The 125,581-nt window shown below is 42.1% G+C and overlaps 3 protein-coding genes across 7 annotated transcripts in view; 2 read left to right on the forward strand and 1 right to left on the reverse strand.

Moving 5' to 3' along the window:
- The window catches only part of pde6a (phosphodiesterase 6A, cGMP-specific, rod, alpha), a 12,053-nt gene extending 8,943 nt beyond the window's left edge, over positions 1-3,110 (reverse strand). Inside the window, exons 1-6 of the mRNA XM_028959438.1 lie at positions 2,516-3,110; positions 846-998; positions 638-727; positions 316-456; positions 141-215; positions 1-43 (exon numbers count right to left, since the gene is read on the reverse strand). The exon at positions 1-43 is cut by the window's left edge and continues 22 nt beyond it. Of these exons, the coding sequence (XP_028815271.1) occupies positions 1-43; positions 141-215; positions 316-456; positions 638-727; positions 846-998; positions 2,516-2,989 (976 nt within the window). The 5' untranslated portion in view covers positions 2,990-3,110. The remainder of the gene's footprint in view (positions 44-140; positions 216-315; positions 457-637; positions 728-845; positions 999-2,515) is intronic.
- A 792-nt stretch (positions 3,111-3,902) lies between these two features.
- On the forward strand, positions 3,903-11,866 carry slc26a2 (solute carrier family 26 member 2). 3 transcript variants are annotated; one of them, XM_028959443.1, is made up of 5 exons: positions 3,903-4,210; positions 5,089-5,200; positions 7,195-7,797; positions 8,509-9,248; positions 9,529-11,866. In XM_028959443.1, the coding sequence occupies exons 3-5, from the start codon at positions 7,219-7,221 to the stop codon at positions 10,316-10,318; spliced, it is 2,109 nt and encodes a 702-aa protein (XP_028815276.1). In that variant the 5' UTR covers positions 3,903-4,210; positions 5,089-5,200; positions 7,195-7,218; the 3' UTR covers positions 10,319-11,866. The 3 variants fall into 3 exon arrangements, with proteins under 3 accessions (XP_028815276.1, XP_028815275.1, XP_028815274.1); XM_028959442.1 differs by having other exon boundaries at positions 5,089-5,196; XM_028959441.1 differs by lacking the exon at positions 5,089-5,200.
- A 32,170-nt stretch (positions 11,867-44,036) lies between these two features.
- htr4 (5-hydroxytryptamine receptor 4) lies at positions 44,037-115,287 on the forward strand. 3 transcript variants are annotated; one of them, XM_028960850.1, is made up of 8 exons: positions 44,037-44,324; positions 57,434-57,515; positions 64,696-64,757; positions 70,329-70,451; positions 72,501-72,701; positions 81,351-81,504; positions 85,460-86,028; positions 111,519-115,287. In XM_028960850.1, the coding sequence occupies exons 4-8, from the start codon at positions 70,336-70,338 to the stop codon at positions 111,604-111,606; spliced, it is 1,128 nt and encodes a 375-aa protein (XP_028816683.1). In that variant the 5' UTR covers positions 44,037-44,324; positions 57,434-57,515; positions 64,696-64,757; positions 70,329-70,335; the 3' UTR covers positions 111,607-115,287. The 3 variants fall into 3 exon arrangements, with proteins under 3 accessions (XP_028816683.1, XP_028816682.1, XP_028816681.1); XM_028960849.1 differs by lacking the exon at positions 64,696-64,757 and adding an exon at positions 97,920-97,992; XM_028960848.1 differs by lacking the exon at positions 64,696-64,757.
- Positions 115,288-125,581: the final 10,294 nt, after the last annotated feature.

Here is a 125,581-nt window from a genome sequence, read left to right on the forward strand (position 1 = left end):
TGCCGTGCAAAATGTAATCAATCACTTTGTAGAAGATCACTTCCTGAAAGCAGAGCAATGGAAATATTGATTTAGATTTACAGAACAGGCCTCCTCAAATCTGCAGGCTTCTGGAGTACAACAGATCAGGTGTCACTCACCCTGCCATCAGGGGTCTTTGGTCCATCATAAGGAGGGACCTCTCCCATCAGCACCGGCCAGAGGTCAAAGAACTCCTGTAGGCGAGCGGCATTAAATTACCCATACTTTTATTTCATTCCATACACATTACGTTTTTCTCATCTGCATATGTGTATTCTGCTGTTCAACTTTCACCTTGGTCTTGGTCATGTCCAGGAGGCCGACCGAATAGCGGTCGCAGTTGAGGAACGCTCGCACTGTGTAAAGGGCCTTGTGGAACTGCCTCTCAATGTCGGTCAGTTCCTCAAACACTTTGCTGGCCGACCACAGAAGCACCTACATGAACAAAAGAAAGTGACAAAATTCGCTTGAAGATTGAATTATTTCGCTTTTTTATATTCTGATAGCTTCTGTGTTACAGTCGTGGCATCATTAAATTGCGATGTTTGTGCTTTACCCCTTGTTTACAAGGATATGGTAACATTTTGTTCTGAGATGTTCTGCAAGATGAACCCACCTGACCTCTTCTCGTCTCACAGTTATGCAGATAGCTCAGGTGAAAGACGCGCAGGATCAGATTGGCGAAGTTGAGGTACTTTTGCAGGCTCTGGTAAAGACAGCAGCATTTTATAACCTCAAGCCTCTCGAGACTAGAACTAAATGAGTTTCCATCCTGCCACTGATGTTTCCTTTAGTGGAATATTTCTGGCTAAGAAGAGCAGTACCTCTTCATCTTCTTTGGTGAAGTGCGGCCCATCGATCTTGTTCACTGCCATAACGACGGCCACCATGTCTTTGCCGTTCATGATGGGGGTGGCCAGGACATTCTTGGTCGTGTATTCCGTCAAGGTGTCCACAAAGTCACTGAAGTGGCTGTCCTATTGGAGGCAAACAAACCAAATATACCCAATGAGGAGGCATATGAAAAAAGGCCATGCTGTTGCTAAGCATGTTCACTAATTTCACATTTACTTGGACAGCCAATATGCATGATACTATGCAAATATGGTACCAAGAAAAGCACATACAATGACTTTTACAAATAATTATTTAATATGAATATTGTCATAAGTGTCTGTACATCATGCACTGAATTGACCAAGTAATACATCCAGTACTCAGGGATCCTGTGTGATACACAAGAACCCAAAGTGCTCTTTAGACATATTTGAACATGCCGAATGGAGATCCCTGATTGTTTCAAATCAGATAACCCAAAAAATTCTCCACAAACATTGTTTTTTTCCCCCCAATATATCAGATTCACAATGGTCCAATCTGGCAACACAGAATAGTGAAACCCATGCTACCTGAAATTTTATATCCAGATATTATATTATAATATTAGAGATGCAAAAAAACATGTATGGGTTGTGATGGTTGAATCATGGTAATGTATTGGAAATGAGAAGAACAGAAAGAAAATGGAGGAGAAGAAAGCCATGTAATAAGTAATGATGGAAGAAACACATTATTAAAGTATGCTGTTTGTGTGTAACAAAGGCCTAGTTAGGATAGTCACTTGTCTCCAATAGATACCTGCTAGTAAACCAGTCCTGTCTTGTTTTGTCTTATTTGTCCCATAATGGTTTAGAAGAGTAAACAGCGTGAACAGGTCATCACTTTGGATTGTAGTTGCCTACTGGAAAAGTTCCCAACATTTAGTGCAAACGCAAAAAAAAAAAAAAGTAAATCCTACTATTCCGCTGACTGGGAGAACACGTCTTTACGGCTCTGACCTTTCAAACTAATCCAGGATCGCTCTAATTCAGGCGAGATTAGAAGCCTTTATCCCCCCCACCGGCCCCATAGGCCCCTCTGCCACCAGCCAGGAGGAGACAGCCGACAGGATGAATCTCTCTCTGTTCGGCCGCAGTACACTAATGGAGCTCCAAGTGTACGTTACACTGCAGCGAAATTAGAGCCCAAGTGAAGGTGACTTTCACCTCCAGTCTGCAAACGGGTGGATCCAGTCGGTCAGTTCAAGTGGAATTGTTGCACATTGATTGTCTCTGTGTTTACTCTGGGGGGGGATTCTGGGTTTATGTAGACTGAAAACCATTTCAGGGCTGCTGACTGTAAAGACCAAGCGTAATATCCTTTTACCGTCTGCTCCAAAGGTTTTATGAACGTTACAATAATTACAACCAGCTAAGCAATGCAGTCGGTTCAAACCATCTAATCTTACACGGCCACAGTACATGCAAAAACATGCAGATTAAATTCTATTTGGGTGGTTTCTTAGCAAAGCATTAAATCAAGAGCTATGATAAATAGAACAATTAATAATGATGATTTAAAAACGAAAGCCTGCCACCTAGAGGGGAAATATCTCATTTTATCCACAGACCACATAGATAGAGTGACCCCCGCAGGGAGAGGCCTAAGATGATACCTTGGTAACATCAGGCACATTGACCATCTTCTTGGTGGTGGCCACATGCCCGACGATGCCCATGTCCAGAGGGTAAACAATCTCGCTGTCTGGAGCCACCAGGCAGTCTTCCAGCGTGGCGTCCTTGTTGACGTTGAAGAGCCGCGTGGCCAGCTCGGCCGTGCCGTTACGCTGCCGGTACATGAAGAGGCTCATGGCGTCGGCGCGGAGCATGAAGCTCAGGTGGCGCATCAGGTTGAACATGGCCCTCTCCATCTGCAGGTTGTCCTGCATCTCCCGGATCAGGTCGAACACGATCTCGCTCTCCTCCACCGAGCTGAGGGCATGGAAAGCGCTGGTGTTCACGGCCGTGGTCTTGCTGCTCAGCAGGTCGGAGATGATCTTTGGACGAAACTTGGCGTCGTAGTACTCCTTGGCGAAGGCCGGGTTGCTGTCCAGAAACTGTTCAGCCACGTTTTTGTCCACTTGCGTCATTCTTGTGACGGGTAAGATTTCACCTTCCCCAGAACTTGTCCAGAGAGCCGAGGCTGCTCCCCTGCTTCTGCTTTATCCCTCTGTCTCCTGCACGTCCAAAGGGGGCAACTGAGAAAGAATGAGGATTACCTGGATTGTTTTAATCAGACATGCATGCTCATAATCCTGCATCCAATTATAACCTGGGATTATGACATCTAGGTAGATCGTCACACTTGATTATTACTGAAAGAAATTAACTACACTTGGATGTGACCTAATGATAAAAATATAATTTTTTATCATATTTTAAGTGTGTGTGTGTGTGTGTCTCATTCTTTGTTTTATGGTATCACTCCAGCAACTAGTAAATCTCTTAGTACGCCAATAATACTTTGTAATCACATAGCAATAAACCAGGGATATGTTCATTTGTTAATTAACAACCATCCTGCTGGTCCTCCATGTGTGTTAAGAGTTACATTTCTGCTGATTTCATGTGCATGTCATCTTCCTTCCTTCTTCCTTCCATCAGTGCAGTTTTTGACCACAGTGTGGCTGCTGACTGGACATTCTTGGGTGGTGGACCAGCACCACACCAACTGCCCACTATGACGTCAGCACCACTTCAGCCGAGCTGGGGCCCTTTGGTCATACCAATAAATGACAACCTGATTGATCAGGTTCAGACATAATATCGAGCGGATCTGAGAGTGGCAAAGGGGTGTCTCTAATAAAGTGGCCGGCGAGTGTTCCATACATGTAAAATTGACGCAACATGACAATATTCCTTTAATGCAACGTATAAAATCAACAAGTTTTTTTGCCATCGGGTTAGAAGAGTTTCTGTTCTCCACTGGTTACGTGTCATGTGGTATTGCTGGTAAAACGCGACACGCGACGCGCGCAACTACGTTCGTGGACCCGAATAAAGTGAACTCAACCCGGGCAAAGGCGGACGTCGCGACCCCCCGGAGCCGCCACGCTCCCACCGGCCGCGGTAAAGGAGTGGAGTCGGGGGCGGGCGAGCAACGCGGAAGTCGGGCAGCGGGGGCCGGGCGGCTTGTCGCGGACAGGTAGCTTCCCGTCGGCCCCATGTGACAGAGAGGCGGTCCGCGCCCGCCTCGCAGCGCCACAAGCGGATCCGGCTCGGTTCAACGCCGCAGGCTGCCGCCGGGGAGGGGAGGGGAGGCTCCAGCGATGGTCGCCTGGCCGGTGGCGGGAGTCTGAGCGCGGCTGACGGTGAGTGAAGTCGCCGGGGTGCAGCGGCGGGGATCGAAACGAGACGAGAGACATTTTTCTTTTTTTTTTTTTTTTAGGGAGGGAGGGGGGTTGGCGAACGCAGAAAACTGTACACGTTGCACGGTTCAGAGAGAGGGGTTCCCTCCTGCGAGTTTCATTTATTTGTTTTTTTTTTAAACTTGGGCTAAAATATCATAGCCTTTAACCTTTGCCAAGGAGATGTGATCTAGTTTCCATTCAGAATCTGACCCCATGTGGGATAAAACGCACGCAATCCGTCTCCTACTTTCAGATTAGGAAACACTATGGCAAGCCAATTGGTTATTTAATGTCAAGAATAAAAAAAAAAATAGCGCTAAGATTGGGCTGGTCAAAAACAGCCAGGGATCAGAATTCTGCCTACTCAATGCTAATTTATGACTAGTAAAAATTATAGTTATCCTTAACATGACCAGTTTATACTATTGGCAATGTAGCTATTAGTATTAATCTAATACTGTTTTTCTGTAATAAAACCAAACCAATTTTACTCAATAACAAAGAGCTGTTCAATAATTCCTTTTGTTGGTTTGCTTATTTAAAAAAAGAAAAAATGGTAGTAAAAGATTTTGTTTGTACTATTAAAAGATGTACTGGCTTGCCATAGATTCACATGGCTACTGCTTGCAGGAAATAAAATAGTAAAGCATGACTTATGAGCAAGGCATATATATTAGTTCTTCTTATTCCAGTAGTAATCAGTTTGGGGCATTTTTTTTACCGTTACCAGAAGTAGAATAGTTATAATGTTAGTCTTTGTCAAGGTTTTCTTGATTTTCTTGTCCCAAATCGCTAATCCTAAAATTGTGAGTTAATCCTTTCGACCCTTTCCTTTTCAGCGAGAGGTCGGTGAGCAGGGTGGCTCTGGGTGGGTGCTCTGCGTCACTGTGTAGAGCACATGGAAGAACAATGAACAGTTATTACTGAAGGACAAACTGTTATCCCCAGTAGGTAATCTAATATTCATACTCGAACGTAATTATACCCACTGGTTTGAATGAGGTCCTCTTTTTGCTGCGCGACCCACGTAGCCTGGGTTATGCCACGCCGCCACACTGGCCTCATTGTTGTTGAAGTGGGTTGGGGCGGAAGGGGGTAATTTCAGCAGCAGTTTTAGGTTGGTTTTTTTTTTTGCTTAGCATGGAAAGCATTTGGCTTAAGCTTGTATGGACGGCCTACGAATAGTGTGACTTTGTCCAGCCGGATCTTACAATGGGCCTAATTCAAAAACACTGTCATTAAGCTGGTTCGTGTTTCATTGCACGGCTCGAAATCTAGTCATATTTCAACATATAGAAATGTATACATTTCACTCAGGGGGCTTTTTGTAATATAGTAGGTTGCGAAATCAGACATTTGAGATTTATGTTTAAACTGGTTCACTTTTAATAAGAACACTTTTCATGGCCGTAGGTCATGGCTCTTTTGCAAGACTTCAATGCATTTTATAATCAGCTAATTGATCAGAGACCTGAACATGTTTATCAAACCAATAGCAGTGACCAGGGGTCAAATTTCATCATTTTTCCCTGTGGGTTAATGATTTGCCTGGTTCAATATTTTGTAGAAGTGTAGAGCGTTTTAAGTCAATCGTGATGATCTTGTTAGCAATCATTAAAAAAAAAAAAAAGCTTTCTCCATGAAGGGCCTCAAGAAATCTAATTAGTTGTACAATTGCTTTAATTATCGCCAGTAAATGAATAAGTAAGTTAATAAATAAATAAAAGTATTTAGAATTTGGAATTTTAAACCGAATTGATTTTCCCTGCAGCTCTAAAATGAATGAATGAATGAATGAATGAATGACTGTTAGTTTCAGAATTATGAAACACATTGGGGGGCGGGTTTGGGGGATCTGCTGATGCCAGTGCTGCGTCCTACGTTCTTGCAAGAGGACAGCCTGAGGTCAGCAAGAATACAGTATCTCGTACAGGATGTTCATGCCGATAATGATCTTTCCCAAACACGGCATCTGGTAAAATATTGTCAACCCTTAATCGTTTTATTAAACCGGGCCTGCTATTTATGACCACGTTGCTTTCGAGCTCTGCTACCTGCCTGTGATTTCCCAATTTGCACCACGACCTCCTGGGACGTCTTGGTTGTGATGATCCTATTTGCTTTTAACTCGGTGCAAATTTGTCTTTTCATCTTCTGAACAGCCGATGCATATGCCGCTCTCGCTTAATGAGCGACTGCGCACGCCATCTGTTGCTTTTACACCATTCACACTTTTGCTGGCTGCGCAACTCGCTGGATCTGCAACGCATTTATCAATTTAATTCAGTGCATTATCCGGTGAGGATGCTTTCGTTTCATTCTTTTCTTTCATAGAATAACATGCAGCTGGGCTAATTGTGCCATAGGGGATTTAGCCAAAAAATGTCAGGAACGATCTGTACTTGGTGTGTGTGTGTATATATATACATATATTCATAATCCACAATATATGATTGATATTCCATTCATTACCGCGCTCTTGCCAATCCTGACGTCTTCATCCAGACCAAAGAAGCATCTTCATCTGGTCACGGCTGGTTGGGTGCCATATGAATCTAATGAATAACGTTCCTGTATAGGTTTCCCACGCAGACTGCGGCTTCACAGGACCTTTAGTCCTCTGCATGATGTTTAACTTGATATTAATCTGACTCAGCACACCATATATTACACTGTGTAGGTTTTCTCCCGAGGACCAGAAGTCCCGCCGCTGTCTTGAGATCTGATTGCAGTTGAAGGCGCTGGGATTTGTTTTACTTGGTGTACGATTGCTATTGGTAGTGGAAGAGTATCACAAGCCATAAAGATAACCCTTAAGTCAATGTTTATTCTGAAGTGCCTGCTTATGTTACTCATTGTAGCTTTTTAACTGTACGCTCAGCAGAACACCATCACCTGCATAATCCTCCGTCATTATATTGTGTATATAAATTTATATCTTCCAGAACGGCAAGGTTGGTGTCTCCAACATGTCCAGAAATGACCTCAGTCCAGCAGTGGAAGACAGCGCGGAGGGTTGTCCCTACGTGCCGTTTGCGCTGGAGGAATGGGAGCGGGAGGAGGAGACCTGGAAGAATCAGGCGAAGAGGCGAGTGAAGAAGCAGTTCGCCTGCAGCGCGGCCCGAGCCAAGTCTCTCTTCCTGGACTCTGTGCCCATCCTGAAATGGCTTCCGCAGTACCAGCTGAGAGACTGGATTCTGGGAGACATGATGTCGGGCCTGATTGTTGGCGTGCTGCTGGTACCCCAGTCCATCGCCTACTCCCTGCTGGCCGGCCAAGACCCCATATACGGCCTGTATACCTCCTTCTTCGCCGGCATTATCTATGCCTTCCTGGGCACCTCTAGGCACATATCGGTCGGCCTTTTTGGCGTTCTGTGCCTACTGGTTGGGCAAGTGGTGGACAGGGAATTGGCGGTGGCCGGCTACCCTTCGGAGACCAGCCTGAACGATACCAATGTGAACTCGACGGTGGGTTTCGATTGTGACCGCAGCTGCTACTCCATCATTGTTGCGGCCACAGTCACCTTCACTGCAGGCGTCTTCCAGGTAAGAACTAACATGATTATGTCATGTCTTACGCAGAATTTCTTTCTTCAGTTTGCATTGCCATTGCATTTTAGTGCATCTCAATTTTTTTTTTCCACATTTTTAATTATATTAAATTGAATGTTTTAATATAAAAGGTATACCTTCATGTATGCACAATTAAAATTATTTTTTGTTTTATGTTGATGCTTATGGATGATAGATCATGAAAAGTATCTGGACATAGTATCAGTATTATTAGGATATTCCTTGGAATCACAATACTGAAATATCTATTTATACTGTCAGTACTACGGGGTGGGCCATTTATATGGACACACCTGAATAAAATGGGAATGGTTGGTGGCATTGAACACATTTTATAAGTGGTCAGAAACTTGTAAATAACTCATGAAAGAATAAAGTTACGTTAAAACCAAGCACACCATTGTTTTTCTTAAGAATTTACCAATAAATTTGATGTCACATGACCCTCTTCCTATTGAAAAAAACAAAACTTGGATCCAATGGCTGACTTCAAAATGACCACTATGGTCACCACACATATTGAAAAGTTCCCTCACATATACTAATGTGCCACAAACAGGACGTTAATATCACCAACCATTCCCTTTATATTAGGGCGTATCCATATAAATGGCCCACCCTCTAGTTGCAATCGACATGATAAATTAATTAATTTTTACATTTCTCTTCAACCTGTGCTTTTAGGTATTGATGGGTCTTTTGCAGGTCGGCTTCATCTCAGTCTTCTTGTCCGACTCGTTGCTCAGCGGCTTTGCCACAGGAGCCTCCCTCACCATCCTCACCTCCCAGCTGAAGTACTTCCTGGGTCTCAAACTGCCACGTGCCCAAGGCTGGGGCTCACTCATTAAGACCTGGATCAGCTTACTGCAGAACCTGGGCCAGACCAATTACTGTGACCTCATCACTAGCGTCTTCTGCCTACTGGTTCTGGTACCTAGCAAAGAGTTCAACGATCGCTTTAAGAGCAAACTCAAGGCTCCAATTCCATTTGAGCTCTTTGTGGTTATTATCGCCACTTTGGCTTCTCACTTTGGACATTTCCACGAACGCTTTGGCTCTGACATTGCTGGTGAGATTCCCACTGGCTTCATGCCACCTCAGCTTCCTGCCTGGACCCTCATCCCTAACATTGCCATGGATGCCTTCTCCATAGCCATTGTGGGATTTGCAATCACTGTATCCCTATCAGAGATGTTTGCGAAGAAGCACGGCTACACGGTCGATGCTAATCAGGAGATGTACGCCATTGGCTTTTGCAACATCTTGCCAGCGTTCTTCAGGAGCTTCACTACCAGCGCCGCCTTGACCAAGACTTTGGTGAAAGAGTCCACGGGCTGCCATACCCAGTTGTCCGGGCTGGTGACCGCTCTGGTCCTGCTTCTTGTGCTGCTGCTGATTGCACCCGTCTTCTACTCGTTGCAGAAGTAAGTGCGCGGATTCCTACATTATCCTGTGTCCATAGACTTCTGTTTGGTCAACACCATTTTTCCCACAATGTGTCTCTTTCAGCTGTTCCAGAACTAAAATGGTTAATAATTCCCCAGGACCAGTTTCAAGACCACTTCTTAGAAACACCTTTAATGATTTTCCACGTAGACTTTTTTTAATTCAGTTTTGAAGGCTTATTATAATAAAATGTTCATGCATGATGTCTGTGTGGTTTTATGTGTTCTCATTGGTCTCTCAATCTGCTGTTTTTTCCAGGTGTGTGTTAGCAGTCATCATAGTTGTGAACCTACGTGGGGCCTTAAAAAAATTCGGTGACATTCCTTCCATGTGGCGTGCAAATCGTGTTGACACCATGATCTGGCTGGTGACCATGGCCACCTCGGCCCTAATAAACACTGAACTGGGCCTACTGATTGGGGTGCTGGTGTCTGCGTTCTGCGTTCTGGACCGTACTCAGAGAGCCTCCGCCTACCAGCTGGCTAGAGCCGAGCATAAGGATCTTTACAGCAACCCCAAGCATTACAAAGGCCTGCAGACACACCCAGGGGTTGCCATCTTTCGTTACGAAGCACCGATCTACTACGCCAACCAGGCTCTGTTTAAAAAGGCGCTGTACTCCGCCGTGGGCCTGGACCCCCTAAAAGAGAAGGCCAGACTCAAGAAGCAGAGAAAGCTATCAAAGAAACAGCAGCCAGCGAAGGGGTCTGGAGACCCAGAGGCTCATGTCACCGACGCGGAGTCCTCCAGAGTCTTCCTGCCGCGCTCCATCAGCTTCCACAGCCTGGTGATCGACTGCAGCCCTGTGTTGTTTCTGGACACCGCGGGCGTCGGTGCCCTGAAGGAGGTCCGAGCTGATTATAAGGAGGTGGGGGTGCGCGTGTTGTTGGCACAGTGCAGCCCTTCTGTGATCAGCTCCCTGGAGAGGTGTGGCTTTTATGACGAGAAGAGCGAGAACAAAAAAATACTGTTTTTCACCATATGTGACGCCGTGCAGTACGCACAAAGCTTGCCCGCTCAGAACGGCAACTGTGAAAGCGTTTGTTAAATTATATTTTTCATACAGTTGTGGGTTCTCAGTATTAACATCAGTGCCTGTAACATGCAGTGCGGTCGTTGTGCCTTTTAAAAATGCTTTGGATTTATAAAATGTATTATTATTTTTTTTTTGTCTGGGAAAGAAAGTTACCTCTCTGTTACGTTTTAACAGAATATTAGATCTCAAGTCCAAATGAATTTGTGTCTAACGCAATACTTAAAGCAGGAAATATATCTAAAACTATTGACGTATATATATGTAATTTATATATAATTTTTTTTTTTTGTATTTTATGAAATGTTGTATAAGCGTTGCCAGATTCGTTTTTAGCGATAGGCCAACCAAAATGTTTTTAGCTTGACATTATCTTGTGATTTCTTAGCAAACTATGCACATATGCAACTATGCACAAATACTTTATGCATCTCCCAAATACCTCTGATTTTAAACTAGTTTTTTAAGTTTATAAGTTTGACACTTTAACAATATTTTTTAGGTCACAGTTCCAGAGTTATCCTTTATCCGCATTGATTCCTGTGGGCAGATTTCTGACCAAAAGGAGATGTTTGAGTCTGCCCTGCTCTTCTGCTGGTGTACAGTAGTTCACGGTGGGTGGGTGGAGCTGAGATTAGGGGAATTGGTTCAGGTTGTTTGACCAGTGGGGCAGGTTTGGACTGTGAATGTTGTGAGATGGTAAACACGCATGCAGTAACTCACTGAAGCGCTCTGTAGCTGTCACGGTAACTAATCTGGGATGGGTGTAGGTTATGAACTGCACCTTGGAAATTATACTTAAGCTACTGGAGACAATCGCAGCATTCTATCACTTTTCTTATTTTTTTCTTCATTTTATTATTCCAACAAAGACTACTCACGACCAAATGCCGTTGTCAGTGTTCATGATAGGTAGCTTTTGTCGCTGAATAAGATTCTATACAGTTGCCATGTAGGTTGTACTGCCAAACTCGTGTGTTCTGCTTTCTAGAACAGTAGGTGTGGTTAGTGTGGTCAGTTGCAGTGTGGAAAAACCTGCTCAGAGGCCGCCTGCCAGTGTTGCTTTTAAAGGATGTGTCTGGGCAGGAAACAGACCATACCCTGGCTCTACAGGTACAGAATACATGGTTTTTAATTCATTCACCCAAAGGGACTTGGTTCCAGCTCAGCTCATTAATGAATGTTTCAGCCTCTTTACGTGCATCCAATACTGTTTGTGTTCGTCACACTGTTTCGGACCCACTGCTGTATTCTGCATTGTGTTTTTCTTATTTATTAACATTCCAAAATGGTTTAAAAGGTCCAACGCTCCATTATTGTAACTAACTGTATCAGTTTTAATCTAGTCAGATGGGTATATGGACAATTTGTTCTCTGTTTGATGACTTCAAGACAAATCTGCCACAAATACATATATTTTACTATCAGGCTATAGAAATGTTTAATTTTATGACTTCAATTTTAATGGACAATAAAGAATGTCATTTAAAATGTTTTTGTTGTGCCAGCTGTGACAATCAAATTATACTTAAATGCAATAAATTATATATTAACATCAAATAATGTTCTGTTTCTTTATAAAGTAGTAATTATATCAGTCATATACACACCTTCCACTACCTGTTGTGCACATGAGAACACCTGGCCAACAGTCCCACAATCCTTCATCATGCCTGAAATTAGTGGTCCAGCCATACGGATGCACTTTTACGTCAGCGCGTGAACTGAGGTTGGTGTTTGGGAACCACTGGCCTGCTTATCTGCACTTTCAAAAGGATTCATTCTTCCCAATCCAGTTCTTTTTTCAGGCTTCTGCAGATTGAATGGAAAACCTTGCTGCACACGGAGGCTAAACCTGGCAACAGTCAACAATACAATAAGAAATCACTCACTCACTATTCATAACTGCTTAGTCCTGCTCAGGGCCGTGGCTGCCAGAGCCCACCCTGGGACTCACCCAGGGTGGATGAGGGCAAAACACACACCTAAAGACAAGTCCACAATGCACCTAGTGTCTGTGCTTTTGGACGACGGGAAACCAGAAACACATACAAACACCACACAGTTCCGTTCTGCTTTTAAACTCTTAGACTCTGCACAACTCATTGGCTCCCTCAAGGTGACCTGGTACCCAGGACCACAGTATTGGCAAGGCCTGTCCTAAACAACATAATAATTCTATGCACTTATGCAGTTCTGTTACATTAGACATATGTAACATAAGTAAATAACATAATTGAGGACATAAGTATATAACATAATTGAAAACGCACCAGAACATGTTATTTATCTATAATAGACTAATACACAAGTAATAGCATTAAATCTCCCATTAGGGGTCGCCACAGATCAACCAGTTATCCGCATATGTAATTTGGCAAAGGTTTTAGCCCTTCCTGGTGCAACCCTCCACATTTACCTGGGTTTTGGAGTGGCACCAAGAAGCACACTGTCACGTGTTTCCCCGGTGGGTTAATAGCATTAAATCATTAAAAGATTGCTTCTGGTGCCTTCTAGGTTTCACAGACAAATGAAACAGAAGCCTAACGCTTTTTCTGCACTGCCGTGTCATGACTAAGAATTGCTTTCTTACATTTTTTTTATTGTGACTTGGCAAGGCACAGAAATAAAGATGTTTTACTTAAAGTTACTCACCAAGACTACAATGAATCAGCCTCAACAAGAACAATTCAGCAACGGTGCTCAAAATCATTATCCTTTTACTGTTTAATAAAGGTGGAAGGTGACCGTAGTGGTTACAGGGCATGAGAGAAGGAGGACAGGTCATGCTGATGTATGCTTATGATGCCATTGATATATTCTTACATGTTTTTAAATCATTGTTTTTGAACAAATACTGCAGCACACTGTCTCACAATGCAAAAGAACAAAGAGGACGTGACATGCATGTGCATTGTTAGTCACTGTGTGAACAAAAGACTGAATTTTGTCTGAACGTGCATGATATTATGTGAAACTGAGTAAGTCTCTGAAGTAGCTGTTATCTTTGCAACTAGTGTCTCAACGAATGCAGCTGCTGTTCCAGCTGGTAACTCACACGTTATGTTCTTTATCAATTTATCCTTCAATAAACTGATGATCAAAAAATTCAATGTGCAAAAATGTATTTGCCAGTTCTCAAAAATGTATTTTTACAATATTGCTAAACAACTAACAAGTTCATTCTCATTATTTGAATATATTTATATATAAGGGTTCATAAATCAAAGTGTTGGTTAAAAGTTATAGGTGAAAAAGAGTTAAAGATGAAAAGAGTTGAAATAATTTATTGTGGCATGGTTTTTATATACATCTAAAAATATACATCATTTGAGTGTTAAACTGTGATAAACATGTATGACCATCAGATGGCACCATTGTTTTCTTGGGCACAGGAAGGTGACCCGTTACATTTTTTTTTGTCAGTTTCATTACGCCACAACAAGACCAGAGTCAAATAATATCTGTGCTGTCCCTATTAAAATATCTTGTAGACTGCAAGTGTAGAATTTCATGCTGACTGGGCACAGCGAATGGAAACACACGTGGTCACCCTTCTGGATGATGCGTGAGGTCAAAAGAAGTCAAAAGAAAAGTTTGCCTTCCCCTCAAAAGGCATTTTATGGTCTCCTCATCTCTGGAACATTGTTGTGAATGTGACAGTCTCTGAGGCATTTAAACAGATCAATGACATTAGCAGGTGTGCTGGCACGGCCCGCCACGCTGGCCGCCATATCCTTACGGTGTCTGGAAATCCACTTCATCTGCATTCTGACGATGACACTATCAGCAGCACAAGCGCACCGTTGGGACCTTTGGTCCTAAATCTGAAACAAACCACGATAGCCAACAAATGAAGGAAGGAATAAATGGAAAGTGTCCATCATCCATATGGCTCGAGGCAGGTCTATTCATTGTGTTTACTCAGGATAAAGGAATTGCTTTTCTCAGGCTTGGAATGTAAAGTCTCTCTTCCAAAAAGCAAAATAACAGGTTGCAGAGTGGCGTGCAAAAGTTTTGGCGTCCTTTAAGGCATAAAGTTATACCCTGGTCTGTACATGTCTTTAAGGTAACGTAATGCATTGATTCACTGGCCATAATAATTTAAATCAGAGTATATGCATGTGCAGAATGCACTATTATAAGCCGCTAACTCTCATCTAGCTACTTTCTTCTTGGAACCCTGGCTTATCACTAAATGGCAGGAGATACATGGCCGTGATGGCTGTCATACTGTAAGTCTTGAAGCTCTTCCCATTGACACGGTTCGGTCCCATTGTTCTCAGATCAGTGACTATCCCAACTCAGACCACCCCCACTGACCAGAAGTGTCATTTCAGTTCAAAGCGATTTGCTGAACAACCGGCTGACCATTTTGTTCACTAGCTGTTCATTAACCTTTGGTTCAGCGGGTCAGTTCAGCATGTCTTTCGTTCACCTTGTCTTTTGTTCACTGGTTCTTTCATCCGTACCGTTCACTGACTATGTAGTGCAATGAGCAACTTACAATCAGTAGTTACAGGGACAGTAATGGTAGTAAGTGAACCCGGGTCTTCTGGTTCACAGGCGAGTGTGTTACCCACTAGGCCACTACCACCCCAATGACACCTTCAGCATGCCTGGTTGCACCCGGGTCCTCAAATGTAGTGCAGTTCAGATCCCCACTTCCTGTGTGTTTGACTGCTCTACTGACCGCAGGAATAAAGCTGGCTGCTGTGTAAATGGGTTAAACAGGCCTACATTACAGCCTACATTTTTAATGCTGGTATTTGGTACACGGAGCACAATTTAGGGCAAGAGTTCCTTCTCTTTCTGTTTGGAGGGCAGAGGGCAGACTTTACACTACAGTAACTCACTGTTGCCTCTTCAGGTTCACATTGGTATTGCAAGACTTGCTGCTAACTACTGTAAAAAAATTAACGATCATTCTATTAAATCAAAACTCACTTTTCTTCACTTTACCTTGAGAATTTGAGTTGTTATTGAGTCTTTTTAATTCAAAATCATACACAATGCACCCTCAACCACTACATGCACTCTCAATGCTTTGGGAGTGATATTTGCTGACCTTATGGTAACTGCAGAGACTGCTAGCGTCAACCTTTTTTCCATTTAATTCATATTAGCTACAGTGCAGTGTATTTTGCTTATTATGGGAGATCATTGCATCGCTTTTGCTTTATGTCATGGTAATGAAAAAGTGCTTTGGTAATGTTTTTTTTTTTTTTTAATGAAATGATGTTTTTCTGATTCAGCTTAAATCACCAGTGAAAGACCAGTCAGTAAAGGGAGATGCAGAAGTTTTCATGACACTGAGGGTTTCTTCAGAACCACCACACACAGATTCAGCCAAAGGACTCACTCGGTCAGCTTTTCTCTTGTTGCACCAGTGCTCTCTATTTAATCTAAACTGGTCCCGGCAGAGCATTTTAAACTGGTGCCATTCTCTTGTTGATCACCTTTTTCCTTCTCAAATTGAGTTTCTACTGCTTGATTTTATGACGTTTTGCTTGATGCTATGTACTGCAGAGCTTGTGTCATCAAAATAGATAATATTGTTCAGCCTCTTGTCTCACTCCTGCGAGGGAGGACTCTTATTCCACATATTCCTGAATAGACTGACATGAGGGGATTTGTGCCAAGTCAACACCTTGACATTTTTGTCATGTTTCCCAACCAATTGCTGTTTTTTTCAGAGAATATTGACTCGTTTTACATCTGCAACCTTTAGATAGGTTGTCTCCGATTTTGGCTTGCCTTACAATAGTGCATGCTGCTGCCATCCCTTCCCCAGGTAAATAACTAGAAGAAAACGTCAGTCAGCAGATCAGCCATGTCCACTTGTGACACTCACATGTCTCTTGTAGGCACATTTACAGCTGAACATAGGTCAGCATGGGCACACTGACCAGTGTGGAGCTACACAGCCTCACTCAAACTGTGTGTTCTAAAACCTTTCTATCATGGCCAGAATGTTGGTCCTCATAGCCACGAGATGGCAGCGAGATGACTCACAACAGACGCTTCCTTGAAAGTCTTTTAGCTCTGTAGTGGCCACAAGATCTGCCACTTTGGTGACAATCCTCATGCCCATTTTTGACAGGTGCTGTTGGAATGAGAGCAATTTGGTGTACAACCTTATTGGTGTACTGTGTTTTGGATGCTTGGCTGTTCTGGTTTTCTTATTTCTGCCGACATTGTTAAAATACAACCCTGTAATACACATTTGCAGGTAGTGCGTATGTGTATGTGTGTGTGTTATGAAACAAAGAGCAAAAGATTATGTGCCCCAATTCCCCTGGACAGGTTTCTGTCTAGGAATGAAGTCACAGTCAGGAACAGGGAAACTGAGCTCCCAGGGTCTCCACCGGCCAGCTGACCCCCATCCGAAAGGTTTTTTCCAACATACTACAGCCCATAGGTCATAGAATAGTCATAGCATTACACCATGTGTGTCGGAGTGATGTGGTTACACTAGATTTATAAGTGTATTTCTCTAAATGTGTGCTTTGTGTCTTTTATTTTCTTTTTTTCTAAAGACTTTTATTTTTGTTACCTGTATTCTGGTGTGGGTAAGGTAATTATAGTGACAACCTGGGTGTTTCATTAATTGTGGAATATCTAAGTGTGTTAGAGTTTCTGGTTATATCAAATATGTTTCTGTATTTTCTCTTTGTTCAATTTATGGTTATTGTGAAAAGCACAGCCGTGCACTTGGCGTGGGCTGTAAGAGGTATGTGATACACAGAATGTTATTTTTTATTATAAATGATGCACGTTTTAGGAATATTTTGTGTGTGCATGTTCTTATAATACTGCATATTGTAGAGAGAGGCGCAGGAAGGAGGGAGACACGATGTTCTGCCTGCAGAAAAAATACACATGGTTAAACAATCTCTTGGTGTCATATCGTCACTTGCTGTTCGAGGAGCAAAATAAAAATACACAAACGCAGAAGAAGAACCGCTACACATGCATGTTGGATAGTAGAATATATAAATTATATTTTTGCTTAAACAAAACAATACAAAGGGTACACAGTTAGTCTCCCACCATGTTCACTGTCATCAGCACAAAATATGTCTGATAAACAACTCAACTGATGTTTTTTGTGATGTTCCATTCGCCCCAACAGATTTTTCCCATCCCGTCTTTTTCTTTTTCTTCTTTCTTTAATCAGTTTTGAAGAATTCGACTCATCCCAAAACTACTTTTATTAGCACAATGGATCTCCAACTCTCTGGGAAAGTCATCTGTGCGTACAGAGAATGGGCGGCTTCATTGGCCTGTTCAGAGAATAATGTCTTTATCACCAACACACATTTCTCTTTCATGAGACATTATTATTATGAGACATCACATATTGCTTTGCCATAAAACATTCCAGTATGTCCAAGAAACATCTGAAGACTCTTGAGTGTGTGGTTTGTGTAAATTTGAGAAACACTTTCAGGCGATTTCTCACCTTTACAAAATCTATTTTGAATGTAGTAAAGAAATGTTCCTGATGGTTTTAGGTCGAGTCTTGGCCACCATCCATTTCAGCCACTTCAGAGGTCATGATGAAGTTAAGTGTGCTGGTTGAGCACATTACCGCTGTTTAACACATAAATGGGCACATTTAAAACTATTCTGGCACACTGAACTTTAAACACTTTTTAAAGTTTAAGACTTTCTTTCTTTTCTTTCGCCATCATGCCACGCTTGTGCGGAAAGCCCTTTGAGAATCATCTGCCTTTGGCTGCATGTCTTAAAATCGGTATGAATTGGGATTTGGCTCAGATCTGTTGATGAGCAAATCAGTTCAGTGTGTCGTTTGTGTAAATTTGAAACACTTTCAGGTGATTTCTCACCTTTACAAAATCTATTTTGAAAGTAGTAAAGAAATGTGTCCAAATTCGTGTCCTGAATTTCTGCGTTTTGATCAAAGGCCATTTGTAGCGATTAACTTTGACATTATAATGAGGATCATAAACTATTTTTCCTTTACAAGTAATTGTTATTGCTACATGCCATTTTAAAGCACTTTGGGGGACCCAGGCATCCAGTTAGGTGGCTATTAATTTCTGTATATTAATACTTGACAACTGATCACGTTTGAAGAGAATAACTGATTACATACACAAAATAGAAAACATTTCTCAATGGGTAAGTAAGGGATAGTGGTTTGACTTAGTTTGGAACCACTATGTGTCACAAAGAAGATTTTTGCAGAAAATAAGCAAAATCAATTTTTCAGCATATAAGTATGTAATTCTGACTTTCTGCTATGTTAATTTATACAATGAACTGCGCTAAAAGAATAATTCAATGAGTTTCCTTCTCTTTAAAAATTTTGCACTACAGTTTTAAGTACTTTGTAGACGTTCCCCTGTCTTGGGAATTGCAATTGCCTGATTTGCCTACCTGATTCTGATGACCCTAGGATTTTATACAAAAATCATATTTTATTCAACTGTTGACAAGTATTACTGTACAAAACCATAATTTAATACAAGACAAAAACAAGAAATATTAGCCCAGAATTTTGAACTTCCCCTTTGCTCTAGAATTGCAACTATTGAAATTCAATGGATTTTTAACATAATTATTCTGACTAGCACTGTAATTTTATATTATAAAAAGCCAAGTGAAAGCAGGTCAAAGACTGAAGCCTGCCAGCCTTTTGAATTTCACTTGACAATGACCCGATGTGGGACTTCATTAAAACGTCCACTCCAGCTACGCACCTCTTTTCCTGTGCGGCAGCGTGTGCTCGGCAGGTGGTCCCAGTGGCCAGGCGGTGGTCGCATGACTAAGATCTATATAAAGACATACCCGGCTTTCACCCAGCATTTCCCTTTCAGATGCAGCATGGAGCGAAAGTAACTAAAATGTTCATATTGTAGCTCATGTGGCGCGTTACAGGGATGTGTGGTGTGGACATGGACGCTGTTCACAGGGATGCATGGCCTCAGAAGCATTTCCCTTCCCTCTGTTGAATTTCAAATACAAATTTGTCTTCCCTGATGCTGTTTGATGATAAGTCTATTCAGGAAGGCCGTGACTCAGGGATTTCTTCATTCCACTCTATTCTTATTGCTTCTTCTTCTTCTTCTACTTCTTCTTCTTCTTCTTCAGGACTGTTATTGCTCACTTTTTAGCACATGCAGTAACCTTCTGTTCCTGATGGTTTTAGGTCGAGTCTTGGCCACCATCCATTTCAGCCATTTCAGAGGTCATGATGAAGTTAAGTGTGCTGGTTGAGCACATTACCGCTGTTTAACACATAAATGGGCACATTTAAAACTATTCTGGCAGACTGAACTTTTTAAAGTTTTAGACTTTCTTTCTTTTCTTTCGCCATCATGCCACGCTTGTGCGGAAAGCCCTTTGAGAATCATCTGCCTTTGGCTGCATGTCTTAAAATTGGTATGAATTGGAATTTGGCTCAGATCTGTTGATGTGCAAATCATTTCTGGTAAAAAGATATTATCAGAAAAATGCTTTACAGAGAAACATTCTTTGATGATGGTCAGAATAAACCTCAATATTACAGTTCAGCATTTATTTAATTTTAAAATATACTCAATACAGACAGCTATAATATACTTTATAATAGAAGTATATCTTAGTTTTATAATTGAATTCAATAAAACTAATTGATCATTTTGACATTGTACAAATGTTATGACCTAATCAACTTTTAAGGCTCCATTTGGATAAAAGCATTGGCATTTTCTTGGACAAATCATCCCTGATCTGACACCTGTTGTACCTCCCTCTACCTCCTTACCAAGGTTTTCAACAGTTTTTTATTGGGGGTTTTCCTTGTACGTGGAGAGTGCCAAACTGTGGAAGGTGTGTCAGCAGTCTTAGATCCCGCAAAGACTAACTGCGCTTTTGTAGATCTGGACAGGTCCCCGAAGTTCTTGTTACGGTCCTTTTTAACAGTGATATCTTCACAAAAGTCCAAGCACTTGGCCAAAATAAGTCTTGCAGAGGTTCAAATGAAATGATATCCATTCTAATTGGCTCCAAGCAGCTCTGAAGCACCTAATTGGCTGCTCAGCGGAGTGGAGATCCAGTGCCTCACTCTCCATTCTGTCTCAGATGTGGCACTGAGCTCTCTGTGAAGCACTAGGTGAGGAGATTCCATAAAGACAGTCATGCTGTATATAAAAAAAAAAACCCTTTTGATAGCACTAACCGTTATTGGATGGGCGAAATGTATTTTTTATTATGTAATGGATACGAATGCATCTCATCGTTCTGTTCGTGAAGCCAATAACCCTTGAGAAACTTTGCCTTCAGGGAATATATCATAGTTAAGGGTCATTGTTAGGCATGACACAGTAATGCACGGTGTCTCGAGTGGCTTATTGCTGTAGTCTTTTCTGCCTTATGTCAGCTTTGACCTTTGTACTGAAAAAAACATTCTGACTTGTGGGTGGAATTAAATTGTCTCGCTGATGGAAAGAAACCAACGCTGTGCTCTATAAAACACAGCAGCTTCGGTCGTGATGTAGTTCATTGTATTTGTGAAATGAAAAATGTCATAATAAAAATGTTGTCCCGAAAGAGGACTGTGACCTTGGCATGAAACATTTTAGTCTACATTTTATTAAGGTAGTTTTATTTGTGCTGAAACATAAATTTGCCTGCATTTCGTTGATTTTGTTCATCATGCATCCTTGTCAGGAGCTGTCCTTTCTCAAGATCACCAACCCAACTCCCGCTGGTCCCAGGAAAGAGTGACGACATGTGGATCCGCGGCGATACAAGCCCAAGCAAATGCTTCACTTTGTTCTCTGGATGCATAAATCTTGCAGACAACCACGTCCACCGTCTTCTGCTTTAAACACCCCGTCTCCTCCAGGGATCCGTGGTGCGACATACAAAATTCATCTCAAACAAACTAAGAGGCTTGGATGGCGACAACCCAGTAGCTCCTTGTCGCTGGGAAATTTGTATAAACCTAAAGAATGAAATGAGAGAGTGAGAGAATCACAGAAGTCAATTTTTTTTCTTTGTCCTGCCTTTTCTTTGCCAGCATGACACACTCTCTTTGGGACAGCACCCACTGAATCGGCTTTCTCTCATACCATTTGCATTGTGGCTGTTTGGCTGGTTTCCATGGCAACAAGGGGGTTCAATTCAAAGAATAAGAAGAAAGGGAAAAAGAAAAGTCCCCATTCATATGTCATGAAATCAGCTCAGGTATTTCAGTCATAGCGAGCAATTTCTCTTGATGAGGGCCCTGTAATAGAAATGTCAAAGTCACAGACCCCCAACTTACACACACACACACACACACACACACACACACACACTGAGCTACCACCGTAAAACCCAACCCCTCTACCCTCCATAATCTACTTCTCGAAAACGTCTGCTGCTGGGCATCCAGGGCTTTACCTGGAAATTACCAGGCATTGACTATCCTTGCCCGTGGCAATTTGCAACCAGCATTTTGGACCGGACCTGAGCCACTTAGGAATAATTTATGGCCTGGCACTTCACCCACTGCTATCGGGTGTCCGCAGTGGTGTCTGCCTGTCACGACATCAGGATACCCATGATGGTGCTGGCATGGAGGCCGTGAAGGTGGGTACCAGCCAGGGTAACCCACACTGGCCCTGCCATTTTCCTCAAACCAAAGGAGAGGAGGGAGCGGATCAACTGTGTCTGCATTTCCACGGCTGTCAGTTTCTGCCCTGGGGCTTCACATCGGAACACATTCAAGAAGCTTTACTATTTACTGCAACTATGCTTCAGTTGTTTATTAAAATTCCAAGTAACACTCGGTGCTCTTATTCCAGAAGGGATTTATTTAGCAAGGCTTGTTATGTAAAATAATGCATGGAACAGCAAAAATGTTGTATTAAGACCACATGATAATCATTAAAAGATTAAATATGGTTTGCATGCTCAAATCTAAACAGTTGATGAAAAATAAAATTGCAGTTGGCATGTCCCATCTTCTGGGCCAAATTATTATTATCTACCATAAATTTTGAGTATGCATAAAGCCCACGTGTGTGAATATGATGCTTATAAGAGTCCATTCCTTTGCAAATAATAATACATGATATTCATGTTGACATTTTGTTCGTGATTGTGCTGATATCCAAAAAGCCACTGAACAAATTCACCATCCTGAAATAAACCACACAAATAATGAAACAATCCAGCTGTTTTATGTCTGTTCAGCCATTAACAGCTGTGAATGTGTTGCAAACCATATGGGAGAGTCAAACTGCATTAACTGTAAAACTACAAAAAGAAAAAGTCATCATATACATGTTAGTCATTTTAACATTAACAGAATTAGGGTCTGTTAATTAATTTAATAATAGCACATTTTGCTATTTTGAGCCCAACATCTGGTTCAAGTCCTATAATATTATGCCGTATCTTGTTATTTTTGCATTTCACACATTTCACACATCAAAGTGTTTTGCTTGTGAGGAGCTGACCCTTCTAGGGACCGAATCATGATTAATACTAATATTGTAATCAGTCAAACAGTCGATCAGTTCTGGTGCTGCAGGTGCCACACGTTGACATTCATGAGCGTAAAAATTTGAATTTGATGCCTCCAACACAGAATAAATTTCTGTCTGCTAATCATGTTGTCCACACCACTCATCCCAATTCCGAGTGGGTGGGTGGTCGTCCAGTGCGTGGCGCTGGATGCAAATGTGTTTCACATCAGCTCTCTGAGTCATTCTGACAGAGAGCATATTGAGGAAGGCACCTTCAGCAGCTGCCCACCCCATGTGGTATTCTGGGGACCCACGGGCATTTGGCGATTGCTGAGAGTCTGACAGCTCTGATCTTCAAAGCCCAGTCTCGCTATACTCTCAATGTAAGAGCTGCATGAGTCTGAGCTGTCTTCATTAGAGCTGATACAATTTACATCATAAACACAAGAAATTATAAATTGGAATTCAGATAGACATTATTATCTGGAATCCTCACTGTTAATAGAGGGGTGACTATAGCAACAGCCAAATCTCCCACCCAGAGCTCTCAATCAGAGTGAATGCTGCGGTGCCTGGTGTGGGCATTTTGCAAGTATTATTATGGGAATTATGGGGAGTTTAGATGCCCAAAAGAGAAGTGATTGTCATTGTGAAACACTGTAGCACAGCATGCAGTGACAGTGAAATGTGTCCTCTGCCTTTAACCATCACCCTTAGTGAGCAGTGGGCAGCCATGACAGGCGCCCGGGGAGCAGTGTGGCTTGCTCGGTGGCAAGTGGGCCAATGCAGGGAGAGCATTGCAAACTGCACACGCTCAAAGTCCGAGCTGGGATTCGAACCCACAGCCCTGGAGGTGTGAGGCCACATCACTAATCAGCATGTCACAGGCGAAAAAATGCACTGTGATTTGAAAGAGCAATATTATTGGGATTATTATGCTGTTACACAACTGTCATGACTTCAGAGGAAATGACATGTGTAGGTCGCCTTCCTCTCTCCTCCCAAGATCTTGAAACAGCCGGGGACATGATTCTTTAATGAACCCCACCTGCGCTCAGTGTGGAATGTTCAGGTGGTAAAAGACTGACAAGCTCCGCTAATTGGTTTGATGTCCGTGACAAATGAGTCTTCATCCCTGCAGATAAACGCTGCCTGACACGCTTTAGGCTTGCATCAGAAGTCACGATTTGAACATTAATTCTTGAGTGACAATCCTACAACACAATGAAAAGATTCTGGTTCTGAACGTCATTAAGAAACGCTTGTCGTAGCAGGAGAAAGATTGATGAGTCGCTTCTTTTTACCTTCATGATGCTTTATTCACTATTGTCATCATGGGATGCTCATTAACATGAGTGAATGATAAGAGAGTGTTCAGCATAAACCTTCAGGACTGCTGGAAACTGTCCCAGTTGTCCAAATTAAGGTGGTGGAGAGAAGCCATAGAGAGTGCACAACTTACAGTGTTGCATTTGCGGAATCCCCAGCTAACGTTAAATTAAGAATAGTACAACGCTTGTCTCCATTACAGTCAGTGCGCTGCCTCACCTAGAGACATTTAACAAACATATGACAAACATACGTCGGTGTTCAAATCTAGTGAGAAAATGATTGAACATCATTAATGGACTGAATGACATGGAGACAGCACAGTGTGAAATGCAGCCATCACAGCAAAAGCTACCTGCTTTGGAGAGACTCAAATTTTTGCCTTGTTTGATACTCGTTTATTACATAACCCCACGCACGTCTTCAGTTTTGTTCTACACTGTATTATATAAAAGACCCATAAATGAATAGGTGTGTCCAAACATTTGACTGGTAGTGCATTTTTGGCCCTGGGACCACAAGAGTCGCAAACAGAAATAATGCACTCATCCTAATCAATGGTGGACAGTGGTCACATTCAGTGGTTAAAGAGATATCAACACAAGATAAGATGTTCACCTATAATACGTATTGTTTCTGGTGATTGTGAAGTGGGATCTGACAGCACACAGAGGAAAACTCAGCCAAGTGAGGTGAGGCTAAATTATGTCCTGAAAATCTGCTCTGTTAAACATTGTCCTGTGAACTTTGATTCATGACTCTCTACTTGTTGCACATTCATCCATGTTAAAAGTCAAAGTCAACTTTATTGTCATCTCACCATATACACAGAGAGACAACCAAGTACACAGAGAGTACACAAAGAGACAAGATTGACTTTGACTATGTTCCTCTGGAGATGACAGTGAATTGCGGTGTGGGCCTTCCACGGGTGGATGGTAATGATCCACACTTCCACGGCAGGTGGATCTGAATTGGAATTATGTCACTTCAGCTTTGACCAGTTTAGCACTATTAAATGCCAACATTCCGTTATACACCTTATTGAAAGCACTGGCAGATAAGAGCACTAGGACATCTTAAATGTGTACTCAATTTAGACTGGGGTCAGATGTCTTCTTTCCAGAAATGAAAACTGTGGGTCAGCAGCTGCACTACTCTGAAACCAGGATGAGAAGTCTACGTGCAACAGTGCCCAGACTTTCTTATGGAATCATCCCAGTTGACAAAACCCAGACTAAGGTCTTATCCAGGTTTTTACAATTGTATATCTGCAAAGACAAAAAATGACATACTTTGAAATCCCAATCATAACACCTTCTCTCTTTTAAAAGAAAAAACTCCAAATAGGTCTCAACCAGTGAAGATTGCTGTATTTCTTACACATTTCATCATCATATACATTATGTCATAAATATTTTTTTTTCGGACAGTACCCAGCTCACTCGGCATTGGTATTGTGCTCCTTCGGGGCATGGTCAGATCTCCAGTAATAATTTCCAGTAAAATTTATGTGGTCCATGGCCAAGCGTGGCGTAATCTTTCACACCGTGCCAGAGGAAGATTACAAGTTCACGCAGCATTGCGCTTCCGCAAAGGAATATGATTGTGTTTCTGGGAATCAAGGCCGGAAAAATATTACAAAAGTGGTGCAACGTTACGTTCGGGTAGCTCATGTGTAGCGAGCGCTGCTATATTGTTCTCGGGTGACATATGAAAATGCCATGTAGGATGGGAAACCTTTCTTCGGGTTCAAGGTCGCAGGGAGGAAAGACCGATATTGCAACGCTCTGACATGAATGATAATTGGCCGCAAGCAAAGGGGGCAAATAAATGAAATCCAGTCTGACTTTGCAAGGGCACAAAAACAGCAGCCATGTACTTTGTGCAAAAACAGAAAAGCTTTGCATTATGAATGCAATAATTGGATTATAAGCGTTGAGAATTCAATTTTGAGGTGATTGGCTGTTTTTGTCCTTATTACATGTAGGATATTGGCTACATTTTTGGCATTATTTATTTGCATTATTGCACAGATATTAATACATTTTTTTGAGAAAATATGTGACGGTGACAGTGTAAAGCCTCTGGTTCGGGTGATTAACCAGATCTCGTAAATTTGTGCCAAAGGGTCCCTGGAGGGAACTGCAGCCCCTGCAGAGCGGTCCAGTACCCTCCTGAGCTCTGATCAAGTGTCCTATTGGGGGATGTAGTATACGGAGCGAAGCAGCAGACGGAAGGCGCAGGATGACCTCTCTACTCACCCTGGGGTGCTTTAGCAGTTAGCGGCTGTGGAGTAGAGCCATCAGGGTCAGTGGTGACCTAGCGGGTAAATAAACCGAACCCATAATTAGAAGGCTGTCGGTTTGAATCCCCACACAGTGGTCCACAGGCCCCTTTCATGGCTGCCCACTGCTCACCAAGATAATGGGTTAAATGCAGAGGACACATTTCATAGTGTGCACCAAGTGCTCTGCTGTGTTTCAGAATGACAATCACTTCTCTTTCAACGTCCTTGTAGAAATAGCTCGCAGGAATGTATACCTTTTTTCTGCTCCTTTTCTTTTAATTTTTTCTATGGATTTACAAGGCCATGTTAAAGATAATAATGGCCACACGCATATATATTCTATGATGGCCGCATTCCAAGGCATTACACTCAACATTTTTTCTCCACATACATGGAAATACAACCTTTTCTGAGCCTCTTTCTGAAGTAGTTCCGTAAATAAGAGTTCCTGGAAGTATGTCATCAGTTACGGAAGCCATTTGGAGAGGCATCTGAAGTGCATGTCTCATGAAGGAAAGACTTTGTTCAGTTGCCTTCAGTTATCAGACATAGTAAAAGACCGTGCTGACATCTTATCTCACAGGAAGTACAGTGTTGGGCATCTTCGGTGAAAGGTACAGGCAAAAGATTTACAACTGTATTTATTGAGCTGCTGTAAGTGACTTGATTGCAAACAATAAAAGGAAAGAGACTGTGATCTCTTGGAAAAACCAAGACGCTTTGTGATTAAGAGGGTGTGCAATTTCACACTCTTCTTTTTTTTTTACACTTGAAAGAGAGATTCAAGTATTTAATTTGAGGAATTGAAAGTAAAAGCAGACATCAAGCTCAAGCTCACTCTTTTGCGTTCTCTGATAATTATAGAGAAAAACTAAATAGTTTTTCTTGGACTTCTGTACCTCTGTGTGTCATTTTGTCTCTCTAAAGATATGTGTAGATTTTTTTTCTGTTCTTGCATCACAAAATGCTCGGATCAGCCACTAACAGGTGATTGTCCCATTACATTCCCACCTCTAAGAGGCTGTACCCATAATGCAATGCTTAGAATCTATGAAAATCTTTATTCCTTACTGGTTTTAACTGTTGGAGAGGTGATGACACCGAATTATTTATATGGACCTACAGAACCCGTAATTAGAACCCTAGCCACTTTGGCAGCAGCGGAACAACACACCCCTCAATACTCCGTAGCTGCTCGGGAATGCTATGAGGAACATGACATGGCTGTTGACTGCGCCTGCAAATTCCCCGGACATCAATGAGCTCAAGCGTCTGCGGGATGTAATGGAAGAGAAAGCCTCACCAAACAAGTAACAGAACACAATGGACCTACAGCGCAGATCTTGGACATTTTGTTCAGTTGTCCATCATTTTGTCTCAATGTGTAAAGAAATGATAGTAGAATACACACACACACACTGTGGAGCAACAGGACACATTTTATTTTTGTAGTCACATGATTAACGCCGCCGATTAGGGAGTCAGGTGCAAGAAACAGTTCCAGGGAATGGAATAACAAAGCGGCAGAAGTACATCTGGCCTGGACTTTGTCTTCATGTTTGTATAAATGTTCATCTCATCGGTTTACAATGGAGACACTGTACAACCCAGCTACGTCACGCTGCAGCCACACAAGAGGCTGCATGCAAGGTGCCCCTCCACTGCATGCAGGGTTTTTGGGCCATTCCTCTGTGCCAGCACCAAAGATCAGGTTCATGTTAGTACAACTCTGGAAATAATTAAGACACAACCTTTATTTCCTGCTTTTTTCTTGATAATGTTCTTCACGTTATGCTATACTACTGAATACTATCGTTAAAATTTGGATCCACATTCCAATTGTCATTAAGCTATAAAAAATGCGATAAAAACGTGAACTAAAAAAAGTGTTGACCAATGTATTCAACATAATAACAGGTTTATTTCAGTTAATCAGTAAAATGGTCAAAAGAGGAGGTTTTGTACACAGCAGCAGTTTCCTCGTCACGTTGAAGAAGGTGTGTTGCTGTTCAAATTTAAATATCGAACATGGAACTGCTGCTACAGGAGAAGAGGACATTAATTTCAGACTAGTGCTAAGTACAGCACTATAACACTACACACTGGGAGGGCATGGGGCTTGTCTGTTAGTTTCAGGTCAAATGCATTCTCAGGGATCACATAAAGAAAGAAATAAACCCCAAAACTCCAATTTTGACAGTTTTTATGCATGCTTGTTCGTTCAGGCTAATTTAAACCTGCACCCAAACATCATAAAAGATTCATTCTTGCGTTATCTGTTTATTTTTGCAATTTCTGGGCCTTATGGTATTGACCTTACACACTTTCAACGCTGCACCAGCATGAAAACACACACAAAAAAAAAACGGTTCTGTTTTCCCACAGCAGCATCTGTTCAGCTTTGGAACCACAAATGCTCATTTTGACTAATCATTGCATGTAAAGTCACAGATCAGCATTGGATTAGACAGTGGACAGTGTTTGGGTTCATATGAGGAAATACAGAGGCTGATGAGGACTCCCCTCCTCCTTCAAGGACGTGGGCGTCAGCCCCTGACTGAGACGGGCCCCGGCGAAGGCGTTGATTGAAGAGGACGTCGCCGGGGCCAGAGTGAGTCGCGGGCCGTGGGCTGATGCTAATCAGCCGTGACGGAGCTGATGGAGGAGAGGCCAGTCCTGTCATTGATGGAGAGAGGGAAGGCAGGTCTCCCCAAGACCGCGATTCAGATGACATTTAAGTTCCCCTTGATATAGTGCCTGCAGTAATTAAAACCGGGGTTGGGTCAATAATGGGCTTTTCCATGAAAGTCCTTGGTTATTGATAATACTACTATTTGCAAGTGTGACAATTATCATATCACCAGGATTATTACAATTGCTGACATGCAGCCTTGCAATTCAGTCTCATGAGCACAGATTGGAAGAAGACTATGAAGGTGTTCCCGCAAAACTCCACAGATCCCAGCATGTTTGGAATGGGCCAAATACAAATTGTATATAAGCTATGTAAGCTATATATTAGACAATTGTATATAGGGTAAGATAATCCTTTATTAGTCCCTCAAGTGGAAAATTTGCATTGTCACAGCAGAAAGTGGACAGTAGAAGAGCAGCAGAAATAAATACAAAAAAAGGCTATACCAACAGTACAGGTGAATGGTCATAACACTGCATTAGACCATATGGTTTTTTATTCATCACTATTTATGCATTTAATAAATGACGGTAAAAAGTACACTATACAAACAAACTAAAACAGTATATAACTGTAAATGAATACTGAATAATGCTGAAAACAGAAATTACATTCTATATTCAGCCCATGTTACAGTTTAGAAGGCAGTATTTCAGATATATCTGCTGCTGTATGTAACGTATTAGCCAGGACGTCCTGCATGTTGAGCTAAATCGCTGAGTCCCACACGGGACGTCCGTTGTCCCTTGTCGTCTGTGTTCACTGTGACTCTGTCACCTGTAATTAGTCATAAATCCGGCATGAGTGAAGGTGACGTGGCTGCTTACAAGAACTTGAATCTGCTTCAAATGCGATGACAGTCCACAAAAATATATTTATATTTGCAAAGCAAAATAGTCAACAGCAAAAAAACATGCAATAGGGAGGTTTTACACAGGCTTTTCACATATATATTTTATGTGTATTCTGAAAGTTTTCTGAATGAAGCACTCTTTATGCACTGTAATAGAAAACTTTACTGCATGAATTCACAGTCACCACTCTGAGCCGTGTTTATTGTGTTGGGACTCTTTAGAGACTCCTGGAGGACGAGGAAAGTACTAGATGGTATTTATAGAAAATGCTCCGTGGGACATTATATTCTAAATATCTGGAGAGGGACCCCTGCACTGAGGCATCATAGGACTAGGGTGGGAAAGCAGCGTTCACAAAGAACGCTCACAAAGAACATTGTGGTGGTCGGGAATTTTCCGGTAGTTGCAAGAAGTGTCCATTGTTTACTGAAGAAAATAATATCCTGTGTTGTGTTGGTGCTGGGTAATAAATTCTGGAGTCTTGAGTGAAACAATGGCTGTTGCACTTCTTTTCATTTACAGCCTTGTTTTTTTTTTTTAAACTTTCCTTCTTTGCATTCCAACATAAAGCGAACCGAAAAGCACATGATTCGAAACTTGGTGAACTGGAGCTGCAGAATGAAGATGTTTTTTCGCATCGTACTTTAGTGTGCATGGCTAAGACGCCAGGCTGACCTATTTTCACATGCAACAAAAGACGTGTCCTGTTAAAGACTCGGCCAGGCTTTGACCAGATGACACCAGACAAAGCAGAAATGCTGTTAGTGGAGAAACCCTTTGATTAGTCTTTCTCTGCTTTTTCAGGGTGATTTATGAATCCACAAGTATATCTCTGGAAATGAAAATGACAAAAATCGTATTTCAATTCCTGCTCGCATTACTTGGATGTTGTCATTTTTGCAGTCTGCTGCATTTTAGCCTGGTTACATTGACACCAGTTATTCACGGGGGGGAAGAAGGGTGATTTAAATCAGCATCACTGCCAGAAAAGATGGGGAAAGCGTTCCGAGTTAATCATCCGCAAAAGCAAGACCACAACGTGTTCCTTTCCTCTTCCCCACCCGGCTCACCGCCGTCCCTCACAGGCCGCATCAATCCTCCAGTGATGTCTCTGCGCTCGGCCGGCACTGCCCTTCCCGCTCCTCAGCCGCAGGAAGATCTTACGCACCTCGTGCACCGCTGGCGAGGGTCGGCGTGAAACGCTTCTGCAAAAAAAATAAATAAATAAAAAAGAATGGCCCCTGCTGCACTGCAAGGTTCAGCGAGAAGCACCGGCACCTGCAACAAACAAATAAAAAGGCCATTTTCTGGTGGGGGGGCTTCCGACAGCCGGGCCCGGTTTTACTGGAAGGGGGATGATGTGATGCGTGCACTTGTTTGCTTCACCCCTTCCCCCCGGATTTGAGTCATTTACTCCCAAACACGCAAAGGACCGTCACCGTTCCCTGGTTTATGTGCCGTACGAGGTTTATCAGCATTTCCGAATGCAAAGAAGGCGGAGGGGTGGGGTCACACTGCACTCAAATGAACACTCAAAACTCCACATGTGTTCATTCATAGTTTTGATGCCTTCAGTGGGAATCTACCAACGTAAATGGTCATGAAAATAAAGAAAACACATGAATGAAACACATGAATTTTTGGCCTGTACTGTAGGTGCCATGACCGGCGAAGAGCTTGTGAAGGAGGGGAACCGACCGTGGACATATTGCCGAAAGGGTTGTGTGTTTTCTTTGGTGATTTATGTAACCAGAAGGGGTTGGGGTTCCGCATGGGAAATGCTTGCTTAATCGGGTGAACATATTCAATTCTAAGAAGAAAAGAGAGCCGCCATTGTCTGGCGGGCATATTTGTCCGGTTTCTTTGGACATTAATTAGAAACAGTCGTACAAAGAGAATTGTGTGATATCGACTTATAGGAAATAATTGCGACTGCTCGGACATAAATGTTATTATGAACAAAGCACTGGATTTAAATGAAACGATTGTACCTTTTTCTGCCAAAAATGAAAATGATTCTACAGCGGTTAGTTTCATCCAGAACGTTCTCTGCATGCATCTTTCTGTTAGGAAGCAGCGCTTAAACAAGCACAGCAGAGCACATGGCAATGTCATCACTAAAATGTTTTACTGCAAACAGTTCCCGTTGGTGGCATTTTTCCGGATTCGTAAAGTGCCCCCTCTGCAGCGCACACAAAGATTGTGAACGTCCAGGCTGTTGCACCTTCTGTTGCATGGGAGGAATAATTAAACTTCCACTCTAATTGCCCTCGCCACATTGCTGACATGTCAGATAGCTGCTTGCACTTGTGCCAGCCGAGTGATTAATGTGGAACTGTCCCTGACGCTCAGCAGGCCACGCTTTTAAACACGGAGCACGGCACCGTCACTTTCCAGCAACGCACCAGCAGATGCTCCCGGGCATCAGAGAGGGAGTCATGTTGCGACAGTGGATCGTAATGACTGCGCCCTTGTATTTCCAACAAAATTCCAAACTTCGGAGTCTACCAAGTCAGTGGTGGGAGATCAAAAAGTATTTTGTACAAAACAAGGACCATTGATGGGAAGATTCACTACATTATTTCTACACTACAAACACAAATTGTATTTTCAATCTCGTTATTGAACTATTTACATGTTAAGCAAAAAAAGTATGAACCTTCCAAGACAAAATGCAAATATTTCCACCAGTGCTCTTGAAGACACCTTGGAGCTTTTAGACAATAAGTGAATGTTTCTAAATGACCAGGTCCCATTAACACGGTCGGACACTATTTATGGCTGTGCAAAAGGCTGAGACATGAACTGCTACCTCCTGCCAAGCCCCTTAACCAACCACCATATTGTTTTCCCGGCAATCAAATTATGCCTCCTTTCTGAGTGCACCACGGGGTCCCATGTACATGCATGACGGGTTCCATTCAAAATGAGCATGGCTCACATGCTGCATTGTGCTTTTCCTCTTTTAGCCCAGAATAACAGATTAATATTTTAGATACAGTCTGGGTGGGTGGGAGTAGCTGATGACCCACTGAACCCACTGTGTTAAAAAGCCCTGGCTGGTTCCCACATGATGAGCTGTGCTTTTAAAAATACAATTTAATTGTGGCAAATACATCCAGAATGATAAAATCTGTGTGTGTGTGTCTGAATCTGAAGTGCATCTGCTAAAATTATATCTGCGATCTGGCCTAATGAAAGAAATAATGCAAATAAATTGATTACTCTCTTTAAGTTACAAGTGGCCAAATTGCAAACGGAGAGCAATAGGAGGTTTAATGGAAGAGCCCTGACATTTCAGCGTCTCCTCTCACTGTGTGGTTTTGTCTGGCCCGGCGTGCAGAGAGGACTGCCTTGCCTTTCCTGAATGTCAGCGGCACCGTGACACTTCTGCCTGCGTCTGACACGTCCCTCTCTAGAGGTTGAGGAAAGTGGGCGGCTTTAAACTTAACAAGCGCCAGGAATGCCGAACAGGGTGAAGAACAGATCTAACCCCTCTGGCAACCATTAAATCATTTATTAAATGCATAAATAGTGATGAATAAAAAAATCACATGGTCTAATGCAGTGTTATGACCATTCACCTACATTTTTTTTACCACTACACTCATCTCCATTATGCTTTTTTCACAAAAATGTGGCTCGGCATTGTGTAGTTGTCTGCTGCGTATTCCGTCCATCTCGCCTGAATATGAGTTGGAAATGTCTGGCAGATCAGTGAAAGCTGACCTTCACCTGGGAGAAACACGTTCAACCTCTCACATGTGCTGTAAGTTGAAGGGAAAGTTCATTTAACATTGGTTTTAATTACACAATATCACCGTTTGAATGGTGGTGGTGAATGTTGTTTGTAATGCTAAACTTGTTTCTATTCTACGCAGATGCTCGAAAAAATTGAGCTTTGATGGCATGACTTGAAGTGCATAATAAAATGACAATAAAATAAATCTTCAACTTACTCTTTTTCCATCATTTTCCTGCAAAATGAAATATTCAGTGATGCTCATGCCCTCTGGGCATCATTGTCCAGGAATACTGCACAGTCATTAGAATTAAATTTTTTTTAATGTGAAATAAAAAAGGTTATCCTTCACCACCGCTTCCTATTGATCTGCATTGACCCTTCACTCTAAAGGAACAAACAACCCAAACCAAGGAGCAGGAATCCATTCTGGTGCAAAAATGGATTATCCAAAAAGCTTCAGCATGATGCATTTATACCTATCTTTTTTTACATCAGATGAGCACTCTGCAAAGCTGTGATAAATGTTAAATTACCAGGTAAGTGGTGGACAGCTTGTCGTGTCAGTGTGCATCTGCATCCCTCTTCAGATCGCTCCAGCCCCCACAGCAACTTAATAGGGCCACAAATTAAGTCGCTGCATAAACAAAAAATTCAAGACTCTGCGTTTCCTGTTACCTGCACCTCACAGATGGTGACTAATGAGTTTTCAGTAAAAGGAGAAATAAAAGAGAGAATCAGAGACACAGCCATGCTGGTGCGAGAGGACCACTAACCATCTGAAAAAAAAAAAAAAAAAATCACCGGCATTTTCTATCACAATTATGCGCGATGCAGCTCCTGGTTCCTTGTAAAAAATGTTTTCCTGCAATTCTTTAAAAATGATTGCCCCTAGGTTTGAAAAAATATTTATAGGGCTGAGGGTCTGTGAAACCTTAGTCACTCCAAATGGCAGAGAAAGTGGTCAAATTTTGGAGGGGGGGGCGGGGGTATTTTTGTAAAGAAAAAAGAAGCCAGTGGCCAGTAGAAAGGGGGCTTTGTATGCTGGAGCTGATGGAAAGCTTGCTTCACCGGTTGGTGTGTGCAGTTCACATTCCTCCCAGGGTTAAGTGTGGACTGTTTCCTACATTATTGTGGGACATACTGGTATGAGCATGTGGGTTAGTGGGTGGGCGGGTGTTATGGGGATGATTGACGGTGCACCTGCCAACGAGGATATACATTCATGTCCTTCACCAGTTGTAGCCATTATCAAAGATGACAAACTGCTCAAGTATGAACTGAAAATCAATCGCCGGGGGCAGTCTGCATGCTCCTTGGTGCTTTGTCACTAAATAATAAAAAATAATAAATAAAATAAAAAAAGAGGTGTTAAATCCACCCACAGAATTCAGTGTAACTTCGGTGTACATGCATGTGTTGTTTTTGATCGTTCCAAAGCAAGCTCAGGTTCCATTTGTTAATGTTAAGGGAATAAGGGAGGGAATTCAACTTGACCAACCTCATAAAAAAATCAAGCATTGCATGTAAGTGTGTTTTTATTTATACACTGCAAAAAAAAAGGAGGAAAAACTTTATAGCAACCGGCTGCAAAGCATTTTTAAGTTCCCTCAAATTCACACTCATGTAGTTGCATGGGCTTCTCAGACTGTTGTTTTCCCAACTTTTTTTACAGCGCATAAATATCTCTACATTTCTAGTTAGGCTTAAATGTTCAAAAGATGACATCTCATCTCCAAAACCTTGGTTGTCAACCTATAATAGACATTCCATTACTTCTATCAGTATGCAGATAGTCTTTGAGAATATGATTAATAATCACAGCTGCTGTGTGTGTAAATGCATCCTCAAAGTTTGACTGCAGTATTGAAAGTAGATTACATTCAACAAAACAATATTAGGAATAAAATTTGGAATAAATTTACCTGTATTAAGAAGATGGATATAGCCCACTGTATATGTCAAAGGCAGGCAATGCAGATCATCAGGCATTGTGGCAAATCCAAATCTTTGTACTGCCCAGATACATGTGACAAATTTAATACAAATTTTTGTACTGCCCAGATACATGTGACAAATCTAATACTTATGAAATAAGTATTATCTACAGTTAGAACGATGTATAGCTAAATATAATGCAATATAATACTGTTTGGAGTAAATGTAACGTGTTACTACCCATGTCTGTTGAAATGACATTTCACAAAACCTTTTCTATTAATAAACTAAATCATGAATGCCACAAATACAATTTAAGCAATCAGACTACCAGTGGGCCTACAGGAACTCAGTGTTCTGAAATTTCTACAAACCTTGTAAAACCCGAAACTATGTGATCCAGACACGAACCACCTTCCACATGTATGTTCTTCCTTTAGCCTTCTCCATTATCAGTGCCTGAAAAATCTTTACAGCATCAAATATTTAGCTTGATCCCATGATTAGGAAATGGGCAGTCCTGGAGTAGCAGGAACAGACAGCAGCTCTTGTTCTTTTAAATGCCTGGCTGTTGCTGGTCCGCTCGGAGGCAGCGCAGGGTTTTCATCAGGCACCCCACCATCCGTCACCGTCGGAATGATCAGTTGTGTCAGTCTGTTTACTCTAAGAGCAGAGGCCTCCACTGACGCCCTCAGATGAACACAGTGGGCCTTTTATTCAAAAAAGCACTTTACACAGATTTTGAAAAAAAAAAAAAAAAGATTTCACTACAGATACAAACAGCTCTCAAGTGTTGTTTACACTCAGATACATTTTTTATTTTTTGAAGTATTTATGAGTGCGGTCATTCTCGTTCAAGGAAATGTTAAAAAAGAAAATGCATCAAGGATGACAGGTTGTAGGAGACTCCTTCGCAGATTTCTGCAGACTTCCTTCCCATTTATGAGCAATATCATGTCACTGTGCACAGTAAATCTATTTACCTGCTATCTTAGTTATTTTCAGATTTGCATCCATATAAAGTTTTGCACATTTACGCAGTTTCCATGCAAAGACTAAATGGTCTGCCAAACGTAGATCTGTGCCGATGTATCCTCCATTTCTCCATGTGGATGGTTTATTTGACAATCACCCGGTGCAATTTGCATTACCTTAATTCTGTTTTTATTCATATTTTCACATTTTTTTCAGACTTGTTTTTGAGTATTTGCCAGGCTTATTACATATTCCGCTGAGTATTAGCATTGAATGGGTCAGGTGTCTGTTGCTGTTTTAATGATTCCAAGTGGGGCCTGTTTTATGGGCACTTTTACGGGTCATATTGTGTCATTGGACAAGCCATCCTCCAAACAGTTAATTCATCTGTACTTTTTTTCAGAAATACAGACATGTTTTAGCTATATTTTTGATTAGTTTTGTTTTATATTATTTCAGATTAAATTTCCAAAAAGACACAGGCATTCGAAGCCACTGGATTTCTGCTCTGCTATACTGATTGTGTAGCAGGAGCTCAACTAGGCTGCAAAATGTGTTTCCCATGCCACTGAACAAGATGTAGCATTTAATAGCCTTAATAGGCCAAATAGACCATGTTCAAATATAAAATGCCTTGGAAAAGTTCATGTGTATTAGACATGCTGAAAATTCTATGTATTCTACCACATGTTAGTCGTATGTTCCAATATCAAAGGCGGCAATATAAGACCAATATGAGAAATTATAGACTATGAGAGTGGTTCCTGGACCCCTTCCCCTTTTTTTTGTATATAATTCTGACATAAGAACACATATTTTGCTTCCATACTGCATTGAAATTTGAAACAAAGCCCTTGTACATTGGTCTTGCCGTAGTCATGTTAATTTTTGAGCACAGTTAAAAAACATGTGAAGTGAATTGGTCCTAACAGCAGTCATCACATCTACCATTGAATATGCACTGGCTATTTCATGCCTTTCTGTATTTAATGCTGCAGAACCTTATATGGCCATATTTTATTGAATATGACCATTTCTATTTCTAACTAAATATCTGTCCATTAAGACCAAGCCAGGAAGTCAGCAAATGATCTTATCATTCAGCACTGAGAAACATAGTCGTTCTGGGAAGCTTTTCCCCATTAGTATTCTTGATCTGACCTTCAGATAAGCCGCCAAAAATCTTCTTTAAAATGACCAGTGGTGATATTTCTGAAGATGAGCCTCCACCGTCCTGAGGGAATGGAGCATCCTATGCTGTGGAGTGACGCAGTGGACATCGTAAGACTCACCTGCCTCCCACACAAAACCCCACTGAAGGGTTTAAAATGCATCAACCAAAAATAGCGAGGCCTTTTCCCCCCGCCAGATCTTAGTCATGTCTCCAACGAGCATCAGATTAAGCACCTAATTATCCTCATGAATCAGGGTCCACAGAGTTGCTCTCTGCCAGAGTAATTATGCCAGCACGTCTCCGTGCTAGTGCTGAAGGAGCCGACGATTGTGCACGAATACCAGCACGACAGACAAAGCAATCATGGAGTGTTAGAATCCCATCCAGCACTTTAGGGAGCCAGAGAGAGAAAAGGATCTTTACCGAGTTACTCTCCCATTCATCACAGCGTCAGGTTATTGCATGGCACCTTCTAATTCTCTAATATACTGTCCAAATCATTTGATCTGCAGGTGTGTTAAGTGTGTAAATGTAAAATTAAGGTAGTTTGATGTTTTACATGCCGAATATAACGTAGTATATACATAACAACACATAGAAGTATTTGGTTCAATGTATTGTCGTATTTGCTAGCTTAGCATCAGTGCTAATTATGCCGTAGGCTACGCTGCTGAACGCGGTTCAGCGGCAGGATCAGTGAGCTCAATGGCGCAGCTCCAGCTAAAACTGAACTCATAATGGTGCTCTGTAATTGCAAAAGAAGCGAACACAAGGCGATTATGCCCGTGTCTTCCTGCAGCTGCAGGAAAGAGCTGGAGACGGCTGCATAACCACGTGCGTCACCCTCCTGCTATTTAGTCACGTCTATATTTTTGTCACTGTCGGTATTGAATGTAAAATGGCACTTTTCGTCAAAAGCAGGAGGGGGAAAGAGAGAAAAGGGAGGAAGAAGCGAGGTTGTCTGATTGATTGATAACGCCTTTGCTGGACGATTTCCTCCAGTGCCTGATTTCAAAAGTCTGAAGGAGCTTGCCTGTTACCGAGTCAGAGCAACATCTAGACATTGCTTACTCCAGTAAGGCTGAAAAAAAAAAAAGCTAAATCCTGACTTTCAAATAGCTGAGCATTGGTCTGAGGAAGGGAACAGACAGATTTCAGCAGAAAAAAATTTGCAAGGTGGACTGCAGTTTGGTTGTTGCAGGATGAGGGAGTGAGAAAAACACAGTTGCGCCATGCAAATTCTACCGCTTTAAATGTAGAATTCTGCCTGCATATGAACATGCTTTTTTGTCATTATTCTTTGTCCTGAAACCCACAGCAGCTGAAAGCAAACTACTTCGAGCGGGAACAAAAAAACTGTAATTGCCTTATATCCAGAGTGTTGTAAAGGTCAGGGGCCAGTCGTGGAGAACCGAGACCCTCATTCGATTGTGCATTCATGGTGCAAAAGGTTTGAACCTGTCACGCCGGGATCTACAGCAACTCAGCTTCACATCAACTGACCCACATCTCATTTATTGATTTCTCGGCCTCCTGCTGGGTAACAAGAATCTATTTAGAGCCAAGCAAATACAGTTAACACGCAAAACTGTACATTGACTTTTTTTTTTCGCCAATGCAGTCCAATTTATGTGTGTGTGGACCGTCTGCCCTTTATACAGTTTCTTTGATGCTGCCTTGGCTTTAAAGTTCTATGGCGTTGGCCTGGTGCAGCCAGGGGCTGCGGGTTGCCCGATAATGTCCTGATGCGGGGCTGTGAACTTCAGCTGGAATGATCAAAGCCAACAAACTTGCCCAACGGAACAAACATTTGCACTCATAACAGAACAAGAAAAACCCACACACAGCATGCTTAGACAGAGGGCCGACAGGCAAATTGGGTAAATGCTTTATGCCCATTATCAAATCCAGTTCCAAATGCACCGCTGCTGTTGCTGATTGGGTTACATTTCATGTTATACAGTGAGATGTCATTTAAACACACACACAAACACATCAAAATCTACTGTAGCTAATGGTGCTGTAGCTAATTTAATAGAAACTAGGTCATGGATGTATTAAGAAACAGAAGCGGTGTTCTCCTGGGAAAAGCACAATCCAGGGGAATATTTTCATGGGGCTGTAGAGTATAGGGAGTTTTTGCTCATGACAAACTCATTAGCCAAATCAAAATGCACACTTTTTTTATTATCTATGTGCAGTTTGATTTGCTAGCGGATGTTGTTGCAAGATGTTTACATTCTTTTTTATGTTTGCAATGCACACCGATGCCTACTCGTATATTAGCAAATGTGGAGTATTGACAGGACTGGGAAGTGTCCAGAATGAGGAAGTGGGGTGAACTGGAGCTGTTAATCATCCCCATTGGCTCCTCCCATTCTTTGTTCATCTTCTTGCTAATTAGACACTAAACAAATATTGCAGGATGGGAAGCTAATTTTGCCTTTCCAATGTGCAGAAAACCCTCTGTAAATCACACACTATGTCTTACAATGTGAGAAGAAAATACTGCACTACCTTGGGGAACTAGACAATGTGGTACAGCTTAGCATTATAGTTTTTGGCAGCCTGTCTTAATTTTTGTGTTAGTCTAGTCTTTGCTTCAAGCTGTCATTTTAGTCTTTATTAGTCTTAGTCACGTCTAAACTAATTTTAGTCTAGTCAAGTTTCAGTCAACTCAAAGTTGAACATTTTAGTCATATTTTAGTCAGAATGACCCAAGAATATTTTAGTCTAATTTTAGTCAATGAATTCTATTCAATTCTATTAACCCAGTCAATATAGTACAAGTACCTTGTAGGACAGACAAAAACAACATTTTCTTTTAGTCAAACCCACTTTGTAATTATAACAAGGTTATTTTATTATTATATTATTGTTACCTTACAGACTCAAGACCCTTCCAGACATGGAAGACGTTCTGATTTGTTCCATGTTTTTGACCACACATTCTTTACCACTTCATTGCGTCATCAGTGTGACCGGATGGCAGATACAGGAAACAGAAACTACCATATAATAATGTGATTAAACGAGAGGAAATAACATCTTGTCATGTTTTCGTCAACATTTTAGTCTAGTTTTTATCTTGTTAACCTTATTTAGTGTGTGTGAAGTGAAAGTGAAGTGATTGTCACGCATGATACACAGCAGCACAGCACATGGTGCACACAGTGAAATTTGTCCTCTGCATTTAACCCATCACCCTGAGTGAGACAGGTGCCCGGGGAGCAGTGTGTGGGGACGGTGCTTTGCTCAGTAGCACCTCAGTGGCACCTTGGCGGATAGGGATTCGAACCGGCAACCTTCTGATTACGGGGCCGCTTCCTTTACCGCTAGGCCACCACTGCCCCATGGGTGCAATATATACATGGGTGTGTATATATACATATCGAGGTTTGTTGATGAAGATGTTTGGTCATGAATTTCATTGACAAAAACAACACTGCTTGGTATCCTACGTTTTTTCAGAATTTGCACCCTTGAAGTCTAATCAATTTCACAGCACCATCCACAAGAAAGAGTGTCTTTCCTGCCAGCTGAATTCGCCGTACGCTGAAGGAGCTCCAGCCAGATTCAGCAGTGCAAGCAGAAACCCAGGTTCCTCGGAAACATATTTGATTCCACTCCAAGAGCACACTCCCGTCCCATCCAATGGTCCCCAGACCCGCTTTGACGACCCCCACCCTGCTGCTCCCTCAACCTGAGCAGAAGGAGAGTCTCCTCATTCCATCCAAATTACAGGGCTCTGCAGGGGTAATTCGGCCCAGCGAGGCTCTGCTGACACATCCCCCGCTGAACCCGGCTCACCTCAAGTCTGGCAGGGGCTGACCTGACGCTCGCAGCCGGGGGCCGTATAACTAGTCGAAATGTGGGTCAAGTGGAACATGTTTATATTAGGAACCATGGCGGTTTGGACGGTCTAAGCACCAAAATTGTGCTCTGCGACGTTCATCCACGGGCTAATTAGGGTTAATTGTTTATGAAATATAATAGCGAGGAATCGAGGTTATGAGATGTGCATTGTGCTTGATGTATAGCGGGAAATCCTGTGAAAGGGCAAATCTGGTTTGCTATTACAGCTCTCTCTCGCTTTTCGTGGAAAGCTCTAATGAATTGATTAATATCAGAAAATGAATTCTGGCATATTGTGAGCTCGGCGCAGACGCCGCTGCACGCTGTTCAGCCTTTCTCTCCTTGGCATTCACTGCGATGGTTGACACAGGAAGCACGACAGGCAGCCTGTTTTTTTTTTTTTTTTTTTGTGAATGAATCGCCATGCCACGCTCCGACAGTGGGGCACAGGCAGGCAGCGCCGGCGCCTCGAAGAGCACCGCTCTCGTTCACGCCGTCGTCGGTGTGGGCGGATCAGGAGGAAGGTTTTGCCGAGGGCCCGCGACGGACGTGTAGCGGTTCTGCATATGTGAGATGGATTAGCAGGATAATGGCGGAGGCGGATGGGGGGGAGGGCAGATGGCCACCATATCAAATTCACATCAAGTTGCCGTACAGTTCAAACCAGATGAACCCATGAGAGGAAACAAATGGAAGAAAAATCAATGCCCCTTCAACTCTTTCTGTCCCACTTTACACTATTTCAGTCTGCTGGAAGCCTGAGAGGAAGCTTTGGATGGGCGTAGCCGAGGTCTCCGAGCCCGACTGGAGAATACGGAGGGGACGAGGGGTTTTGAGAATACCAAATTCCCAGGATCGCCCCAATGTCTCTTCAATTTTACAGAAGTCAGCAAGGCCAGCGAAGGGCAACAGGTCACATGAAACACGTAAAAACAGATCTGAATGCAGCCGGCCTTCCGGAAAGAATATATTCAGGCAGAAGCTCCCGTTGCCAGGCTCTGATTTCTTCTCGTGGCCTCAGCAGGAAGGTTGTAATTTCAGCGCGGAGAGAAATGGCCTTTCTCTCGAATCTATTTGGCATTAGTATGTGCGAGCACAGTGCGCGCAGACAGGTGTGAAAAATGGGCCCGACATCAGAAGTTTTTTTGTTCTTGTTTCGCACAGCCTCACACAACAAATATGGGATCGTTCGAGGAAAAATAAAAAGTTCTGAAAATGCTTGTCTTTTTTTACTATTGAGATAAATTATGCAACTGTTAAGGCGTAAAAATGTCATGATCGATTTACTTAATCGAGCTGCCATAACATAATAGCTCTGGTTCTGTGGTTCTCACATTAAAATACACGCATGTTGTGCAAACACCGGGACTCTAGACCAGGGTGTTCTTTATTAATTCGAAGCGTGATATTTTATATTTTTTCTATGAGTAGGACAGCTTGACTGAGGACCATTTTCTTTGGAGAATAAAAATAAAGTTTTAAGACAATTATTTCCACAATGTTATTATGACGTATAATTTAGGATTATTTAATTCATATTGAATATATTGTTTTGTTGGCCTCAAGCCTCCGAGTTCAATTCCCGGCTCAGACCTTGTATGTTCAGAGTTTGCATGCTATCCCAGTGTTGGTGTGGACTTCCTTCATGTTCTCCTGCCTTCCACGCATGTACACTAGGTGGACTGGTGACTCTGACCTGTCACTAGGTCCTGTGACGAACTCCAGCACCCATGACCCTCTAAAACAGAACTAAGCGGTTATGGAAAGTGAGTTTAGTCCAACATATTACCTTATTACACACACGCACACACACACACACACACACACACACACACACACACACACACACAATACAAACTGATATTGTGCTTAAAATATTATTTTAGTTGGAACGCCACAACAACCAAACACACACAATATCATATATCATATCATATAAATGTGTTCTGTTTTGAATCTCATTAAAATTATTATACGACTTTGCCATATGATATGCTTCAGAACATCTTATTAACCGTGTGCCAGGTTGCCAGTACTGCACAACAGCACTTCAGCCTTGAATAACACAACAATATGAATTATATGTGGACATGTATTTTCCAGGTGAGATCTCAATCTTTTGACAACAGCAAGATCGTTTAAAGTTGGGGGGACGGTCTCCCCCGCACCCTGTTAAATGTCACATCCATGGCGACATCTCCTCCATCGCCCACCAGCCAAGTGTTTAAAAGTTTCCCCGCGTTCTCGTGGCGTGGACGCGGTGTGTGTGTGTGTGTGGGGTGGGGGGGTGGGGGGGGGTTATGGTGTCTCGGCGGCGCGTGGAGGAGGGACTTGAAGGCGCGCGCGCGCTTATCGGCGGGGACGCGAGTCGCGCCTCCACGCACTTCTGCGCCGTCGCGTCCCGCGCGCACGGGGAAAGGGCGCCTGGCACAGCCCACGGGCGCACGCTCCCGATAAAAAAAACTACTTACTATATATATATATTTATATATGTATATATATATTTATATAAAACAATCATCCAGCCGAGAAGCCGGTGGTTTTCAAGACGACTTTCTTTCTTTTTTTCCCTCCTTTCCCAGTTCTCTCCCTCTCTTTCTCGCTCTCCTTTTTTTTTTAACCCACGCGAGAATGTGAGTCCCTTCATTTGGATACAGAACGCAGAAGATGGTTCTGACACCCGAGGTGCCCCCAGCGACACGGTAAGAGCGCGAGTTTGCGCGTTTTACGCACCGGTAACGTTCGTGGCTCGGGGTCAGCGCGTCACGCGGGTGGACGTGGGCATGGTGTCGCCGGAGCGGACCGCCGTGGAGCCGTGGACGCCGCGCCGCGGACACTTACTGGCATGTGAGGAGATCCTGCAGACACGCGAGCGTTCCGAAATGACCAATCAGAGACGGGACTCATGTAAACATGCTGCTTAAATCATTTCTATAATAATAATTATAATAATAATAATAATAACGACAAGAATTTTAGTAACAGAAACCATTAGCACCCTGATATTTCTAAGTACACAATTGGTAATTGCTTTGTTGTGTGTATATAATGTATATAATTTGGTTGTAGTTATGATGTTAAAATGAGAGAAATGATGTGTTCATGTAATCATGCAGCTACTGTCACGATCAGGATGTGTGAAAATTAAGTAATACACCGTGTTTTTTTTTAACATGTTCTCACACCAGACAGCAGACATTATCTACAGGTGGTTTGTTCTTTAAATTATTATTTATTTTTTAGTGAGAAATTATGGAGTGGAGTGTGCAGCAACAGTACAAGAGCTTCATTTCTTCATACTTTCAGATGACTTGATTTCCCCTGTGCTGCTTAAAAACTGCCAATAGTTAAAGACAATGCATCCTTATAGAGCATTAATACCCCACATGAATCTACTTTAATCTAAACATGCATTATGTTGGTATTTTAAATAAAAATGAATAATAATCTCTCATTGCATGGCAGGACAGGGATTAAAAATGGACTTTATTCCAATTTGGGGGATTAAGAAAAACCTCACACATGGGATGAGTTTTCCCTGCATGCCGGACCTCAGATCTGGAGCTGACGATTGAACAGACCCCTGTCCCTTCATTACTGTTTTTATGTGTGTATGTGTGTATGGAGAATCGCCTGATCGATGTTGTGCTTATGCAAGAGTGCAGCGGGCAACGCAGGAGTGGCCGCGTTCTGATAGATGGCAGGGTGTGCACTTCTGCCCGGCCGATCGATAGCCCCACTTTCTGAGTGCATTAGGGCTCAGTGATTATCGCGGAGCGAAAGGCCGGATCCGACAAGTCAGCTTGGTGGTACCGTCTCAGTCGTTATGTGAGAACCAGACGGAGGTCCAAGAGCAGCGTTTAAAGGGCCAACGTCACGGCGGCCCTGCCAGCTCCGTTTCGTAGCATCAGCACTTTATTTGGCCGCACTCGCTTGGCATCAACACTTCCGCACGCTGATTTAGACAGGCTCCGGGCTCGGCCCGGGGACATTTTACAGGTGTAGCAATGCACCGGGCCTCTGGGTGCTCAGATCATCGCTCGCTGACACGGAGGCCGGCCCAGCTCGTAGGCAAGATATCGATTATCACAGTCAAAAGCTTGGAGCATGAATGGTGGCTGCGCTGCAGGGTTTTCTGCTTTGTGCAATGTGTGTGCCACTTGACAATCAATTGGATCAATTAGTTGCGAGAAACCACCTTCCCCTCCACTCCCAGTTTAATCTCTTTCTTTTTTTGGATTTATTGGCATGATCTGAAGTTGTGCATTGAGAGTAGTAGTGTTTTTTTTTTTTCGAGCCAGGAGAAGCTCTCTCAATTCAAGATAAGAGGCGAGTTTTCTTTCCCTGCACATAGTTTTAATGTTTTAATAGCTAACTAGGGCTTGACAGCAAATTGCAAAGAAAAAAGCACTAATTGAGTCATGAACATTCATCATGAACAATTCATAAATTTTAATTTATTGGGTACACTGAAATAACATAAATATTCAATGGCATAATGATCACCATGAAGACATTAGTCCAGTGTTGGCATAATTGATAATTCTACATGCTGTTTGCCTGGTAAAACACTCATGCATATGCAATTTCATATTGAGATAATGACACTGCTCATGAAGAACCATTGCATTTTAAGGAGTATTCATCCATAATCAGTGCCTTTTTTATTTTTTTTCTGTAAATTTAAAGGCTGGGGAATATAATTCATATGTGAACATGTGATTATCTATGCATTAATTGCAGAACTCTTGGACAATTGTCGATGAAATATGACTACTCATTAAAATATTTATATCAGAATCTCTGAGCTTTGACTGAACGTCAGCTGTTTTGCCTTAATGACTGGACGCTTATTGAGTTTGGCTTCGGCTGAAAGTGTCCCTGTTCCACGTTATGAAAAATTGATAAAAGCAAATCTACGGTTATCAGCCTCCACCGTCTGCCCCGGTGCTTTCATTTTGGCGCCTTTTAAGCCGTTTTGACTAAAGGAATATTGAAAAAGTGAAGGGGGGGCTTTCCACCAGATGCATTCTGCACACAGATCACGAGGACCTTTATTGATTTTCCAGAAAGGCTTTATGCACATCTGACCAGATTTTTTTTAAAGTCTGACAAAAGACCATCATTTATGTGATTTCTGGCTTTCAGAAAAATTGAAAGCTAAAACTAATGAAATAAAGCTCTCTTAATTTCCCTCAGTTGTTTCTATTCACAAGAGTTGCAGTAAACAGCCGCCCTTCAAACAAGTTCCCCTGGAGTCAAGATCTTTAACCTCGCTTCGAACTTTGCCTACGTGCTCTCCCGCCGCTAATGGCGAATAAATAAGGGCTTTTTATATCGAGAAATGAAGGATGGCACGAGCGCAGGGAGAATAATGCAATGTAATCACCATTGACTGAAAGTGGCTGATTTATTGGCCAGAACCTAAGAAGGACGGATTATTGGTGTTTTTTCATAACGTAGGCGTGCCGCAGAACTACAATAGGCCGCTTGAAACATGTTGACCCTCTGAAACTTATTTTTGAACAGGTACAAATGGTAAGTTTTGTGTTGAAGCCATTATTAGCAGACTGGAAGAGTGTGTGTGCATTTGGCCTCCAACAGCAGAAGACGTATCGGCAACATTCTGATTAATGTAAAAGGTCGTCAAAAAGGTCGTGGAGAATTCCCATCATTTTGTCGCCGCCTTAACTGTGCGTCACATGCCTGCGCGCCGAGGCAGGTGAGGATTCATATTGAGGGACTTTTGAACCCTCGGTACAACTCACAGGGGCCCGACACGTTAGCTTTATTACAGCCACTCTATATGGCCCAGCCGGAGCGCCGGAGGTGCCGGTCGGCCCGTTCTGCGTGCTTTTTTCGAGAGGTAGGTGTTAGGCGTGCACCAGGTCTTCTATCAGCAGTTGATTTTTTTTTTTTTTAAGACCTCTCGGTGGGACTCTTACTAGTGGCAGACAGTGGGTTCAGTAAATTGGTTTTATTTTTTTACTCCCTGTGCTCTCAGCCTTTTTCTCTTTAAAAATGTTTTTAAGTTCAATTGCCAGCGGTTTTCCGTCAGCATTAAAAAAAAAACAGTTTGTTTATCAGGAATGTTTTGCCTGCAATTATGAAGGAAGGGCGGAATAAATACCCCACAAATACTCCACCGAGAAGCGGAGCTGTGATTGTTAACATATTTGGTAGCAGCCTGTGAGTCTGATGGGAGGACTTACTGGGGGGAAAAATGTGTGTTCGTGTGTGTCAGACATCAGCGAATCTCATGCAGGTTGATGGTGGTTTTCTGAAAGGAGAAACGTAGGATAGCTGATACCTCGGAGTGAACGCTGGCCAACTCTAAAGTGCAAAGTGCGCACACATACACACACACATACACGTGCACACGCACTTTCTCTCTTGCTCTTTTTAGCAATGTGTCTGTAATGACTTTGTAAAAGCACCCATTTATATGTTTATACCCCAAAGAGCCCCCCCAGAAACACGCATACTTGTTGAGCCAACCACCCCCTGCATTGGACACCAAGTCAGACCGAGGACTCGTTATTTTCATCCCTTCAGTCAGGTTTTACTATGCGTAGAAGGTAGTAAAACATGGACGATTTGAATGTGATTTTCAATACATAATACATGATAAATGATACAAAATGGGCATCATGACAGTATCTATAACTCTATCTATCCTATGGCTGCTGCCGTCAGAAGTCGGTATGTTGGATCAACCCGTCACAGTAGACACGGCAAACTTTTTATGGCGGATGCCCTTCCTGATGCAGCCCTCGCCATTTACCCGGGCTTGGGACCGCCATCATGAAACCGACTTTCAAGTGTGTATGCCAGATCATAATAAAAACACAGGGCAGATGCTAATCCCACAGTTGATAGAGGCTACTTACCACATAGAGGGGGTATAAATTGTTATTATTAGTAATTCTAGGATTCTTTTTGATCCTTTGTACTTTTAACCAGTGCGGACGTCCTTAAATTTCACTCATAGTGGTATTAAAACTTCTTAAATGCAGCTTTTGGAAGCCTGAAGAAACCCTGTCTGTATTATGAGCGGATCTTGAACCTCCCTGAGATGAAGCCAGGAGCTGCCTGGAGTGACGTTCCCGTTTTTCCCTCAGGAGCCAGCCTTGCATTAACCAGGGCGCTTCGATTTTACGGCTGGCTCCTGAGTGGCTTGCGCAGTTTACAGCTTTTTTCACCCGATCAATGAATTGATTCCACCTGAGGAAACATACCTTTTTTTTTTTTTGTGAAAGATGCATTTTGGTAACGGTGTATTACATAATTTTATGGCGACAGGGCAGTCTATACAGCTGAAGATATTTGGATTTGCATTGCTCATCATTTAACACGTGAAAGCTATGGCCATAACTACACTGCAAGAAAAATAATAATAATAATAAATAATGCTCCTTAATGTTCCCTGCTTATTTAAATCAACTAAATTGGACATGTCTTGTGTTTGGGTTGCCTAGCAGCACGAGACTACCTGAGGAGCGTGAACTCTCCCGGGCCGGAAAGTACTTGACATTCCTAACCAGGGATCGCACACTGGCCTTTCTGCAGCGGCCCCATGAATGCCTGGCCGGGACGGAAGTGGCATGATTTCACACAAATAGTGTCTGGAGCGTCCCCCCTTCATCCATCACGCTCCATCCTGGTCTCCCGTCTGAGAGAATTCCTCTGTGCCGACGTCCAAAAAAATCGGAGATCTAACATTTAGACAAGAGTCCATGAAAACCAGACAGCAAACTGTGAAGTATTTACCCTGAGACTGGGCGAGTGAGAAATCATCAGAGTTTATCCTGGCAGCCGGGAGCCGCCACTTAACAACCGCGGTAGGAGATTCCACCTTGTCTTCAACGGACGACTTCTAAACTGGGCAGAATAATAAACACCGTCAAATTGCCCCCCCCCCAACCCAACCGCGTCCCCCGCTGAGAGACATCTATTAAATCCGTCTTCATCTGCTGCACAAACATGGGCTTTTGAAAGATTGGCGAGGTTCTGTTCCAGCGAAAACTCCGCCAGGTTGACTTGATTTACGATGACTTTTCAAATGCGTCTTGTAATGGTGAAGTGCTTTTGCTGAATTAAGGTACTCAGATGTCTTCTAAGGTGAATGTGCTCCTTGCCCCAGGTTCTCCAGTCTCTGTTCCTTCGATGGAGGAATGGAGGATGGCGGACGCCATTCCCTCAGTCAGTATTACTTTGATGGAGGTGGAGATGGTGTCTCCAGAACATCCTATAGGTGCTGAGTTGGGTTGAGGTCTGAAGGTCATTTTGTGTCCTGCGGATGGGGGCATCTTCAATCACTTTCAATTGATCTGCGGTGATCCCTCAGGGTTTTTTTCCTTTCAGGTTTTCCCCTTTAATTTGCCTCCATTTCCCACCCTAGTTGGCATATTGGAAATCGGTGGCAATTTTTTCGAACTACAGCACCTTTGATTAAGGACATTATCAGTGTTTTCAAACTTTATTTTGCAATATTGCTGTTTTTTAAGAATCCAAGCACACTACAAAACCCATAGGAATGTCAATGTATTATTTATATTATTTTTTAATATAGTTGAGAATGTGGCCTCTTTGTTTTTGGAGGTTGCAGTGACAGTAAGTCCGTTCCGCGGGCAGAGGTCTGGTGGAAGCATGACAAATGAAACGGATGGAAGAATCCGACAAATAAAAAGTCTCATATAATGAATGCCTCCGATGTTTCAACAGTGCGCTCACGCCTGTTTTTAGAATGTTAGCTCGTAAACGGCCTCTGCCAGAAGATTTCTGGATTTCTTTAGTCAATGTTCTCCTCATGTCTGAGTTTCTGGAAGAATATCATCAAATCTGTTTTTTTTCTGATATAACTTTCCTGCTATTTTGTATGCTTTTGGTTCATAGAAGGATCTTCATTACAGTCCAGAGACATAGATAGATTGATTGGTGTGAATATATTATTTATCTCAATTCACCAGACAGATTCTCAGGGCTTTTTTAAAAAAAAAAAAAAGTTTTGTAGACCATAATGAGCTCCCTGGTTCTGTCTCAAAGGAACTGTATGTGGAAGCAGCTTCTGACTGTTTGCATCAGGAAGTTCCAGGCTTTGAAAAGTGACACCAAAATTAATTTCCCTAATTGAATAAAGGGAGAAATGTAGCTTTAACATTTTTATTTGGGGTCTATTCAGAGCAAATACACTGGGGATTATTTGGTTATTTATTCACACATGTCACGGGTCTCCTGTTTGCTATTAGTACAGAATCGACTGAATTGGGCATGTTTAGCCAAAATGCCAATATCCAATACCTAAAACAAATTTGCAGGTTGAGTAACGAAGCAGCTTGGGGATAAAATTAGATGCTTTCATGGTTTTGGATTGTGTTCTTATGTCTTGTTTTGTATCTTTATATTGTTATTGTGTCTACATGAAATCTTACTGATTGTAATAGCTGCAGTCTGCAGTAATATCAGCATGTTTGTTGCAGTAACATAGTTATTGACATGCCGCTGTGCACCTGCGCCTCTGAAAATAGGGCCCTTGAAAGCCACTGTGTATTCATACACCAATATGGCTACATATGGTGCATCTCTATCCTTGTTACATTTACTGACTTTTTTTGTCTTATCTTGCCTTTGGGGTGAGAGAGAGAGAGATGCTACACCATTAGTCATGTGGTTTGAATGAACACTAAACAGGGTTTTAGTTTACTTTGATCTCATTGGCTTTAATTTGTTCTGACATCACACCAATTTATTTTTGCCAATTCCCATTGAGGGTTTCACACTGGGATTTCTCACATAACAGTACTGATCTTCAGTGATTGTAGTCATCTTAAAAAAATAACATAAGCCGTAAAAGGGCACCTCTACAGAATGTCTGTCGCTCTCAGATTTCTGGGCTAATGGGCTGTTAAGCACGGCAGGGGACAACAATGTAATCTTTCTATTTCAAGATGCCTTTGGGTGTGTATTTGTGTACATGGGACAAATTCCATGATGTTTTATGACGACCCTGGGACAGATAAATGCTTCACGGGCCAGGGCGAAGAGTCAAAAGAGGTGGCTTTTGTTTGCCCGTTTGTCTTTGTTAAGTGTTATGTGAATGTTATAACCGAAGCCTTCTGTTTCAGTGGGGTTAGAATGACGTTAACTTCCTTTCTGTGTGGGCTCAAGGTCACTCCCAGAATGGTAGTGTATCCTAAGGTTTGGCAAATGAGGCGAATGCTCAGAGTCCTTGGACTCTGCTCCAAGTCTCCAATAGTGAAAGGAACCGGGGCTGCTGGTAATGGGTCGTAAAATTGCAGGGGAGGGTGTTAAAGTCATAAAAATATTGCGACTACTTAGCAGACACAGATATAAGACAGGAGGCTGCATTGTCCTCAGAGTAACAAGGCAGGTCCTGGCAGGGCGCCGCACAAGATGCATTACCTCCCTGGAAACGGTGTGTCTGTGAAGTCATCAATATGTTATTTTGTTGATTTGCCAAGACCACCTCGTACCACCTCAGAGTGGCTACGAGGGGCTGAGGGATTTTCTGCCAATTATGGAGTTAGTGAAAGTCGACACCAGTGAATGATTACCGGAGGATTGGCGGAATGTTCCAGGGCTTTTGAATGATGAGCTTGAATCCTGCATTGTATATTTAGCTAAGGGCAGGAAACGTTCCCGAACAATCATATCACAGTCCTTTTACAACAAAGTCACGATCCATGATTTGGAATTCGAACTCCCGTCACCATTGTGTAATATGCTGTAGAGAATTCCCAGACAGAAACTCGTTAAGACCTGAGTTATATTCCGCTGTGAATAGGTAACACATCCATGAAATACAGGTGGTATAGGGAAGACTGACATCACAATTTCAGCAAGTGAGCTTTGGACAGAAGTTTCTGGCCTACAACTCAGCCTGCAAATCACATAAGACACAGAAAGTAATAATACTAACTTTAAAACATATAGTTTGATTAATTTAGGTTGATTGTTGTTTGCATGTTAGCAAACCCACCATGCTCTGCATGGCTTTGATGAAAGGGGCATATTCATTTACACAACCCTTTCTGTAGAAAAACAGTTCCATTACCATCCCAACGGGAATATCATAAAAATCATCTCCAGTCCTGCTGGTTGGATCAGTTTAACAGTAGATTTCTGTGTAATTACCGCATCCCCCACTCCTGTGCAGCTCCTCATTTTTAGCACCATCTCTTCATTTACCATGCTTTAAATTGTATTCAAACATAATTTTATTAAATCATGCTGTGGGTTTATGTACATAGCCCAGATTCCCTTATTACTCTCTTATTATTTAAGTATATTAACAGAAGTATATAAAATATCAAAGTGTGTACAATATGCTTGAAAAGTAGATCACGGAAGTCAAGATCGATTACACGCATATATTTAACCTGCAGCTTCTACATTGCAAATATTCTAATGGCATATATTTGCATACATTTACATAGATTTAGCTTCTCATCTTGACTTGTTTTAAGATATTTTTGCTGTGTTTATTGAAACTCTTCTTATCTACTACAGAAACACTAACACTATGGTGATTTATAGATGCGAATCTAGGTTTACGTTTTTTTTTTTTTTTTTACCATTTTCACAATAATTAAGCATGAATTAAAAAATAATCAATGAAAAGTGAATAAAAATGTTCTACAGCACACTGTTGCGCAGGTGAGGGAAGGCCATCTTCAGTGTCAATATTCATTCTACTGGGCCCAGAAGTCTAGTTTATATTGTTCTGGAGGTCTTGACAGGATTTTCCTCCTCGTAATAAATTCATACCTCTGTGTGCTGCAGACACACGAGCAAGGGGAACCTCTCTTTATTAGCCTTGGAGGTATTTCATTAAAACCCAGCGAAGCCCGGGTGATCACTGCAATCCGACCGTTAGCTTTATTGAGTAGCTTAATATCCCACCGAGGAGACAGCATCTTGAGTACACTGCATTTCAGAGTGCATTCACGCTGCCCCGCACAACAAGTTAGCCACGTGGTAATCCTGCCTTATTCACAAATGTCAGAGTAACATTACAGTGTAAAATGTCAGCTCCTCTGTGCATGAATGCAATTTACAGCTGTTCAATGTTTACACCGAAAGCCTTTTGGTGCTTCCGTGATCCCCCCCACTAGATGAGAAAATCTATTGCTAGTGTGAGATACCATACTTGAACATGTTGCATGTTCATGTGAAGGTTTCTGCGAGATCCCGCATTTGCATGACGTGCATTATTAATCTCGCTGCAAAGCTCCTGTCATTGGTGACAAGCTGTGATTCAGGGACGCAGCTAAAGTTTAGGCATTAGGTGCCTCCGGACTACCATTAAATCCAAATTAGCATTTAAATGAAATGAGGAATTCATCAGGGGCTGTACGCTCTGTAAAAGTCTTTGGGATGATCAAGCACATCTCGAAATGAGAAAAGTTTACTTGATGCTCCTCCGCCGCCAACAGCGCGGCTGCTAAGCCGTCACCTGGAAAATGCGCAGGAATCTGGAGCATCGGCATCAGCTGCTCAGGAGAACAATGGGGGCCACATCTGCTGGATTATGATTGTACGAGAAAACACTTTGCATAACCGATTGAAGTGGGAGGAAATTCATGTGACTTCATGCCAGGGTTTTTATCTTCCAGATTTGGAGAGACGTGACTGAACTAAAGAGTGAACGGACCAGAATAAATATCATCATTGTCAGCACATAATATTAATGTCTTTGCAGAAATAATATTGTAATAACAATAGTAATAAAATATAAAATATTACTAAAATAAATGCCCTTTAACTACATTTTAACCAGTGTTAGCTAAACCTAGCTACCATCTTTCATTTTAGCAATAGCTAGGCTACTAAACAGTTGGCTAATGACTAGTTTAGCCACAGGATAATTTGTCAATATTTTTTAATCTTTAAAAACATAATTTTAAAGTATCAGAGGCAATTCTGAACAAATGTCAAAACATTGTCTTATTATTCATTTTTTGTCAAATGGGGGGCAGTGGTGGCCTAGCGGTTAAGCGGCCCCGTGATCAGAATGCTGCCGATGAAACTGCAAGGCTCAGATTCTCCAGTGCAAACATATGAAAACGTGGCAAGACGTTGCAAAAATGCTATAAAAACCGAGAGTAAAAAATGTGCTTAAACATACACGACCAAGAAATTCAAGCGTTGTTACTGGAAACAGTACAACCCAATCTTGTAGATGTACATGCATTATAGAGATTGAGTTTGGGCTTGGATCTGACTATTCTTAGTAGGTTCAGTAAAACAAAGAAAACAGTTAATAATCATTTCATTGGACTTTTTTATAGTCACCGTACAAAGTGCATTTTTGAAACCAAATTTTTTATGAAAAAAAATGAGTGCATGGAACATGCCCAGAACTGAAAAATTGGCTCCTGCAGAGATTTAGAGACAAATTTATCGCAAATGAAAGGTGATTGCAGTGTCTCACCACAGCTGGGCCTTTTTTATATCCCAACGCATCCTTTGTTCAAATTGCCGCTCAAATTTATTCAAATTTAAACCAGCAATGTGCCGAAGAGTATGGAAGTAGACAGGCCAACATCTGACTTTGGAGTCATTTCTAAGTGTCGCTGCTTCTTCTCTATTAGATGAGGTTTATGCATCAAACAAATTGCAGAGCTCTGCTTTGTTTGTGTGTTTGTGTGTTGTACACAATTCAACACATTGTTTTCAGGAGGAATGCTGTGTCCATTTTTCAAATGTATCACACAGCGCCTTGGCACCAGGCTTTAAAATTCTGGGTATCGCCGCTACGTATTGCTTAATAATTGCATCAGTTTATACTGTGTCTTCTACTTTATGTACTTTAGTGGGTTTATGAGTCAGTGTGGGTGAAGAGAGTACTCCGTTGCTTTGGCTGGGGATTATGGGTGGGTTCAGAGTCCATGTGCCCATTCTGTCGTGGACAGATGGATTCAGGGTGGTGGGATGGGAAGGTGGGAAAAGTATCAGGGATGGTCAATGTAGCCAAAAATATTCATATTTTAGGCACAACCCTAAGGATTTACGGGTATTTGATGGCAAAAATTGTAACCCAAAGTTGAGAAGATGGTCAAGTTAATGGCTCTGACAACATTCTGTGTTGTTTTATTTATCTCCTGTTAACCCAGCTATACACTCGCCACAAGCTTTGAAGTTTTTGAAGTGACCCCCTAGATAAAACCTGGGTCCTTCCAAATACAACATCAATGTTTTAAGCATGGCTGGATTTTGCTGTGTTAGTATAGTGGTGGTAATAAGAGATTTTGATTCAGAACATTTTGTGTGGTTAAATCTGCATTAAAGCACTTGAGACTAAGCATTTCTGAAGTGTCCTCTCTGATCCCATAACATCTGGGACTCTGTGCTATTGTAAACCACTAAAAGAAAATTGGCAATTCAGTAGGTGCTATCAATGTCTGTTTGCACATCATTAAATTATGTGTATTAGAGTAAATAATATAATAAGTGATAAATCAGTGTAATGTCTTATTGCTGCTCAAACAACATTGTCTGGTTTTGAGTAGTGACAATAATACACCATGGCAAGACAATATAGACCTTGGACAACTCTGGGGAAAATTAGCAGTCATAATTCCTCTACATTGTTTTGGCCTTTAATAATATTTGCAAGCCTGGGCTGTGAAGTATTAATTTATTGTAAAAAAAAACAGAGCACTATTGAGTCTATTGAGCAGTTTATTGAATCCTTGATATACAGAGCACCAAATAATCTTTGGTCTTTGTCTCTGTTATTAAAAGATAAACTGTAAGGTCTTTTTTCATGGAAATCACTGTTCACATCTCACACCCACATATGATTTAGTTTATAAGAACACCAAAAAGCCATAACATTATGACCAGGTGAAGTGACCAAAATGTATTATCTTGTTACAGTGGCACCTGGCACTGTTGGACATATTAGACAAGAATTGAACAATTTCTTTTTGAAATTGATGTTAGCATAAAAGGTACAGATGGATGGACAACTGGGTCATTGCATCTTGACAACTGCAGCTCTCGTGGGAAGTTCCTGGCCCACAGTAGCCCGGACCTATCAAAAGCAGGTGCAAGGAACTGGTCATTGATGGCCAAGGCTCACTGAGGCTGGAGCATTTTGTTTGAGAAACTGTAGCTCACTTTGCTGAAAGTCCATTCTGGTTGTGATGGAAGGGTGTCAGAACACACAGTTCATTGCCTTGGGTCTTGTATTTATGTGGATGCCACCTACCTAAAGTGAGTCCCTTCATGGAATTAGTATTCAGATTTGGATGCAATTTTGATCTCAATCAAAGATAACATAAAGAGGTTGGAAAAACAAGAAACCTGAGACGCAACCTGCCAACCCCCCGGTCTGAAAAGATCAGCTACCGGTGCATACCTTGAGAGACATTAAGTCGATGGCTTGTTTTGGTGGCAAAAATGGAACCTATTCAAGATTAAGTCATTAGTAATAATGTAATGGTGGACTAGCCACACACACACACACATACACACACACACACACATACACATGTAATGGTGGACTAGCCGCACACATACACATATATATATATATATATATATATATATAAATATATGTATATATGTATGTATAAGTATATGTATATATCAGTCTAAAACACAGACAATTTGCAATAATTAAACCTTTTTTTTTTTTATTAAAATTTTGTATGCACAGTGACTCGTTTTTTTGGTTTGTGAAACATTGTTCTTTTGTAATGAATACCGAGATGCCATAAGGTCAGGAGGGCCTGTAGGTCATTATCTCTTGGTGGTTAACTCCATTTTCTTTGTTTTTTTGCAGGGAGTCTGTGACCCTGTGGGCACATGAATGTCAGTTACAGAGGCCAGATGCTTGTAATGGAGCGAGTAGACATTAATGAGAGGTAAGGGTGCACCTTTTTCATCATGCATAGTAAATTAGCCGATGCTAGAATGTTCAGTCCTGTGCTTGGCTTCACTCCTCATCTGTTATCATTTACACTGTGGCATTTTCAGTGTTTCCCTGTGTTTGACATGCATCATGAACAACATGTGCAGAGTGTGAAGGGAGGCAATCAATGGTGCCATGTCTGCTACTGTGTGACCTTTATTGGTAGACAACCAATACCTGAACAGCGGCGACAGTAAAAACAGAAATCAGCACCACTGACAGCTCATCTTTATTTTTTAAAAATTACATGTTATTAATAAAGTAAGTTGAAGGAATAAATGCATGGAATGACCATGTGTGACCTGCTGGTGGGATCTGGAAGCATTCCGTGTACATTCTGAGAGCACTAAGGCGAGCTTGAAAGGTGGATTGGATTAAGCAGAAAGACTTTGAGTCCATAAAGCGCACGGGGCTCGAGGTGCAGTCCGGTGCAGTTCTCGGGGGTGAATGGCCTTTGTGGCTGGCACCACAGGAAATGGCTACAGGAAAAGCCTTTCTCTTCTGGATCAGCCTTCTCTGTGTGCTATCAGCTTACGTTTTGGAGAAAGGATAGAGGTATCGAGTATTAAGTGACTCATGAAACATAGGAGAACCATAGATATAAATAACAGCGCAAAAATCGCAACAAAACAACCTTGAAATAGGATTGAACTTGTTCATTGTGGTCTTATTTCCTTTTATGAAGGTTATTTTGGCCATATATTGAATTGCAACGCATTAGTGGTGCTTCGTGAATGGAATCAGCTTTTCATAGCTGTTCATACTGCGGCATTTTTATTTAATTTTGGCAAAAAGATTGGACGGCTGAGGTGATGCTTATGTCACTTCAGTCCTGTCATATCCAGCAAAGCCGTCAGAAATCCCCAGTGATGGAACCCAACTCCCTTTGGGGATCACTGAACAATGATCGCCATCAGTTGTGGTCTCGGTGAGCTGGGATGTGACCCCTGGTATCCTCTCATTCACAGCGCCGGGTGTGAGATATGGCATCTCGTGTCGACATCTCAGCACGGTTAAAACGTTCATTTTTTTTCCAATCACAAACATGCAACAATTTTACATTATATGCTGCTTGGTGCTGGGTGTTGTTTGTTCCAGCTACATATGTCACATTTGCTACATCTGCTTCTTTTTGGGACAGATCTTTTGGCAGAAGAACATTTTCTGATGGCAGTACATTTGTGTAAATGTACTGGAGTTTCATGCAAGTCTACATTAAAAGCTCTGGATTTAACACTCCCTATTAATACTCTGAAAACCTTTTTTTTTTTTTTTTTTTGTTAAATTTCTCTTGATTCATTATTAATGGTGTTAAATAGTGCTTCAAAAGTCTTAGATGCAGAAACCCTGATCGAAACTTTATGATCCTCTCAGCCTTTCTGGTGCGTGGACAAAAACAAGGTGACACCTGAAACGTAGATGGTCAGCAGTTGTGAACGTTTACAAAGGAGCAGTAAATTATTTGGGTGAGGTGCGTGAGAAGGACTTTTTGCAGCAGGCCTTCATTCTCTGGGCTCAATCCACCGTCCCAGACTTTCTGTACTTTTAAAGGCAGTGAATTGCATTACCAAGAACAAAGTAAGCGAGGGTCCCCTTGCAATGCTCCCCAAAATAAACTTTGGCGTCCAAGCAGTAGCAGAGGCTCCGGTTGTTGTTGTTGAATGTTTGTCTATTTTTGACCCCCAGCTTGTCCCACTTTCCTCCCCGAATGGTCTGCCTGGTCAGTGTCCCCACTTTGGGTTCGGCATGGGTGTGTTTCTCCTGGGCACCTCAGTGGGAGCTGGACGAACTCCAGGTCCCACTCTCTGCTCCGAGCCGGCAGGGGCAGAATGTGAATCCCAGGGTTTCAGGGTATTTTAGCATGGCTTACATCAGCCAAGGCGGCTGCCAGTCTCTAAGGAGGTAAAGCTTACAATGAGAAACGCGATGGAAAGAGACACATATTAACTCTCTCTTGTTTTCTTTTCATTCTCTCTGTCTTCTGTCTCACTGTGTGCCTGGATCTCTATGAGTCTCTCATATAAACAGACAGGTGACAAATTGACCCTCTGCAATGCCACCCCGCTCCCCGCCACAGCAGCTGTAAGCAGCTGTAACTAGGAGCTATGAATAACATTACATTAGATTACATTTACATTTGCAGCATTTATCAATAACAAAGGACAATGTGGATGGAAACTACACGTTTTGCCTTTACATTAAAACACCTTTATTTTTCTCAAAACCTTCAGACTCTTCTACCCTGACTGAGAATTTACTTTAAAAATTAACATACTATTAAGAGATCTATGCTTTTTCCAATATTTGAGTTATTGGTTTGTGAATATGAAAGTTCTGTAAATCACATGATGTGACCTTTAGTCAGCCCAACTCAACATCCATGGGCGGTTTTGTGCCAAAACTACTCCACAGCATCTACTCCACAATAATAATTTGCACATCTCAATTCATTTTGCACATTTCTGCTCTTTTTGCACATGTTTGTCTTGGGTCCTGTGTGAAATATCCAACATATCCAATTACAAGCATCCTACATGATGTTGTCCAGTTTCTCCTGTTCATTGTACAGAAAATTTTTACTTTTCTTTTATAGAGATCTGTACAGTATTTACATGCTAGTTACGTCTTAGTATAGTTTCGTGTGTATATTTGAAATAAATTGTTTTTATTTTTATTTGTCACGTACGCAGTCATACACGGTATGATATGCAGTGAAATGCTTTTGCGACTGCTATAGACCTTAATATTGCAAATATTGCAAGTATTCAAGTAAACCAATATGCAAATATTGCAAACATAACCAAGTATTACAATTTTGTTTGTAAACTAATGTGTGTGTGTATTATGATTATGGGGGGGTCTGTGTGAAACAGACCCCTAGTGGGTAGCCTAGTGGGTAACACACTCGCCTATGAACCAGAAGACCCAGGTTCAAATCCCACTTACTACCATTGTGTCCCTGAGCAAGACACTTAACCCTGAGTTGCTCCAGGGGGACTGTCCCTGTAACTACTGATTGTAAGTCGCTCTGGATAAGGGCGTCTGATAAATGCCATAAATGTAAATGTAATGTAATGTAATGAAACATTATTTCAATACACAGTATACTGTGTATACTGTTATACTGACAATAAACTAATCTTGAATATTGAATAAAGAAACATGGTCTACTCTCCAGCAGACTGGAGACTGAACCTTCTTTGGCCCAACACTGAACTGAGAGACTTTGTTTGATTTCCTCTTTTTCTGTACATTTCTAGTGGGGAGTTCTAGTGGAGAAGTGTGTTACGTGTGCAGACTAATTAGCCTGAACTGAAAAAAAGGCTTCCGGCCCAGTATTAATTCAGCGGATGCCAAAAACATTTAGCATCTACTAAATCAATAATGAGGATGTCATGGCGACACAGTGGAGCTTTGGTGTTCATGTGGGTTCCTTCCAGGGACATTAAGGTTAGGTGAAACTAGACGATGCTAGTAAAACTGGACTCTTGTATAGACCCTAGCTTTTGTTGATCTGGAAAATGGTAATCTGTAACATATCTCCTTGCAATAATCACAAGCCTGCTTGTCGAATGACTACAGAATGTACAGAATAACAGGGGGACCCACTCCTAAACGAAGAGCAGCCAGTCTCACAGCCCAAATGGCAAAACACAAAGAAATCTTGCACTTCCCTTGAACCACTCACTGTATGATGAAACTTTTTTTTTGGCTGGGTCGCTCGTGATGCAATCGGTAGCATTGCAGAGGCATTGCTATTTTCATGATTTGGAAACTGGACACACAAACACACTTGTGAGCGAACGCAAACCCAAGCCAGATCCGATTTAAGCGTGTTAGACAGAGCATACGACAAAGCAGCACAGAAGTAATGATCTCTCGATATCGATCAGCCCCTAATGAACCACTCATGAAATTTACATTTACATTTACGGCATTTATGAAATTATTCCCATTTGAACACTTGTCAATCACATTTTCAACAGCGGCTCATGGTGAATGCCGATGAACGGCCGCTTTGTCTAAGGTGATGGCGGCGGCTCGTGTGCGAAGGAATCCCTCCCCAGGTGCAGGTTATTTTCAGATTTCCTATTAATTAAGTCTCCGCAAGGCAGGCTGGAGCAACGGAATCATTGGCAATTGTGCGGAAACAGATTTGTCACTATGGACTCATTGGGTCTGATTGGCAACACTGAACCCCATTGACCTGTGGTGCTCAGTTTCAACAGGGCCTGCAGAGTCGCTGGAAACCTGAGATTGGTGGAGGCGTTCACTAATTATGATTTTTATCCTCTCAAGCCCATATGTTATTGCCTTCCCGTCTAGTTTTTGGCATGAGGAACACAAGTTATTAAGCTCAGAATTATTATTTTTTTGAGCAAGTTGCTGTCCTTTTTCCGGAGGGCAGACCGATCTCAAAAGTGTTTTGTGGACGCTGCTGTCTCACAGCATTGCAGCATTACTCTAGTGGCCATTTGTAGAGACTAGGTTACAATTAAACACACAAACATATTTGCTAAGTATTAAATACACAAACATATGTGCTATGATCAATGTAGCACTTGGGCCATGTCTGATCTTTTCTATAAGTCAGGATTTACAGAAGAAAATCATTTACATTTACATTTGCAGCATTTATCAGACGCCCTTATCCAGAGCGACTTACAATCAGTAGTTACAGGGACAAGTGCTCTGTCAAACGTGACATAGGCTTCCTACATTTTCCATTTTAATAATAATTCATTCATATTCTTATTGATGACATTCATTCAAATGATTAAATGTTTAAAAAATACTTCAAATATTTCAGGTAATTTATATATTATGTACTGATAGTTTTCTGTTAAAAACTGCATTACAGACAAGTAACATATGTGTAATTTTTTACACTGCATACATCATTAAAATAAAACTTATTTTCCCTTGCCCAGTTTGTAATTTTTTCAAGAGCAGCTGTCTATATTCATTCCGTACTTAACAATTTGCATCAATGAAGGACAATGAATAGATTGGCCTTCATTTCTAATCAGATTTAGATTCATTAGTCATGCATGGTGTTTCTCAAGCACTGCGGACAATTGAGAATAAGGTGTCTACATGATCTGCAATGTGGTAATGCAAACAAGAACAACGTGCAGCACGTACACAAATTGTGATGTATGTGTTCTGTACAGTAGTGTATTTGTATATGTGAAGCAGGGTGTGATAATCTAATGAAACAACTGTAGCTGAGCCAGCTGACCAGCAACTGGTCAGCTATTTATGTGGACAATCAGGAAACAAACTGCATGTATGTGTGGAGATTCTGAAAAGGACAGCGTCTGTAACAATTTTTTTTAACCACCAAAATAATTTGCACCAAATTCCCTTTTTTTATATAAACCAATGAGGGAATAAGGAGCCTTTGACCTAAATGGAATTTGTAATTAACAGCTCCCATTAGAAGTGCCTGCTTGTGAGAATACAGTCAATAGAGGGGAAAGTAATGGTTAATTTCCACATACTGATCCCTCCTCTGGGACTGGGCTGCTGTCGCATTTGAATTGATTCTCAGACTTACTCATCAGAGAACCATTTTAAACTAACTAACAAAAAAGGGACATTCTAATTTTGAATAATCAAACCATTTTCCAATTTTGTGTTGTGCATTAATAAAAATAATTATAATTATTCTTTTCTCTCACGGAATGTTTGGTGAGGTCAAAGCAAGCAAAGTATCTCATGAACCTGACATTTCCACCACAGCAATAAATAAACAGGAGCTGTGTGTACTTTATCACAAGGTCATTGCATTGCGGAAGCACCACTCTTCACCGCTATTGACTCTCCCATAAATAAGTCCAGACATCAGTGTGCAGGCTGGTATCGTTGCTGTCCAAAAACAAATAAAAAATACCGGGAGAAGATGAAAAATTTGTGAATGAGTTCATCTTGGCGGTCGGCCTCCCATCTGCCTCCCGGTTGCTGGCGCATCTTGCTTGGAGTTATTAGTCTGACCAGAGGTTAAGAGGCAGGAGGCTCAGAGAATGATTTCTGTTGTTAGGCGTTAATTCACCGCCCGCAGGAAGTGCTGTCAGATGACTCATTCAGATGCTAAGCGATGATTTAAAATATTTATCACCAACACTTGCTGTCTGCCTAAGAAAACAACATTGAACCACCTGTCTAATAAGGTTTGGTGGCCAATCGTGCTGCCAGATCTGCTCTCACTCATTGATGCAGATCCTTTAAGGTGGCTCACCTATATTTCCAGGAATCAGAAATCAAGGAGCAAAGAGGCTTTAGGGCTGAAATGAAACAAAAACAGAACAAAGACAAGACACACAAGGCAGGCTTAGATGGGGCCATGGGGTTCAAGAGTTCACATGGGTGCAGGGTGGTAGCAGTCTAGTTGTGATAGATGCTCATCTAAGAGCCAGATGACTGCAAAGTCACAGTTTCAAGTCCTTCTTCCTGCCATTGTTTACCATGAGGGTCTCAAGGGGGGACTATCCCCATTGCTCTGGATAAGGGCGTATATGTAGGGACCTTAGGAATTTGAAGAGTAAGTTCCAACCTGATGCTATGATTGGTTGAGAGGAATCCTGGGAGTGACAATATCTGAAGATGTATCCCCTGTGTGGGAGATACATTTTTTGTATTCAAGGGGCCGTGTGGGTGGTGTGAAGTCATTGAAAATGTGTTATGTTATGTATATGTATATATTTATGTTCTTCATGGAAAATGAGCCCAAGTCAACGTCTCTCAGGCTTGAAATGAATAATTATTTGCATCATTTTCAATTGGTAAACAAAGACATTGAATTTCACACAAGGGTTAAATATCCTTCTGACATATTGCATCACCAGCTGCTGGATAAAGTTTTTTCGCTGTTGCACCACCCTTAAAAAACATTATATTTAAAAAGTAAAAAATAGAATAAGTGGCAATGGTCATGCTATACCTTCAGACACAGCTTGAAGTCCAAAATGAAAGCTATCTCTCATACTGGCCAGTCACTCCTAAAGGCAGACACAAATGGACTGCAGAGGAAGACCTAAGCATAAAAAAAGAATCTAAAGGAATTTATATATGTCCTGCCTGAGTGCAATTTATTAATTGTGCTTGCCTAATTATTTGACCTCATATTACAGGTAGATCCGATTGCTTTAAATTAAGGATCAAGTCGGCCCTCTCTGCCTGACTGGCCACATATGTAAGTTTCTGCAACGTTTGTCTGACTGATTTACCCTTGTACTAACTCTAATGACTAACATTGCTACCATTAAATCTATCTATCTATCTATCTATCTATCTATCTATCTATCTATCTATCTATTATGGCAAGCCAAACAGGAAATAAATAATATATATATTGACAGGGAACTGAATATATGGAATGAAACCCGAATATATGGAATGAAAGTCTGAATATATGAATGAAGTCTGAATATATGGAATGAATGTCTGAATATATGGAATGAAGTCTGAATATATGGAATGAAAGTCTGAATATATGGAATGAAGTCTGAATATATGGAATGAAACTTGAATATATGGAATGAAAGTCTGAATATATGGAATGAAGTCTGAATATATGGAATGAAACCCGAATATATGGAATGAAACTTTAATATATGGAATGAAAGTCTGAATATATGGAATGAAGTCTGAATATATGGAATGAAATTCTGAATATATGGAATGAAATTCTGAATATATGGAATGAAATCTGACGTCATGCAGTAACACCGTTAATAATTCTACCAACATTCAGTATAGGACTACTGGTGAAGAGATTTTTCAATATTTCCACATCAGGCGATCTTCCCACTGCCATTCCTACATAAACCTCCGTCTTTTAATACGGAAACGGAGGTAAGTAAACAGGGAGGAATTACAGGGCAAACTAACTTTTAAACAAACTAACATTTTAAATCCGATATACCAGCGCTGCCCAATCCCAGCGCGCCTTGCAATGTTTAGATTCAGGCTGCACACACAAAGTTTATTCTATTCTATTTTATACTCGTCGCTGCCTGTGCGAGTATCTACGGCGCCGTTTTAACGTGTAAAATCTGTACCAGCGGAATTTCACCAGCTACACCGGGTTCATCATAAACTCAACTCACAATAGAGCACAATCAGCCACAGGGACGATTTTATACAAAAAATTACAGCACGGTTTAGCGTGTTTCATTTAAGACACAAAGGTTCTGCTAACTTTAAAAAGTTCAGATTACATTAATGTATAGAAGAGAATACAATTTATGTGTGCAGTCTGAATCTAAATGTTGCATGGCGCGCTGGGATTGGGCAGCGCTGGTATATCGTATTTAAAATGTTAAAGTTAGTTTGCCCTGTAATTCCTCCCTGTTTACTTACCTCCGTTTCCGTATTAATGGACGGAGGTTGTAGGTAGGAATCGCCTGTTTCAGTCAGTGCGGAAGCATGATGAATAAGCAGCTACTGTCGCTGCATTAGGTCTTCCACGGTGAAACATTGAATAAATCTCTATGCTGAATGTTGGTAGAATTATTAGAAGTGTTACTGCAAGCATTAGCCAGAGTGTTTATTACGTCGTCGCTGCTTAAAACTGCTGCTACTGGGTTTGGTGCAGAATCACTCGTGTGAGGAACAATTCACCTGTTTAGCGAACTAACATTCTCAAAATGGCGCCAACGGCTTGGTGACGTCAGATTTCATTCCATATATTCGGGTTTCATTCCATATATTCAGACTTTCATTCCATATATTCAGGTTTCATTCTGTAAGAATGGACATCACGGGAGCCTGCTTTTGCCTTGCATAACAGATGTCTGCAGGGGGAGGTGTGACATTCCTATGTTGACGGTTGTTGGTGAAAATTCGGCACCTCTGTTTTACATGCCTTTTGTCTGACGGCAACGTGTGAAGTATCAGCCGTCAGGACCGCCCACCCTCTTTGTCTTCCCCAAATGGGAGGCACCGGGGGCGTGACATCAGAAACAACAGGTTCTGATTGGTCAGTGACAACTCCCTGTAGGCCAGTGACAACTTCCTGTAGGCCAGGGGTATAAAAGTCTGCTCACATGTGGAAAAAGGGACCTCTGAGCTTTCTTGCTCAGGGGGTTTTCCATCGGAAGCCGGAAGGCTTCTGAGCCTTTCTCTCCCCCTCTCTTTCTCTTCTCCCTCTTTACTCTTTCTTCTCATTTTTATTTTCTCTGTAACCTTGGTACCTTTTTACATTCAATATTCACATGTAACTACAATAATTATTTACCAGTGTTAATAAATTAGAAACTGTTCATTTTTAACCTCTACTGTGCCATGCCTCTTTCTGCCAGGTAACATCAAATTGGAGTGGTTGAATACAGTGCTTTGTGTGGAGGGAGAAAGAGTTTTTTCTACACACTCTATTCTCTTCTCCCACACCACATGGTCTTTTTTACAATTCCATATATTCAGACTTTCATTCCATATATTCAGGTTTCATTCCATATATTCAGACTTTAATTCCATATATTCAGTTCCCTGTCAATATATATATTATTTATTTCCTGTTTGGCTTGCCATAATCTATCTATCTATCTGTCTGTCTGTCTGTCCTCGTTATTTTATATATATAAAAATGTCTTAGACTATTTTTATATACACACACACACACACACACACACACACACACTGGTGACAATATGAAGTGCTGCCTACCTGACCACTGACTCCGTGACATTGATTAGCAACAGCAGGAGTTTCTCAGTAAGTTGTATGTTCCATTTGCATCTTTATTGACAGTTATTGTCCAAAATAGGCCAAAATTGCACGTGATCAAACCCGGTTGATGGTCACATCAGGTTCTAACAGAATATTAACACAGGCTTAAAGAAGCCTGACAGCATCCAGTCTGGAAATGGATACTCCAGGGCCGAGGTTCGGATGGGAGTTTCATGTTCGTCCTGTGTTACAATGGTTCCTGTTTGTATTCACCCGTTTCTGCATGTATAAAGTTGCCCTATTTGTGTCTGTTCTCTGTCGGGTCATTTTTTGGGTGATGTTTCCCCTGTATGGTGTTCCTGTTATAAATCCCCTGTCCTGTGACGTTGTGCATATGTGTCCTCCTTCCTCACCATGTCTGACCACCATGACAAATGCTCTTTTAAACTTTTCATCCTACATCATGTAAAACATATGTGTTTTTATGAAACATTTGTGTGTGACAGGTAGGGCTGTGTGGTATACAATATATAACATTTATTCAGGTGGTAGTAAGGTGGTAGTAGCCTAGTGGGTAAGACACTCGCCTGTGAACCAGAAGAACCAGGTTCAAATCCCACTTACTACCATTGTGTCCCTGAGCAAGACACTTAACCTTAAGTTGCTCCAGGGAGACTGTCCCTGTAAATACTGATTGTAAGTCGCTCTGGATAAAGGCGTCTGATAAATGCTGTAAATGTAAATGTATTCACACATACACACACACACACACACACATATATACATATGAATGATAGAAATTTGGCCAATGGGAGAGATTTTGATTATATCAGCCTACCGCAGAAATATCCGCTCCTTGCGAAAATGGCAAAGTTGCATCACCTGCGTGCCTACGAGCACACAGAGCACATGGCAGGGTTTCCACAGATCCTTAAGTCCTAAATTCAAGTTTCCGAAAAAAATATAATTAAAAATTACACTTCCGGGTTTACTAAGTGCAACATGCATGTCAGTGCCCAATCAGTACTTGCGCATGCAGGCGTGGAACCGATCGGGCAAGTGGTACTGATTGGGTGCTGACAGTGCGCATGGCAATGACCAGGGCCGGTCCAAGCCTGCTTGGTTCCTTGTGAAAAAAACTCATTATGATTTAAAAAATCACAAAATAAAATATTGGAGTGTGTGTGTGTGTGTGTGTGTGTGTGTGTTTGTGTGAATCCTGGAGCGACTGCCTGATAAAATATGAGTATAGTGTTATATGAACAAGCATAGAATTTTTTATATAATCACTGATTTTATATCATCATAAAAAATACCTGGTATTTCACTGACCTGTGGGTGTGACAGAAAGTCAAATTGCTCAGATATTGTTTTATCTGGTATACGGTCATGCCGTATGTTGATGTATCTTTAAAAGGTTTATCATACAACTTCCTACTGCAGTGCCTTTGCTATGGACACATGTTAACCTTTCAAAATACCGCACTATATACTGTCTACTGTCTATACTTACATTTATATCAGAAATATGACTTTTATGCCATATTACATTAGATTAGATTATATTCAACTTTATTGTCATTACACATATACAAGTACAGGGCAACGAAATGCAGTTTAGGTCTAACCAGAAGTGCAATAAGCAGGAAGTGCAGGATACAGGTAAGATAGGTTATGGGTATACATAAGGTGATATGTACAGGAAGAGACTGGATAATATTTACAGATGGATGTACAGTACTATGTAATAATATACAGTTAGTATTACCATATCGCACAGCCCTAGCGACAGGTGTATGAAACCAGCAGCTTCTTTTCCCTGTGATATCTTGCGGCACAAGATGAAACACTGCTTCCTGATTACAGCTTCAGAGCCACTATACGGCCGTGGTGACCTGTCACAAGCTGTGCTGAGGTCATCGCTGACAGGCCAGGGACCGGGACTCTGCATACTGATTGCCCTGCAATTCACTGGCTTGATTACAGGGCCAGTGTTTCAGATATCATCAAGAAAAAGCATGACTGAGATGGAGATCAGTGATAATGATCTCGTCTTGTCTCTTCTCTTGCGATTGAACAAGAAAAAGAACTTGTTCATCAGCTTGATTTAAAAAACAAATAAGTGTACCACAGTGTATTACACAGTAATGGGAAAATTGCAAGCTATGTTAACATGGTGTAATTATGTCAAATTATTGTATATTTTCACTGTTTATTGCCAAAAACCCAGCAGCATGACTCACTTCAGACGCACCCAGCCTCATGCACTGGAAATGAAATGTTAAGAGCAATGGGTAATAGTTAAAAAAGCCTCCTCGCTCACACTGACAGCAGTAGTCGTAAGGGGCGTGGCAGCGGTTGTAGTGCTGTAGCGAGACACCCTTGAGGTGCCGAATGAATTGTTCGGTGGGCATGTTCTAATTGGCACTCCACAGCAGCGGTGAGTCTTGCTGTCTGCGCCAGTAGATGTCGGGGTTCTGGTGTCATTGATACAGGTCTGAGACGGCGCAGTACTGAACGTGCCCCACTCAACGCGGAGCTCGTAGTCGGCATTTGTGCAGGAACAGGGAGTCCTCTGTCACCTAATCACCCGTGTAAAGACTGCAGAGCCCGGGAGGAGCCTGCAGGGCCTTACAGCTGTCCAGCGTCTGCCCTTTAAGAACATGGCATAATTATGATCGTAAATAAACTGAAAAATTGACAGAAACATTTATCCTTTTGCTGCATTCTGAAAATTAACCATATATATAAAAAAGGTTGCAGAGGCTGGGCAGTTCTTCTATTTCTGCACACTGCCCACACAATGACGTTACCATGGGGATTGAGTTGAGCCCATTTTCATCCATCATTTGCTGCTCCTCATTTCTTCTTTTTTATTTATTTGGTTGTTTGAAAGACTCCTGCTGCTCTTAAAGCCTGTGTAGTTAAACCACCAATGACTGTTTAACATCTGCTTCCTTTTCACCCCCAATGTTCCACATTTAAACAAGGGAATTTTTTAACTGTGTGTTAGTTTGACACAATTAGTCAATTGCTAACCAAACCCCATGCCGATATGTTTTTTATTCATATAGCCTCTCTGTCGTTACCACAGCAACAGCATGCCGAAGAGTGATGAGCAGATTGCTCTCATCGCCTTCCTGTCCCTGGTCATGCTCATGAGTGTCCTGGGGAACCTGCTCGTCATGGTGGCAGTCTGCAAGGACCGTCAGCTCAGGTTCGATCGCCATTTTTACACGCGCCACGCTGCATCCGATGTAGCACAAGCACAGGGCACCCATCAAATTCAATCAAGTCTATCTGTTTCTTTTTGTGGCAAGAACTCTGCCCTTTATGGGTTGGCTCACTGCTCTAGTACAGTCATTTTAATGTGTTTTTCACATTTAAACCTAGAATCATCGTAATATTACTGATTTATTGAGATATTTTCTACTGATAACAGAAATAATTGGCAATATTTTAGAGTAATATGAGCTAAGCACAGGGCTTGTTCGATTTCCTTTTGATCACGTTCGTTATCCAGAACACAATGTTTTTTTTAACAGAGATTAAAATAGGAGGAGCCTGATTGACAGCTCTATGGCATTCTGATTCTAACCTCTTGAATTGTTTTTTAAACTACCTGACTGTACCATCAATGGTTAAAACATGATGGCACACAGGGGTTCTGCCTTTCTCTCTTCACCACTGTTCACCTTTGACCCTGCGCTGCTAAAAATATATCTCTTGACACAGTCTCACACCGTCTCTCACTCCTTCTCTCTCACCTCTGCAGCATAATAAGGAGCTGTTGTAAATGTAAATGATTACATTTTAGAGTCTGTTTTCTTTGACTGCCTTATGCTGTAATTGTTTTAGTCCATGTTAATCACTGGGTTGCCTTAGCACACTTGGGAAAATACATGGATGGATTTGCATAATTCAAATGAGTTCTCGAATGTTAACTTAATAATTTTAGCATTCACTGTGTAAATGATTTGATTAAATAAGCACTTCATCAGAGTTTTACTTAATCAAGAAATAGAAACAAAAACAAATTGCTCCCATTTTAAATTTCCCCTCAGCGGGATTTTAATTTGGCAGGCCATTGTTGTTGAATGAGAAAATGTGATCTGGCTCAGAATAATCGCAAAATTGTACATTTTACATTTTATGGTTTATCTGATAAGGTAAAGCAAATAATCATCTTTAAGGGACAGGTAGATAAACGGCAACCTCCAAGATCACCTACAATGGACATATAAAAGTCAGAACTGGACAATGGAAGAATGCCCGCTCAGATTATTTTGTGAATCTTGCAGATGTTACTTTAAAACATAACACCTCCCTAAACATTGCTTTGGACCACCAACACCCCCTCATTTTAACAGTATTTCCAATTTCGACACGGCCACAAATAGTAATATTTTGAGGGCCGTGGCTCAGAATTGAAGGTGTTGACTTGGCCTGTCGTTCCCCTAGATCTTAATCCGATCAAGCATCTGTGGGATGTGCTGGAAAATGAAAGCCGTTCCTCTCTTGAAGGATCTTAAAGGATCTGCAGCTAACATCTTGGCACCAGATGAACGCCGGACACCTTCAAAGGTCTTGCGGAGTCCATTCCTCTACGGGCCAGAGCTGCTTCCCCAAAAGCACACATACTCACATATTTCATACCGGGGTTTGGCCAGATTGTGGATAGACCAGGGGTGGACATAAAAGCCAGACAGGTGAGGACAACCCGGGTTAATCAGGCAGAGAGAAGACTAAACATCTCACTTTCTGAAAAAACGCTGCAGACTTTAATGTAGCTTGCTCCAAGTGCGCCAACACAAGTCCGGTGGCATTAATGGGCCCACTAGCCACTCCCCGGGGAAGGAGCTTTGAACGGCAGCCAGCTTTGCATGAGAGCGTCACCCCCCTCCGTGCATTTTTCAGCGGATGAGAGTCGGCAGCTGCTGCCATGTTTTGGTTAAGTGGCCGAGTGCTCTGCGCTGGCCGAGGCCCTTGGTTCTCATTGGGCTATTTATAGCCGACTGTTTGCAGTAGCAGGGACGGACAGTTACCTCACCTCGTGTTTTATTAGTCATTAATAGAGTGCCCTGAAGCCTGGGCTTTCTCGAAACGTCAAATGGGGGTGACCCCCCAGCTTCCCACATCCCACCTCCTCTCTGTCCTTTTTGCCTTTCTCTCTCAGCACATAATAAATACAAGAAATTCTGCAGGAGTTTCAAATGTCTGTTCCTTCAAACGTAACCTTGACATGAACTCTCCCGTCCCTCTCCAGGAAAATAAAGACCAACTACTTCATCGTGTCCCTGGCGTTCGCAGACCTCCTTGTGTCAGTGCTGGTGATGCCCTTCGGCGCCATCGAGCTGATAGACCAGGAGTGGATCTTCGGCGAGACTTTCTGCCTGGTGCGGACCTCACTGGACGTTCTGCTGACTACAGCTTCCATACTGCATCTGTGCTGCATTTCTCTGGACAGGTAGGAGGCACTTTTTCCATACTGCTGATGCGCCTGCTGATGCATCTGCTGGCCGCCCCGGCGTAGATCACGGAAACAGGTGCCAAATGGCCCAGAGTCACTGCCTGCAAGGGCAAATGTGAGATCTCAAATATTAATTTGGCGGCTGAAAGAAAGATTATTCTCACCTGACATCCCTACAGTGAAGCATGACAGTGGCATCAATATTGTATTGGGCTGCTTTCATCAGCAAAAACTAGGCGTGTTGTTAATTAAGAATGAGAGGCGGGTGGAGCTGAAGAGAGCCTGTTTTAAACTATGCCGGACATTAGCCAGAAACTTCAGTGGACATTTCTTGAGACAGTTCCTCCTTGAGAAGAATACCATCACATGTGAAATATTGAAGCATTCTGAAAAAATGACCTTCAATCATGAGAAACGGTCGTGTCAGAATTATTTTGATTGGCATCCTATAGTTTTTATTTTGTATTCTGATTGACTGGAAGTGGAATTGGAATGAATTATGGTGACTTTTTTAATATTTTGTGATGTATTGTATTAAGTTTTTACCCCATGGCAGCAATGAGGTTTGTCATGCCTGTCTCATCCATTAGACAGATACAGATTAACTACTCACTGCCTTTGTAATATTGCGTGAGTGTGACAGTTAATTGACAAGAGCCGAGGTTAATTAACTGATTTCTAATTACGACTGTGTATGTGTGGGCTCGGCGTGAATCACCAGTACATATCTCTTCGTCCCGCTGTATTCCTGTACACCGAGGGGCTCTGCTCGCTGCCTGCCGCCTTGGAGGAAATTGCCTTATTTAATTACACCAGTCTGCAGAGCCCCAGCGTGATCGCCAGCTCTTATTAACCAAGTCCTGAGACACAATGTACAAGCCGTCCACGATTTAGATCTCCTCCATATTCATGGATCACCATGGCCTACCTTGCATGCCTTCATAATGCACAGAAACCTTTTATAAAATTATAGTGTGAATGGAATCTGAGAGCAAATGCTTTTAAGGAATTAGTGCTAAAACAGCAGTAACAGCATTAGGCCTTCAAGACTTTTTTTTTTTTTTTTTAATTATCAGTGAGTTTTTTTCACAGACACTTGCAGTTTCTCTTTAAGGCTGCTGCAGCACAGGGTAAAGAGGTAAGTCGGTGCAGATTGTGTTGTGGAGTCCAGAGATGGTGACATCTGTTGCATCCTGCAGACTCAGTGGTTGCTGCGGTGATCTTTCAACATCCCACTGGTGTAGTGGTCAGGAGTGCAGCGAGGCCAGAACATGAAATGCTGCCAAATTCGACTTCTTCCTCCCCCTGGACAGGACCTGGGTCGAGGGCATACCTATGTGTGAGAGCGTAATAAGAAATTTTGGCCAAGTTGACCCAGTATATCCAACTCCTCATGACATGTTCTGGCCAAAGATTTGAAAAGTTTGCTGAACTGAGAACTGCTCCATGTCAAAGATTCTCCTGACTGGGGCAATTCTTCCGTTAGTGCTGTGACGTAGGAGTCTTTCCAAAAATCCCCTGCAGGTGTTGACTGAAGACAATATCGTATGATTTACATAATTTTCAGAAATATTTTTGAGATTACAATTTTGGCTTCAAACTAATTTTATTTACAGATGTTCCTGTTAAACTGTTGAAATGTTAACTGTGTTTCAAATATGTTTCAAAGGTTGTTTCAATAATTTGTCCAACACAGATTAACACAGAATCACCTTCGATTGATCTGCGATGACCCTTTAAATACTTCTGTCCACACTGGGCATTAACTTAGCGTGTTCACATTTTCTGACAGCTTACATATATGGAAGAAATGACAGCTGCAGTTGTCAAATGGCAGCTTAAGACCTTCCTCATTAGAGAAAACTTTCTTATAGTTTGACTTGGGTAAAAAAACTACAAGAGACTGAATAAAATGTTTGTATTCATAGGTGGGCTACTAGTGAACCAGAAGTGATTGATTCATGGGTGGTAACCTAAAAGCACGTTGTAAGTTACCCAGGATAATGGCATCTGCCAAATTATGCAAATGTAAATGTGAAAGTAAGAACCAGCTCATGTTTTTCAGCTCATACCTCTTTATTGTGCGTAATTGGAGCATAAATGTACCTTAATGGGACAAATGACATAAGTCTTGTAGAAAAATACCTCACATATAAGATGCTCAAATAATTAATTATTTTTTTCAAACTGGAAGCAAATTTTTACCGGACTTGTCTAGTTCTGTCTTTTTTGTCCATTCTGGCACCCTCCTTCTCAGTCTCTCTGTTATGCCAAGTGGGTTGAGGGACAAGGCACAGAAGTGCAACATCATGGGAACAAGTGTTTTTTAATACCTGAAAACAAAACCAGGCTCGATGGCCAGAAACACGCAAACTATGAAAACGTGAGGGCAACGCTGGACAGATTTACATGTACATTTACAGCGACTTACAATCAGTAGTTACAGGGACAGTCCCCCCTGGAGCAACTCAGGGTTAAGTGTCTTGCTCAGGGACACAATGGTAGTAAGTGGGATTTGAACCTGAGTCTTCTGGTTCACAGGTGAGTGTGTTACCCACTAGGCTACTAACACCCTACACAATGGTGTGGGAGTTTGAGACTAACATGCAAAGGGTCCAAATCACCCCTACCTGGCAGGCAGCACCTTTGGGCGATTAGGACCCAGCACACATGTGAAATAGGGGCCACCTGGTTAGCAAAGGGCCAAAGTATCAGACTCTCATTGCCCGTATTTGGGAGGACAGATGTCCTTTTAAGATTAACCATGCAAATTCAGTTAAAGCCTTGATCTGGCAAACAAACCTTTTGTTGCTCTCAACTGCGGAACGTGTCTTCTCTTAAGACAGATAAGAGTTTAGAACAGTTTAGAATAATCATATTTTACAAAAACGCTGAATCCTTTTACATTTTGCCTGGTTTCTGCTCTTGCTAGCATTGCACAATTTGAGGAATGCTGTTGTGCGTCATGAGCCGGGAGAGGGATGGGCGCGGGGGATCTTACAGGAAGCTGAACTGTTGGCAGCCAGTTATTACAACCGTGAATCTTAGAGGACTCGAGGCGGACGCTCTGTTTTCGTCTTTCTGCGCCATTTAACAACTCATCTGACACCGCGGTCCCAACATCGAGGGGGGAGGATGTCCTTCAGGCCGCCACTTAGCACATAAAACAATATTATCCGTGTCAGCTTGTTTTAGTGCGTGTTAAAGGTGCGCGCCCCGAAGCGTCACCCGCCTCGTTCGTAAACGAACATAATCCTGTTGCTATGATGTTCCGGCCACACAAGCCAGTGTGCTTCAATTATATAACCCTTTTTATCAAAATGCCCCTTCAATAGAATTAGGGAACAGTTACAAATACCAGTCACTCCTGGCCCAAAACATCAGGCGTCTGTTAGAAAGGTGAAGACGAAGAGGAATTTCACCTTTTAGCACGACAGTGACCCAGAGCCTACGTCCAAATCAACAAAAGGATGGGTTCGCCGAAAGAAAATGAAAGTTTTGGAATGCCCCAGCCAGAGCCCAGACCGGAATCCAATAGAAAATCTGTGGGTTGACCTGAAGAGATGCTCTGACAGATTTTGAATGCTTCTGCAAGGAAGAGTGGTGAAATATTGCCAGGTCAAGATGTGTGCACGCTTATGCAACCAGTTTATTGTATGTTTTTATTGATAGATTTTTGTTTGAAAAGCCTGGATTGAAAATAAATTAAATGTAATTTTAAAAAGTTAGAGCTTTGATCTTAAATCAGGTAGACACTGCTATATCTTATTAGAGATAGAGATAAATGGATCGGTATTCCTGTTTGGTCCACAGGAGTAGATGGCTTCATGTGGAAAAGAACCTGCTTCGCTAACTGCTTCTGATTTGAACTCAGAAGAGGTGGGGGTGGTTCTTTGAGATGATATGGGGTTGATACTCAGAACTTTTGCTTTTTTGGGGGGGGGCAGTGGTGGCTTAGCGGTTAAGGAAGCGGCCCCGTAATCAGAAGGTTGCTCCGGGCGCCTCTCATCGCTGCCCAATGCTCACCAAGGGTGATGGTTAAAAGCAGAGGACACATTTCGTTGTGTCACCGTGTGCTGTTGTGTCACAATGACAATCGCTTCACTTTCACTTAAAAAAAAAAGAACTTTTTTGTCCTGCTGCTCTGTGCCACACGATGCTTCCAAACACCTGCCCCATTCCAGAACCAGCACTGCGACAGCCAAGGAATAATCAGACGCCTTCATTTAAGCATGAACAATACAGCTACACCAAACGCCTTTTATTTTTTTAGTTGCGCTGACTGTGCTCGTTCCCTTGTTTTTTTATGCTGACATTAAAAGGATTTAAATTGAAACTACCACTCCCCGAGCACAATTCCATAATGGCTGCAGGACAAAAGGACCTTCACATGTTATGCCAGATGGCGAGGGAATGAAATAAGGCTAAACTAGGGCTAAAAATAAAGTGCACTAGTAACTCGTAAGAGTGGATGATGTGATGTGGATGGTGGTTGTCATCCCATGGGTGGACTTCCAGGAAGGACTGAGGGTGCAGCTGGGGGGGGGGGGGGTATGGGGGAGACAGGAAGGTGAGCAGAGGCATTTTCTTAAGAGCTGTATTTTCAGCGGTGCAGTGGGGCTGTGAGACTGGCCGTACGCCGCAATTCTTCAGTCGAATCGCGGCGAATCGGGAGCCGTGGGCTTTCTACTCATTAGCGCTCGCCCTCTGCCCGGCCCCACCCCCCGCTTCCACTTAGGAGTCTGCTTATGATTTGACTCAAGGTTCATTTTGCCACAGCCGCACGCTCGTCTGACGCCAGCCGAGCTTGGAATTGTTTTTTATGCAACCTTTCATGAAGCAGTTTTTTTTTTTTGTCCCCTTCAGGTACTCAACGTCTGGCGGAAGAGAGAATAATAAATAATAATCTATATACACAAACAGAAGACTGATTTATAAGATGTACTTGAAATTGGCTGCTGTTACTGCTCATAAAGCACATCGTCTCACCGGCGGTTACGTCTCTTTCTGGGATTTCTGGTAGAATGATGCTATCTTTTATTTGATTTCTTGTTTCATACTTTTTAATTTTTATCAACACAATCATTTGAGTGATAAGTTACACTTTATTGTTGACATGGGTCTGTATAAAGTAAATTATTATCCAAATTTATTATTCATTCAGACCATCAGAAATATAGCAAAAATGCATCTTGACTCCAGTTGTTCAATGCCGCACTTATTTTGTCCAGCTCCGTAGAGACGGTATTAATGAAACAGGGAAGGAAAATATATCAGGAATTCTCGGTTGTTCAAGTGTCAATACAAAATGAAAAAGAAATGTGTGACAAACCAGGGATCATGCGTTTTTTTTAAATAGTATCTTGGTTCTGGACTGGGATTTTTTAAAATAGTATCTTGGTTCTGGACTGTAAGCACCTCTGGGTGCCGAGGCACCTACTTAAGGAGTCCTGAGTAAGCTCAGCTGAAGCCATATAGGCATGATTGCTCCGGACTCCTTAAGAGCAGTTTGACACTACCCAGCGGGCAAAATTAACATGGACTCTGTGTGTTTGCTAAGTTCCTGTCATTTGTCTTAGGGTAAGTTTTGAGTTCTTTGTGTTTTTTTTTTCCCTGTTCCCTGTTTTCTGGCCCTCATGCCTGTTTTTGATGACCTGTGACAATGTTCTGCTTCTGCATATCCTTCCTGCTCCAACCCCGAGATGTGACGTGGACATTTCTGTAGCATCTGTGGCACAATAAACCCCAAACTGACCAAAAAGTACCACTGAGCCTAAAAAGTTTGGTGTCCGAATTTTCCTTTTAGGTTTATATCCATGTAATGTCTGTGTGGGCGTGTAATATCTATGTGTGGGCATCATCTTTTTTGTCATCGAAGAGAGGCAAGCTCTGGTTGGCGATGGTCGGGCAGTGTACAGGTGTCACGTTCCCCTCTAGCTCAGGTGATGAATGGAGGACGCAGGTTGAAAAAATGAGAATGCGTATTTATTTTCAACTCAGGAAAAAATGAAACAACAAACAATGTCCCTTCTTGTAGTGCCACGCCTCTCCTCAAGAGGTCTTGTTGCAGGATCCTCAGCGAGGCCCTCAGCAGGAGAGCCGAAGATCGCCCTTGTCCTTCACAGGCCTCGAACCGGTGTCTCCGGGAGCTGCGGCGTGGCAGAGCTGTGGTGAGACTAGAGGGGAGAGTTGAGTTCCTGTCCTACCGTGGGGTTCACAGTCACTGCCATTTAAGGACAGCATGCGGTGCAGCAAGGAACTCTGGTTGTGTGAGGGAGACCGAACGCAGGACAAGAGGGACCGGCTGGTTATAAAGAGGAGTGGACAGACCCATTACCGCTAAACTAACCAATCACCGATCAGAAGTCATTACCCCGCTAAGCACCCGTGATTACCACCACTTACCTGTGTTGAAGAACTGGTGGGAATAATCAGGGTGCTGGTGAGCCCCGGAAGAACACACACTAATACATGGGAGAGTTTGACCGCTGGGGCGTGGCAGAGGTGGCACGAATGTTACACCAGGTGAGCTGTCGGCCTCTAGCAAACGCGCCGAATGTCATTGCGTCATGGCGACGCCGCTCGTCAAGGCCCCTGATAACTGTATGCACCTTGCATTTCCCATGCCACCTGCAACAACCTCAAGCCCCAGATGTTTTTAAAAATAAAATCGGTGGAGGCACGACGTGCCATCTCGCTATATATCCAGTAGACTGGCAGTGGGACCCAGAGCATCTGTTCTGTCTTGTCGCTCCTTAATGAAAATTGGCCGCTCTGGTGCACCTGAAATGAGAAACGGAATCACCTGACCTTACCTGAGTAAACAACAAACGAATTGCCCTTCGCCACAAGCAAACAGATGCAGGTTTGGGGGGGGACAGCGCCAGCCATGCCGGAGGTTCCGGGGCGTTGCTGTGAAACGAGTGTGTGGCGGTGGGAGCGTTTTTTCAGCCAATGCACGCTGGGAATGTCACACGGTGCGGTTACGCTGGGGCAGATAAACAGTCACCCGAGAGAAGGGCCTGAGGAATGTCAGATCTGGGTCAGTGGAGAGAGAGAGAGAGAGAGAGAGAGAGAGAAATCTGCCCTATTTGGGTTGAAGGACGTCGAGTAGGCAAGCTGCTTCGTTTACTTGCTCATTTCCCTGGTCTGTTTGTCTCTCTTTTCCTAAATCCCCCCTTCCTTTCGTCCTCATCTCAGCCCCCCGTCCATCTCTCCCGTCTGACCTTTAGTCTCCCAGCTAAGCTGCACTGTCTGGAATGGGAAGGGATGGCAGCCTTTCATCAGACCAGGCTAATTGACTTTACTGTCTATGACTTGTGGCGACTCGTGTTTATTCTCCATCTCTCTCAGACGTCTGGGCTGCCGCGGTCACGCCATTACTCTTAACTGTAACCCGAGCGTTATTGCAGGCCGAAAGACAGGGGAAAAAATGGAATGAAAAATAACCAATTATGGGGTTATTATTATCAGTCTTGGAGTAGCAGAGATTGGACTGGAAGCGACGCTGCTCTGATGAGGGTGACGTCCCGAGAAGAAATATAACCTGTCTGGCATCACTGAAGTCCTCAGTCAGAGGCTCGATATGGAAATAAATAAATAAACCAAATACTTCGGCGTCGCTCGGCGGCATGGACGAAGGTTGCGCTGCTCTGGGACCGCCTTTAATAACGAGATCAGACAGACGGCCAGCGCATGGGTTAAGCAGACAAGCAGGTGAAAAGGCTTCCGGTTTTATTAAAGTTCCATGAATCACCGTTAGTGATTCTTCCCTCTTCTGAGGGTTTATGAATACACATGCGTGAACGTGTGTAATGAAAATTTCTCGTGGATATAGGTTTCTCGTGGCTTCTCTTTGAAAGGGGTAAAGGGTCTGTCTATGAATTTCCTGCTGGAACTGTTTCAGAAAGTCTTAAAAGGTCTGAAAGGTCTTTAAGATATATTACATTTCGTAGTTTGTAACATTAAAATAACTTTAAAAGTTTGAATTAAATGGCAGCATTTAATGTTCTAATTGCTAGTAGTAATAAAACATGAAAATGAAACCATTGTGGAATTTATCAACACTCACCTAGCATGTTACCATGTAATGTGGCATATCCTGTAATAAAAAAATATGGATCTTTTGTTTGTGTGCGCACACATATAACGCTTAGGTACACACACTACTTTTTTTTATTATCAGAATCTGAATCTCATTTGTTGGCCAAGTATGCTAACACACACAAGGTTCCAACCATGGCTGCATATTATAAAATTAATATAATCTAAAACCACACAGTTAAAGTTAAAAAGTTAAAAAAAGTATACAATACATAATAGACCTACACAATATACAGATTATAAACAAGACAACACAATGTACATAAAGTACTATGAGCAATAATGTGGGTAGAGCAATTAGACCAAAGTAATATTTAATATGTAGAGCAGGATGTAATAACAGTCATATAAACAAATATAGAAATTCTAATATGGTAATATCTGTGCTAAATGTGTAAATCTTAACTTACTTGGATTTCTTTTATACACTCTTTGTCCCCATGGATGTGAAATATTAAATTTAAATTGCATTTAAATTAAATGATTTGAAATGCCCTTAATTGTGGCCTATAGAAATGCTTTAAATTTGCCCTCTCTTTGCAGGTACTATGCCATCTGCTGCCAGCCTCTGGTCTACAGGAACAAAATGACGCCCATGCGAGTTGCCCTGATGATAGGAGGCTGCTGGGTAATCCCTACCGTTATATCTTTCCTACCCATAATGCAAGGTTGGAACAGCATTGGAATAAAAGACCTGGTGAGTGGCACTGGTGAACTTTTTAACTCGGCTGGACGGCAACATTTCATGTGAAAAGAACAAAAGAGCATTAATTCAGACTTGTGCTTCATTTGTTTCATGTTCATGTCTTTTCATCTCGACTCAGGTCAAGATGAAAGAGTCAAGTGTTTTATTTTCTTTTTTTTTTGTAACCCAGTGTATCAATACGCTGAGATCTGAGAACAACCTTATTTATTTAAAGGTATGTATTTGGAAATTATTTCAGGCTCAGTGGCGTGTCCCCAGCTGCGCCTGTGATGCTAATGTGAATATTGAATACCGCAGCACTAACAATAGTCCCGTCAACGCGGGAGAAATGCTCTTTGCCTCCTGTCGATGCATTTGGTGGAGCCGAGGTTAGTGAAAAGCCACGTGTCAACGGCGTGCTGATCTTGTTGAAATGAAACAAGGGGAAACCAGACTGGAGACTGTGAGTCCATTACTGCACAATAAACACAGAGGGGAGAAAATGTCTCTGCGTAATGATGGATGTTATGTGAAAGTCTCGCTGAGAATGGAGGGAGGGAGGAATAATTATATTTCGACACACTGTCCTGAAAGCATTTTTTTCCCCATTCCCCAGAGTTGGAAAACATGTATTTTATGTAACACTGTTAACCTTTTCCTTGTGGTAATGTGCCGAGTTCAGGTGACCATTTTGTTCCTCGTGAAAGGACACTACGGTGGTGCAGTAAAGCCTCCTCACTGCCTTCATCTTCAGCAGCGAGAGCCAACAGTGAGGACGGCCGTGGACAGAGACTGTCTGTTCGCGACTCATTCTTCAGAATGTCCTGAGGGAATTCAGATTTCGATGAACTGATTGGTTGGTCAGAGGTGAAAGGTCACGGTCACTGAGGCCATGATATAACCAAGTTGTTGCATTTTCAGAAGGGAGCCTATAATGCATTGTCATCCTGGCTGCTATTTTCGGCATAGGGCTTGTTTGCTGGTGTAAGGTTAAAAGGGTCCTCAGGATTTATGTTACTAAACAGATAAAACAAGATGATGTTTGCGCGTGTAATAGTATGTGTAAGAACTGTCAAACATCTGGCTTCTTCCATTTTAAACATCGATAAAGATTGTATTTTTATCCAGCAAAGTTTATGTAAACCCTGAGGATGTATTTCACGCTACACTAGCAAACAAGCCCTGCGCTTAGTGCCAGTAGGAAAATAGTGCCCCCTATGTCCAGATGAAGCACGACGTTTGTGTTTCTACCTTTATTCTATTGCTCCTGCCCTGGTCAGTGTAGACATTACCAGTCAAACATATTGACACATGCTGATTTATGGATCTTTCTTTTTCAAACTATTTTTACATTGTAGACAACACATATGAATCTATGTAGTAAACAAAGCCCTCCAAGCCTTGTTAAAGCAGAATTTCATACTCTTGCCTTCTGTCTGACACCTTAAGTTAGACAAAGGTAATGGCTTCCGACAGTTTAGTTTTAGCTTGAATAATTACTTTTTGTTTTATTTTTCTGCACTGGAAAATTGCACGTAAAAATGACAATAAAGATAAAAAAAATATTGAATTAATTACTGAATGCTGAATATAACTATTTAATTTACATTCACAGCATTTATCAGATGCCCTTATCCAGAGCGACTTACAATACTTACTTCAGTACTACTTACTGTAGAACAGTAGTTACAGGGACAGTCCCCCGTCCCCCGTCCCCCCCGGAGCAACTTAGGGTTAAGTGTCTTGCTCAGGGACACAATGGTAGTAAGTGGTGTTTGAACCTGGGTCTTCTGGTTCATAGGCGAGTGTGTTACCCACATGGCTACTACCATTAGTTGCAATTAATCCCAAACACTCACCCGATTGATTGCAAATTTTGCAGGTTTCATCATTGTCTGGCACTGTATAAACACACATGTTCAAACAAAAGCTGTGGTGTTTTATGCAATAGGATGGCCCATCGTTAAGCAGTTAATTCATCAGGAGAACACTTCACATGCATGTTTCCAGACCTTTGGGGTTGCACACACATGAAATATGTTTCTGTCATTCTGGTAACAGCGCAACCTTATCTGTCTAGACCGAGCTTTTTCGCTCCAGTTTCCATTCCGCACTTGGTTCATTCAAGCAACATTATGCAAATGGGCCGGTTCTATTTCTGACCATGAATAAACAAGTCATTTTGGAAGTTGGGATGTGAGGTGCAGGCAGACTAAAGCAACAGTTCTCCTCAAAGGAGCTAATTAGTAGCTTGATAACGAATTGCGGCAACTCAGAAGCAACTCTTGCGGATGGAATTATTATTTGTGTGTGCGTGTGTTTGTCTGTGTCTTATCAGAGAGAGTGTGTCCTCGCATTCACTATCGATTTCCTCCACGACATTCTCCTCCACAGTAGTGCTGCTGCAGCCCTGATATTATTCGTTTGAGTTTTTGAATGACGGGCAGCACGCCACCCGGCCAACTGATTAATGGGTCTTATCAGGGAGCACTTCCCTCATGAGGCTTCTGTTTGTTCTCAGATGTAATGCAATCAATTCCAATAGTGCCGCTATTCTTGGCAGGTATCCCCATATATAGGTTTACAGAATTGCCCAACATTATGTACAACCAAAAAAACAACACAGTTCAAGCTGAAGCTCTTCGGTGTGTAGGCAAATACTCTGAATGCACTGCTGAATATTGAATTCCTTTTCATTAGCACAATTGAACAAACGCAAGTAATCCATCACGTCCCTGAGCCACTCTTAAATAATAAAACCAAACAATAAAGCTCCAATGATTTTCGGGTTTAGGCTCAGCATGCCTATCTGTGCGAGGAGGCTTATAGCGTATTAATTCGGATCCATATTTCGTTTGTTGCCTTATGATAATTCCAGAAGAGTGCCACAGTTCGCCCATAGCCAAAGATTTGTACTGATAAGATTCTGCCGCCCCAAAGAGGCTTACTGCATTTCCAGATCAGCTAGGTAAAGGTTACTGCTCAGGTGTGGCGCAGTCGCACTGCTTTATGGCCAGAGTTTGTGTGTTGAAAAGGCCAGAGGAGTGGTGATGACATAAGTGGCTTTTCCAGTTTAATGAGGACCATAGGTCAAAACCACCCAGGACTGAATCCTAATTATCCGGAAAAGGGGCAACAGACGGGTGTACTAGAATTTTTTTTGTCGTGAAACTGTGTCCAGAAGAATTTATTTATTCCAGTCACCCTGTTGCATCTACCCTTCATGCATTTTTAATGAGTTGAGTGTGTGTGTGAGGCCTTCTGTGCATGCATGACCATATGAGTGTTTGACTTAATATTTCATGTTTGTGTATGCCTGGTACATGTGTACTCATTTTTGAGAAGATGGCTCAATGTTGACATTGCAATTTAGAACCTTCTCTCTTCCTCTGCACTAGAAGTTGCCATGTCAACATAAAATGGTCTGGCACAGGGACCTAGAAGCACCCTTGACAAAACCTCTGTTTTTTCCACCTGTCGTTTCAACCATGTCTGTAAGGAAATAATTTCAGGGGGCCTTTCAGTGGCAGCGCTGGGAACTCCATCTCTGTATCTGTTCATTCATGGCTGCTGTAATGCCATGTAAAATGCTTCTGCCAATATTGTAGATTTTACTCAGAAGCTGATATATGCTTCACCATTACGTAATACATAGTACAGCTATATTGTGTCTGCGAGTGTGCACATGTGCATTATGGATCTGGGATCTGGGATCTGGGATCAGATCAGTTGCTGACACTGCTGCCTATGTAGCCATAAAGGGTTCATTGTAAGCTTAGGTTACAGGTTATCCATCTAAATTCCACATTTGTGATATTTTATTCGATATGAGTGTTTTGATTAGTCTTGAACAAAAGTCTTGTCTTATATTCAGGGTCATATTACATTCGAGCTTATACGCTATATTAAAATTTTTTGTTTGCAAAATGCGCACTTCTGTAAAATGTCTGCCCTCTTTGTTTTGCAGATCGAGGCGCGTCAGAAAAAGACGGTGAGCAACAATGCGACAGCATGCGTGTTCATGGTGAACAAGCCCTACGCTCTCACCTGCTCATTGGTGGCCTTCTACATACCGCTGGGTCTCATGGTGTTGGCCTACCAGCGGATCTACGTGACGGCACGTGAACATGCCCATCAGATCAGCATGCTGCAGCGGGCAGGCGGCGCGGCCGCAGCCTCGGACAGTGCCGACCACCAGCGCAACCACCGCATGCGGACGGAGACCAAGGCAGCAAAGACACTATGCATCATCATGGGCTGCTTCTGCCTGTGTTGGGCGCCCTTCTTTGTCACCAACGTGGTGGACCCGTTCATCAGCTACACGGTGCCCGACAAACTGTGGGCTGCCTGCCTGTGGCTGGGCTACATCAACTCCATGCTTAACCCCATCCTGTACGCCTTCCTAAACAAGTCCTTCCGCCGTGCCTTCCTCATCATCCTGTGCTGCGGACACAAGCGCTACCGCCGGCCCTCCATCCTCCGGTCCGGAGCCCCCTGCACGGCCACGCAGATTAACGGCTCCGCCCACGTGCTCAAGTAGGTGCCCGCTCACACAGCAGGTTGCATTTATGAATGTGCTAGGTTATTCTCGGCACTATTTTTGAACCTGTGCCCAGAGCAGCACAAAGCATAGCGTAAGGTCAAAGGAGTCTCCAGGACTTACATTAATAGATAGTGCTCCGCTTAGTGCTGTTCATACGTAGATCAGTGTACAATAAATAAAAAATAATATATTAACTGATAAAAACTGCTAATAATTTCGCATTCATTAAAACTTTCAATTGATAGTGTAATAGAATTTACGACCAAATTACCTTTTTGCACATGTTGTGGAATACGAATATTGTTGCATTATAGGCTTCTGGTTTAAGCCAGTCAGTAATAATGTGCAAAAAGTTATTACTTTATTGATTTTTATTACATAACATATAGGGGAATAAATTACATTATTTTCTTTTGGATTGGATTATTGGCTGCTACAAAGGCTCAGGACTCACATAAATGAAGGAATATTGATTGATTAAAAAAATATATATTATGCCATAGGGAGCCTGAAAAGATCACTAATGACTGGCAAGAGTTGACCTTTTAGGCAATATGTACTCCAGTCATACTGTAGACTCAATCGATCCACAGCCCCAAACACAACCCTCATGTCAAGATCTTCTCCACGTCGGTGTGCCTCACCCTACAGGACAGGCAGACAGCAACTATGAGACAACCAGCTCTGTATTACATTTACATTTACATTTACAGCATTTATCAGACGCCCTTATCCAGAGCGACTTACAATCAGTAGTTTCAGGGACAGTCTCCCTGGAGCAACTTAGGGTTAAGTGTCTTGCTCAGGGACACAATGGTAGTAAGTGGGATTTGAACCCGGGTCTTCTGGTTCATAGGCGAGTGTGTTACCCACTAGGCTACTACCACCCTTAGCCGACGTTGCCCTGCTGAGCTGCCGCACGGAATAGATGCATTCCCGTTGTTGTCCCGTCGTATCACAGGGAGCCTGCCGCCACCGAGCGGCAACTTTCCCGGGAGGCCGTGCTATGGCGGGAACAATAAAGCGGGCTTCTGACAGTGGCCGTAATCAGCCACGTCACTCTGCGTTGCTGCGCGCCTCTGCCGCTCTCCCGCCGACTCGGTAATTGCGCGATCTTGACGGAGAGCCGCGCCGAAGCCTTCCGGCCCACAGTGTGCATAATTTACTGCAATTTGCGTTCCCTGCGCAGGCGGCACAAATGGTCACTCCGCTGTTATTCTTGCGACGGCTATTCACACGGTCGGGTTCCCTTTGAATCTGAAGTTGCGCACTGAGTGGCAACCAGCGACGAATAGAAAGGCACTTTCTTCCTCTCCTTTCCGTCTCAGGTTTTTTCTACGCCTCTGAATTTATGGGTCAACTGGAAGGCTTTATCACTACAATGCGAGTTGGTTCTAGTAAAGATAACCATTGGATTAAAGCCAGACGGCTGCTCTCTGCTGAAGCCTCTGAAAAGAAGATGCAGAAAGCGGGACCTCAGAGGCTTGTTATTTATAAATCCACCAATAGACGTTGCGGGGTCAAGGCGGTTGTGGGTTACGTAAGCGTCCTCATCAACTCTGACTCTGATGTTTTCTACTTGCTCTTCTGACAATTGCGGAATATTTACTGGATGCTGCCACCATGTGGGTCCCCCCATTTTCAATATTCATTTTAAATGCCACACAGGAAGTAGACATAGTTAATATTGTTAATTTAACACAATAAATATATATAAATGAATGGCAGTGATTAACTCGTGGATGCCCCTGCATGAACTAAAGAACACATTCAAAAACTGCTATTAGAGTTATATCATATCATATTCCAGGTAATTTTTTCAGCTGCCATTAAAGAAAGGAAAAAAAAAAAGAAATGAGTGTTCTTTTACGCATGGTTTGTTGGTGACATTTAGCAGTGGGCCTAGTGGGAAGATGGAGAATAAGCAGCACACGATATATATTAAACCCATGCCGTCACCTTGTCCTCCCATTCTCTCAGACCAAATCGCCTCGAGTACCGTCTGAACCCGGCACTCGCGCTCACAGCTCTGGGCTGGTTCACAGCTCTTTGCGCAGCATGCGAATGCCGGTGCGTGATTAACTGTCAGTAAATCGCAGGAGTTGCCAGTCGGTTTGCAGTTGCGGGCTGGAGGGGTAGAGGTCGCCGGGAACCTCAGCGGTGACCTGAGACCTTTCGAGCTGACAGTGAGACGTTCAGACAGACAGCGGGGCTACGGGAGACTAAAGCCAACTTTTTGGATGATGTTGGCCGATCCTTGCTGTTTGCAATATGTGCTGTACCAAAACAAGTGACAACTGGAATGGAAATTGATTGATGTGTTCGAGACGGGTTCTCCAAAAAAAAAAAAGGCTCTGTTATCCAGCAAAGCACATCAAAAAATGACTTCTTTCACAATACACAAAACGAATGAATAACCTAATCAAAAGCTGCATAATTAAATAAATAACCTTAAATGACATTTAATTTGAATTATGTTCTGTTTATCTGAATGATCATTATTATGCCCACTCTTCTGCAGAGAGTTGTTCCTATAATATAAAGTCATATAATCTCCCATTCTCACTCACTCACTCTCTCACTCACTTTCTATAACCACTTAGTTCTACTCAGGGTCAAGGCTGCCCGGGCCGCAGGGCGTGGACTCACACATCGTGCACACACACACACACACACCATTCAATCACACACTCTTTCCAATTTACCTGGTGAACATGCATTTGCATGGTGGGAGGAACCCCGAGGACACCACACCAGCACAGGGGAAGCATGCAAACTCTGCTCACATGCGATCTGAGCCAGTATTCAAACTCACAACTTTGAGTTTGGCCACATCAATAAGCACCAGGCCTTCATATCCTCTTCCTCATTAATGTTCAATGCATTCTTAATTGTTTCTTAATTAAATGTCTATTAGCATAAAAAAAAATCCGAAAACAAAAAGCAAACTTGCTGGGTGGGGTTTCAGCCTGATTATGATTTTTTTTTTATGTGCAAACAGACCCAAAGTAATCCGGAGAAAAGATAAACAAAACACAAAGGCAATAGGTGGGCCGTAAGCCAGAGCTATGTAATGGTTAGCAACAGGCATAAACACTAGGCCTGAACTGGACCTTACGGTCCGGTGACAGTACAGGGCTCTGTTTACGGCTGTGACTGTGCGAATTAAGCGCTTGGCCGCTGGTGGAACGCGGTGCTGCTCAGAAGAAGCGGGGAAATGTTGGGAAACGGCACGACAAATGTTTGTGGATATTCAAACTTGTGTTTCCGACTGTAGCCGGCCTGTAAACAGCATGTGGCAGGAAGCCGTCCGGCTTGAGAAACAGCCTGTCTGCGGCCGCGAGCGCTCTCTGCTCGGCGCTCCCGCCGCTTTTCCTTTCTTGCCGGTCTTGGAAACTCTCGGCAGACATAAATCGCACAACTGTTTCCAAATGGTGTGGCTGTCAGCGTGTTAATCTGGCCAATAAACACAGCACTGAAGTATGTTGGGGGCTCTGAGCAGCTGCTGCCGCGGCACCGGCAGGGCCCGGTCGAGAGTTTAAGAGCGAGAGGGAGTTAAGTGGGATTTGGCCAGATTAGCCGAAGCGGCTGCAGTTTAAACAGAAACTTGCCGTAGTGTCTTAATGCTTTACCTGTCTGGCGGTGGGAGATCACAGATGCGCACTAATTACCTGTTACTGTACCATACACACAGGCGCCATTCTTCCCTAAAAGGTGTTTCTTCATTTAGCATGAAGACTAGGCTCGTGTCGGGTCGGGTCGGTTCGAGTTCAGTCAGCAAATGCAAACTTGAGGTCTATATGGTGCTGATAACGCCAAGGTCGCGCCGTTCGTCCCCCGTACTGGCCACGATTGTATTTACTGGGGCGGTGGTGGCCTAGCGGTTAACAAAGCAGCCCTGTAATCAGAGGGTTGCCGGTTCGAATCCCGAGCTGCCAAGGTGCCACTGAGGGGACACTGAGCAAAGCACCGTCCCCACACACTGCTCCCCGGGCGCCTGTCATGGCTGCCCACTGCTCACTCACGGTGATGGTTAAGTGGACAAATTTCACTGTGTGCACCATGTGCTCTGCTGCTGTGTATCACAGCAGCAGATTGGGGCAGTGGTGGCCTAGTGGTTAAGGAAGCGGCCCCGTAATCAGAAGGTTGCTGGTTCGAATCCCGATCTGCCAAGGTACCACTGAGGTGCCACTGAGCAAAGCACCGTCCCCACACACTGCTCCCCGGGCGCCTGTCATGGCTGCCTACTGCTCACCAAGGGTGATGGGTTAAATGCAGAGGACAAATTTCACTGTGTGCACCGTGTGCTGTGCTGCTGTGTATCACGTGTGACAATCACTTCACTTTGACTTTCACTTTCACTTCACAAGTGACAATCACTTCACTCACTTATAGTACCTATCCTTTCCGAATGATTCACTGCTTTTAAATTTGTTTCAGTGATTGATAAAAGGGTTTTGCATGGTGTAAATTTATTAAATGTACATTTTTTAAATGAAATGAATTCTTGGCCACCGTCGTCAGGTGATTAGTTTAAATTAGCGTCAGACAGATGAGAAAATGGCTGCTGAGGACGTGAAACAGAGGCTAGCCTCTGGCATTTAGGGTGGTAGTAGCCTAACCAGAAGACCCAGGTTCAAATCCCACTTACTACCATTGTGTCCCCAAACAACATTTACAAATTTTATTTATACCGGTTTTTCCGTTCAATTTCTCATCTGTACTTTTTAATCCAGGCCAGAGAGTACATATTGATTTGTGTGTAGTAATGCACGTTGTTGTGGTAAGATAATGTGTGACATTAATATCTAAAGGGGCGTTGATGTAGACGTTTACCAAGATCTAATGGAGTCGCTCGTTTCTCATTTATATAACAATGATTGCCAGCAGGCCATGCCCCCATTGTATGTAATGGCGTTGTTTGCACATTTGTAATTGTAATGCATGGTAAAATAGATTGTTAAACCACTCCCCTCCATTAGTTCTAATCCAAACATTAGTTTTTACTCTTGGGAATAATTATTACCCCTCACTTCTTCTCAATTTATAACATTATTAAACAAGCATGAAGCCATGCCTGTGTCATTATGCAGTCACATGACATATCAGTCAAAATACATGGAACTTTGACCATGATGTGACAACCTGTGCATGGTGTGCATCCTATGGTATTAGTCATAAATGACAGAAAAAAAGTCCCGCAAAGGCGGCCAGCAATTAGCAGCCACGGCAGCAATTGTCAAGTGCTTGTTAAAAACAGTGCTGGGGAAAGCGGCTTTAAATCCGATCACCAACGTGTTGGTCAGCGATTTTGTCACTAGTCAGCTAATTGCATTTTCTAATACGGCATTAGCCCCCAGGCGGTTTTATAAACAAGAATAATGGTTTATGATGCATGCCGCCTTTGACACGCAGCCATGCAGAAAGCCTAATTGCCCAAAAGAGGCGTCATCAACCTCCGCTCAGCCTGATGAGGCTGGAGCGCTGCTCTCTCCACAATCCCAGTAATGATAACACAAGCCGGCGGCCCAGATGCCAGGGTCGGGCCCGGCATCGTTCGACCAAATGCGCATAAATCAACCCCCGTAGCACCTCTCTCTCTCTGCCAGAGTGCTTCTTATATATCGCAGAGGTTTTAGCACCCAGTAAAGTTACCTTTTCTCGAAGCCTCACGCCGGCTCCAACTTTACACGTGGCTCGGTAAACAACCACGAAACATGAGTCACGGCTTGGCCATCGTAGGAGACAAAAATGGATCTCGGCGAGCTAGCCGGCCACCCACGGGCAACGTGACGGGCACAAATTGCACTCTACTTTTAAAGTGCAGCTCATCCTTGAGCCCAGCAATGGCACTGTCTCTTAAGTCAAGCCCACAATGGAAGCTTTAGCACAATTTCAATTGAGCTGAAAGCAAAAAAAAAAAAAAAAAAAGCTCTGTTGCTATGTAATCTGAGCTGTATTAATCTCTGGCTTGTTGCTGCCATGAAGACAAAAGCCTTATCTGATTTTCAGGATTGCTGCATTTAATTGAAACTGAATGCCACCAGATCTCCGGCACTACGTGTTAGATAGAAATCACCTGCAATAACGGGATACATTTCATTCATCTTTTGCAATGTAGCCTGTGAAACCTAATTTTGGGCAAATTATTTTTATGAGTTCCCCAACCCATCACCAACGTACAAGAACCTAATATTCCGTCTTGGTTTTTGGAGGTAGTTAACATAACACCTACTTGGCCAGTTTGTCTTATTTTTTTAGAACATTCTTTCATGGCCTTGTTTGTGTGGTATAGATCATTATCCTGGCCCATGACCCCACTCTGTGTCAGCCGCTGCTCACTGACACATGATGCAGTGCTCTCCTTTACGACTAATACGTTATTCAGTGGTGGCAAAGTGACAGACTGATGATGGTGACATGATCCAGCGAACTCACTGAGAGAAAAGAAACGTGTCATGTGATGCTCACCACAAGCCGCTTTCTCAGTACAATGCCGAGTGATATACGCTGCTGCTCTGTAGGATAAATGTAATGTCTGGCTTTACTCTGCTTCTTGGCACAAGAATGGCACAAGCCTGTGCAATGGCAGCTTAATCTTGAATCCTTTAAAGGGACAATGTTTAGTTGCAGTAATGCATTAAGTAATATGTACTGTATATGTAATACCGAACACTTTGCTTTGCTGGAAGTTTTCAGCTCAAGTTTTTGAGGCTGAGGTCAAGCAGCTCAGAATACATTGAGTGGTGCAACCTTGATTTTATATATGCACATTTCATTTGTGGCACAATCTTCGTATCAAATCGCATTTAATGCTGTCGCATGAGAGCACTCTGCCATCACACATTATCGCCTCTCGTATCGAGATTTTGTCTTGTCCCACCAGAAGAAATATTCCTGGACCTGAAGCTCGGACAGAGAGCCAGTCGTTCCAGTTGCAGCGTAGCGAAGGGTTTGTGTTGGGCCAGATCCTTGGACGTCTGCTCTCTGCTGTAAATTCTGCTTGTCAAGATTTACACTTAAATAATAACTTTAAAGTTTGACTTAATAGGGAAACTCAATCATCTGTCACATACTCTGCCATATGTTGCCATATTTTCCCCATATTAATCTTTTTTTTTTCGGTAACCAGAGAGACTTTGGAAGGAAGACAGTGTTCGAGTCATCGGAATTGAAAACTCTATTTCCTGCCCCTGTTGTGTTTTTATTTGTTTTACTGGCTGCATTTGAAATATGAAAGCTGCAGGAACCAGGCTACGACGTGGCTCGGTAACGTCAGCAGGGCTCAGCTGCTCGCCAGCGATACGTTTCTTTCAGATTCTGTTTCAACAAATAATGATTTGCTGGGGGGGGGTATGAAGTGGCAGGGAGGTGCACACGTGAGGATGCTCGCTGCAAGTATCGCCTTATGCTTTTCTGATGGGCCTCCGGTCATTTTTTTAGGTTCTAAAATGTGTGTGTGTTCACATTTACTGTGCTTGTTGGTAAACCTAAATCTCTACATACATATGCAATAAACTATGTATGTGAACCAATGATGTGACACTAGTCCATGTGTCCAAAGGGTTTAGTTTCATTTAAAAGGGCTCAAACCTTCTAATGGCTTCCATACATGTCACACATCGCTACGCCATTTGACGTTTCAGTGTCATGTTGATGGACAATAATTTTCCTGGAGTCATACCATTAGACATTTACAGTTGCGCCATATGGCATAGTTATCTAATAATGTTGTTTGAAAGTTTGTGCAGTTAATAACCCTTTCAAACAAAACTAAACCACAAAACTAGCATTATAGGCTCTGGTGCTAATGAACCTTTGTGACATGATAATTTTATTACGTACTGCATTTATGAGAGATGGTTCTCTCAAGATGGTTCTTAACAAGTCCTGCTGCTGGCTGTCACTCTACCCGAGACAACTTCCCGCAGCAGTTTAAGATGTTCCATATAATAATGGCTCAGAACAGATTAGAGGAGAGGTTACGATTCTCTCAGGAGCTGATTTTGACTTCCCGCTTTTTCCACTGTTACGTTTTGTAATAGTCACAAGTTTATCTATGAATAGAAAGTTATATGGAGCACAAACCCGTTTTCTGCTTTCCCGTCAGAGATTTTGTTCTACCGTAGGCTCTTGATGTTGATTTTACAGCTCTCTGAATGGCTCCGCTGGGCTCTGCAATGTGCATGTGCGAACAGTAATGGACTTCCTCTCGTCCGTCACTCTACTCAGGATGTTTGGGCCCACAGGTTTCGGCGTTTGAAGCAGTGCCACACATATGTGTGTCAGGACTAACCAGTGTCTGCCCCAGTGCCAGACGTCTGGGTTGTTTTATGGCTATAAGGTAAACACTAACAAGAAATGGAGCAAAAATGGAGGGACAAAGCATAAAGAGGGCCAAGATGTGTGGACGTCCAAATGATTTGTATTGGAAAAATGGAGCCAGAGTTTGATTTAACGGCTCGAGTGGTGCCCTGAGCACCGATCACACTGCAGTACATCAATATTGAAAGAGACACCCGTAGCCTGCCCCATGCTAGAGTATGACAGCGAAACGCTGTTCTCTCAGCGGAATCCTGTACAATCAACAGATTATTTGGCCTGTTTTCTATTCTTCAGTCTCTAGAGTTTGTGTCTCTATAGACAGACAGGGGACAAATGCCCCCAACATCAGGAAATTTACTGAAAGTTTGATGAATATGAAAACAATGTTAATCATATGTGATGGGGCAGTGGTTGCCTAGCGGTTAGGGAAGTGGCCCCGTAATCAGAAGGTTGCCGGTTCGAGACCTGATCCGCCAAGGTGCCACTGAGGTGCCACTGAGCAAAGCACCGTCCCCACACACTGCTCCCCGGGCGCCTGTCATGGCTGCCCACTGCTCACTCAGGGTGATGGGATAAATACAGAGGACAAATGTCACTCTGTGCACCGTGTGCTGCGCTGCTGTGTATCACATGTGACAGTCACTTCACTTTCATCACTTCACTTCACTTGCCTTCACTAGATCTCGACCCAGCGTCGTTGCAACGTCTTTATGCTGACTCCGAAAACGAGCCTGGGGCTCAACCCAAAAGAAAAGGATAATTTGCTAGGAAGCCTTGCTACTTCCTGTTTGGCTACTTCCTGTTTGTAGAGGAGTGCACCTGGTTTGCTGAAATAAGTAAGAATAAGGCAGCTACCATGAACACTGAGCTCTAAACATGATGGGAGTGCAAAACAACTCCAAGGGCCACTTTTCAACGATATGCAGAAAGCCTAAGACATACGTGTCACTGATGTTCCATTCACTGGTGAACGCTTGAGATAAAGATCTGATAATCTACCTGCATGTTGGTCCTGGTAGTGGCCATTGTCCTGACAACAGCAGAGATGTCTGCTGACAAGGGTTATTCTGAGAGTAAAGGCCTGAAGGGGTACAAGGGATGAGATGGCAAGAGATGGCAATCATTGCTCTGAAATCTGCCCATTTTAAATGTAAAGTTATCGATGTCTCCAAGAACTCCAAGCAGTTTTTGTTTTTTAAATCTTGTAGACATTCTTGATGTGAAATTGGTCAGTCCTAAGCAACCACTGGACATGTGTGACAGTAAAAGTACCACAATCACAGCGCCAAACGAGTTCTCCATGCCTCCAGTACGGGAGAAGTCTCCAGCCAAAAATCAGTATTGTGAATCAAGAGGAGTGTTAACGCGTTCACTCTCGATCTGTAACAGCGCAGCTATCAGCGTCACAGCGTCTCTATTACCCGGCGTGCCGAGGACAAAGCCGTCGCAAGGATAAAAAAGCACCATACATTGTGTGTGCTTTAACGTGGCAGGCCCTTTCATTACAACTGCTGGCAGGTCTTCAATAGAGGCTGTCTCGGCGCAGTGAGTCTGAGCGTCAGCGCCACTCGGTGACTGTCAAAGGCGCAGCGTTTATGTACATCAATGCTTCGCTTTTGCTTATTCCTAAAAAAAAGAAAATGGGTAAGAAAATGGACACGTAATAAGAAGGTTGACAGTTTGAATCCCGAACCATCAAGGTGCCACTGAGGTGCCACTGAGCAAAGCACCGTCCCCACACACTGCTCCCCGGGCGCCCGTCATGGCTGCCCACTGCTCACCAAGGGTGATGGTCAAATGCAGAGGACACAGGTTCAAACCCCACTCACTTCCATCGTGTCCCACACTTAACAACGAGTGTCTTCATGTGACTGTCCCTGTAAATACTGACTGTAAGTCGCTCTGGATAAGGGTGTCTATGTAATAAGCGACAAAGTGTGCCTCTGGGGAACTGATGGGGAACATCGAAATAAGGAAGAAAGTGGTTCACGTGGCATCCAGCGATGTTCGTATGTTAATCACAAGAGTCACAATTTATATGCAATTGTTCTGACAGCTGCTGCGAATGTACGTCATTGTAAATGGTGGACCTCAGTGAACGGTGATTATTATAAAACAGTTGACCGGGGCTGCCAGCGTTCTGTTTTATGAAAACAAGATCATATTTTTAGAGATGTATATGAAACACTTAGAAGGCCCATTTAAGGTAAAGCGCAGGTGCTGTGTCTTGGTTTTATTTAAAAGGATTGGCATTGAGCCAAAGAAAATACATTTGAGTGCATATAATTGAAAGCAGTGGTGTGAGTGGTGACTTTTACAGATGAGCAAGCAGAGCCGAAGAACCATCTAAATAATCCCACAATGAGCGGGTCCCCGGAGAGTCCCTCTCCTGCTTTTAATATGCTTCTGCAAACGCCTGAACTTTCACAGAGAACCCTACATAAGTTGATAATCCAGATTTAGCTTTACAAAATACACTATGCTCATATTGCTGTTGTTAAACTGTGCATAAAATATAGACGGTTTTGCACTGTGTAAGTTCCTTGTGCAAAAATGGTTAAGATGCATATGTGCATACATTTATTTAGAAAAATGTATTTCTGCCCTACGCATTCTGAAGAAATTTGATCAATTTACCAATCTTTTGAAAAACAAATTTAAGTTAATATTCTCAAATGGAAAAAAACACCTCCTCTGTTGTCATGAAATATGCAAGACGCAATTCCAGTTGTATTGAAAGGAAAGAACATGTGCTCGATTTATGACAAACCTCACTGTGACATCACAAGAAAGTCCAGGATGTCCAAATGACAATGCTTCAAGTAGTGCATGTTGGAAAAGTCTAAGACTAATGTACCCCACAGTGGAAGTGAATGTCCATTGAAAACTCTTTTTTTTTCAGTAAAATTTAATGAAAAAATTTGAAGTTCATAATTTGATTTGTCTAAGACATCTTAAACTTACATATATACATTACATATATTTCCTTTTTTGCTGTGTACTCTCATGCAACATCCCATGACATCCAAATCTAATTATTAACTAAAACAAAGGGCAGGTATTATACATGAATCACAATTCCACCTCAGGTTTTATTTCTTGGTTTTGTGAAATAACCCCAGTTGAACAATGAAAATCTGCTTTCTAGTTCGCAGTAGCTGTTCTGCAATGAGCCACTGAGGTGTCATTCTGAGCCAGAATTCTTTTCCAAGATGGGCGTTGGCACATATTATGTGCTAAATGCGACGTTGGCATACTGAGCTGGGCAAAGGCTGATCGGTGCTGTGCATATTGCACTGAAAGCCTACATCAAAATGTAAATAGCGTGGGAATTTGGCATGGAGAAAGCCTCCTGTCAGCTTATTCCTTAGAGCTGATTTGTACCGTTGACCTGATTATGCACCCTTGTTGTACCCTATTACACCTTTGCATTGAGTCAGCTGGATGTCGATTAACCTCTCTCTCTCTCTCTCTCCCCCCCCGCCCCCCCTCCCCATCCCCTCCTCTTTTCCTGACTCTTCTGCTACTCTTGCGACTGCTGACTGGTTGTCCTCTCCAGTGGTTGCTCCTCTGTCTCCAAGCTCCTGCTCTGGTTCTGCAACACTAGGCCCGTTCCCGTCTAGTGCTGTCAAGTGAGTTTGTTTCCCTCGCTCTTATTCTCACCAAACTTGCCTCTCTCTCTCTCTCTCTCTCTCTCTCCTGCTCTCAGGGGTCCTGTATACATCTCCCACTTTGCACTCTATGCTGTGTGACCTTTTATTTCCTGCCGCATGAACCCAGCATATCATTTTGTGTGATGCTAGTGTTGCGGTGGAGAATCCCGAAGAGGGTTTTTTTTTCGTTCATTTCTGTCCTGCTGTAAGGCATGATTGCGGCTGATTATGTGTTTTTGTGTTTATTCTCGCCATATTGTTTTTTTCCGGAATAACTCACTGCTCTCTGTTTCAAACTCTCATTATCTTTGAAGATATCTGGCCTCTCATCACATGAGGGCTGTTCTTTGCTCAGACCTTGGACCCTTGCCACTTGAAGAACCAGGCTAGCCATAAACATGTGGCTATTTTTATTGTCCGGACAGGAATTTTATTTCTCTATCAGATAGGATCCGACTTCCCTTTGAACCAGCTCGGACCAATCAGACGTCTCTTACTGATAATGGCGAAACCATCCAAACAGTAAAATTAATGAGGTTTCTTTCAGGACCAAAGACTATTTTTGGACTTTATGCAGCCAAATGTCAGCATAAAGTTTCATTTGATGGTAAAAATACCAGAACGTGGTTTAATTCGTCCACGGTAAAGAGGCTTCTAAGCATCATCTGGTAAATCAATGCACTGAATCTGTGATCAAAGAAACTTACTTCCAGTGTTCCATCGACACAAACATCATTATCCATGTGAAACAGTGCACACACTCACATAAGGGCACATATTCTATTAAATTCTCTCCTTTTTGCATTTTGCCTCACCTCTCTCTCTCGTTCAAAGTGGGAGCGTGAGACTCCATCTTTAATTAAGACCTCTGACAATGGAACGAACAGCCATTTAAAGGAGATGATTGCAGCATTGTGAATAGGGGATAATTTTTAAGTTTTAGAGTGGAAAGAGTAGAGAGTTGCGCTGATTCAGATGACTGCTAGGAGTGAGTAGAGGCGTGAGTAGAGAGCGTGAGGTAATCACCCGGCACCCCTGACACAGATGACGACGGGCTGGGATGAACGCGAACGAGCGAGAACGAGGCACGTCTGACAGGCTCTGGAATGTGAATATGGTTCACCAGCGTGGTCAACCTCAACAAGTCCAAACAGTGTTGTATGGTTAAGTTCCACAGCGCAAAAGCATGACGATGAATAATTGTCTTTAAATGATTTATTATGGAAGTATGGATCAACAGTCCATTTAAAAAAGTTTTTTTCTTCCTTTGTCCCTGTGAGGCAATCATTTATCTATACGATTTATTATCTACCAATGAAACCTATAAAGGGCTAGTGTACTAGTGCTCGATGCAGCAATACTTAAAGCTTGGTAAGAAGTTGTAAAACTGTTGGCCTGAATCTGCAGTGATGTATGGTGCTGCAGTTCAGCAAATAAAGACAACATCTCCATCATCATCATCATCATCCTGAATATCTTCAGGAAGACCCGGTGTGGAACTCTACAGTAGACTGCAGCTGACGCTCCTCTGCAAAGACTCTAAAACAGACACATTATGTTGGCTCTCCTGATCATTTTTATTCATGTTTCTCTCCTTTTGTTTTCCCCACAGTAGCTGAAGGGACCTTTCGCAAAATATAAAACATTTCCATTTTATTCATCGGTTGCAGTGTGTAGTGTGCACAAATCCAGCCAAGCGAGTGTCTGAAGATCTGTAGGAACCAACAAGAATCATTTGCAATAACACACAGCAGTGCGCTCATACACGATGCACATTATACAGAGAAATAAACAAATGAATATTACATAGTATTAATAAAATAAAATAAAAAACAGAACAGGGCCGCCTGGAGCGTCGCCATATGAAGCTGGGCTTAATTGCTGAGATCTTTTATTCTCTGCTGTTCCCAGCTCTGTTTGGAACGAGGGCACTTCACTCTTTTCTGAAGAGAGGGACTTCTGTTTTACAAGGAGATGGCAGTCAGTTGGGGAAATGCTGCAGGGACGTAATGGGATTTTTATTTTAATTCAATTTCGGGGGGGCTTTGCCTTTATCGCTGTAGTGTAAAAAGAACAATGTAAGAACCCTTAATAATGTACTGTCCTCCAGCATCGGCAATTAATAGTCGTTCCTTGTATAATTACATTTTTCTTTACTCAACTATGGCCATGAAATCACAGAACATTTCACACAGTTATAATTGGTTAAAATTGGATGACCTTGCGACTGTGTCTTGGTTCCAGGAGTGCACTTCCCCCTGCCCAGTTTGATGCGTTAATTTCGTCCGCTTGATTAACCATCGCTCGATCTGCTGTTCTTTTTCATTCATCTGCTGGAACGTCACGGGAACAGCCAAGCAAGTGAAGTGAGGGGAGCAGAATATGTGGTGCAGATGGCCGCGCCATTTACAGAGCTATAAGCATGAAGGTTGTCATAGCTCTTTGAATGGTACTGCCATATGTACTGAAATACCAGCCCTGCGCGTCCTGGCCTGGCCGTGGCCTTCACGTTGCTCCCCACTCCTGCCGGCTTGGGAGAAGGTGCTTCTACTGTGACGCATCTGCAAGTTTCGTTAATGGAATCCATGTGACATGGAGTCGTGAGCACTTTTGATAATTTACCTGTAATTGAGGATGCTGGTGTACCTTGGCCCTGCTTTTTGGGAACCTTTGTCTGAACTGGGTTTAATAGGTTGGGGTAATTACCAGATAACACCCCCTCAGTCGTTAGTCTAAAGCTTGGTCAAATATATACGGTGCCGCCAGGCGAAGTTGACTCAATTGCTTTTTAGAGCAAGAGCACGTTTTACATGAGTGCATGAGTATACTTGTTATACTTGTTATGCTGAACCCTAAACATTTCAACTTGCACCGCGTTTATCGGCATGTGCCAGCATCCCAGCACGGTACCATTGGGACGTGCGATAAAGCTGGCGTACGGTGACTTGTGGCTTTGTTCACAAATCACATTTACAGACCGTTTTTTTTTTTTATTCCCATGCACAAATCAGGTCACTCTAAGCTACTAAATGTATTATTAATTAAGCAACTGTGGCAATCCAGTACCGACAGGGACTCAATTAGGGCTTTATTGATTACATTGCATGGTCGGAACTCCTGCGGGACGCCATGCTTCGTGGAAACTGGGACAGGAGTCATGACACGACAATCTGAACTTGACAGGAAAAACATCATGGCGCAGCTGAAACCACGACTGAGAGCACTTTACTGGTAAAGAGCGTGTTATACTTGCCCCCGTAATAAAGTGTGCTGAGTTGATTTGTAGAAGGTTGTGTAAGCTGTGTAAGGTTATGCAAGGAGAACCGTTGTATAAGAGAAACAAGGTGCTTGTTACGAACAAATTTGTAACACTACGTAAACTCTCGCTTAGGAATGACTGGAATTTATTGAGTGTACTTTGTAGAACTGTTTAAGAGAATAAAAAAGCTCTTCCAGCACCAGTCCCCTAATTCAATAACAGATGAATTACTGTGTATTTTCAAGTTTGTTCGGGCCAGACATTTGTTTCCGATCAGTGACTTCATGTATCGCCTTCCCAGCATGGTGATGTACTTTCAGACTCGTGTGTGGCGTTCCCTTTAAAACGGTGCCTCTGCGGTTTTGTGGTCAGTATTTTCCTAAACCTACTGCCCGGTGCAGGCAGGAACTCTGTGGCCCTGCAGCGAAGGACCTATCTTAAAAATGTCGTGGTCCAACAAATATAAGGTCTTATTTAACATGGCAGAAAACATTTCAAAGGACTCTGAAAAGGTGTATAATTCCTAGCTGATTGCATCGCATTATTTTCCGTTGGCATCTGTGATTACTGAGGCCGAGCGTTTGGGTCTCCCGCTGCAGCTCTGCAGGTTGGCGGTGTAAATCAGGGAATATAGGCGTGTGTGTATGTTCCGCAATCGCTTATAGGCCTTCTCTCCTGTCCTTTTATGCTGCCGGCAGTCAGGAGGAGGTGATTAGTGTTTTGACCCACATTGTTTGCTTTAGTGTTCATCTCGCTCCCAGTGTTACTCTACATTCATTGTTATAGCAGGCAGAAAGTAATCCACACACTTTTCCACTGCTGGAGAGACAGACACTTATTCTTGAATAATTCTTATGAAGACGTCACTTCAATATGAGATGAAGGAAGGTCATCTCAAGACTATCTCAAGGGGGGGTGGGGGGTTAGGGGATTAATTCTATTGATCTTCTGTTCATTTTAACTGTAAAGGGCCAAGTGACCCAAATCTTACGACATGATCAGTTCCCTGTGATGAGTTTCAGGCGTCATTCATTTAGGTTTTTCCTGTAAATGTCACCTCTGCCTGCATATACCAGTCGATCTTAGTATATATAGTTTAATATATCAATATATCAAGAAGCCTTAAACCATACAGTCCTTACCAATTATTGACTGATCATTGGAATTTTTTTATTTAGATACTGGATTCACATGTGGAATAAATAATTTTTATAATTTATATGGTCCACGCGCAAGGATATTTGAGCCCGCGTTTAACACTGTTGCAGAGCCAGACGTGGCCCACCTGGAATTAACATCTTTTTCTTCTTCTTCACACACACATTCCGATTCTTCAATGAGATGCACATGGGATATACTTCACACATGTGATCCAGGATTGTTTATTTTAAGCTGTCTGAGCATCACATAAATATGAGAACTTGTTTAATGGATTATAAGAAAGTTTAGGGCTTTCTGTGGTGCTGGCTAAAGTCCAGTTATTTATATATATATATATATATACACACACACACACACACACACACACACACACACACTTTCAAACTTTTAAGGTCTGCATAAAGTCGAGTCTTTGTTTCATATTAGTCATGAAATTCTGTGGAATATTACAATAATCTTTATGAAAATCTGTCTTAAAATAGTGAGCATGCTGAGCTGGCCGTAAAAATCTTTGTTTTTGCAAAATAATAAAGGTAATTGTTGGGATGATGGGGCATGGCAACCCTGCACTCTCCAATGAATAATAAATGCCTGAGGAGGCCTCTGAGACTGCATACAGAAAAGCACAGGTAAACACCAGCTGGGTGTTCAGAATTTTTTTTTTCCACCAGAAGCCATTTCCATTATTCATGTGGAAGAGTCCTACCTGAGCCTGCTCGCCCTCATCAGTTCCCCTGGTCAGGGTGTGACGGCCAACAGTTCATTCAACTTGTTCTCGCTGTGTGTTGGAAGACATTTGTGGTCGTGTGCAGCAGCTCCTTAAGGCTTGTCCCCTGGCATGTCCCCTCAGCCCTGCATTACTGGGGTCAAGTTCATGAAAGTTTTAATGACTAGTTCTGTTCAGTCAATATTAAAAGTGTACACACACCAGATAAATTGCCTGGTTTTTGTGATGTAAAAAAAATTGACCACAATAAATAATTTCCAAACTTTTTCCACCTTTAATGTGACCCGTAACCAGTCAATTGAAATCCAGACAAATCTGTTATAGGGAAAAATACAAAAATAACAATTCATCAAGCTGGTTGCATAAGTGTGCACACCCTTAAACCAATACCTTGTCAAAACACATTTGGATTTAATTACAGTATTCAGTCTTCTTGGTTTGACACCTGCCATCGATTAAGCCCAAATAAAAAATTTGTCTGTGCTAGCAGGATTTTCTTCACTTTCACATGGTAGTGGTTCATGGAGCTTGCAAAACATCCAAGGGATCTTAGTGTTGAAAGGCCGTGTATTCATTTATTTTCATTTTTATAAATCATTGTCCAATCTGGGTGTTGTAGGAATAAATATGATGTTACAGTGCAGTGGCAGGGTATAACAACCACACACACAACTCTACTACAGTGTATTACTGCACCTGCTTCTAAAATGCTGGCCAGATCATTTCTGAGGAATCAAGCACTTTTGAATGGCCAAATTTCTGTTTAGTTCATGTACATCTCGAGAAAATGAAAGATTAGAGAAATGAAAGATGTGTTTGTGAAGCTTATTACATTCATGATCATTTACATTGGTAGATTCTCACTGAAGGCATCAAAACTATGAATGAACACATGTGGAGTTATGTACTTAACAAAAAAAGGTGAAATAACTGGAAACATGTTTTATATTCTAGTTTCTTTGCTCTGATTACTGCTTTGTACACTCTTGGCATTCTCTCGATGATCTTTAAGAGGTCGTCACCTGAAATGCTTTTCCAACAGTCTTGAAGGAGTTCCCAGAGGTGTTTAGCACTTGTTGGCCCCTTTGCCTTCACTCTGCGGTCCAGCTCACCCCAAACCATCTTGATTGGGTTCCGGTCCGGTGACTGTGGAGGCCAGGTCTCCACTTTTTGTTAAGTACATAACTCCACATGTGTTCATTCATAGTTTTGATGCCTTCAGTGAGAATTTACCAATGTGAATGGTAAATAAAGAAAACACATTGAATGAGAAGGTGTGTCCAAACCTTTGGCCTGTGCTGTATCTCGTTAGGTTTTGTATCCGAGTTTCTGCTCTGTGGGGAGGCTTTGCTTCATATTTACATTTTACATTTAAGGCATTTGGCAGACGGCCTTATCCAGAGCGACTTACAACGTTCTTTCCAGTTACCATCGATGAAGTGATCAGTTCCGGTTCATTAGGACCCCAACTATGAATACAATCTTTTTATTCACTCTGTTGTAGATTCTGTACACAAGTTTGACAATAAGAAAGTTACAAGTTTAACTAAATATTCTTTAAAGAGGAAGGTCTTGAGCTGCCATTTGAAAGTGCTCAGTGACTGAGCTGTTCTGACCTCGAGGGGAAGTTCATTCCACCACCAAGGGGCCAAGACGGAGAAGAGTCTAGATGAATGTTTTCCTTTTACCTTCAGAGATGGAGGGACCAGGCGAGCAGTACTGGAGGCTCGGAGTATACGAGGTGCAGTGCGAGGTGTAATAAGGGCTGTGAGGTAGGATGGTGCTACTCCATGTTTGGCTTTGTAGGCCAGCATCAGTATTTTGAACCTGATGCGTGCAGCTACTGGGAGCCAGTGGAGGGAGCGTAGCAGAGGGGCGGTGTGGGAGAATTTGGGAAGGATGAAGATCAGTCGTGCTGCTGCATTTTGTATGAGTTGTAGAGGTCGGATGGTACATAGTGGTAGACCAGCTAGAAGGGAGTTGCAGTAGTCCAGTCGTGAGATTACTAAGGACTGAACCAGTAGTTGGGTGGACTGGGTTGACAGATAAGGGCGGATTCATCTGATATTGTAGAGAAGGAATCTACATGAGTGGGAAAGATTGCTGATGTGAGTTGAGAAGGAGAGTTGGTTGTCTATTGTTACACCAAGGTTGCGGGCTGTTGTAGAAGGAGAGAGCTGTGAGTTGTCCAGGTAAATAGCAAGATCCTGATGTGGTGAAGAATCTGCTGGAATGAATATTAGTTCAGTTTTGGTGGGATTGAGTTTGAGGTGATGGGCTGCCATCCAAGATGAGATGTCGGTTAGACATGCAGAGGGAGAGCAATGATCACGCCTGAGAGCAATCACGCCTGCTCCTCATTCCCTTCACAGCAACAACCAGGAACACGGCAGTCCTGCCGCCACTCAGCTACAAACTTCCTCTGGTGGGTGAACACACAAAAGTGTGTGACCCCGGCAGCTGAGCGGGATGCGGGTGGATGCACACATGTGTCCGTCGGGCACTGCGATGTTGGCCGGAACGCTGATTGTTGGGCTTCGGCCAGGGAAGTTGGAGCTGCTCCCGTGGGACATCAATCAGACTGTTTAACTTCCCTCTCTGGCTCAGCCAGACCCCTTTGCGGGGGCTCCTCCTGCACGTCGCCCTGACCCCGAGCCTAGTCATATGGCAGGGTGACTGACCCCTACAACAGTTATGTGGCTCATCTGATATTTCTGTTGAAATTGAAGCATCGGCTTCTGATCGCTCATCTGACATGTTTGTCTTGGTGATGTATGACATTTTAAAAACTGACATTCTCTCCACTTTGCCATTTTGGGCAGAAAAAACACGGTTCACATAGTCATTTGTGCGCATTAATATTTTATTTCAATTATAGTAATTTGGTGCTTCTTTGGTAAAGCATCTGCAGGGGATTTCACATATTAAACAATCTCACAAATGGACACATATCTGCTCAATTATGTTAAAAAGTCACAGTGTCATAGTTATTGTGACATCACACATTTGGAATGTGTTATTTATATCAATCATTTAGGGACATACTTCAGGTTGTTGGGGTTCATTAGACAAAAACAAATGTCTGTGAATTCCAGAACTTGTGAATGAATCCCTCATTCATCCAAAATTTGCCAGCGACTGCACATCATTGCTCTTTTATAATTGCCTGCTCTTCTGAAGTGATTCCCGTGGCAGGAGTGGACTCCACCGCTATCCTACAGATTTATGGGCCACTAAACGAAAGGTTCGGCGGTGCTCCGTCTGCCTGACATGAGCTCAGGATGGGTCAGAATGGATGGATTTGTAATAGATTGCCTACTCTCCGACAGAGGAAGCTTGAAATTGCAGATGGTATCTGGTGGCAGAATACGTTATCTCACTTTGCCTTCTCCGGATAATCCGCGAATAGCTTGGTGGGAAGTCCTCCACTTGTGTTTCACGCCACGGCTCTGATGCTTACGGAGGCTTTCTGCCAGTACAAATCAGATTTTTCTTCTTTATGAATTGGATCTTCCTCATTCACTGGCTACATTAGGTATGTAATGGATGGAGGGGCTAAGACCCATTTTCATTTTTTTTTTTTTGTAAATCCATGCCCGATGGTGTTTTTTTTTTTTTCTGAATAGAAGTGGCATAGGTCCAGTTCAAAAAAGGCTCATGTGAAATGTAGCATACATAAGCGCATTACTGTAATAAAATGACATTCAACAGTAACTTGCCACCTCCAAAAACATAAAGCTCTCAACCTAGCATTCATTATGAACAGCATTAAAACACATTAGTCATTGTTATTCCTCATATGAATATTATTTATTATTGACTGTCATTCAATCAATACAGCAGTTCAAGCACACATCATCCCTAAAATAGGCCAGCTGACAGCCCTGGTCCACTTCACATTTTGCAAATTGTCTGATTCGATCTGTGTGTCCATGTGGCAACCCTCACCTTTCATTCGAATCCGCGCTGGTTGCTATAGTAATGACATTGCGCGCAGAAGTAAAAAGTAGTGGACATGAACCAGAATGGAGGGTAATGAAATGGCCACGCTAATTTAACCTGTGGCAAACATGGAGGTTCACCACAGGATTTATAAAAAATAATGAGGCAGAGGAGTTGCCACGCTTGCCGTTTCTAGCATGTTTTTGCATGATGAAAAGTCACAGGAATAACCAAAAAATTATAATAACAATAATGATATTGGATCAGGACAGTCTAAAAATAATGAGTGTGGTTTTAAACAGATTTGTGTGAATTAAATTGTTTTGGCTCATTACTAGACACATTACGGCATTTGGGAAGCCTGTCAGTAGTCCGTAGGAGAAGTCGTTCCCAGCATGCTTTGCTCATTCTGTATCGGACAGTTTTATATGTGCATTAAACTTAACTGCCAGGTTGGAGTTCAGGGTGAGAAGGGTTGTTTGCTTAGACTTCCAAGGGACCACCTTTATGAATGTGATGTCGCTGTTTGGGTGTCTTTTTTACAGGTCGTAAATTTTGCAAATAAAGCACAACTCTCAGAACCAACTTAGATTCTGCAACATGTTATATTATGATCCGATTTCAGATTTTATTGACTGAGATTGTTTGAGAAATGATTGTTTGAGAAATGATTTTTAATTTAATTAAAAATGTAGTTGATATGAAGTATCTGTTGCCTGTGCAAGGCTGAACCTGCATGTGATTATTTATCCAAAGTCCACGTCGTTGTTTAATAATGTCCTCCACCGAGGAGCAACTGGCAGGAAGCCCTTTTCTTTCTCCTTCTTTTCAGGCAGATGCTGTTTTACTCCGACCCTTGCTGCTGTCATCGGAGTTGAGTGGTTCTGCGTGGCGATAGCAATGTCGGGGAGATAATAGCTCAGTGAGGAGAAACACAAGAAGCAGGTCTGCTTTTTGTTAGGCTCTGTGCCGGCACTATGGTCTATAAAAACTAAAAAAAAAAAAAAAACACTCCAGTAGAGCATGGCAAAAAGCTTTCCTGGCCTTTCTTCACACTTACAATTTGGATTCTCAGACATTTGCATTAAATTCTCACCGGCTGTTCTGTTCATTGGAAAGGTATTATGGATTTATCTGACTCACTTTGCGTAGATAGATCAAGTGAAAAGGTCTTACGTCAGGAAAGTTCAGTGAAAAGGTCCATGCTGGAGGAAAAATAGAATCCATGAAACTGTGGTCAGCATAACTATAAAGTTTGCATGGACAGGTACGGGACATTTTGCACTGTCATCCCCAATTTTTACTTGGATCAGGTGGAAATTTTGAAATGTTAGTTGCTCATTCATCTGCAACTGAATTTGAATGCAAATTTAGTCTGCGTCATCATTGTAAAAGGACCTGCACTTTCATGTCAATACTACATTAATCTGTTCCTTTTGGTGGGTAACTTGTAACTTGTATGTAAATTGTTTTGTTGACTGAAAAAGCCATTGAAATCTTTACATTTAATTATTAGATGATAATCTATATCATTGTCATGATGAAATAATGGGGCAAACCCTCATGTTTCTTATTGCTTTTACAATAGATATTGTTACAGTACATACAATATGTATTTTACAGTATATGTTGTGTAAATTCAGTATATAGACAACATTACAAGACAGGGGTTTATCACTTTAAACACACTACAGGGGAAGAAACATAACTCAACAACAACCCGACAGAAAACAGACACAAACAGGGAAGCTTTATACAGGCATACACAGGTGAGAACAATCAGGAACCATATTAACACAGAATGAACGTGAAACTTCGTGAACGTGAAATCCGAACCCTGGACCCGGAGTATCCCTTTCCAGACTGGATCATGACAATGGTATATAATAAGTATATATGGTCATATGCACCAAAACTGCATAAACTCTATCCTAAGTATTTAACCTTACTTAAATAAGGATGAAGTCATTTTTTCCCAAAAATTTTTGCCATCCACCTGGCAACACTGAGCATGCAATCCTGTCTCCTGCCGTCCTCCTCTTAATACCACTTGTTCATGGTTCATCACTAATGTGATATCTTCTGTAGTCATCTTGGGACCACATTCTGCCACGTTTAGTAAATCTGACATTCCATGTGTGCTGCATCTCAGCACCACAAAAATATCCCCTGAAGATTTCAATATCTTGGAAGGTCTGGGTTATACAGAATCCAATGGCATGGCAGTCCACTAATACATCGGCTCACAAATGGCCGCCGATGAAGTGGAAAATCAGCCCGGAACGGCTAAATCAGTCATAAAATCGGTAGTAAATTTCTCCTGACACAGTTGGTTTCCTCTTCAGTTGGTAAATGGTCTGCAAATTTTGGGTAACCTTTCTGCTATTTAATCACAAACCAGTCATGAACTGAATCAACAGATGGCAACAGATGTGAAAGAGGCACCGTGCTCCCAGCACGGCATTCAGAACATTTTTGGCTAAGGTTTAACGTATTGCCACTAATTGGGCCCTTCATTTCTTGGGACATTTGGCCACTTGGGTCATTTCTGTTCTGTTTTGACATTTCTATCTGTCAGCGAGTCAACTCACACATCTGTGGAAATGGCAACAGTTTTAACTTCTACGGGAGCTCATGTGAGACGTCGCCTTGGCGCCCACTGAAATCCGTTATTAGCTTTTCCGCTGTTCCCAGCACAGCTGATCTTTGTCTTCTCCGTCCTTTCCAGTCAAACCAACACATTATTTGAAAGGCTAACTAGTTCAGCGGACTGTGTGCTTACATTCAGGATGTCAGAGGAAGCCCCGCTGTGGCTTTTCCTCCATTAAGCGATGTGCACTGTGATTCTGACCTTAACGGCAGCAGTGAAGTGTGGATGGAAGTGGAGCGGAAGTGACCAGATGGGACTCTCTCTCTCTCTCTCTCTTTTTCAGCCTAGTAGTGACCTTACACAGAGGTCAGACACTTAACACTGGTCGTCCCTCTGATCAGCGCACTGCTAACGATTCCCTCTCCGTTAGATTCGTGCCATGCCTCCTTCAAGAACACAAACGTGTGTTAATGATGCAGAAAGACCATGTGCATCCTACACAAAACCACCACACAGTTGTATCCTGTTCTCTCTCTCTCCCTCTCCCTCTCTCTTTTTACAAGCCGCAGAAAGCCATTCTATTACAAACAGAACAATGATGGGACAGAGGGTCAAAATATGGCAGCAATTTTGGCTTCCGCTCCATTGAAAAGACAGCTTTTCAACTTTTTGCGCTGTGAAACATTAGAGGCATCCTCGGCTGCCTTTTTTGTTGTAGTTGTTGTTGCTGTTGCAAGCACAATTTCTCTGCCGGAATTGTCGAGATTTGCATGTTTATCGGGGTTCGGTTCATAATGGTTTTGAGCCGAAGGGCATGCGAAGCACCAGTAGGCGGGCGCATTCGTCTCCACCCGGCTAAATGAAGCGTCTCACCAGGCGTGTAACACATTCTGTATCCTAAACAAAAGGGTTGTGGGCAGCTCCTCTGACTCATTTTGCGAATGCTATCAGCTCATGTCGGTGTGTTTGAACTCTAGAAAGTGAAGAAGGAGAAACTTAACTTTCTAGCAAAACCTCAAAGTAACTCAGCGCCTTCCCTGCCCAAAACTCCTGCAAATGTTCATTTATGTCAAAATGCAATTTGTTGCACTACAGGGAATGCTAGTTACTGCACAATGATTTATATAAAAAAGTTGAGGCCAGTAAATGTTTTTTTTATTTTGCAGAGCATATTAAATGTAGAATTGGCTCAAATCCTGTATGGGTGTAATGTCAGTAAAAATTGTGCTGAATATATTTAATTTCAACTCGACCTTGCATGGTAGAGTCAAGATAGGGAGACAGGAGTCAATTAAATAACACTACTGCAGTAGTGTGCACTGCCGTACTGCAGTAACTTGGAGGTGAGAGAGCCTTCACATCTAACACAAGGTGACATTGAAATAGATAGCGGCCTCAAGATACAAGTGGTTTTGCACTCCTTCGTATCTCCATTTTATTAAAAAACTGACAAAAATGGACACAAATGGAAAATGGAACTCTAGTTTTGTCTGTCCAGTTTTCTTTCGAAGAACAGTGACAAGCAGTGACATCTCTGTAGCTAATTTCAGCACCTTTGGGTCTGGTTTGTTCTAACAAATACTAACTTTAACTTGAATGCATGAACATGAACAAAGCCAATAGGTTTTAGAAGTTTACTGTAAACTGTGTTTATGTTTGAGTTTTTAATTGTGTATTGTGCAAAACTTGGCAAGTCTCTGGATGGAGCCCCTGAAAGAGATTCCTTTCCAGCAGTGTCAAGAGATGAGCTGTGAAGTGCAGTTTTAAGTGACATCCAAAGCGATACGACCTGGCATTCATTTCTCTCTCGCAATCATTTTTTGCAGGTATTCGGTTCTTCACAATGGAAACCACACAGAACAGGAGAAGCTGTCACTACAGAATGATACAGAGTCCCAGGAGTCCTGCTTCTGACTGTGATGGACACTTTCGCAAACTGGGGAGAACTTCATCAAAACCATTCTGGAAGGTGTCATTCTCCAGCCAGCCTCTTCCTGCGGGTACAGGGCTGAGACATGAAGGACCAGTGACTTTTTTTTTCTTTTGTTGTGAATTTTGTTGCCAAAGGTATTTCATATGTGAAATTTGAGATTTAGTAAATTAATAAAATATATTTCCTATGTGTAAAAGTTAAAGATATATATTTAAACCTATCTCCATTCTCTAAACCCAATGTTATATTTTGATAATAAGTAAACCTGTCTGGATTCTAAGCCTAAAAGTCTTAGGGAAACATTCATCATTAAATAATGATTTTTAATAACCAGAAAATGTAACTTCTTACCAGTACTTGGTTAAAGTTGGGATGCTGGTTATGTTCAATTGAATATCACTCATTACTGCATCGCTTCCTACACCAAAAGAAAAATGTAATTCATTTCTGAGGTTATTTGTTCTGCCAAATATGGTTCCAACAGAAGGGTGCGTGCAATTTATTGTGCACTTTGTCCAATTCCTACTTCCCACTTTCCATTTTCTGCAGGGGTTCAGTATCAAGAAGCCAGATCATAAAAAGAGATAGCTCTTGAGTGGGGAAAATTGCTTTGCTCACTACCTGGCAGTTTTTTTTCTTTGTTTTGGTTGAATGGTGTTAATTTTTTTTTTTATTGCCTATACCCTACATAATATTTTAAACATATGCCTTATATACCTTAATTCCATGAGACCCACACACCATCAAAATGTAAGTATAATTTAAATACAATTTTAATGCACAACATAAGAAAAAAGTAACAAGGTAGTCAAAACTATTACATATTCATTAAAATTACTACAAAAATTTTCTGAGGAAAAACAAAAACAATAATTACTAAATAACTAGAAGATGCGACTAATGTTGCACGGCAAAAATCATACAAAACCTAAAACAAGATGCATTGCATGATTTATCTGTTATTCAAATGTGAACTGAGGAAACGAATTCTATCCTCGCGATTCTAGTTTCTTTGTGCTTCGCTGGACATCCAGGTACTTTGACGCTGTCATTATTACCCAACATCATTTCGCCATTACCTGGAAATGATATCTCAGCAGGTCACCCCGGAGCAGCTTCAGCCCCAATCTGTAATGAAGTAGGGTGCATTTTTCAAGACTCCTGGCTCCCTTTTTCAAATTTGGCTCGAGTATCGTTGCACCTCTCTGTGAGCCCTGATGATTTACCCTTATTTAGTTTGGCTCCTTTCTGCCCCCGAAAATGTCTCCACATCCTTTGCAGTGATTTGTCTTTTTTTAATTATTTTTTTTTTATTATTGAGCTGCAGTTCCCATGTGTACCCGTTCAAATCAAAGCAGGCTGCTTTGGTTTGTATTAGTGAGCAATTTTCAGCTCATTAAATGATATAGCTCAAATGTCAACGTGCATGTTTCTCAACGGGAAAGGAGGCTGGTCGCCTGGCTGGTTATGCATTTCTCATCAAGCCGCCTTTCTGATCAACGTCAGACTCTACTTTATTTATATATCACCAAAGCCAGACCTTCCTATAAGCTCTTCTCTTTATTTCACCAGGCAAACTGAAGCTGTGGTGTATATTTTCCTCAACATCCAGCAGTAGCATTTAACAGATGTCATTCCTGCTATATTTATAACTCTGACATTGCCTGTGCAACTGTTATTAATTCCTGTTTTTCTTTTTTCTTTGCCTCAGACTGTTCAAACAAAGCATCGGAATGTTCACAAATGTTCACAACCTGTAGCTCGGACTCACGTTGCATTTTAGCATGACCGAATAAGAGCGCAAGGGCAAGGCAGGGTACAATGGAGCTTCAGTCCCTAACCAAAGGCTGGCTAAATACATTATGAATATGCCCGGGGCCCTAGAGCCTGTATGACCGCTGGTTGTAAGTGGTGTATTGTATGTCGATGTAAACCCTGAACATGTGAAGGTTGCTGTTGCCAGTTTTTGAAGTATAATTGAAATCATTGCAGCCAGTCATTATTTCTGGCTTCTGTCTGCTCTTTTGAAAGCAATTTATGGTTTACAGTATTTTCCATATCTTTCCATATTTTTTTTTTATTTCAAAATCGCAACCTCTCCTGCAAATGATGCACTTATAGCACTTTTATGATATAATAATTACATTTTCATAAATGATTGTGGATTGTTTTGGTACTGAATATACTATACCAGACCTAAGTAGTATTTATTATTATTATTATTATTATTATTATTTTAGAGTGAAATAATAAAAAATCTAATAAATATAACATTGACTTGGTTTCCTTCTAGAAATTAAAAATTTGTATATCTAATACGATATACTGGCATTGAACAAAGATCTTATAACCAGGCAATCATAAATCTCCATACAGGTTTCTAGTTTTCCTGAATGTTTTCATTTATGGCGTTATTCGCTTAGTTGTGCTTCTCTGTATAAGCAGGCAAAGGCCATGCTATTAAAAATAAGTACTATTCTGTTTTTTTATTTGTTTTGTTTTTTTTCATTGGCTTGGTGCATTGGATATTGAACTGGTATTTTTTTGGTTTGTTTCTTAGTTTTTTTGTAAATATTGGTATATTTTTAATGCAGAGAGTGTAAATTGAGATTTTCATGTGTTCCTTGATGGAATTTTTCTCAAGCTGGTGATGCCAATCTGTTCAACACAGACTTATTGTGGAAGATACTCTATACATTATCTGTTGACCAAACTCTTTTAAATAATACTAAAAATGGGGAGAAAATGACTTGGTCGTGCCTTCACAGCCCCAATTTCTTCTTATTCACTGTTGTTTTTTTCTTTCTTCTTATGACCAGAGCCCTAAACAATTCCACTGCATCCTAATAGAAATGATTATCTATATCCTCCATGGGTATCACGGCATTATCCTGGCCTGAGCAGAACGTCAGATCCCACACTTACCTGTGGGAATACCACACACACAACTTCTGTTAGGACTGGGTGTGTGCATTCATCTTCCAGTTGGACTTGTGTGGGTGGGTAGGCGTCTCCTAAAAAGAGTTTTCTATTCTTCGATCAGTCAAATCCTTAGTGATTAAAAGCAAACAGTGTGGACTACTGTGAAGCGGGGCTCCTCCCTAACCAGGAATTAATGTGGAGTCAAACTGTCAGGGCAGTTAAGTGGGCTTGCGCTGTTCAGGGCAAACAGTGAGGGCGGTACACGGCGAGGCAGGGCAACACGCAGGTCACGATGAAGGTCATATATCCCCGAAATCTGCAAACAGCATGACACCGTCACACTCTTTGTTCGTGCGAGTGTGTGTGATGATCTATCACCGCATAGCTTTGCGTTGATGTAAGCATTGTTCAGAGCTCACGCAGAGTCATGCATTTCCTGGACCTGGGGGGGCTTTCTTGGTGCAAAAAAGAAAAAATAATAAAAACCTCTTCTCTAACTCCAGTGTGTAGGCACTCCTCCAACCCCCAGAGGCTGAAGCTCACAGCATGAATGTGTTGTAAATCTCCTAACAAGTTGTAGAAGAACTTTTTTTTTTCTTTTTGTAAACTCAATATTTATTTGTTGGATTAAGATGGATATTTTCATGTAAGGCTTCTCTTGAAGGGAGCTGTGTGTATTACTTTTTCTGTTGCTATGTGACAGCTAATACAATGATTAAACTTAAAAGAGATGTTATTCATTCATTTTGTCTTATGAACATTCTTCGGAAACATTCTTCATGGCAATTTTTTTTGTTGCATGTTAATGTAATGTTTTTTACATACAATGTAAATGTATTGTTTTTACTGTTCCGTTTTATGTCCCACTCACAACCAGCCAATTAGCTGCTTATTATTATAATTATTTTCTTTTAATTGAGATCCCGATCTGTGCTCCAGATCTCTATCTCCACCGATGATAATGAGGAAGTATTCCTCCTTGTCTCCTCTGTGAAGGTAACTGTGTTACCTGAGGGCGCCAGACAGAGACTGAATTTTTTTTAAAAAATGACAGTAATCTGTCACACCTAATATTTTAACATTGACGTAATGTAAATAAACAGGTTACAGCAGGTCTGGTTGGTTTATTTACATTACGCCTTACGCTCAGCAACAGTGCAGCTTCCATACCACACTGTGAGACAGCTGGTTAGGATGCTCTCTATTGTAGAGCGGTAGAAGTTCACCAGGATAGTAGTGGATTAGTAGTGGATTCTTCTTTAATGTTCTCAAGAAGAACAGGCGCTGGTGAGCCTTATTGACTAGGCTGGAGGTGTTAATGCTCCAGGACAGGTCCTCTGAGATGTGGGTCCCCTGGAACTTAAAGGATGTAACAGGCTCCACAGCCATCCCATTGATGTGGATGGGATCATGCGAGCCTCTTCTCTCCCTCCTGAAGTCCACAATGAGCTCCTTGGTCTTGGTGGTGTTTAGGAGAAGATTATTTTCTGTGCACCAAGTGGCCAGATGCTGGACCTCCTCCCTGTAGGCAGTCTCATCGTTGTTGTTGATGAGACATATCACCGTGGTGTCATCTGCAAACTTAATAACGGAGTTTGATCCATACATAGGTCGGCAGTTGTGGGTGAAGAGGGAGTAGAGGAAGGGGCTCAGCACACAGCCCTGTGGTACACCAGTGCTGAGCGTGACGGTAGTGGAGCAGGTGTAGCCTGACCTTACATGCTGTGGTCTGCTGGTCAGAAAGTCCATAATCCAGTTGCAAAGTGAGGTGTTGATGTCCAGGGCTCTAAGTTTAGTGATTAACTCTGTTGTAGATTCTGTACACAAGTTCGACAATAAGAAAATTACAGTTTAATCTAAATATTCTTTAAAGAGGAAGGTCTTGAGCTGTCGTTTGCAGGTGCTCAGTGACTGAGCTGTTCTGACCTCGAGGGGAAGTTCATTCCACCACCGAGGGACCAAGATGGAGAAGAGTCTAGATGAATGTTTTCCTTTTACCTTCAGAGATGGAGGGACCAGGCGAGCAGTACTGGAGGCTCGGAGTATACGAGGTGCAGTGCGAGGTGTAATAAGGTCTGTGAGGTAGGATGGGGCTACTTTATGTTTGGCTTTGTAGGCCAGCATCAGTATTTTGAACGTAGCAGAGGGGTGGTGTGGGAGAATTTGGGAAGGTTGAAGATCAGTCGTGCTGCTGCATTTTGTATGAGTTGTAGAGGTCGGATGGTGCATAGAGGTAGACCAGCTAGAAGGGAGTTGAGGTAATCCAGTCGAGAGATTACTAAGGACTGAACCAGTAGCTCGGTGGCCTGGGTTGACAGATAAGAGCGGATTCGTCTGATATTAGTTTGCTCTTTTAAACGAAGCTGTCTAATTAATGCTTATGAGAAAGCTGTTGTATTTTTTTTACTTTATATAATGCTACTGACAGGAGGTTTGTTTGGTTTTTTCACATTACGGCAATGCTAAAATATTAAATGTGACAGATTACTTCATTTTATTTAAATTTTAGAAAAATCAAGTTTCCCGAGCTCCCCAGCCGCATCCAATCATTACCAATCAGCATGCACCTTTTCATTCTTAACAGAATCATTTAATCATTTTGGATGATCGTGTTTGTGATTAATATTCATGCTGATTACTAGGATACAAGATGCAGGTCAAGTTTAAGAATCCAATGCAAGAAACATATTTACTGTTTTTGTAGCAGAAGAAAGTGAAGTATATTTAATCTGTTTTGAAGTACATTTGATTTTTTTTTTGAGTCACATCTTTTTACCTTCATGGCTGCTTTTTTCACTGTTGGCTGTCATCATCATTAAGTGAATAATTGAATTGTTTGTGGTTGGTTTAGAGGGTAAGGAAGCAGACTCATAATCGGAAGGTTGTGGGTTCAAATCCCGAACCGCCAAGGTACTTCTGAGGTCCCCTTTAGCAAGGTAACGTCCCCACACACTGCTCCGCGGGAGCCTTTCGTGGCCACTGGATAAGATAAGATAAGATCAACCTTTATAAGTCCCACAAGTGTGAAATTGCATTTGTTACAGCAGAAAGTGGATATAAACAGAAGTAATAGCAGCAAAAACAGGTAAATAGCAGCAAAAAATAAATATGTATATGTATATAGCTACAAGATTAAATGCAGAGGACACGATGTGTGCACCATGTGCTGTGCTGCAGTGTTTCACAATGACAATCACTTCACTTCCGTAAGAAAATGTCCAGCATAAACATTCAGGACTGTTAGAAACCATCCCCGTTGTTTAATTAAGGTGGTATGAGAAAGAATACAGTGTGAAATATTGCCATTACAGCAAATACTCCCTGCTAAAGAGAGACTCATTCCACGCTTTTGTTTATTACATAACCTGTACTATTAACCCTAACCCTAGCCCTGTATCTTAAGTTTGTTTCTATAATGTAAAAAATGCACAGGTGTGTGGAAACCTTTGATTGGTGCTGCACATTGACTTTACTGCAAAATGAAGGTGAATTAAAGTAGCAAATATGCAACTTAAATGAAAAATGTACTAAAACTTTCCTTTAATGCATTATTTTAATATTTCATTCTGCATATTTGTTTTCTTATGAGCCAGCAGTGATGAAAAGAAACACACATTTACACCAAATCTTCGTTCAGAACGTGCAGAGAACGTTTAATCCACCGTACCTCTCGGTACAGATTGCCATGAAGACATGCTGCTCTCTACACCAACGTGGCGCCACACGTCTTTGAAGTCGTTTCTAAACAGCCGAAGCCGAGAACAAAGCCGCGGACCATCTGGCTCTACTTACTCGCTTGTAGAACTTTGATAGACGTGAGCCACACATCGTGTTTCCCAGACCAAAGCTTTACAGACTTAATGGAATATGCAGCAGATAAAAACAATAGGACACACAAGATGGAAACCTTTAAGTATTACCAATTCCTCACAGCTGTCACAGCAGAACATGGCAGAAAACACTTCCATAAATGTCTCTGACGTTTTAATCACTGTTATTATTGGTAATATTAGTTTGTTTTCCCCCATGAGCTCTGAAAGCACCCAGAACAGAAGACAGGACTAGAGTATGAAGTCTGGGTTGAATTACCTTTATGGAAAATAAAAACGGAACTCAAGTCTGACCATCTCGGCTGCACTCAGTCCTACCCTCGATCAATGCTTGCTTTTCTTTGCTAAATAAAATGCTGAGGCCTCGGTGAAGTGGCACAAAATGTTGGATTTGCTCACAAAGGAAACTTCTGGAGACTCAAAATCCTTTTAAACCCACAAAGCTTGAACTGTAAAGGAAAGAACATGAAAGAAACAAGTGGAGCAAGAGGAGATATGATGTTCACCAAACCACCAAATATCACAGTTTCCTTAGCTTTCTTTTATTTGAGACGTTTAGACTTTTTAGAAATAGCTAATAGCTTGGTTTATTTGTGATGGCTCCCAGTTTACATGCTCTCCCCGTGTTGGCGCGGGTTTCCTCTGGGTTCTCCGGTTTTCTTTATGCATCCAAAGGCAAGGTGGACTGTGTGAATAGTATGCCCTGCTCTGGGTGAGTCCCCATCATGCGCCCAGTGCTCCCAGTGTTACCCATGGTGCAGTGGTGGCCTAGCGGGTAAGGAAGCGGCCCCGTAATCAGAAGGCCGTGTGTTCGAATCCCGAACCGCCGAGCGAAGCACCGTCCCCACACACTGCTCCCCGGGCGCCTGTCACGGCTGCCCACTGCTCACCAAGAGTGATGGTTAAAATCAGGGGGCACATTTGGTTGTGTCACCGTGTGTATCACAATGACAATCACTTCGTTTTCACATGATCGGCTCCGGCAGCCGCCACCCTGAGGAACAGAACACAGTGACGAGCAAAACTGTTTACAAGCTGTGGTTTTTGCTAAAGGGTGTGTTCTAGTTTTTTCCTTCAGGCCATTTTATTAGTTTTCATACGTTTTGTACATATATGTGATTGGAATTAAAATACTAGAAATGCGTCATGTTCTTGAGGTGGCCAAAACCTTTGCCCAAACATTTGCATTACACTGTTGGGGTCAGGTTTCTATATTTACTTCTTGTTGATATTTCTAGTTTTCTGGAAAATGCTGTTATTTGTTCACGATCGCAATGCTAAATGCACTGAACGCTGCCGATAATGCCCATTCTTAGATGTTTTAGGGCTGGTTTATTCTAAATTAAGTAACTTTTCATGATCAGACCCTTCAAAAAGAATTTTCATGAAATCCTTTCATTTATTTCTAATCTGGCACAGCACACCACACCCATCTGAACCAGTTAGAGAAAACAAACAAGTGAAGCGCTTCATGGGAACAAGCAAACAGCGCAAATGTCGAGCGCGATAACGGGCCCGGCGCTAACCGTGCCGTGCCTAAATCGCAGCAGCATTCGCCCTGATCGTGAAGGAGGATTTTCACAGTGCAATTAGAGCGGGAAAAACAGAGAGCGCCAATATTCGGTGAACTGCGTTCCCATTTGGTGGGGCAGTGCAGTAATTACCCACTTATCCATCTCCAACACGCCTGCGGACCCCACCCCCAATCCACCCAGCGTGCCAAATTTTAATGATTTCTTTAGATTTGTGCACTTTTTGAATCCCAAGAAGTAGGGCTCACTTTTATCCTTTTGCTCACAATGAAGGTATAAAAGTTTTTTTTGTGATGGATTCCACAGAAGACTTTGTAACTGCTGCCTATTTTTTTAAAAATCCTTTCATTAGAGCTTCATTAGATGCTGTATTTGATTCACGTAGGAAGGAAGTGCACAGTTACAGTTTGGACTGTAAGAAAAACTGGAGATCTCGTGGTATGCTAATATTATACACAATATTATTATGTCCCTGTAACTAGTGATTGTAAGTCATTCTAGATAAAGGGTGTCTGTTAAAAGCCGTAAATTTAAGCAACTTTACCCGAAGTGGTGTGTGTGTGTGTGTGTGTGTATATATATATCCACATACACACACACACACACACACATATATACAAACAGGGACAGCAATATTCTTACACTGCTGGGTACAAGAATATGATGTCTTATTTTCACCTTTCATCTTTCCATATCTGTCCATTCTGTCAAATCTCCACTGATACACTACTACTGCTGATACACTACTACTTCTGACACACATAGTGTATCAGTAGTAGTAGTGTATCAGTGGAGATGGGTCAGGAAGCCAAGCGATTAAGGAAGCGGCCCCGTAATCAGAAGGTTGCCGGTTTGAATCCCAATCCGCCAACATGCGACTGAGGTGCCAGTGAGCAAAGCACCGTACCCACAAACTGCTGGCTACACAATGTTATCCAGTTGAACACAGATTTGTTTCAACAATTTGTATTGGTCAATTAGACAGTTTCCTCTAAGGACAAATAGTGAGAATGAAAATGTGAGGAAGAGGACGGTGGCACGAGCAGCCTCTGCTGTCGACTGTTTTCTGGTGGGCAGGCAGCTGAAAGGCATGCAGAGAGTCAATGTATGTGCGTGTGTATGTGTATATATAGTTGAATTACAACATTTAAAAAACCACATTGACATGGTTTTCATTTGTCAGATCACTTCTATTTACAATTGTAAAGTCTGCAAGCCAATAAAAATTTGGTAGTTTTATTTATTTCTTAATTATACACTTTTGTTTAATTACCATTAATAAGCTTTCTTGGAAATGCCCAAAGTAAGGCAGACAACATCTCTACTTGTGGATTATTGGTGATTTTTTTCCCTCTATGGAAAGGTTTTGTCAGCTCATAAAGTTGGAAAAATTATCTCATGACAAGCTGTGAACATATTGTTCTCTTTCACGGATGATTTTGTGTTCTAGGTCAATAAACATATTTCTAGTGCGAACATGACACATGACAGGATTTTTACAATGTGATATGTTGAACTCCAGTGGTGGATGAAGCACACAAGCTGTGTACTTGAGTTAGAGCAGAGATTCTCAAATCAATATTTTATTCCAGTTAATCTACAAGTACAGTAATTTATTATGCTTCAATGTTCAATTTTCAGTTTTATAACAGAGCTCTTGCTTAATCAACTAATTTTATAAGACTGTCTTTTGGCACAAAAATTTTCAACAGAATGTTGAATGTTCTGACGTTCATTAAAATGATCTTAAGCACAAAACATTGAAGGCAATCAATTTCCATGATGTGAAAATCAGTGACTATAGAATAAAGGCTTTAGTGTTGTTGTAATTGCACTGAGCATGTGAGGAGCTCCATTTGCACAAAGACTTCTTTAAAAATCACTCTTTTTGGAAATTAAACTCCAGTTTTGTTTAAAAAGTTGCACATTCTCACTGACATTCAACAAACCAATTCAATACTGGGCTGTGCAGATTGTGTTTAAAAATTAACATCTTAAGTCACCCGAGAGGTTATAAGATAAGAATGATGTTATGCAATAGTTAAATTACTACATAATAACTCACAAGTAAAAAGCAACAACAAATTTTGCACAATGAGGTGGAGTAAACTAAAAAGTCTCTCTCTAAAGTACAAATACATGAAAAAAACTACTTAAGTTCAGTAGTGAATTACTTTTACTTCATTGCCGTCCACCTCTGTTGAACTCTGTCATACGAATTTATATGGCCATACTACTGTAAATTAATCATTTGAAGTATGATTGATGAAATATGTCCTAAATACAGTGTGAACATAGTATGTAACATAATATGTTTTGCATAATAAGTGTTATTGTGCAAAACTCATAGAACACAGAAGAGTTTAAAGTTCATGGGTCAGGGAAGAACAATCTCCATGGCAACGTCATTTCCATATGACAACCGAAAGAGAGAATGTTGTCAGGTAATTAGAGGAAAATATCAGGTTAGTTTTTAATCTCTGGAATTTAATTATACTCCTCAAGCCTCTTTTATAAGATGAGAAGGAGGATGTCCAGTGCCAGTGGTCCTGGGCAGGTCTGGAGCCTTGCTGATACGGAACAGAGCAGAGCTGATATGGAACTGGAAGGAGGTGGTTAAAGCAACTGAAGAAAACATCATACTGCACACACACAGACACACACATGCAGGAGTGTAAGTAAAAATATGATGAAATTTGTGCAAAATGAGTAAGACGTTCACAGTGCATTTCCGGCCAGACAGAGTTTCCCCATCGCTCAAAGATCACTGAAATGCAAAAGAATACTTTTTAAAAATGGCATTATTAACTAGTGTAGTCGCATCCACTTGTGTTTTAAGTTTAAACTACTGGTTTTTCTTCTTAGACGTTTGTATTGAAATATCATGCAAGAAGAAGACAAGTCTGCCACCTTCTGGTCAAATCAATATTACACGTGCTTTATTTTTGTTCTTGAAGGTCATTTCCATTTTATTTTCATTTTAAGTGAAGTAGCTGAGCATGGCACAGGAACTGAAAGACTTTGATTCAGCTTTCATTGGTAAATACAACGTTAACTAGAGACAATCTTGTTAACTACAAGATTTTACTGGAAGCCATGAATAATTATAACTATAATTATTAGATTATAATTATATGGTTAAAGCATAATAATGATATCAATAATAATAATTATAATAACAACAATTTGCTGCTTTTGTTTTGTTGCTTTTATCTTCCAGGGACGTAAAATACACCAGTGTTCCTTTTGAAACAGAACATGTTCTTTGGTGAGCGTCTGTATTGCATACATTATTATGGAAACTGTAGTATTAAATGTATTTGTAACATTTATTAAATAACATCTAATCCGGAGAGGTAGAAAAAAAGAGAAAAGGCCTACAAAACAGTCATTCAGAAAACAGCAGCACTGTATCTGGGCGGAACGCAGCACAACAACCTATAAAAAGGTGTCCGATGATTCTTTATTCCGTTATTCTGCTACTTGTGATGAAATCTTCCGAAAAAGGTTGTTGACCCAAACATATAATGCTCCACGCATCACTTCAAGAATATTTGTTTGACACAAATGACAACTTGACTGCTGTTAGAAAAAGTTTACCAGATAATTAGCATCAATTTTCAATGCTGAGTGTCTGTAGCCTAAAGCATGCGGTAGTAAGTATAATAGCCTATGCAGTGGGGCAGTGGTGGCCTAGCGGTTAAGGAAGTGGCCGGTTCAAATCCAGATCCAGCAAGGTGCCACTGAGCAAAGCGCTGTCCCCACACACTGCTCCCTGGGTGCCTGTCATGGCTGTTGATGGGTTAAATGCAGAGGACCGTGTGCTGTGCTTCTGTGTATCACAATGACAATCATTTCACTTATATAGTGCATCCAGATACTATTCACAGTGCATTAGTTTTTCCAAATTTTTTTAATGTTACAGCCTTATTCCAAAATAGATTAAATGCATTATTCTTGCAATTCAACCCCATAATGACAATGTGAAAAAAATTGACTTGAGGTTTTGGCAAATTTATTTAAAAAAAAAAAAAAAACTGTACATACATCACATGTATTCACAGCAATACTTTGCTGATATACCTTTGGCAGCAGTTAAAGCCTTTTTAAATATGTTGCCTCAAGCTTGCCACACTTATCCTTGGCCAGTTTGAACCATTCCTCTTTGCAGCACCTCTGAAAGATGGGAAGTGTTGGCGCACAGCCATTTTAAAATCTTTCTAGAGATGTTCAGTTGGATTCGTGTCTGGGCTCTGGCTGGGCCACTCAAGGACATTTAGAGTTGAACCTGTTCAAAAGCGCTCTGGAGCAGGTTTTCAGGTCTCTGTACATTGCTGCAGTCATCTTTCCCTCTATCCTGACTAGTCTCACTGTTCCTGCAGCCACCACCATGCTTCACTGTAGAGGTGGTATTGGCCTGGTGATAAGCGGTGCCTGGTTTCCTCCAAATGTGACACCTTTCATTCACACCAAAGACCAGAGTGTTTTGTTTCTAATGGTCTGAGAGTCCTTTTGGCAAACTCTGTGTGTGCCATGTGCCTTTCACTAAGGAGTGGCTTCCGTCTGGCCACTCAGGGTTGATTGGTGGATTTCTGCAGACATGGTTGTCCTTATAGAAGTTTCTCCTTTGCCCTTCTGGGTCACCTCTCTGACCAAGACCCTTCTCCCCCGGTCACCCAGTTTAGGTGGCAGGCCAGCTCTAGGTATGAGTCCTGTTGGTTTTGAACATCTTCCACTTATAGATGATTGAGGCCACTTTGCTCATTGGGACCTTCAAAAGCAGCAGAAATGCTTTTGTAATCTTTCCCAGATTTTAGCCTCAAGATAATCCTGTCTCTGAGGTCTACAGACAATTCCTTTGAGTTCTTGCTTGGTTTGTGCTCTGATATGAACTGTCAACTGCGGGACCTTATATAGACAGGGGAAACAGGATGTGACAAAGGTTGGGAATAGTTATGGACCTGTGCTTTCTAAGCACTGTGCTTAGTGCTCGGATGCACTGTGTATACTTTTTGCCTGTGTGTTCCATACATTAAATTGCTCGAACTGAACAAGAGCTGTACAGTCTAATGCTGTAGTATTCTGTGTGGCAGGACGCTTTATTTCATTTCTTATATCAGCAGTCATTGTGCTCTTTTGTCAGTAAAAACAGCCAATATACAACTGTTTGCCATAGAAAGAACAAAGGCATGGTTTTATTAATAAGGAATTGTTGATGGACATTTTGATTTAGGCTTTTTTATTGTAATGTTTCAGATGGACCACACAATTCAGAATTTGGGCACTTTTCTGTCCAACTGTGCTTAAAAATGTTTTGTGGGGTGGTCTGAACATAACAATGTTTGCACATTATACCGCAAAAACAACTAATGCTGTTGAAGGGGCAGTGCTGGCCTAGCAGTTAAGGAAGTGGCCCCATAATCAGAAGGTTGCCGGTTCGGATCCTGATCTGCCAAGGTGCCACTGAGCAAAGCACCGTCCCCACACACTGCTCCCTGGGTGCCTGTCATGGCTGCCCACTGCACACTCAGGGTGATGGGTTAAATGCAGAGGACAAATTTCACTATGTGAACCGTGTGCTGCTGTGTATCACATGTGACAATCACTTCACTTTATGAAAGTAACCAAGTAAATTAAGTATTTTCTTAATTTACTCAAGTCGATTTTTAGCT

Source organism: Denticeps clupeoides, chromosome 18, assembly GCF_900700375.1.
Source record: "Denticeps clupeoides chromosome 18, fDenClu1.1, whole genome shotgun sequence".
In the NCBI taxonomy this organism is placed as follows: domain Eukaryota; kingdom Metazoa; phylum Chordata; class Actinopteri; order Clupeiformes; family Denticipitidae; genus Denticeps; species Denticeps clupeoides.

Excerpts from the sequence above, each read along its gene's own strand:
- htr4 (XM_028960848.1), top strand. The coding sequence starts at position 57,457 with ATGAATGTCAGTTACAGAGGCCAGATGCTTGTAATGGAGCGAGTAGAC. Across the intron at positions 72,702-81,350 it reads TGCTGCATTTCTCTGGACAG|GTACTATGCCATCTGCTGCC; the intron begins GTAGGAGGCACT and ends CTCTCTTTGCAG. Across the intron at positions 86,029-111,518 it reads GGCTCCGCCCACGTGCTCAA|GTATTCGGTTCTTCACAATG; the intron begins GTAGGTGCCCGC and ends CATTTTTTGCAG.
- slc26a2 (XM_028959443.1), top strand. The coding sequence starts at position 7,219 with ATGTCCAGAAATGACCTCAGTCCAGCAGTGGAAGACAGCGCGGAGGGT. Across the intron at positions 7,798-8,508 it reads TCACTGCAGGCGTCTTCCAG|GTATTGATGGGTCTTTTGCA; the intron begins GTAAGAACTAAC and ends CTGTGCTTTTAG. Across the intron at positions 9,249-9,528 it reads GTCTTCTACTCGTTGCAGAA|GTGTGTGTTAGCAGTCATCA; the intron begins GTAAGTGCGCGG and ends TGTTTTTTCCAG.